This window comes from Nicotiana tomentosiformis, chromosome 1 (assembly GCF_000390325.3).
Source record: "Nicotiana tomentosiformis chromosome 1, ASM39032v3, whole genome shotgun sequence".
NCBI classification, from domain to species: Eukaryota; Viridiplantae; Streptophyta; class Magnoliopsida; order Solanales; family Solanaceae; genus Nicotiana; species Nicotiana tomentosiformis.
In genome coordinates this window covers 5,735,983-5,880,161 of record NC_090812.1, presented here as the reverse complement: position 1 = coordinate 5,880,161, position 144,179 = coordinate 5,735,983, and the positions used below count along the sequence as shown (strand labels likewise).

General features: G+C 38.4%; 7 protein-coding genes and 3 long non-coding RNA genes across 12 annotated transcripts; 3 read left to right on the top strand and 7 right to left on the bottom strand.

Moving 5' to 3' along the window:
• Positions 1–8,169: 8,169 nt before the first annotated feature.
• On the bottom strand, positions 8,170–9,162 carry LOC138896896 (uncharacterized). Its single transcript, XM_070182498.1, has one exon. The coding sequence runs from the start codon at positions 9,160–9,162 to the stop codon at positions 8,170–8,172; it is 993 nt and encodes a 330-aa protein (XP_070038599.1).
• A 9,662-nt stretch (positions 9,163–18,824) lies between these two features.
• LOC108945933 (uncharacterized) lies at positions 18,825–20,769 on the bottom strand. Of its 2 annotated transcripts, XR_011408238.1 has the most exons (4): positions 20,660–20,769; positions 20,277–20,360; positions 19,841–19,925; positions 18,825–19,009 (listed from the first exon to the last, which is right to left on the bottom strand). It is a non-coding gene; the product is annotated as an uncharacterized lncRNA (long non-coding RNA). The 2 variants fall into 2 exon arrangements; XR_011408237.1 differs by lacking the exon at positions 20,660–20,769 and having other exon boundaries at positions 18,826–19,009; positions 20,277–20,408.
• A 9,682-nt stretch (positions 20,770–30,451) lies between these two features.
• LOC138896892 (uncharacterized) lies at positions 30,452–32,746 on the bottom strand. Its single transcript, XM_070182460.1, has 5 exons — positions 31,450–32,746; positions 31,235–31,392; positions 30,891–31,119; positions 30,721–30,788; positions 30,452–30,628 (listed from the first exon to the last, which is right to left on the bottom strand). Exons 1-5 carry the CDS (start codon positions 32,744–32,746, stop codon positions 30,452–30,454), a joined length of 1,929 nt encoding a protein of 642 aa, XP_070038561.1.
• A 2,618-nt stretch (positions 32,747–35,364) lies between these two features.
• LOC104091141 (uncharacterized) lies at positions 35,365–37,763 on the bottom strand. Its single transcript, XR_004505679.2, has 2 exons — positions 37,520–37,763; positions 35,365–36,838 (listed from the first exon to the last, which is right to left on the bottom strand). It is a non-coding gene; the product is annotated as an uncharacterized lncRNA (long non-coding RNA).
• Positions 37,764–46,193: 8,430 nt separating this feature from the next.
• LOC104091142 (3-hydroxyisobutyryl-CoA hydrolase 1-like) lies at positions 46,194–54,876 on the bottom strand. Its single transcript, XM_009596419.4, has 14 exons — positions 54,727–54,876; positions 54,400–54,480; positions 53,676–53,744; positions 52,550–52,613; positions 51,629–51,708; positions 51,458–51,541; positions 51,003–51,087; positions 49,988–50,073; positions 48,947–49,068; positions 48,505–48,565; positions 48,271–48,369; positions 46,791–46,892; positions 46,680–46,721; positions 46,194–46,587 (listed from the first exon to the last, which is right to left on the bottom strand). Exons 1-14 carry the CDS (start codon positions 54,763–54,765, stop codon positions 46,450–46,452), a joined length of 1,152 nt encoding a protein of 383 aa, XP_009594714.1. The 5' UTR covers positions 54,766–54,876; the 3' UTR covers positions 46,194–46,449.
• A 10,522-nt stretch (positions 54,877–65,398) lies between these two features.
• LOC104091143 (uric acid degradation bifunctional protein TTL) lies at positions 65,399–68,949 on the top strand. Of its 2 annotated transcripts, none has more exons than XM_009596421.4 (6): positions 65,399–65,717; positions 65,802–65,893; positions 66,759–66,816; positions 66,970–67,071; positions 67,661–67,820; positions 68,319–68,949. In XM_009596421.4, exons 1-6 carry the CDS (start codon positions 65,580–65,582, stop codon positions 68,771–68,773), a joined length of 1,005 nt encoding a protein of 334 aa, XP_009594716.1. In that variant the 5' UTR covers positions 65,399–65,579; the 3' UTR covers positions 68,774–68,949. The 2 variants fall into 2 exon arrangements, with proteins under 2 accessions (XP_009594716.1, XP_009594715.1); XM_009596420.4 differs by having other exon boundaries at positions 65,428–65,717; positions 68,316–68,949.
• Positions 68,950–81,367: 12,418 nt separating this feature from the next.
• LOC138896874 (uncharacterized) lies at positions 81,368–82,585 on the bottom strand. The gene is made up of 3 exons (XM_070182405.1): positions 82,380–82,585; positions 81,773–82,016; positions 81,368–81,604 (listed from the first exon to the last, which is right to left on the bottom strand). The coding sequence occupies exons 1-3, from the start codon at positions 82,583–82,585 to the stop codon at positions 81,368–81,370; spliced, it is 687 nt and encodes a 228-aa protein (XP_070038506.1).
• Positions 82,586–84,281: 1,696 nt separating this feature from the next.
• LOC138896865 (uncharacterized) lies at positions 84,282–86,177 on the bottom strand. Its single transcript, XM_070182374.1, has 4 exons — positions 85,845–86,177; positions 85,486–85,673; positions 85,057–85,256; positions 84,282–84,799 (listed from the first exon to the last, which is right to left on the bottom strand). The coding sequence occupies exons 1-4, from the start codon at positions 86,175–86,177 to the stop codon at positions 84,282–84,284; spliced, it is 1,239 nt and encodes a 412-aa protein (XP_070038475.1).
• Positions 86,178–95,323: 9,146 nt separating this feature from the next.
• On the top strand, positions 95,324–99,205 carry LOC138893039 (uncharacterized). The gene is made up of 3 exons (XR_011408236.1): positions 95,324–97,359; positions 97,681–97,748; positions 98,936–99,205. It is a non-coding gene; the product is annotated as an uncharacterized lncRNA (long non-coding RNA).
• Positions 99,206–114,452: 15,247 nt separating this feature from the next.
• LOC104113682 (uncharacterized) lies at positions 114,453–115,889 on the top strand. The gene is made up of 2 exons (XM_009623922.4): positions 114,453–114,610; positions 115,254–115,889. Exons 1-2 carry the CDS (start codon positions 114,533–114,535, stop codon positions 115,569–115,571), a joined length of 396 nt encoding a protein of 131 aa, XP_009622217.1. The 5' UTR covers positions 114,453–114,532; the 3' UTR covers positions 115,572–115,889.
• The last annotated feature ends 28,290 nt before the right edge of the window (positions 115,890–144,179 follow it).

Below are 144,179 nucleotides of genomic sequence, written 5' to 3'. Positions count from 1 at the left end.
ATAGAGTACTTCTAAACAAGCTAAGTAGGAAATACAATTTAAGAACTATTACAAAGTCACAACTCAACTAAGGACATACAATGACTTGCTGTGGGGAACTAGTCCGTAGTAGTGTTATTCTTTGTTCTTGATGCACTTGAGAATTGATTGCTTGATGACCGTGTGAGAGCTTGAATGATTTCTCTAAGTGAACACGTGATTTTTTTACCTTCCTTGATGCTAATAATGCATTAGTGACATCACTAGGATGATGTAAGCAAGGTAGGTAAAAGACACTCCCCATAAAGTTGACTGCTGCCTTGTTTCTGTACTGTAGCGTGTGCATGCAGCAACTTTACAGCTGGGGAAGTTGACTTGTACTGTTTCCTTGAGAAACGATAGTTATTTGTTCCCTCTGTTGTTCCTCTGACTCTGAAGAGTTGAATCATATTCCAAGCTTGAACCTTTCGATCTTAAGGTCTTGAGGATATTTAACTGGTTCGTTATCTGGTTCTTGGCAGTAAGTTTGTTAGATCATCAAAACATAAATCAAGGTAGTTTTAACCTATCAATTTCCCCATTTTTGATGATGACAAACTTATAATTAAAGATCCCAAAGAAAACGCACAGAACCAGAACGTGAACCAGAAAAGCCTTAAGTTTCCCCCTGAGTCTATATTCCCCCTTAATCAGTGCTCATTAATCAATTATGCATATTAATCTTCCCCCTTTTGGCATCATAAAAAGAAGATCAAAAAGTATATATCAAAAAGAAATCTAGCTAGAGTTAACTCATGCCACTTGTGTGCACACAACATGACTAAAAATAGAGCATAAAGGCAAGGCATAGTTAGCAAAAAGGGAAAAGCTTGCATTATCATTAATTTGGATTTTTCAACAGGAGCAGAGTCAATGTTACTACCACCATCCACAGTTTTGAACAAAACAAAAAAAACACCACAATCATCATCATAAAAAAAAACTGATACTGAGTGAATAGACTGATCACTGAAGACTGGACACTGAAAGGATGTTGTTTAGGGAGCATTGGAAGGAGATGGCTTAGAAAGGGCTTGGAGGACCAAATCCATTCGAGCATTTGCTGACATTTGCTCGTTGAGTAGCCTTTCTTTCAGGTCCTCCACTTGTTTCCTGAGCTCAGCATTCTCTTTTGTTAGACGAGCAACCTCTTCTCCTTGAGAACAACTGGAACCAGGTGCCTCTTGCAACTGACTTAACTGAGTCTCAAGGATAGCATTCCTTGCTTTCAAATTCTGTACCTCCGAGGTAGCACTGTTTTGAGCATTGATCAGCTTAGAGATGGTAGAAGTGCTTCCAACCCCTCCAATTTTCTCGATACGCTCACATTCTTCAAGAGTAGCTTTGGAGAAAGTTTGCTTCTTTGTGCCCACTTTATCTTGTCCTAGAGGAACCTTGAAGTGCTTAAAGACCTTGGTGAGAAGGAACCCATACGGCAACCCATGATTGCCATCTTTAAAGTCTGCCACTTTTTTCATGTGCTCTATCATAATCCCAGGCATATTGATGGTGGTGAAGTCGTCCTGTGCTTTCATGAGGAGCAGGTCTGCACGAGAGGTGATAGATCTTCTCTCAGCTTGAGGCAGCAGTACCTTATTCACCATCTCAAATAACAGTTGATATACAGGAAGAAGGGCCTTCTTCTGAACCCGTTCCCCCAGCTGAACTGCTCTGTCCTTTAATATGGCATTTATGAAATTTTGAGAACAGGATCCATTGACACTAGATAGCCCTTCAGCAGGCACACCAAGAATGGATCCCAGCAAGGCAGAGTCCATCACCATATCAACTCCATTCACCAACACACAGATGTGATCATCTTCAACTTTAAAAAGGTCAGCATAGAAACTTTGGACTTCCTCTTCATGCACCATTGGAGCATCATTCTTGAACAAATGTGTCCACTGTTGGAACTCACAGATCTCAACCAGCTGTCTCGTACCAGCCTCCTCCAAGATATTAGGGGCAAATGTGCGGCCCCATAGCACCTTTTGACGTCTTAACCTCTCTTTCCCAGCACTCCTTGGATCACTCATTCGGGCCTTCTTAGAGGAACCAGGTTCCTCATCCGTATCAGCTCTTCTCTTAGCAGATTTGCATGCATTCTTTCCCTTTTCATCAAACTTCACAGACTTTTCACCAAATTCTTCCATCACCCTGGCAGCAGACTCTTCTACCAACTTAACACCAGATTCTTTCACCACACTTTTACTAGCAACAACATCATCAGACTTGTTCAAACCTTCAGCAGACATAGAAGATCCCTTTTTTGGTTTGGGGAGACCATGCTTCTGTGAGCGCTTTCTAGTTAAGGAACTAGGTTCCTCTTTTACTTCATCATCCACATTCACAACTAGCATTGACTTCTCGCTTACAACTTTTCCATCTTGCACTAATTTTCTTCTCCTTGACTTAGCTTGGATGTTCTTAAGCGCAGACTCAAGAGCCTCCTTCCTTTGCAACCTTGTAGTAGGTCGCTTAGGAGTGGACTCTTGAGCAACCATTGGTCTACGCCTAGTCAAACTAGCAATCGGCATATGATCAGAATCCTCTTCACTAACACATTTTTCTTCTCTAGACACAGATCTTTCCTCAGACATCACCACACACAAAGGCTCAGCATCAAAGTGAGGAGAAGGTGCAGGGTTAAGACTGGCCTAGGGCTCTTAAGAGGACCCCCTGAGTTAAATCCTCCTAGGAGGAATCAGGTCCCTCATTTGGTACCCCAGTAGTATTGTCCTGCGCTGATTGTTCAACAAGCACAAGCTCTCTATCCTCTTTCACAGTCTTAGACTCTTCTCTCTAAGTCCCAAAACCATCATCATCTCCTTCTATAATAAACCCTTCATGAACTATGGAAAACATGTTCTCTATTGCCTCATTTTCTTGTACATCCATGGAAAACTCAGTAGAGAAAGGAGAGTTACATGTGGTCACAAGATCAGGAGCAATCCTTGTAGAGTCAAGCTTCTCGGAACTATCAGTTGGATCTACCTTTGACCCCCTTTTCATAGGCGAGCTTGAAATTGCCTGATTTTCTTCTTTGTCAGTAGTACTCTGTTCATCCTCTTTTTTCGGCGAAGTAGGAGAAGGGCTCTGGGTTACAAATCTTTTGGGAGTCGAGATTTTGCGACTCCTATGAGAACCAGAACTCGAGTGGATAGGAGAAGAGACGGAATATAGGGGTGACTCTGTCCTAGGGTTTTGGTTTGCAGTGGTGTGGGGTGAGGAGTCTAATATGGGTGTATCAATAGGTGAGGACTCAATAGAGATGTTACATGGAGCACTCGAGGTTGTTTGATTTTCAGTCATGGTGAGAAGAAGAGAAGGGATTTGGTAGTTTGAAGAGAGGCAGAAGAATGGGGTTTTGAAGTTTGATGGGAGGAGTTGTAACAGTGATAGATGAAGTTATGATAGATGAAGGACCGATTAAGAAAGGGCGGCAGTTTTGGGAGTCGTGTCGATAATTATCGGGTAGGACGTTTGGGTTCTCAAGACGCAGTGAAAAGAAACTGATGCACTGATGACGTGGCACTTATTTTATCCGTTCAAAATTATGCATGAGAGAACAGAGAGACTACAAACCTGTGTCAGAGGAACCAGGTTCTCTGACAAATCTTTCATCTGTAAGCTTTTCCCTTTTTACCAGCGCGAACTGCATCAACTGCCTATTTGCTCTGTAATCATCATGCGTGTCTTCCTGTAACGGTATAGAGATGAGTTAGACTTTGCTAGAAAACACTTTTTAGCTAATTTTACCTGAACATGTCTTTCATAGCCAATCATCAAAGGACCAGGTTCTCAGTTGGGCTTTATCAATCCCAGAGCTAGACGATTTCTTTCAAAATGTTCTCTACTCAAAGCCTTGGTAAATATGTCTGCAATCTGATCTTCCGTGCTGCAGAATATCATGCAAATGAGTCCCTTTTCAACATTGTCTCTGAGGAAGTGATGACGCACGTCAATGTGCTTAGTTCTCTTATTTTGGACTGGATTTTTGGCCATATTGAGTGCACTTGTATTATCGCATAGGAGAGGCACACAATCTGAGAACACTCCAAAATCTTCCAGCTACTGCTTGATCCACAGCGACTGAGCACAACAAGAGGCAGCTACTACATATTCCGCTTCTGTAGTTGAGAGTGCCACTGAGTTTTGCTTCCTTGTACCCCGCGAGATTAGGCAGGAACCCAGGAAATGTATCATTCCAGACGTGCTTTTCCTGTCCACCAGATATCCTGCATAATCAGCATCAGCATACCCCATAAGATTGAAGTTGTCACCTGAGGGATAGTAGAGAACCAGGTCCCGCGTTCCTTTGAGATATCTCAATATTCTCTTGGCAGCTTTCAGATGAGATTCCTTTGGATTGGATTGAAATCTCGCACAGAGACCCACGCTGAACACAATGTCTGGTCTGCTTGTAGTAAGATACAAAAGTGACCCTATAATCCCTCTATACATGGTCTGATTTACAGAAAAACTAGGTTCATCCATGTCTAGTCGGGTAGCTGTGGCAATAGGGGTGTCAATGACTTTTGATGCTTCCATGTGAAACCTTTTCAGCAACTCCTTGATGTACTTCTGCTGACTTATCAATGTTCCCTTCTGAGATTGCTTTACTTGAAGTTTTAATTCGCCCATCATACTCATCTCTAACTCACTCCCCATGAGTTTTGCAAATTCTTCACAAAGCGAGTCAGTTGTGGCTCCAAAGATGATATCATCAACATATACTTGAACAATGAGAAGGTTCCTCCCTCTTATCTTCAGAAAAAGAGTGTTGTCAATTTTTCCTCTTGTAAATTCATTTTCTAGAAGGAACTTTGACAACCTTTCATACCAAGCCCGGGGAGCCTACTTTAGCCCGTACAATGCCTTGTCCAGTTTGAACACATGCTCAGGATGCTCGTGACTCTCAAAACTAGGAGGCTGCTTGACATAGACTTCTTCTTTCAGATAGCCATTTAGAAATGCACTTTTGACATCCATTTGGAATAGTGTGAATTCCATATGAGATGCAAAGGCAATAAGAATTTTAATGGCTTCCATTCGAGCAACTGGAGCAAACGTTTCATCATAATCGATACCCTCTTCCTGATTGTAGCCTTGAACTACAAGCCTTGCCTTGTTTTTTGTTGTACCTCCAAACTCATCAAGTTTGTTACTGAATATTCACCTGGTTCCTATGATGGTTCGATCTGCAGGTTGAGGGACCAGGTGTCATACCTTATTTCTTTCAAATTGATGCAGCTCCTCTTGCATGGCTGTGATCCAGTTTGCATCTTTCAGCGCTTATTTGATGTTTTTGGGCTTTATTTGAGAAAGAAAGGCTGAAAAGGTAGGTGAATTTCTAGCTCTTGATCTGGTTTGAACAATTGAGTCAAGAGGGGTGATTATGTTGTCAAGAGGATGTGAGCTTTTATGCTTCCAGTTTGGTACCTCAATCTCATTTGTAGAGGACTCAGGTATATCTGACTGAGGTTCTTGGCTACTTCTTACTTCAGCAAGTGGAGTACCTTGGACTGCATCAGCAACTCTATTTTCAGCTTCAGTTGTTGTGATCATGGGACCAGGTTCCTCTCAAATGGATGGAGATGTATTTGTATCATCTTTTTTAGATTCCTTGACATGACTCATCATGTCTGTATTTCCATTTTCCATGTCAATAACTTCACCTAGAATAGATAAAGGTTCTCCATCTTGGTCAACACGTCTGTCCTTCTCACATGAGAGGTGAGATTCATCAAAGATCACATGTATACTCTCTTTAACACACTGAGTCCTTTTGTTGTATACTTTGGAAGCTTTGTTGTGGGATGAGTATCCCAGAAAGATTCCTTCATCACTTTTGGCATCGAATTTTTCAAGAGCTTCCTTTCCATTGTTGAGGACAAAACATTTACACCCAAATGTCCTTAAATGTGACAGCTTGGGCTTCCTTCCATTTAGTAGTTCATATGGGGTCTTGTTTAGAAGGGACCTGATCATACACCTGTTCACCAAGTAGCAGGCAGTATTGACGGCTTCTGCCTAGAAACTCTTTACGATCCCACTGTCAATCAACATTGTCTTTGCCATGTCTTCAAGAGTTCTATTTTTCCTCTCCACAACACCATTTTGTTGAGGTATTCTTGGAGCCGAACAATTGTGAGTGATACCATTTTCAGTACAGAACTCATCAAATTTGGCATTGTCGAACTCTGTCCCATGATCAGACCTGATGCAAACTACATTATTACCCATCTTCACTTGAATCTTTTTGACGAAAGCAACAAACACTTCAAAGGTTTCGTCCTTGGTTCTGAGAAACAGGGTCCAGGTGAATCTGGAGTAATCGTCGACTATAACAAAGATATATTTCTTTCCTCCCCTACTTTCCACCCTCATGGGTCCACATAGATCCATGTGAAAAAGATCAAGTGACTTTGAGGTACTGACTTCTCTTTTGGGTTTCAATGAAGATCTGACTTACTTACCTTTTACACATGCATCACACACTTTGTGATTTTTGAAACTTGACTTGGGCAGACCACGAACCAGGTCCTTCCTGACCAATTTGTTCAGAAACGTGAAGCTTGCATGACCCAGCCTCCTATGCCATAATTCAGCATCATCGTTAATAGCACTTAGACAGTTGAGATCACTATTCTGCAGAGGCTCAAAACCAGCAACATAGATATTTTTGTATCTTTTTGCTACTAGCACCACCTCACCAGTCACTATGTTTGTGACTGTACATACTTTTGACACAAATTCCACCTTGTTTCCCTTGTCACAGATCTGGGAAATACTTAACAAGTTGTACTTCAGCCCATTCACGTAGTACACATTTTTGATTGAGTGTGAGAGATACTTCCCAATCCTTCCAACTCCCAGAATGTATTATTTCTTGCCATTGCCAAAGGATACACTCCCTCCCTGCAGGGCTTTAAGTGAAAGGAAATCAGTTGTACTTCCAGTCATGTGCTTTGAGCAGCCACTATCCATGTACCATTGTAGGCTGCTTCCTTTCCTTGTTCCCTGCACAAGAGAATTAGGAGTTAGACTTAGGAACCCAAACGAGTTTGTGTCCCTTGTAATGAGGAAAGGGGTGAATGAGGGATCTTCTGGTCCAAGCAGGCATCATGCGTTTTTTATATGAGGGACCAGGTTCTCTACCAGTAGTTACTTTTTCAGCGAAAACTATATTTTTCTTTGTGACTGAAATATAGTCTTACAGTTTTCTTTAAAGTGCCCAGTGTTGCCACAGTGGGTGCAAAGCCAATTATCATGTACAGTAACATACTTGCTATGAGGGTTGTAGGGAGTCTTTTCCCTTTGGAACCCAATCCCCTGCCTGTTTCCCCCCATTGTTGGTGTACATGGCAGTGATAGCATCAGAGGACCAGGTCCACTTGAGTGATTTTTCAAGATCACTCTACACTCTTCCTAGTTCTTCATAAAGTTGTTTGTTTTTCTCAAGTTCAGCACACAGGCTAGACTTCACTGAATTTAACTCACTTTCAAGCTTAATGTGTGCCACGCTTGCAACTTCCTTTCCCTTTTGAGAATTTTCAGGTCTACTCTCTATTTTAGGTTCTCCAATTGTTTCCTTCAAGTCCACTACCACCACTAATAAGTCATCTCTCTCATGCTCAATGTTAGCAACTCTCTCAACTAAGACTTCTTTTTCTTTTCTTTCACACTCAATGGTCCTTTTTAGGTATACCACAACGACCATTAGATCATCTCTTTCATGTTCTATATTTGCAATTTTTTCATCTAAGGCATCCTTTTCTTTCTTCAGGTTCTCAATTGTTTCTTTTAAGTCAACAACCACAATTACTAAGTCATCTATGGTTTGTTCTGCATCTCCTAACTCCATAGTTAAAGCATCTTTATCATTTATGAGAATGTGATAAGCATCAATTAACATATTTGCCAAAGACATGAGCTTTTTAGGAGAATAAGATTTCAGATTTCTCTGAACATCCAGAAAATTTACCTCATCATCGTCGTCATCTTCATCATCACCAGACTGAGCCATCAAGGTAAAGATTGAGTCATACTCAGTTGTTTCACTTTCCACTACCATTATTGAACTATCACCATGATCATTTTCTTCTTCAGATTCACTGGAGGAGTCTCCCCATACAGCAAGAGCTTGCTTTACAACATTGTCAGCGGCATTCTTTCTCTTGAAGCATTTATCAGGAACCGGGTTCTCTTGACTGCTTTGTCAAAGTTGTTTTTGTACTGATCTTGCTTTAAGAGGGCGCACTCCTTGATGAAGTGTCCTGGCTTGCCATATTTATGGCAGAGGTCATAATATTTTGGCTTGCTGGAGTTTTCCCTTTTTGGAATGCCTCCATTCTTGCGAACCATCTTCTGGAATCTTCTTGTCAAGTAAGCCATATCACCATCCTCACCACTTAAATCATTGTTGTTTGTCTTGAGGACCAGGTTCTTCTCCCTTTTGGGTTCTCTTCTTTCATTGTCCTTTTTCTTCTTCTTCTTCATTTCATATGTTTTCAGATTGCCAACAAGTTCATCTACTGTCAGTGTCTGCAAGTCCTTTGCCTCTGTAATGGCGTTCACTTTGCTTTCCCAAGAACTGGGCAGAACACTAAGGATTTTCCTGACAAGCTTGTTTCTTGGAATAGTTTCACCAAGAGAGTAAAGCTCATTAATGATGAAGGTGAAGTGAGTGTGCATATCTTGGATGAGTTCATCATCTTTCATCCTGAAAAGCTCGTATTCAGTTGTGAGCATGTCAATCTTGGATTGCTTAACCTGTGTTGTTCCTTCGTGAGCTATCTGAAGAGCCTCCCAGATTTCTTTTGTTGATTGGCATGCCGATATCCTGTTATATTCATCAGGACTAATGCCATAAACAAGAATTTTCTTTGCACGAAAGTTCTTTTCTATGGCCTTTCGATCAGCATCATTGAATTCTTTCCTCATCTTGGGAATGGCTGCAGCTGGGTCGCCAAGATTCTTGGTGGGAACAAAAGGTCCGTCACATATGACATCCCATAGCTCAAAATCTTCAGCCATGATGAAATCGTGCATCCTAGTTTTCCACCATCCGTAATACTGTCCATTGAACCTAGGTGGTATGTAAGTAGACTGGCCTTCTTCGAAGTTTGGAGGAGCAGCCATGAGGATCCTTTCTAGGTGTTAAACTGATAGAAAGAAACCGCTCGGATACCAATTGATAGAATATAAGGGTCCACCAAACTCTCTAGAGAACCAGGTTCTCTATCAGTTCCAATAGAACACACGCACACTGCAGTAAGTAGCTGACAAGAGGAAATTTACATGGAAAATTTCCAGCTCAACGGGATTAAAAATTACGACCTACCTTTGTAGGATTTCAACTTTACTACTGAGCAACTTTTAGATTACAACCTATGCAACCTAGGAATTAACCTCTTAATCCTTCACTAAATTGTAATACTCTATTACAAGCCACTTTGTAATAAATCTATTACAAAGTCTTTACAACTCGACTAGCTCTAGCCAAGACTCAAACACAAAGGTTTAAGGTTTACAAAGAGTTTCCTACAGAGTACTTCTAAACAAGCTAAGTAGGAAATACAATTTAAGAACTATTATAAAGTCACAACTCAACTAAGGACATACAATGACTTGTTGTGGGGAACTGGTCCGTAGTAGTGTTGTTCTTTGTTCTTGATGCACTTGAGAATTGATTGCTTGATGACCGTGTGAGAGCTTGAATGATTTCTCTAAGTGAACAGGTGATTTATTTTACCTTCCTTGATGTTAATCATGCATTTGTGACATCACTAGGATGATGTAAGCAAGGTAGGTAAAAGACACTCCCCATAAAGTTGACTGTTGCACTGTTTCTGCACTGTAGCGTGTGCAGGCAGCAACTTTACAGCTGGGGCAGTTGACTTGTACTGTGTCCTCGGGAAACGATAGTTATCTGTTCCCTCTGTTGTTCCTCTGACTCTGAAGAGTTGAAGCATATTCCAAGCTTGAACCTTTGGATCTTAAGTTCTTAAGGATATGTAACTGGTTCGTTATCTGGTTCTTGGCAGTAAGTTTGTTAGATCATCAAAACATAAATCAAGGTAGTTGTAACCTATCACATGCATTCGCAGTACCCCCAGCTGAACTCCATAAAAAATCGGGGTGCCTCTGTCCCATCGCATTATAATTTCCCACAACATTTACTTTCTCAGTTGAGGCTTGACACTCATGAGTAGGGTGTCCTCTTCCACATATATCACATGCTGCATGAGGCTCACTTTGTATCAAGTCTAAGATCATCTTTCTTACCTCTTTGGCCTTATCATCAAGTTGTACCTGCACAGATGTGTTAGCATCAACCTGGTAAATACTAGTTCATCTGTTTCTTTCAGCACTCTTAGAGGGCCATTGATTTGCATCTTCAGACAACTCATCAAGAATTGCAACTATCTCCCCTGGAGTCTTCTTCATCAACGGGCCTTCAACTGCATTGCTCAATATGCTACGTGAGGTCGGTTTCAATCCATAGTGAATATAGATGCAACAATTAAATCATCCATAAAACGCTTCAATACATAAAACTAGAGTTATAATCCACACACAATCATCAATACACCAAATCCATTAAACCCTAATGGTAACTACTCCGTAAATATGGAGCAATTTATCATATATAAAATTAAAGTATAGGAAAACATAAACTCAATCCAAACTTGTGTCTTGAGTGAGGAATGAATGATGAAATACTTGTGCTCGTGTTCTTCCAACCACTCCTTAGCCTCCTTAGGTCGAAAGTATGTCAAAAGTCTAGAAAATTATGTTTTTCCATGTATTTATACCAAGTAGGGTCAGGCCCAAACGAAATCACTTTTTCCTACGTGAAATAGGATAATTACTCTGTAAAATTTGCACAGGCGTGCCGCATGGGGCGACGCGCCATGCGGGACATTAGTGGGAAAATCCAGACAGTTAAAATCTGTCAAGCTACAGGAAAATTCACAAGCGCGACACCCCACGCACCGCGGCTATGGGGTTTTCTCAGAGTATGGATTTGTTCGTGCGTTTTGACATCCAGATGTGATTTTTGATCCCCGAACGTGATTCCGGTTTAATCCCTTAGGCTTTTACTCAGACTTCAAAGCTTCAAATAGCTCGAATTTATTACATCCATCCACATAGCTCGAAATTACTCCTACAAGACATAAAACATGCAATGAGTAAAAAATACTAGCAATTAAAGCTCAAAACTAATAAAGTGTAGTAAATTGGAGTGCAATAAGCGACTAAAATACGAGATTATAGCCTACCATCAGTGCATCAAAGATGAAGATGGTAAAGTTCTGGTGGAAGAGGCGTGTATCAGGCGTAGATGGCAGGAGTACTTCCATAGACTCTTGAATGAGGGAGGGGACAAGAACATCATGCTAGGTAAGTTAGAAAACTCAGGGAGTCAGAGTGATTTTGGGTTTTGTAGGCGTATTAGGAGCGAAGAGGTTGAGGGGGCAATGCGGAAAATAGGCAGGGGTAAAGTAATTGGGCCTGACGAGATTCCAGTGGAATTTTGGAAGGAAGTGGATCGGACAGGCTTGGAGTGGCTTACTGTGTTGTTTAACGTCATTTTCAGGACGAAGAAGATGCCGAAGATTGGCGGTGGAGTTTGATTATCGTGTTGTATAAAAACAAATGTGATATCCAGGACTGCAACAACTATAGGGGTACTAAGTTGCTGAGTCATATTATGAAAATTTGGGAGAGGGTGGTGGAGAGGAGGGTGCGACGTAGTGTTACTATTTTCGAGAACCGATTCATATTTATGCCATGACGGTCTACTACAGAAGCCGTTCACATTGTGAGGAGATTAGTGGAGCAGTATAGGGAGAGGAATAAGGACTTGCATATGGTATTCATAGACCTAGAGAAGGCCTATGATAAAGTCCCGAGAGAGGTCCTATGGAGATGTATAGAGGCTACGGTGTTCTAGTAGCGTACATTAGGGTGATTAAGGACATGTACGAGAGAGTGAAGATTTGGGTGAGGACTGTGAGAGGAGACTTGGATCATTTTTCAGTGGAGATGGGGTTGCATCAGGAATCGACTCTTAGCCAGTTTTTGTTAAACTTAGTGTTAGAGGTGTTGACACAACATATACAAGTAGAGGTGCCATGGTTTATGCTATCTGCTGATAACATAGTCATGATTGATGAAACGCGAGACGGAGTTAACACTAGGTTGGAAGTTTGAAGACAGATGCTGGAGTCTAAGGTTTTCAAGTTGAGTATGTCAAAAACTGAGTACTTGGAGTGCAAGTTCAGTAATAAGATGCATGAAGAAGGAGTGGAAGTGAAGATTAGTACTCAAGTCATCCCCAAAAAAGATAGTTTCAAGTATGTTGGGTCTATTATTCAAGGCAACAGGGAGATTGACTAGGATGTTACTCATTGTATTGGAGCGGGGTGAATGAGATGGAGGCTCGCCTCAGGGGTTTTGTGTGATAAGAATGTGCCACCTGGACTTAAGGGCAAGTTTTATAGAGTGGTGGTTAGACCGACTATGTTGTATGAGGCTGAGTGCTGGCCTGTCAAGAAGTCCCATGTTCAGACATTGAAAGTTGCCAAAATGAGGACGTTGAAATGGATGTGTCGACATACCAGGAAGGACAGGATTAGGAATGAAGTTATTAAGGACAGGGTAGGAGTGGCATCTGTGGAGGACAAATTGCGGGAATCGAGGTTGAGATGGTTCAGGCATGTGAAGATGAGGGACATAGATGATCTGGTCAGAAGGTGTGAGAGGTTGTCTATGGCGGGTCTGATAAAGGGAAGGGGTAGGCCTAAGAAGTATTGAGGAGATGTAGTTAGACAAGACATGTTATTACTCCAGCTTACCGAGGATATGACCCAGATAGAAAGGTGTGGAGGTCAAGGAATAGGGTTGTAGGTTGACAGATAGTAGTGTGTTCCTCCTAAGATTACCATTAGAACTACGACTATTTTTGTATTATCTTATTCATGGTTTTTACTATTATTTGTTGTGTCATTTGCACCATTACCATAATACATTATTGTTATTATTGCCTGCACTTGTTATTTTGTCTCCACTGTTCCTTGAGCCGAGGTGTTACAAACTCATTCGTGAGTAAAGTTTATGCAAGGCGAGGCCCTCGAGTTAAGGAAAATAGCAACGTCAAAGAGGATAAGCAGATAGGAATACAGATGCACCGGGTAGATATTTGTTGGTCATTTAAATAGTCAGTAGTTTAATTTTACTAGGATTCTTAATTTAGTAGATTTATTATATTCGTAGACTCCTAGTTATGCTTAATAGCTTTGTAACAAGACTCTATTTAAAAGACACAAGGAATAAAAAAGGGCAGGCAAGATTTATATAAGAAAACAAGAGAACTAGAACTCTCTCTAACGAGTCCTAAGGTTATAGGCTCCTTTTAACGAGCTTAATTATTGTCATCAAAATAGGTCGCTCACGGAATAGAAATAAGGGAAAGGATCTGTTGAACACAGACTTTCCAGTGAATCACCATGTGACAAGATCCATTTTGTGTGACCATAACAACTTGGTACCAGAGACAAACACAATGGGCGATCCAAGCAAACATAATGAGTTACAGGCTCTCCTTCAAGAGGCACAGGCTACAACAAAGCAAGAATAACATAAGCAGTGGCATAATCTGAATCAAGGATGGTTAATCAACTGCAACAATTATCGTTACAATTGCAGGAGTTCATTGTTGGGTTTAACAAAAATCAAGGAAAGGATTTTGATGTTGGAGCAAGCAGCAATGTAGGTAACCAACCCTACAGACCAGAGAATCGACCTAATCACCTGACAGAAAATAGTGTGGTATCAAGGTACACAAAGCTGGATTTTTCTACTTTTGACGGATCTGAAGACCCATTGATTTGGCTACACCGTTGTGAGAAATTCTTTTCCAATCAGAGAACAAATGAAGCAGATAAGGTAGGATTTGCAATATTTCATCTTCTAGATGAGGCACATTTATGGTATCGTCAAGTGGAACAAGAGTATCCATCAGTTGACTGGTCGGAATTCAAAGAATATTGTGCCATCAGGTTTGGGCCTCCACCGGGCAGTAACCCACTAGGTGATCTGGTGAATCTTAAGCAAACGGGCTCAATTGAAGAATATCAGCGCCAATTTTATAAACGTTTAGCCAGGCCTGTAAGTGTGTTTGTGTGGACCAGCAAGTTAGTCTTTTCACCGTCGGGCTAATCGATTCCATTCGGCTTGATGTTGAAATGCGTAGTCCACCAGATTTGGTTCATGCCATGAATATAGCTCGAGCTTTTGAAAAGAAACAGAAGGTGGTGTGGGCAACATCTTCTCGAAGGGAGACTTGGAAAGGGACTAAAGGTTATTTCAGTACTACTACAAGTTCAACAACTCCAACTCCAAAGGGTAGCAATGCACCAGGTGGGATTACTGAACCAAAGTTGGTAAGTTCTTCTGCTCCTTTCATAAAAATGTTGTCAAGGGCTAAAATGGCAGAGAGAAGGGAAAAACGATTGTGTTATAATTGTGATGAATTGTATTCGATTGGGCATCAATGTAAGAAGCTATTTTGGTTGGAACTAACTGATCTAGATGATGAAGAACATGACCATAAAGATGCGGAAGAACCTGAAATTTCCTTATATGCCATCACGGGATAGAAGAGTGCAAGAACAATGTAGTTATTAGCAATCATGAAAGGTCAACCATTGTTGAGCCTGGTTGATTCGGGCAGCACACACAATTTCATAAGTTACACAACATCGCAACACTTGGGGATACAAGTATAGCATGGGACAAGTGCCAATGTATCAGTGGCTAATGGAGAAAAAGTTTATAGTAAAGGAACTTGCCCATCAGTATCCTTCTTTATTGATAACCAAAACTTTGAAGTTGACTTCTTTGTTATTCCGTTAGATGGCTTTGACATTGTTCTAGGGGTGATTTGGTTACAAATATTAGGCCCCATTCTTTGGGAATTCGTTATACTTGAAATGGGTTTTACTTCAAATGAGAAACAAGTCGTCTTTCAAGGGCAGTAAACCTGTTCGAAATTGCAGCTTCAATTATTGCATGATTTAGATGAGCACCACAACAAACTGGAGCAGGTCTTGGCCGAATTTGCTGACTTGTTTCAAGAGTCTACTGGGCTACCTCCAATGCGAAATTTTGATCATCGCATTTGCTTATTACCTAGTTCCAAACCAGTGGTAGTTCGAGCATATCGATATCCTCATTTGCAGAAAGATGAGATAGAAAAACAGTGTGCAGATATGTTAAGATAAGGAATCATTCGGCCTAGTAGATCACCCTTCTCATCTCCAGTTTTATTGGTTCGTAAGCATGATGGAACTTGGCATTTTAGTGTTGATTATCGTGAGCTCAATGCCAAGACAGTGAAGGATAAATTTCCAATTCCAGTGGTGGATGAATTATCGGACCAATTTTACAGGTCCAGATACTTCACGTAGCTAGATTTGAAGTCGGGCTATCATCAGGTCCGCATAGATCCCCTAGACATTGAGAAGACAGTCTTTTGCACGCATCATGGCCACTTTGAATTTTTGGTTATGCCGTTTGGATTGTCAAACGCTCCATCAACATTTCAAGCACTAATGAATGAGGTATTTCAACCACACTTGCGTTAGTTTGTGTTGGTTTTCTTTGATGACATTTTAATATATAGCAAGACATGGGATGATCATCTCACTCATATTGGCATCATTTTTGAGTTATTATGTGCTCATAACCTTTATGTCAAGAGATCTAAATGTTTCTTTGGAGATATCCAAGTAGCATATCTTGGTCATGTGGTGTCTGAAACAGGTGTGGCAGCATACACAAACAAGGTTCAGACTATCATTGATTGGCCTCAACCACAGTCCACCACTACCTTGCGCGGATTCTTAGGCTTAAAAGGTTATTATCGTAAATTTATAAGAAATTATAGTCATATAGCAGCCCCTTTAACTAACATGCTTAAAAGAAATTTGTTCCAGTGGGATGAAACAACTTTGGCTTCTTTTGACACTCTTAAAAAAGCACTTGCAACTGCTCCTGTTTTACAATTACCAAATTTTAATGATCCATTTATAATTAAATGTGATTCCTCGGGGGGTGGTATTTGAGCGGTGTTGCAACAGAATGGCCATCCTATTACTTTTTCAGTCGACAACTGGCAGCTCGACATTTTAAATTGGTTGCATATGAGCGAGAATTAATTGGCTTGGCTAAAGCAGTGCAACATTGACGCCCTTATCTATGGTGCAGATCTTTCTTGATTCGCACAGACCACTATAGCCTTAAATATTTGTTGGAACGTCTTACCAATTTACCTCAACAACATTGGATCAGCAAGCTTATGGGGTTTGATTTTTGTGTGGAGTATAAGGCAAGCCACTTGAATAAGGATGTTGATGCCTTGTCACACCGTCCTGGTAAAGAGGAATTACTGTATGCCATCAACCAACCACGTGTACTACTGCTTGATGCGATTAGAGAAGAGATATGTAATGACGCTTCCTTGCAAGAATTAGTCCAACAAGTGCTTCATTAAGAACTTGATGCCTCCTGGTCAATCAAAGACAGGCTACTATTTTATAAAGGTCGTATCTACTTGCTGCCTTCTTCCCAATTGATTGCTACTATTCTGTCGGGATATCATGATAATGCCCATGAAGGGGTACAGAAAATATTGTTGTGCATACGACAAGATTTCTACTGGAAGGATATGAAGTCGATTATTGGGAATTATGTCGTTGCTTGTCCAGTTTGTCAACGCAATAAGGCTGAACATCTAAGCCCTGCAGGTTTACTACAGCCACCTGCACTTCCTGAGCAAATATGAGCTGATATCTCAATGGACTTTATTGATGGCTTACCAAAGGATTGGGGCAAAACAGTATTTTTTGTGGTAGTAGATCGTTTTTCCATATATGCACACTTTATACCCATGTCTCACCCTTACAATGCAACCCGTGTTGCCCATGTTTTCTTTGAGAATATTGTTCGCTTGCATGGGATACCCGTTCTTGTGATAGGGATGTCATTTTTACAAGCACATTTTGGGGAGAATTGTTTTGTCAATGGGGAACAAAGTTGGCATTCTCTTCTGCTTATCACCCTCAGACTGATGGTCAAACTAAATTTGTGAATCGTACTATTGAAATGTATTTGTGTTGCTTGGTTGGGGATTATCCAAAGAAGTGGGTTGATTGGTTGCCTTGGGCAGAGTATTGCTATAATACTTCCTTTCATACTGCATTGTAAACAACTCATTTTAAGTTTGTTTATGGCCGAGATCCTCCTAGTCTATTGTCCTATGTGGCTGGTTCTTCACGAGTGGAGGCTATTGACAATGCATTGTTGGATCGTGATTTAGTTCTGCTTGACATTCGTAGCAAGTTGCAACAAGCTCAAGTTAGGATGAAAGAATTTTATGACAAAGGTCACCGTGAGGTTGCATATGAGTCAGGTTCACTAGTTTAGCTGCGTTTACATCCTTATCGTCAAAAATCTGTTGCGGGTCAACTACGCCATAAGCTTGCACCTTGGTTCTTTGGGCCTTTTCCTGTGTTGCGGTGAATAAGGGAAGTTGTGTATGAGTTATAGCTGCCCCAAGACTGTAAGTTGCATAATGCATTTCATGTATCCATCCTTAAAGTTTTTAAGGGTGTTGCTCCTACAGTTACTCCGACTTTTCCACCACTAGCGGATGGTCGTGTTGTTCCTAGCCTTGTTCTGTTCTACGAGCTCGTCTTAATCGAGGAAATTGGAAATTCTTAGTGCACTGGTGTGGGTTTGATTTGTCAGATGCTACTTGGGAGGATGCTGAATATTTTCGTAATGCCTATCCAGGCTTCGAGCTTGAGGACAAGCTCTTTACAGAGGAGGGGGTAATGTTAGAGACTCATTCGTGGGTAAAGTTTATGCAAGGCAGGGCCCTCGAGTTGAGGAAAATAGTAACGTCAAAGGGGATAAGTAGATAGGAATACAGATGTACCTGGCAGATATTTGTTGGGCATTTAAATAGTCAGTAGTTTAATTTTACTAGGATTCTTAATTTAGTAGATTTTTTATATTCGTAGACTCCTAGTTATGCTTAATAGCTTTGTAATAAAACTCTCTATTTAAAAAGAACAACAATAACAACAACCCAGTATAATCTCACTAGTGGGGTCTGGGGAGGGTAGTGTGTACACAGACCTTACCCCTACCCTGGGTAGAGAGGCTGTTTCCAATAGACCCTCGGCATCCTTCCCTCCAAGAACTCCCCACCTTGCTCTTGGGGTGACTCGAACTCACAACCTCTTGGTTGGAAGTGGAGGGTGCTTACCATCAGAGCAACCCACCTTGTCAAAAAAGAGAGAAGGAATAAAAAAGGGCAGGCAAGATTCATATAAAAAACAAGAGATCTAGGACTCTCTCTAACGAGTCCTAAGATTATAGGCTCCCTTTAACGAGCTTATTTATTGTTATCAAAATAGACCGCTCACGGAATAGAAACAAGGGAAAGGATCTGTTGAACACAGATTTTCCAGTAAATCGCCATGTGACAAGATCCATTCTGCATGACCATAACACGAGGGGTCTATCGGAAACAACCTCTTAATCTCTATAAGGTAGGGGTACGGTCTGCGTACACACTGCCCTCACCAGACCCCATTTATTTATGGGAATACATTGGATTTGTTGTTGTTGTTGTTGTTGTTATGTAAAGGGGGCAACATCAGTGTTGCCATTATAACTATATATTCATCAGTTTAGGCATATAAGTAACAGACATAGATTTCCTATAGAAGCAATCATATCAGTTTAGGCATATTGGTAAAAGACATTGATTTCCTGTAGAAGCAATTGAAAATGGACAGAACATGCTGAAAATTGAGGCATTATACCTTCGATGAGACAAAGTGGGTTGCTAGACCAAAAGCAAGCATTTCAGTGCCATCCAACCTAGCACCAGTAAGACCAGCATATTCCCCTACCAAAGAAGAAATTAGCCAAGGGGAATGAGACTTAACATTTGTACCTACAAATTCTCTTTGTATCATGACACCACAAGAATTAGTCTTCTGCAATAATAGCAACATAATCAGAATAAAGAAAATAAGGGAAGAAAAGAAAGGATCGTATCTCTAAATAAACTCGGGTATCATTCATTCAAACATGTCAGCAATTTTACATGTCTTCAAAGGCTATCTTACATTTGTAATGATCTAAAGAAATTCAGCTATCAGAATAAAAACTAGGGCTAATTTTTGTAATAACTTAAGCTAGACAAATTCAGCCATCACCATGAAAACTAAGGCTTACATCCAGCTAACTGCTCAAATATTTGTAGGAAAAATATTTTTTAAAGACTTTCATGTGAAGAGGATCGACCTAAGTATGATTATATAACGAGTGTAAAATTATTTTTAAAATGAGGAAACATATGATCAATGAATGCCGAATGGCGGAAAAGAGATAAAAAGAACATCCGGAAAATTCATAAACTATAAGAGAAGATGCACCAAATAGTATGTATAGCAAGCTTTTGAACACCTTCTGCAGGAGCTAAGGACCGATTTTCTGTTTCTGACTCATTTTTACTTTTGATTTCAAGGATATAGGGGAAGAAGAAGCATCATTAAATGCAAATAGTTGACTTCACCATTGCTCTTAAGATAGCCTCAACAAGTGAGCAGCCAGGTAGTGACTTTTAATTTCAAACGATGACAAGTAGCAAATAACTTCACACTAAACTTGAATGAATTACATCAACAACAGTAAATTTCTTCATAAATATGAACAATGTGGCAAGTGAAATTACCAAAGAATCCTAGAAGTCTTGATAAACAGTAAGAAGCACCTACATCAGGAAAGAGTCCCAAAGCTGTTTCGGACATCGCAAAAACCTACAGGCTAACGTACATAAGAATATGTTGGACATGAAGTTTTTGGTATCAATTACACATAGCAACCAACATCAAGTTAGAAAAAGGGTTACATATTAATGCCAAAAAAAATAAACCCTCAATGCAAATCCGAGGTACCAACTAAAGCTCATGAAAATATACAGTTTGTGAGGTTTTGCTCGAATTTTGCTAGTGCTATTCCACTGGAACATTCATTTATTGATGCATTCCATAAGACAAAAAATATAGAGACAGAAATTTCAAGCAAATGCCAGAAAATATGTCAAAGATCAAATGTAAAAGGGAAAGAAGATAACAAGACAAAATCTACTACTCAAGCAGAGGCAATACCGACTTTTATGTTGCAACTCGAAATCTACCATGTACAAAAACACCAGCTCCACCTCCCATGACAACTCCATTAAGGATGGAGACCTTCAGTGGGAAGTCCAAACAAGATTAAGGAATGCATCAAAGAAGGTTATGTCACAGAACTAACATAACACATAACCAGGTGGACGCACGTGGTGGCAAGCGGGTTCAACTGAACCCGTTTCATCAAAAATTAATACTGTGTATATGTATAAATTAGGATTAAAGATGCGTATATTTTGTATAAATATTTTATTTGAACCCACTTGACAACTACTATTTTACGACTTAAGTTATGTACTTCTAAGATTGAATCCGCTTACACAAAATCCTGAGTCTGCCACTGCATAACCTAGCTTAACTTGGGGTTTGCTATATGGTGCCAAAACATAGTTCAGTGTGTACTCCTCTTGGAAATAATTAGCACCGAATTTCCAGTTACTTGATAAGCATAAATAAATAAATAAATAAATAAATAAATAAGTATGTGACATGGGACATTAAGCTATGTGCACTTAAAATTACTAAGTTATTGAAAAACTTAAATATCATCCAGAAAGATCACAGTTGTCACCAGTCTCAGACTCATTCATAAGCATTCATAAGATACAAGCAAACACAGATTAAATATGTCCAAGATTTCTAAACTACAAGTTAGTACAATTGACATTAGAATCTGTAGGGTATCAATTGGTTTAACTATCAGTAATGCTTTCGCCCTAGTTCTCCTGGGAAAAGCAAGCGATATTAGCATCTATAAGTGAGTCAATTGGTTTGACAATCAGTAATGCCTTACAGAAACATGAATGACCATCAAATCAATTGACTCACCTATAGATCCTAATGTCAGATTACTTCCAAAAGAAGGGTCACCTTAACAAATCCAAGCCGTTATAGGGAGATTGTTTGGTACGTTGAATTATCTTATCATGACAAGTCCGAATATTTCGTTATTGTTAGTGCTGTCAGTTAGTTATGCAAAATTATTATGATAGTCACTGGGATCTAGTGGTATGCATCCTTCAACATATCAAGTGTAATTCAGGTCACGGACTTATATACAAGTTGAGGTTAAGAGCAAAGCTGAGTAAAAAGTGATTATTACTTCGTTGATGTTAAGTCACTAGCTATGTAATATAAGGGGTTCCACAAAAAGCCCAAAAATGAGCTTTGACTTGGGAAATGTGCTCCATTTACTTTTCTCTCTGACTATTTCCGGCGAGTTTTCCCTCCGGTGTGATATAAGGAAATGAGATATTGTGAATTCATTTATGATTTGGGACTACGAGGTAGTACCTCGGTAGTGCCCTTGTTGATATTAATTTATGGCCATAGTTGCCTCGATTAATTATTGTGATTTTCATAAAGCTGAAAGGAAATTCTGTTTTGATTCCACGAGATATTATTTGAAATTGTTTGGTGTCATTAAATGTGACATACTATTTGATTCATTTTTATAGTCATTTTATCTTATTAAATTATTTAAACATTTTTTTTTCATGTCATTATCTATTTTTTAATAGGGCCTGACCTGACCTCGTCACTACTCTACTGAGGTTAGGCTTGTCACTTACTGGGTACCGCTGTAGTGTACTCATACTACGCTTCTGTACATCTTTTTGTGCAGATCCAGGTACATCTTACCAGTCTAGACGTCAGTGAGTTACCTGCGCACGGAGACTTCGAGGTATATCTGCCAGCGTCCGCAGACTCCGGAGTCCCCTTCTATTATTTTATGTTGCTTCCTTATTTTTCTTTAGTCCTTGATACATAGAAACATTGAGAATAAATTTTTAGAAGCTTGTGACTTATTTCTACCAGGTTTTGGGAGTTGTAATTATTTGAATTGTGGTTTATTTATTTCAGATATTTATGATTATTCCGCATTGATAGGCTTACCTAGTCTTAGAGACTAGGTGCCATCATGACCTCCTACGGAGGGAATTTAGGGTCGTGACAAGTTGGTATCAAAGCACTAGGTTCATAGGTGTTATGAGTCACAAGAAGGTTTAGTAAAGTCTTGCGGATCGGTACGGAGACGTCTATACTTATCTTCGAGAGGTTATAGAACTGTTAGGAAATATTCACTTCTTTGATTCCTTATCGTGCGCCTTTGTTGATTTCAAAGTTCTAAACAATTATCTTTCTATTCTCTCACAGATGGTGAGGACACACAACTGGATCTGATGAGCATACACTTGCGCCCCTTGTTGGAGCCGCAAGAGGCCGGGGATGGGGCAGAGGCCGAGGAAGACTGTGTGGTGCAGCCAGAGCACCTGCACGAGCTGCTGCACCAGAGCCACCAGTAGCTCCAGTTGGAGAGCAGGCACCTGAGACGCCTATTACTACTCCTGCACTTCAGGAGGCTCTTGCCCAGTTTTTGAGTATGTTTGGCACTCTAGCTCAGGCAGGGTTAATTTCACTTGCTCCTGCCACATCTCAGGCTGGGGGAGGAGCACAGACTCCCGCCGCCCGTACTCCAGAACCACGGGCCCAAGTTGACCATGCCCCAGAGGTTATACCAGTGCAGCCAGTTGTCCCAGTTCGGCCTGAGATTAGGGCAACAGTTTCAGAGAGGGAGCAACTCAGGCTCGAGAGGTATAAGAAGTACCAACCTCTCACTTTCAGCGGTTTAGCTTCAGAGGATGCTCAGGGTTTTCTGGAGGAATGTCACCGTATCCTTCGTACTATGGGTATTGTGGATTCTAGAGGGGTTTCTTTCACGGCATTCCAGTTTAGAGGAGTAGCCTACCAGTGGTAGCGGGCATATGAGTTGGATAGTCCCGCTGAGGCATCTTGACTCTCTTGGACTCAATTTTCGGATATGTTCTTAAGGGAGTATGTTCCTCAGAGTCTTAAGGATGCATGGCGCGCAGAGTTTGAGTAGTTGCACCAGGGTTCTATGACCGTGTCAGAGTATGCGGTCCGATTCAGTGATTTGGCTAGGCATGCACCAGCCTTAGTTGCTACTGTTCGAGAGCGGGTTCGCAGATTTATTGAGGGTCTTCACCCTAGTAACAGATACAGTATGGCACGAGAGCTAGAGATGGACATCACATACCAACAGGTGGTGTCAATTGCTAGGATATTGGAAGGTATGCAGACTCGGGAGAGGGAAGAGAGGGAAGCTAAAAGACCCCGAGATTCTAGCACATATAATAATTCTCGTGCCCCAGTTGCAGACGGTCGTGGTAGAGGTTATGTGAGCCGTCCTATTCATTCAGCACTTCCAGCTTCCAGTAGTGTTCCGACTACTCCCCGACCTCAGGTTCCATATTATGCACCACTACTATCTTCTGTACCTCCTGTACGGGGTGCTTTTAGCAGACAGTCTAGTCGATCAGGCCCGAGCCAGTCCCAGCAGCCACGTCCTCCGAGGGCTTGTTTTGAGTGTGGTGACACTTGTCATATTATGAGGGATTTCCCCATACTTAGGAGGGGTGCACCTCTACGGATTTCTCAGGCCCCACCTATTCCATAGGGTCCTCAGGCTTCTCAGGCCATGATTACTGCACCAGTTGCCACTCCACCTGCACATCCAGCTAGAGGTGGAAGTCGGGCAAGTAGAGGTCGCCCTAGAGGGGGAGGCCAGGCCAGATATTATGCCCTTCCTGCTAGGACAGATGTTGTTGCATCCGATTCTGTTATCACATGTATTATTCCGGTCTGTCAAAGAGATGCGTCAATCTTATTTGATCCAGGCTCCACTTATTCTTATGTGTCATCTTATTTTTCCCCGTATTTGGGCGTATCACGTGATTCCTTGAGTTCTTTTGTTTATGTATCTACACCCGTGGGTGAATCTATTATTGTGGACCGTGTGTATCGGTCGTGTTTAATTGTTATCAGTGGTTTTGAGACCAGAGCTGATTTATTATTGCTCAGTATGATGGATTTCGATATTATTTTAGGCATGGACTGGTTGTCGCCCTATCACGCTATTCTTGATTGTTACGCCAAGACGGTGACGTTGGCTATGCCAGGTTTACCGCGGCTAGAGTGGAGAGGTACCTCGGATCATGTTCCTAGCAGGGTTGTTTCATTTCTTAAAGCTCAACGAATGGTTGAGAAGGGGTGTGATGCGTATTTGGCCTATGTAAGAGATGTTAGTATTGATACTCCTACCGTGGAGTCAGTTCCTATAGTAATGGATTTTCCCGATATATTTCCAGCGGATCTTCTGGGTATGACACCCGATAGGGATATTGATTTTGGCATTGATTTGTTATCGGGCACTCAGCCTATTTCTATTCCACCATACCGTATGGCCCCAGCAGAGTTGAAAGAATTAAAAGAACAATTACAGGAATTGCTTGATAAAGGTTTCATTCGGCCTAGTGTATCGCCTTGGGGTGCTCCTATCTTATTTGTAAAGAAGAAGGATGGTTCTATGCGTATATATATTGATTACCGCCAGCTGAACAAGGTTACCGTGAAGAACAGGTATCCGTTGCCGCGTATTGATGACCTATTTGATCATCTTCAGGGTGCCAGAGTATTCTCTAAGATCGACTTACGTTCAGGTTATCATCAATTGAAGATTCAGGAGCCAGATATCCCGAAAACTGCTTTCAGGACTCGGTACGGTCATTACGAGTTCCTTGTGATGTCTTTTGGGCTGACCAACGCCCCAGCAACATTTATGCACTTAATGAATTGTGTATTTCATCCCTATCTTAATTCCTTCATCATTGTGTTTATTGATGACATTCTAGTGTATTCCCGGAGTAGGGAAGATCATGAACAACACCTGAGGACTGTGCTTCAGATTTTGAGAAAAAGGAAGTTATATGCAAAATTTTCAAAGTGTGAATTCTGGGTTGATTCAGTGGGATTTTTGGGTCATATAGAATCATGCGAAGGGATCAAGGTAGATCCGAAGAAGATTGAAGCAGTGCAGAATTGGTCTAGACCATCCTCAGTTACGGAAATCCGAAGTTTTCTTGGTTTGGCAGGGTATTATCGCCGATTTGTAAAGGGTTTCTCTTCTATTGCTGAATCTATGACCAAAAATAACCCAGAAGGGTGCTCCGTTCAGGTGGACCGAGGAATGTGAGGAGAGCTTCCAAAAGCTCAAGACAGCTTTGACTATAGCCCCAGTATTGGTATTACCTACAGGTACGGGTACAGAATCTTATACTGTGTATTATGATGCGTCGCGTATTGGTCTCGGCGCAGTGTTGATGCAAGACGGTAGGGTGATTGCCTCCGCATCCAGACAGTTAAAGGTGCATGAGAAGAATTATCCTGTACATGACCTGGAGTTAGCAGCTATTGTTCATGCTTAAAAATTTGGCAGCATTATTTGTACGGTGTCCATTGTGAGATCTACACCGATCACCGGAGTCTACAATATCTGTTTAAACAGAAGGATCTTAATTTGCGGCAGCGGAGATGGTTGGAGTTGCTTAAGGATTATGATATCACCATTCTCTATCATCTTGGGAAGGACAATGTGGTGGCCGATGCCTTGAGTCGTAAGGCAGAGAGTTTGGGCAGCTTAGCATATTTACCGGTAGCAGAGAGGCCTTTAGCCTTGGATGTTCGAGCCTTGGCCAACCAGTTTGTTAGACTAGATCTTTCCGAGCCAAGTCAAGTTTTGGCTTGCGTGGTTTCTCAGTCTTCTCTTTATGATCGTATCAGGGAACGTCAGTATGATGATCCACATCTGCTTGTCCTTAAGTATACAGTTCAGCACGGTGATGCCAAGGAAGTCACTGTTGGAGATGACGATGTATTACGGATGCAGGGCAGGCTATGTGTGCCTAATGTGGACGGCTTGCGTGAGTTGATTCTCCAGGAGGCTCACAGTTCGCGGTACTCCATTCATCCGGGTGCTGCAAAGATGTATCAAGACTTGAGACAACACTATTGGTGGAGGCGGATGAAGAAAAACATAGTGGGGTATGTATCTCGGTGTCTAAATTGTCAACAGGTGAAATATGAGCATCAGCGACCGGGTAGATTACTTCAGAAGTTAGAGATTCCAGAATGGAAATAGGAGCGGATCACTATGGATTTCGTTGTTGGGCTCCCACGGACTCAGCGGAAGTTTGATACAGTTTGGGTGATTGTGGATAGGCTGACCAAATCAGCTCATTTCATTCCTGTGATTACTACTTACTCTTCAGAGTAGCTGGCTCAGGTATATATTCGCGAGATTGTCAGACTTCACGGTGTACCGGTATCTATCATTTCTGACCGGGGTACACAATTTACCTTACAATTTTGGAGGGCAGTACAGCGTGAGTTGGGTACTCGGGGAGAGTTGAGTACAGCATTTCACCTTCAGATGGACGGGAAATCCGAACGCACTATTCAGATACTGGAGGATATGCTTCGTGCGTGTGTAATAGATTTTGGGGGTGCTTGGGATCAGTTCTTACCACTTGCGGAGTTTGCTTACAAAAATAGTTACTAGTCAAGCATTCAGATGGCTCCGTATGAGGCTTTGTATGGTAGGCGGTGCCGGTCTCTAGTGGGTTGGTTCGAACCGGGCGAGGCTCGACTATTGGGTACAGACTTGGTTCAGGATGCCTTGGAAAAGGTTAAGTTGATTCAGGATCGACTTCATACAGCCCAATCTAGATAGAAGAGTTATGCGGATCGGAAGGTTCGTGATGTTGCATTCATGGTTGGTGAGAGGGTATTGCTCCGGGTTTCGCCTATGAAGGGTATGATGAGGTTCGGGAAGAAGGGCAAGTTGAGCCCTAGGTATATTGGGCCTTTTGAGATTCTTGAAAGAGTTGGAGATGTGGCATACCGACTTGCGCTACCACCAAGTCTCTCTGCAGTTCACCCGGTACTCCATGCTTCTATGCTTTGAAAATATCACGGCGATCCGTCTCATGTGTTAGACTTCAGTTCGGTTCAGTTGGACAAGGATCTATCTTATGTTGAGGAACCAGTGGCTATTTTAGATAGGCAGATTCGAAAGCTGAGGTCAAAGAACATTTCTTCCCTGAAGGTTCAGTGGAGGGGTCATCCGGTCGAAGAGGCGACTTGGGAAACCGAGCTTGATATACGCAGCCGTTATCCACACTTATTCACCAGCTCAGGTACTTTTTCTAACTCCGTTCGAGGACGAACGTTTGTTTTAGAAGTGGAGAATGTGATGACCCAAAATATCATCTTTAAATTTAATAATTAATTATGTGTTCTAATACCTCGAAATGCACTATTTATCATTACTCCACTTGCGTGCGCAGTCCGTAAAATTTTCCAAAAATTTTTTATGTGAAAAATGAATTAAAATGTGAATTAGAGCTTTAAAACTCAACTGAGTTGACCTTGGTCAACATTTTTAGCAAACGGATTCGGATCAGTATTTTGACAATTTTAGTAGGTCCATATCGTGATTTGGGACTTGGACGTATGCCCGGAATCAAATTCCGAGGTCTCTAGTCCGAGATATGAAATTTTAAAGAAAAATTAAAAGTTTAAATTCAAATAGTGATCGGATGTCGAATTATGTGCAAACGACCCCAGAATAGAATTTTGATGGTTCCAATAGCTCCGTATGGTGATTTTGGACTTAGGAGCGTGATCGGAATTTTATTTGGAAGTCCGTAGTAGAATTGGACTTGAAATGTCGAAAGTTGAATTTCTTTGGGAAGTTTGACCGAGAGGTTGACTTTTTGATATCGTGGTCGAAATCCGATTCTGAAAATTTGAGTACCTTCGTTATGTCATTTATGACTTGTGCGCAAAACTCGAAGTAAATCAGACGTGATTTGATAGGTTCCGGAGTCATTTGTAGAAATTAGAAATTGCAAAGTTCATTAGGCTTGAATCTATGTGTGATTCGTGTTTAAGCGTTATTGGATGTGATTTGAGGATTCGACTAAGTTCGTATGGTATTTAAGGACTTGTTGGTATGTTTGGTTGAGGTCCCGGGGGCCTCGGGTGAGTTTCGGATGCTTAACGGATCGAATTTGGATTTGGAGGAGGAGCTGAAGCAGCTGGGCAGCTAGTGTGATCGCACCTGCGCGAAAAAGGATCGTAGGTGCGAGCTCGCGGATGCGAGGAATGATTCGCAGAAGCGAAAATGCATGGGCTCTCCAGGCACCGCTGGTGCGAAGACCGCGGGTGCGAGAATATCACCGCGGATGCGAAGACCGTAGGTGCGAAGAAATCACCGCTGATGCAAAAATCCTGGATAGAATGTTAAAAACAGAGGGGGTTCCGAGTTTTGTCATTTTTGGACCTTCAAGCACGGGTTTTGGGGCGATTTTGAGAGAGAATTCAAGAAAAACTTGAGGTAAGTCATATGTGATCATTGTTAGTCAATTATATTGGATTATCATTAAATATTTCGAATAGATTACACGTTTTTGAGGTGAAATTAGAGGATTTGGGCCTAGGGATTTCAAAATGAGAATTTGAGATTTGGAGGTCAAGTTGATATCGGATTTTTGTAAAAATGGTATGGTTGGACTCGTAGTTGAATGAGCGTTCATATTTCGTAACTTTCGCCGAATTCCGAGACTTGGTCCCCACGGGCCATTTTTTGAGTTAATTTCGGATAAATGTAGTATTTTCTTACAGAATTAATTCTATAATTTTGGTTGACTGTATCGAATTAATTATGACTAGATAAGAATCGACCGAAATCGGAAAATCGAGGAAAAAGCATACTACTTGGTTAAATTGGAGCAAGTCGAGGTAAGTGACTTGTCTAACCTTGTGTGGGGAAAATTTTTCCTATAATTGATATTAATGTGATTATTGAAATGTGTTGAAAGTCGTGTACACAAGGTGACGAGTGTGTACACGGGCTAAATGTGAAAGATTATATTTTTAAATTGTGTAGATCATCGTTGCGCATTTATTAAATTATTTTATCTTGTTATATTCTTCATCATTGATCAGAGATATATACTTTAAATTTGTTTGATCTTTTCATGCTAATTATTTTACCTGTTTAATTGAAACTTAGTTTCTTTTATACTGTGCATTATTTGAAGGTTGATTTTCTTTAAATTAAATATTATTAATATGAAGTATTTGACATTTTTTTTAATTTGATATTGAAGCAACGTATTAAAGATTTTGAAATATTGTTTTGCTAAATTATTTATTCTTGAATATTTTCGTAAGATTTTTGATACTCATTGTGATGGAGCCGTGAGCTCTTATTTGTGGAAAAATATTATTGTTGGATTATTTTGGCATGAGTCGTGAGCTCTTTATTATTGAAAATATTGTTGTTGATTTATTTTTGGAAAATTGAAATATTGGGCACTTGAGGTACAAATTATGATATATTGTGATATTGATACGCATGCGGTGGTATAAAGTCTGGGTATTGAAACTCATGCGGTGAGATAAGGGTGGCTTGATATGCGTAGCTAGAAGGGGTGACTACTAGAAGTCATGCGGTGTGATAAGAGTGGCTAAAACGCGAGATGCTATTTCGAAAAAAATATTTTCTTTAAATAAATTGTGAAGGCTCCCACGGTGATATAAGGAAATGAGATATTGTGAATTTATTTATGATTTAGAACTACAAGGCGGTACCTCGGTAGTGCCCTTGTTGATATTGATTTATGGCCATAGTTGCCTCGATTAATTGTTGTGATTTTCATAAAGCTGAAAGAAAATTCTGATTTGATTCCACGAGATATTATTTGAAATTGTTTGGTGTCATTAAATGTGACATACTATTTGATTCATTTCCATTGTTATTTTATCTTATTAAATTATTTAAACATTTTTTTTCATGTCATTATCTATTCTCCAGTAGGGCCTGACCTGACCTCGTCACTACTCTAGTGAGGTTAGGCTTGGCACTTACTGGGTACCGCTGTGGTGTACTCATACTACGCTTCTGCACATCTTTTTGTGCAGATCCAGGTACATCTTACCAGTCTAGACGTCAGTGAGTTACCTGCGCACGGAGACTTCGAGGTATATCTACCAGCATCCGCAGACTTCGGAGTCCCCTTCTATTATTTTATGTTGCTTCCTTATTTTTCTTTAGACCTTGATACATAGAAACATTGAGAATAAATTTTTAGAAGCTTGTGACTTATTTCTACCGGGTTTTGGGAGGTGTAATTATTTGAATTGTAGTTTATTTATTTAAGATATTTATGATTATTCCGTATTGATAAGTTTACCTAGTCTTAGAGACTAGGTGCCATCACGACCTCCTACGGAGGGAATTTAGGGTCGTGACAGAAGGTCTCCTTGTAGTCAATCTCCTCTTTCTGTGAGTATCCCTTAGCCACTAGCCTGGCCTTGAATCTTTCCACCTCTCCGGAGGCTTTATATTTGACTTTATATACCCACTTGCATCCAAAAGGACTCTTGCCTTTAGGAACTGAGTCCTTACATAATACAAAAATTGTTTCAACACAACACAAACATCTTATTTAAGCTTTAAAAGAAACAACCAAGTCATTCTTGAGAAGTCATCTACCAGAGTTAGAAAGTACTTATTTCCATCAAAAGTTGGAACTCTATATGGTCCCCATACATCAGCATGTACTAGTTCAAAACATTGAGTAGTTCTGATACTGTTACTAGGAAATTGAAGTCTAGTGTGTTTAGCAAGTGGGCACACATGACACTTATTTATAGTAGACATACAATTGTCTAGCTTTATTGAAAATAACTTTTGAAGTACTCCACTTGACACATGCCCCAACCTCTTATGCCACAGCTCAGCATCTACTTCTTCTTTCTGTGCTACATTCTGCAGATTCTTTGCTTCAGCTTCTTTGACAACCATGCTCTTTGTTTCTTGTATTTTAGCTACATGTGGTGCTAAAATGTAAAGACCATCTGTCTCTTTATTAATCGCTTTCACTATCCCACTCTAAAGATTCTAAAAACACACAGAAATCAGGAAAAAAGGTGACACAACACCGTAGAGCCTTAGTTAGTTTTGACACTGATAATAGATTATATCTTAATTGAGGAATGTATAGCACATTTTCTATTGTGCTCCATGCTGAAAGTATACTAGTACCAATGTGTGTAACATTAGCTACTTCTCCATTAGGTAGATTAACTTGCTTAGAATTACTAGGCTTGATTTCTTCTGCCTTAGACAACAGATTAGGATCAGACACCATGTGGTTGGTAGCTCCTGTATCAATAATTCAGCCATGAGCTTTATTATTCACTAAACATGCACTACGGATACCTGTCATATTTGCTGAGGGAATGGTTCCAGTAACTTTGTTTAGCATCTGCACTATTTGATCATATTGTTCCTTAGTAAATGAATAAGCAGGAGTTTGAGATGTTTGTTTCCCCTGCCCACTGTTATGAAGTCCTGGAGTCTGCATCATCAATTGTGGTTGAGCCTGCATCTGTGAACTTTGTCCTTGTTGAGTCTGCATCATGAATTGTGGTTGTGCCTGACACTTTTGGTATGTTTCTTCAGTGAAGACACTATAAGCAGAGGAATTGACTGCTCCCCCTTTCTTTTTGGATTTAGGTCCTTGTGGATAATCAATGATCTTGTAGTAATTTCTTTTGCTATGACCCTTCTTCCTACAATACTCACAAAACTCACCATAGCCTTTCTTTGGTCTTGGATAGCTATTAGGATAAAAGTTGCCAGACTGCACATTAGGACCACTAGTTTGAAAATTATTGTTTTGAGTCCTTCCAGATCTAGAACTGAGCAAAGCAGTAGGCTCAAAGTTCTCAGAAGTTATAGTAGTTGTGCCTAAGTTTCCTGCTATAGCAGCTACTGATTTTTGGCTTTCATCTCTCATGATCATAGAGTATGCTTGATTCACTGAGGGTAAAGTATGCATTAGTAGTATCTGACTCCTTGCTAGAGAGTATGACTCATTCAGGCCCATTAGAAATTGATACAACTTTTGCCTCCTCATGTGTACTACATAGTCTCTAGATTTTTCACAATCACAACTAGGTGTAAGTACTAGAGTTTCGTATTCATCCCACATATCCTTTAATTTTGTATAGTACACAGAGACTGAAGAGGTACCTTGATACAGAGTCGCAATCTCCTTGTGCAAATTGTACGACCTAGATCCATCTACCTTGCTGAATCTCTCTCGGAGATCTTCCCACACTGCATGTGCACTTGATCCAAACACAACTCCTCCAATAAGTTGAGGAGCTACAACATTCATCAACCAGGAGAGTACAATAGCATTACATCTTTCCCATTGTTCCCACAGATTATCTCGAAACTTCTCCTTTTTCCACTTTCCTTCTACAATACCTAGCTTGTTTCTTCCTCGTAGAGCAATTCTCATTGATCGATCCCAAAGAGTATAGTTATCAGTACCTGTTAATTGAAATGAAATGAGATGAGCTCCACTCGTATCTACTGGTCCAAGGTACATTGGGTGATTGTGAGGTAAATCGACCAAACAATCATCGCCAGTTTGATTTTCGTCCACAACGTCAGCAGTTTTACCCGCTCCAGTGACAGATGTGTTCACAGGAGCAGTATCTTCCATGGCTTCTTAGTTGTGCTTTGACAACAATTATGGCAAGAATGTCTATGGCGAATTTTTCAATCACAAATCTAACCGCTCAACACACGCAGCTTCAGCTTGAATCGATGGGGACTAAAATCACTAGCCTTAAGGCTCTGATACCATGCTGAATTAGCAGATTTGAGATGAAGAACCCTAGCTAAGACAAGAGACGAAATGAAATGAGGAAGGAAGAAGAATATCTGTATCTTTTTCATTCAATGAAACAATGGGCTACAACTCTGTATTTATACAATTAGTTACTATTAGAACTAACTAACCGCCTCTAACAATCTACTAACAACTCTACTGATAAATAGTCTAAAATTCCCTTGCTCTATATACAAACTAAGTGACCCCTTTCTCTACAGGAGTAATCTAGCCCTTGTAAATAATGTTATTCCTTTCACAGACTTTATCAGCTCTCTTACCCTGGCTTGACAGACTGCTTTTGTTTTTCTTTTGGTTTGCTCCTTGTACTTATTATAGAACATGATGTAATGGAGCTAACATATCTCATTTATAATCATTGCATCTTCTTGATACAACAATATATAACATCTTACTTCATCAAAAAAAGAAAAAATAGAGAACAAAGCTGAGTACAAAGATATGGCCTTGGCCTACATCTGAGGTTATGTGATTGAAATAATTACTTGAGGAGTTAAACTTCGAAATGTAATGAAAATAAAATTAATCTATGTTAATCAAATTAAGAAAGACATTGAAACAATCTTCTAGACAATGGTACAAACGATTTAACAAGTTTATGTTGTGGCAGAAGTACAGAAGAAGCAAATACGATCATTGTGTGTATTTGTGCAAGCTTGAAGTCAGATCCTTCATATATCTTCTCCTATACGTTGATGATATATTGATAGGTTCCAAAAGTCAAGAGGAAATTGAGAAGTTGAAGATTCAACTGAGAAAGGAGTTTGAGATGAAGTATTTGGGTGAGACGAAGAAAATTCTTGGTATGGAGAGAAAAAGAGATAGACATTCAAAGAAACTCTATCCATCTCAGAGAGAATACTTGAAGAGAGTAATCAATCGATTTGGCATGAATGAGAACACGAAGTCGGTTAGCACTCCTCTTGATCCTCACTTTAAACTTAGTGCTACCATGTCGCCGAAGAATGAAGCTGAACGAGAGTATACGTCAAGAATGCCATATGCGAGTGCCGTTGGTAGCTTGATGTATGCAATGGTTTGCACAAGACCTGATATTTCACATGCTATCGAAGTTGTAAGCAGGTATATGCATGATCCAGGAAATGAGCATTGGCAAGCTGTGAAATGGATTCTACGGTATATTCGTAATACTGTAGATGTTGGATTGATTTGTTAGCAGGAAGATAGTCAATATCTCATTGGATATTATGACTTGGACAAGCGTAGATCAACTACTGATTATGTTTTCACTTTTGCAAATGCACCAGTTAGTTGGAAGTCTACTTTGCAGTCAACGGTTGCTTTGTTTACTATTGAGGCATAGTACATGGCAATTACAGAGGTTGTAAAGGAGGCAGTTTGGCTTCAAGGGTTGCTTAGAGAGCTTGGTATTAGTCAAGAAAGCATCACATTATTTTGTGATAGTCAGAGTGATATCCAATTAGCAAAGAACCAAGTTTATCATGCAAGGACGAAGCACATTGATGTTCGATATCACTTTGTACAAGATATTATAGAAGAAGGTGGAGTCATGGTGTAAAAAATTTGGACTACAGACAACCTTGCCGATATGCTAACAAAAGTAGTGAGTGCGATCAAGTTTCAACATTTTTTGAACTTGATCAATATTGTTGAACTTTGAAGATTGAAGTTGAAGACACAATCAAAATTTATCAGTGAGAGAAAATTAAAAAAGTGAAATCTTGTCAAGGTGGAGATTTTTTAAATTTGACAAGATTAATGTGAACTAGTGTGAATATTTGAAGCCTCCTTTTAGGAAGAAATTGGTAGATGCATTTTTCATGCATTTACATTGCATGATCACACTTAATATGATGTCATACATGACATTATTAAGGTCATTTCCCTTCTATAAATAGCAAAGGTTTTGTTCATTTGAAAACATCTCTAAGTTGCCTTTTTATCTCCTAAGACATTTGAATCTTCTTTCTCTCTCGTAGTATTTCACTTGTCACTACAAGAAAATGAGGATACGACAACATTACATAAATGTCATATTAGGTCACTTAAATATCGTTAATTCATTTACCGACATTTAATTTATATTTGTACTAAATGTCGTAAATTTTGGGGTCTGGAATTTTCTGACATTTATGTTTATGTCGGTAAGAGATTTGCGACATTTATAAAATTGTCACTTGAAATTTATGACATTTAACCTAATGTTGGTAAAAGATTTACAACATGTATTTATAGCCTTTATAAAATGTCACAATCTTATTTCCGACATTTATATTAAAATGTCAATAAAATATTCACGACATTTATTTATAACTTTTGGGAAATGTCGTATCAAAAATTTCAACATTTAGGTTAATGTTAATACTTTCATAGTGACATAAATATTTATATCAAGTCTGCAATTTCATAAATATGAAACACCAAATCAATGTAATAAATACAAAATATATCTAAAGAAAATAACTTTTATTATTGTATCAAAAGAACAAAGTGATGATCGAATAAGCGTACTCCTTACAATTTTGATGACGTCAAATCAAATCATCTCTCCATTACTAACTAAATCAGAAAAGACAAATCTAAAAACTAATTAAATCATAAAAGACAGTGAATCCAGCATACACCTATGTTAGAATCACTCCTAATTGGAGCTACTTCCCTTAACTTCCAGAATAAATTATGCAATAAAGCTTTATGGATGCATCTTTCCAAAAGTCGAGCATTCCCTTGCTAGTAATTGATCTCACATCCACCAAAAATGTTGTACAAGAAGTCCACATAAAAAATATATAACTATATAATAAAGTACAAGAAGAGTACATTTATTGTTTTCAAAATTTACCCTCTTCTTTTTCTTCGTACCAGCTCCACTGTTTGCAGTTCTTGATTATGTTAACCCGACAAAAAATATTAGACTATTCAAAACTTAGATTTGATTATCAAGCTACATTAGAAAAACATCAAGCACTAGAATTCAGAGATCAGACTTCCCAAAAAAGCAGAATTTACAAGTTGATCTTAAAAAAATAAATTCTTTCAGTAAATTAAGAATGCTAACAATTGTTCCTAAGTAGAATAAATTGCAACTCAACAATATCAACCCCAGATCTTTCTCAAACATTTAAAAGGGATAACAACATAAAGAAAAAACAGAACTTGAATCCAGTAACTAGTTATACATCACCACTCTTGCACTCTAAGGAAAGGCCTCCCTTGTATATACAAATTGAGTTCAGAGTTGAAAGTTAATACGGAGGAAATGATACGAATTATTGAGCAGAAATAAAGATAACACAAAAGTACTTAACCAAAAGAACACCACACGAAGAAAAATCCACATATATGACTATAGAGACTTGAAACAACCAATGATGCTTAACCAAACTTGCCGTCCAAAAGAATAAGAAAAGAAGAAATACTTTATAGGTGCTGTTTTATGGAGAAGAATTCTATCTTTTGCCACAACTTTATGTCTCTTTCTCTGTCAAGGAAGAGAGTTAAATAACAATCGCTATCAAATTTCAAAAGTAATTTAGGACAGTTTTCTTGGCTGAAAATTCATATTTATGCTTAATATATTTATTAAATTAGCTCAGGACCATTTTAGCAAGAGTATATTAAGAATATGATATGCTAGAGCACACATTTTGCCTATAAGACAATGAATGTTAGCTCAACCGAATGTTCAAATGAACAATTCACCAGCTCTTTCCATCTAATGCTAGATAAGAATAATGGCCTACAATACACAAATCAAAGTGCAAACTTAAACATAAGATGTAAATAAAATCTGAAAGAATTATGACTCCAACCTGACTAGAAGGCCAAATGTGTCGTGCTACGCAAAAGAGGCTAAGAATAATCTTCTTAACTGAACCATATATTGGAACTACTTGAAATTCCAATGAAACATTGGACTACCTGAAATCGCAATGAAACAGAGTTTAATAGCCAAAACCCATAGATCATCATTCACATGAATCTACTATCTCATTCCAAAGCAGGTTGAAAAGCAATCCTCTAAATAGAACTCGAACTTGAGCATCCAATTTAAATTTAAAAATACAGTGCTAAAATTACTCTTCTCAGTGTCCAACATGTCATATTAGCGAAGTGTTGAAGTGTACTTGGCAGATACAAAGTCTAAATTAAAAACTGAAAAAAGAGTTCGGCTGAAACGAAGGTAGTTCCTTAAATTGTCCTACGTCATAGAATCAGTTCACAATCATAAAGGTGGAAAAGATATCGATTACAACTTTTCATAGAAAATCCTAATGGTCCACCTAAAACTCAAAACTGAAGTAATATTAATTGGCAAAATTTTCAAAAATAAAAAACATAAAAAATAGCAAACAAGATGTCAATTAGCGATGACGATACTCAAAAAACTAGTTCTCGAATCTTATTTTATAAAGATAAAAATTTACAAGGGTGGAAATCCTTCATAGAAACATAGATCTCCGATTCAAATAGAAAACCCAGAATTCAGAAAAGAGATAGGCAGTTTATATATATATATATATATTATATATATATATATATATATAAAGAGAGAGAGAGAGAGAGAGAGAGAGAGAGAGAGAGAGAGATGAGTTGGGTTACCTGGAATGGTTGCCGGTGATGGTGAGAGAGAAATAAGTGGGGCAGAGGCGACGACAGCTCCTAAACTTCGATAGATGAGGGCTTTTTGCTTTATTCATTTATGTCTAAAATTTTCACTTATGGGAGGGAAAGATAAAATACTAAAATTTTCGTTCAATTACCGAAAAAAATGTAGAGAAATTTCTAACATTTGTGGTAAATGTTGCTAATTACCGACAAATAACATGACACTTGGAATAAATGTCACTATAATTGTGACATTTTGTATTAAATGTCCTTATTTTTGCAACTCTTTCTTATAAATGTCATGAAATTCTCTTTTCCTGATATTTATTTTTAAAGTTACTAAAGTCAATATATTTATTTGAGTTGATTGTGTCCGAGTACTAGGCAAAAATTAAATTTTGCCGAACCTCGTTAATTTCTGGTATTCTTTTTATTATTGTCTCATTTACTATTTATTAGCTACCTTTAGATATAATAGTTGTGATTTAATTACTCTCTATATATTCAACAATTTTTAGATTGAAGGAAAGTTTAAAATGACGTCCAATAAGAAGTAACTGCGCAGTTTTATTTTTTTGATCAGTGAGGTAACTACACATGTTTAAGCAAATACAATTCGAGAGAAAAAAAAAATTCTCCTTCGCCTTAAGAAGATCAACAATAGTTCTCAAGCTTAAGAAGATTAACAATTGTTCTCAAGCTAAGAAGGAATATGATCTTCTTTTTTCTTTTCATTTCTTCTTCCTTTTTTTCATGATAGATAGATAGTACCTATTTTCACAAAAACCACTCTAATAATGAAATTTTGGGTAAAATCAACTTTTATTTCTCTGCTTTATTGAGACACAGGAAAACAATGATCATGATAAGAAACCAAATCAAATCTTGATTTTTTTCCTCATACAATGAATTAATGTGCGGAAGGTGACCAGTAATGCTTAAGGCTTAACTTGCATTTATGGGATGTCTGAGCTGAAGCCAGAAAATTGGAGCATTCATTGGAAGCACCATCATCCCCAAACAAACTCATGTAAGCATAGAAATCAAGTCCCCATGTTAAAAAAAAAATCAAGTAAGTCAGACTTCAATTAAAAAGACGACGACAACAACAACAATTACTATTACTACAACTACTACTACTACCACTACAACTAACACTTCAATCACAAACTAGTTAAGGTCGGGCTTCATAAATTATATAGATAATAATCAACAAATAAAGTTTTCAATGAAACACAAACTATAGACGATATAATATATTTGAGGACAGTACGGTAAAGGAAACAGTACAAAGAAAATAAAAGTAGGCCAACAAAATAATAGTGACATCATATTTGGAATACCATTTCATAAGAAAGTGCATTGAGCTTTAATATGAACGTTCTAACATTTGATGATGTCTCCACCAAAATCTGACAACCAAAAGTAACAATTAAATTATTATTTTTCAAAAAAGAAGTAAATAAACAACCAGTGAACACTTGAACTGGAGTATTGAGAGCAGAATGGGATTGCACCTGATCGGTTCCGCCATTGTTGGAAGAGGCTTCAGCCATTGTTGTTCTAGCTGAGCACGGAAATTTACTGCCAGGTGGCTTTCTCTCAGCTTTTTGTCCGTTGACCAACCCGACCCGACCCGTTTCGTCTCGTCTGCCCAGGCGGGATTATAACATGGTATCGCTTTAAGGTGGATTGGGTCGACTGTGGTCAGTTTGCGTAATTCCTTTGAATTTCTCATTTACATTCATCATGCTGCTTGCACTGGTATTCCTCGTGTTGTTAAGGCCGAGTAAATGGCTAAAATTGCATCAATTTTTAATTGACCAAATTTCATTTATAGCCACTCGGACCAAACTTATAACACCCAGTAGCTCAAAATTACAATATACATTTTATACCCCCAAAAGTAATTCTAGTGACTAGCCACCAAATAGCAAGTAAACCATCTTTTAGATCTAGATTTTCATATATCAAAAGCCCCAAAAACAATAAATAAAACGAGAAGAAAGAGTCGTCGGATTTAATGGAGGGTCGCAGGTGTTTGAGTTTCCGTCAAGATCTAAAAGCTAATGGGATCGAGCACAGTAGATTAGACTGACTGGGTTTTGATTTTGATTTCACGATTTGTGGTGAGGTCGAAGCTGGAGCTTAGACACGATTAATATTAATACTACAACTGTTAAGATTTGACAAATCTTGTATATAATTCTTGAAACCTTCAACTTAAAGACAAGAGAAAAAATCACTCCAAATCAAGTAGTAGTTCCAAAAGTTTGACCATTATATTTTTAGACTATGTATTAGACTGGAGAGCATTTCTTTTGAATATTGGTATATTACAAAATATATACGTTACTATACGAAAATTATACAAAATAGACTATCACTATACAATTTATATACAATAGATTGTCACTATAAAAAATATATACAAAAATAGACTGTCATTATACAAAAAATATACTAAATAGACTGTCACTATACAAAATATATATAAAAACAGATTGTCACTATACACAAATATACTAAATAGACTGCCACTATATAATTTATATACAATAGACTGTCATTATACAAAATATATACAAAATAGACCGTCACTATACAAAATATATATTAAATAGATTGTCACTATACAAAAAATATACAAAATAAGCTGTCACTATACAAAAAATATACAAAATAGATTGTTACTATACAAAAAATATACAAAATAGACTGTCACTATATAAAACATATACAAAATAAACATCTCGGGCTATTAAATATAATATGTTTGGGCCGAAGGGCCATTTCGTATCAATGGAAAAAAACATGGGCTATTAAAATTTTGAGGGGCTATAGAGAATCATTTTCTCTTTTTAACGTGTGAACATAATTTAGGGAGTAACCTGTAACACCCCGAAAATATTTTGAACTACTTAAACGCTATTAAGAAAGTTGATGTGCGCTAATTATATTATTTTGTGTGCAGAAAAGGGACTATTATATGAATAATATCAATTGATCATGATAATATATATATGAGGTGCATTAAGAATGATTTATGGTCTAAGAAGGGCCCTAAGGCTAAGTCAAGTTGAAAATTTTATGATGGAAAAAAGTTTCAAGTGAGTTCACACAATACCTAAATTCAAACGATCATACCTCTCTTGATATGAAGAGTTATATGGTTTATTACCTATAAAATTAAAGCCCTTTGAGTATATTTTCCAACTCTTCCAACCGTTCGTCATTTGGACATTCCTACAAGAAGTTATGATCAAATTACCAAAGGCTGACATAATGCGATTCTGCGACCATTATGCGATCGCAAAATGGTTATGCGACCGCAAACTAGTCGCAGAATGGACCAGCTCAGTTCTGGGCACCAATTTGTGCGACCATTGTGCGACCCGCACACCAATTGTGCGGTCCATTGTGCGACCGCATAGCTGAGTTCGGAGGGTTAATTTTTCTCTTTTTATAACCCGACCCCATTTTGATAAATAGGCTTTGGGGCTTATTCTGGTCGCAGAATGGACCAGAACAGCCCAGTTCTGGGCACCAATTTATGAGACCATTGTGCGACCCCGCACACCAATTGTACGGTCCATTGTGTGACCGCATAGCTGAGTTCGGAGGGTTAATTTTTTTCTTTTCATAACCCGACCCCATTTTGATAAATAGGCTTTGAGGCTTATTTTGGGGTATTTTTCTGAGGGTTTTAGAGAGAGGTAAGAGCATTTTAGAGAGAGAAGGAGGGAACCTAACATTATAATCATCCAATCTTGCACCAATCTTCAAGAATCAAGGAAGCTAATCACAAGATCTTCATCTAAGAGGTAAGGTTCCATACCCTAGTTTCCAATTTCGAATTTGGGTAAAAGATAGTTGATTTGGAGTATGATTCTTGGGTATAAGAGCATTATTTATACATGCTTATACTAATAAGGTTTGTGGAGAGATTGTTGAGCTCAAATAAGTAAAGATTGGGTTATGGAGTGAAGGAAATCTTGTAGAAGAACCTTGTAAATAGATTTGCACGCCTAGTGTTTGATAAAATGCTCAAATGAGTTGAGATCATGAATATCTTCCTAATAATGATTCAATTTTTGTTATGTCTCAAAATAGATTGGGATTGTTAGAATTTCCGAAATGTTGTAGTAATTTAAGGAAAGCTCAAAGTAAGGTATGTTGGCTAAACTTTCTCTCTTAGAATAGATATCCATAATATTTTCGTAAGTTCAAATATAATTGGCTCAAGATTCCTAACTTCTATATTCCGTTTTATTCCCTATAAACTTTTTTATTCCGAATGAGCCTTATGTCGAAAGATAGATGTTCAAAGTATGGTTTGCATATTAAAATGTTGTGGCTTTGAGTCGTGTTATAGATAAGAACTAGTATACTAATTGTGTGAGAAAATCTCAATATTCTTAAGACTCGAAATTGCTCATGTGTGTACCTAAAGTTTGAATTGGAAATGTATTATTGTTGATAACCTATAAATGTAGTTGGAAATGAAATAAGTGAATTGGGATATAAAGTGTGGCCAATGTGCAAGAGTAAAAGTTATACTTGTGGCCAATGGTGCCAATGAAATGAAATGATGTGAGAAAGGTTATGAAATGAGAATCGACTCAAATGTTTTAAAATGACTTCAAAAATAGAATTGCCTAAAAGCTTTCGTACTCAAGTCATGCCATAAGTGGCTGTTTTAATAAATACTATGCTTTGTGAGTATTTCCAATGTGTTTTGCGTTATTACATATTCGTGAGTGAAAATTGTGTATTATCTTTTTTGGGAAAAAGTATTTCAAGAATAAATGATGTGTTACTTGTTGATGATTTTAACTTGTGCATCAATTGCCAATTATATTACTCCATTTCTCGGAAAGAAATCTATTATGCTTAAATTGTTCATTTCTAATGAACTTAAAGTTGTGATTTCCGGAATATTATATGTATGTTGATATTTATGATGATGATACATGGGAGAGAAGAAATGAAAGTGTGAAATATCAAATATGGCCACCGTGCCTTGAATAAAGAATCTTGTGAATGGCCAAAAGAGCCAAGGAAATATTGTCGTTGTGAATGACTAAAAATACTAGTGGAGATTTATACAATGTGAAAGATGATGAGGTAAATATATTTGCACCTATGTTATTTTTGTGAATTATTCTCCTTATTTAGGATGAGATTGATGTGATAAAATTATTCCTCTTAATTGAAATTGAGATTTTGGTTGATGTCTTCAAATAAAACAGCCTAACTGATCGGGTCGTGATCGGACTCCATACTAAATTTACGGTGGCATTGGTATTGATAGTAATTGTGGTTGATTCTCTAAGAGATAGCCTAGCCGATCGAGTCGTGATCGGATTCCGTACTAAATTTACGGTGGTATTGATATTGATAGTAATTGTGGTTGATTCTCTAATGAGATAGCCTAGCCGATCGGGTCGTGATCGGACTCCGTACTAAATTTACGGTGGTATTGGTATTGATAGTAATTGTAGTTGATTCTCTAATGAGATAGCCTAGCCGATCGGGTCGTGATCGGACTCCGTGCTAAAAGTACGGTGGCATTGGTATTGTGAACACTGGTATTGTGAACATTGATATTGTAAATACTGGTATTGTAAATATTGGTATTGTGAATATTGGTATTGTGAACAATGGTATATCGGTGTTAATGATCTCCCAACCAAAACTTGTATATGAAGTTCGTATTTTGAAAATTATTATGTTTTAACCGGACATTTGGATATTGTGGATTTTGACTTGCTGTTTCTATGTGTTGCCTTTTCTTATATGGGCATTCTATTTTGCAAGAGGATTTTTAGCTATACATACTAGTGCTATTCGACAGTACTAATGTTTCTTTTGCTGGGGGCGCTGCATCTTTAATGGATGCAGGTGGTTCTACAGCAGGTGTCATTGATCAGTGATAGCAGTATACTCTTTTCAGTTGATTTGGTGAGCCCCACTTCATTTCGGGGTCATGTATTTGTTTCTCATGTACTGTGTTTTGAGGTATAGCCGGGGCCTTGTTGCCGGCATTTCCATATTACTCTTCTATTGTACTTAGAGGCTCCGTAGACATGTTGTGGGTTGTGGTTGATGTTGGGAACTGAACTAGATATGTTGGTATTTGAAAATCATGTTTTTCATCAATTCTATAAACTCGTAATATTTTGGAAATTATGAAGGAAGCTGCTAATGGGAATGAAAAAGGATGTTGTTAATGAAATCTTTTCAGTGTTTGATTAATGGAGTACATCTCCTATTATTTCATGAATGAGTTTGGGTAGAATAAAATCTAACATGCTTGCTCATCCGGGTTTACTTGATTGAGCGTCAGTCGCGCTCCCCGAATTTGGGGCGTGACATAACCTTAAAAGTTGCTGTGTGCGCAAATGGCCCATGATCTATACAGTGTCACAAAAAGTTTTTTCAGAGACATTATTTTGTGGCGACCACTTATGTCGCCGTAGTGGCATGGGTTGACCTACCTAACATCTATCTTGTGGCGCATTTTTTAATTTTTTGTGTCGAGCTTAGTCACCGCAAAAGGTAAAAATAAAATGACAATAAAATCTTTTGTGGCGACTAAGTTCGAATGTTAAAAAATGCGCCACAAAATAGATATTAGATTGGTCGTCACCGAAAACGGCAACCCAAATTACTATTTTTAGTAACAATATTCTTTGTCAACCTTTTAGGTCATCACAAAAAAATAGTGATTTAGGTTGCCATTTTCAGTGGTGACCTACCTAACATCTATTTTGTGGCTCATTTTTATCTTTTTGTGGCGAGTTATCCTCGTTATTATTGTTTTATTTTTAGCTATTATGAGGACTAAGCTTGACACAAAGTTAAGTAGTGCGCCGCAAAAAAATGTTTGGTAGGTCGCTAATTCGCTATTGAAAAGGCGACATATAGCACTAATTTTGGTGAGCGCATTCGTGGTCGCCACAGAATGTTGTATCTGAAAAATCTTTTTTCCTGTGAGATCGTGGGCCATTTGCACAAATAGCAACTTTTGAGGTTACTCTGTAAGTTATGTTCACAAGTTAAAAATTGGTATAACTTTAGCTATTTACTTTAGCCACCGAATGTCATCATTGAAATTTTCTTATGTAATACTCTAACAATAACAAACGTTAAAGTAAGTAGTTAAAGTCAAGTAGATTATTATTTAAAATATTATTTTCTCCTACAAAAGATAGGCTAATCGAAACCATTTTCATTTTTATATTTACTTTGCACATAATATTGGTGAAATTTTTTGCCAAGGCTTGGACCAATATGCATGTGCGTTCACTCCCGTTGCATTGTTATTATTGTTTTATTATTAACTTTTTGGCGATTAAATTTGCCACAAAAAGTAAATAAACACGCCGCAAATTGACTTTACGCAGGTTGCTACGCAAAACAATGACATATAGCACTACTTTTGGTAGCGACTAAAGAGATAGCCACTGTCATTACTAAAAGGCAGAATAGCATAGCAGACCTTTATACTTGTACGATTTGTCATCCCGGTCCCTATACTTCGTGAATTTCATCTAGACATTTACAATTGTTAAAACACATTATTCTAAACTTCTTTGACCCGAGTGTTGCTCAATCACGCTAATATTAATATCCACATCAGATAGAATATGCCACATCATTTTTTATTTTTTATTTTAAAAAAAAGGGCACCATTTTTACCTTCTTCACCCTCCAATACCACTGTAATAAGTTGAGTCACCTTTCCATTAAAACCTAACTACCGAACAACCACAAGAGAGATACTAGCAGATTTGTGAATATCCACCACAATTTTTTGAGGGATTAAAAGTGGACGAGGAAATAATTGAAGTTGCAGTCACTTTAAAACCCAATAATTTTCACAAACCAAGCAATTGATTAGTGCACCTTGCACGCCATTCAGGTTCGGGCACCCCATGAATATTTTCCTCGTTTGTGCTCTTCATATCCGCTCCTTTTGGTGTTCTTGCCCGATTTGACTTGAACTGCTAGGATTTTTTTAAAATTTTCTATTACAGCAAGGTGATGCGAAGAAAAAATTGTGGTGGTCATCGGTGGTCTCCATCGCCGGTGATGGTTCAAACTTTTCCACTGTGTTCTTTGCAATTGATGGTTCGAAGGTTTCAACGATGAGTTTTCGACAGTTTCCGATGAAATTCCTATTCTTCTCGATTATTTTTTGGACGAAGTTCCTGTTGAGAACTTATGATTATGCTTACGATTTTGCCGAATGAAATTCTGATGATTTTCTATCTTTAATTATGATGAAAAGAAGAAGCTATGGCAATGGCAGCAACAGAGAACTGGGTTCTTCGCTGGTCTTTTTCTTTTTTCTCTTATTTTAGTCATTTTCTGTCTAATCCTTGTATTCACATTTTTTTTTTTGCACGTGTGTACCAAGCACTTTATCCACCTCAGACTTATCTATACCACTTGAGCTAGGTCAACAGTCAGAGGGATTTAAAATAAGTGTTTTAACAACTATAAGTGTTTAGATGAATTTACGGGAACACAGGGACCGGGATGACAAACTGGAACAAACACAAGAGTTATTCTGCCTTACTAAAAACCTTATTTCCTGTAGAGTCTCTCTTTGTTCAGAACTATTTGGCAAGTGGCAACTGTTATCTAGTAACACGCAATCTTTTGAGGTTTGACATCTGATACAATAGAACATCACTGTATACAAAAAGTATCTGGCTAGTTTATATAGTAATGTACAATCTCCCTTGGGCTTGATTTTTGACAATTTCATACAATGGAGTCACGAGCATTTATTTGGTATACCATTTTCCAACAAAAGTAATACTCCTATAATTAATGATTATTGGGCTTCATAATGATGTAGTGACTAGAGAGCAACATAGTGCAAAGTATTGCAAGGTTTCCAGAATTCAATTTTAAAGCTTTGCAATGGCATACGGAGGCAAGTTTGATCTGGGAGGCAGCTTTAGGTCTTCCCAATCTTCATCTTCTATCTTGGAGAAGTAACGGTCAACATCATCATCTCTAATTAGGTCCAGTCTAGACGGCTCCCACTGAAAACATGTGAAAAGCTAAGTAAAAGCATGAAAGAAGCTCTCAAGATATCTACTTCAGAATTATCCATGATCAAATGGACGTAACGCACCTTAGGATTTCTATCCTTGTCGATGAGTAAAGCTCTGCATCCCTGCAGTGTAAGTCAAGTGTCAGTCATGTAATTCGGTAAAATGAATAGCTTAAAGATGGCATATTCTACCTCGAAAAAATCCTTGCTAAATTCTCCCATCAACACATGACAAACCATCCTATACTCTCGGATAAGGCAGCTACCAACACCTTGCAGCCTCCCTTCTCTTATCTGTAACAGAAAAAGGAAACTAATATGAACAATCTGCAGATACTCAAGAACTCTCCAATGGAAATGTTGGCCAAATCAAGACATTAGGACCGTGTAGAAGGAGATTCTACTTGTGGTTGTGGAGTCAGCAACTAAAACTGAGGCCCAAGGAACGGAGAGGGGGGTTTCTAATGAGTTGTTCAATTTAGCTAGTATAAGAAAGAAAACAGCATTATCAAGATAATTAATAAATTTTAATTCAATTGAATTCCCGTGGATAGGGACAAAGCCAGCAGAGGTGAATCTGAAAAGGTTGAACCACTATGAGGGCCAGTCACCATGCTTCGAGTCGAGGAAAAGTATATGATAAAAGGGGTTTTAACAATCTAGCATAGAGTGCTTTGACCAAATAACAACCAAACAGCTAACCTGACCAACTTCTCCTGAAGCATAATATAGAACAAAGAATTTTTCACATTGTTCTCTCTTCCTCTATTTCATTACTCAATTAACTACCATGAACCAACACCTGATAACTGTTTACAAGGTATTTCGACTAAACGCATTAAGCAAGAAGCATGCAGGTACTAGAGGAAATAATAATAATAATAAAGTACATCATTTGTATCTCCGTTATAACACAACAAAACTAAATGGTTCTAATTTAAATTTATTTTAGTTCTTGAAATACAGATTGCGACAAGGTGGGTTGCTCTGATGGCAAGCACCCTCCACTTCCAACCAAGAGGTTGTGAGTTCGAGTCACCCCAGAGCAAAGGTGGGTAGTTCTTGGAGGGAAGGATGCCGAGGGTCTATTGGAAACAGCCTCTCTACCCCAGGGTAGGGGTAAGGTCTGCGTACACACTACCCTCCCCAGACCCCACTAGTGGGATTATACTGGGTTGTTGTTGTTGTTGTTGAAATACAGATTGCTCCCGTCTTTCCTATGAATGACCAGAAGATTCAGAAATAGATATTAGTAGGCGTTTTGTAGAAAAATAACTAAGTTCTTTCAGATTGGGATTAGATTCTCCAGATCATGTAACTATGAACACCTTTCACAGCTATATTAGGTGCTCCGTTTGACAGAACCGATCATAGTCTTTTCCAAAGGAATATTGAAAACTTCATAACTTATTGAAAACTTCATAACTTTTTAAAGGACTTCAGTAAAATGAGCATTGTTCGGTACCCAGCCAAATCAAGTAGAGTTTATGCAACTTGCAGTTGGAGGAGGAATATTTGTCCTCTTAACTTTTTTTGTCCAACAATCAAATTCAAAAGCCATTTCCAGCTTCTGAATCTTTGCCTTCCAAAACATATAGCTAGCAACGAACCTAGGCACTATAATTTGTTCAGGTAACAACATAATGGTATCACAAAGTAATGCTTGACTTACTGATCTCAATGAAATTTTAAGACTTGTAGGGGATGCTTTCTTTAGCGATTGGATGGTAGAAGAGACCCAGTCATCATTCTTGTTCAAAGCCTCACTTTCCTGTAGAAGATTTATGCAAGTTCACATCAAGTATTCTGAATTTCTGATAACCTATTTTATCAAAATTGTACAAAAGTAATTTTACGATGGAAAACAAAAGAATGCATCAAATCACCATCCATCTCTCAGACTTACAAGAGCAGATATGATTTCTTCGACTGTTCTTCGAGAGAAACAGCGATCAATGATCTTCATCCTACATACATAAAATTGCAGAACTGAGACTGGTGCACTGTTGAGAAAGGGGTCATGAAATTCTGAAGACTACTGGTTTATTTTATTTGAACAACTTTTTCCCTTCAGTCGATGCAAGCTTAGGAAAGCTATCCATCATCTTAAGCTTCGAATGGCCATATAAAAGTAAAGCGAACATAGTCTTGCAACAACAGGAAGAGAAATAACACGATGGCAAATAACTAATAAGAAAGAGCATACATGATCTCTACGATTCATCAACACTATATGCTCTTTAAGTTCAAACAATCCCCTTACAGGTCCTGGGACTCTGTTCAGAAGGTAGTTTCCAATGAATCAGCATGAAAACAAACACCATAATAGAGATATTAAATGAACTCACTTGTGATAAGGACTTCCATCTTTCAACTTTGGTATGTGGGAGAAGCGACTAATGATGGCCGAAATAACATCTGGATCACTCGTATTGACTTTAACTAGCGCTTGTTCTAAAAGTGGCAACCTCTGTGAACAGAAGCAAGATCAGAAAGCATTCAAGTTAGATCAGAGATGGGAGGAACTAAACAGTTAGACACATGTTATGCATGTATATCAAGATCTACGAACTGATTATTCAATGTGCCAATACTCTTGTCAGATAATAAAAACTTCAGCACAAAAATAAACCATCATGAAAGGTCTTCAACCACCCAGAAATCCACAAATAGCTTATAAGTCAACCAGTGGCTTAAGGAAGAAACCACGAATTGATCAAAGAACCATTCCGCGCATGGTTGACAAAATCCAGATTCTGAACATGCATGATTAGCTTGGGCACCGTTGGGCAGAGACCGGAAGAATTTTTCTCCTAGTATTTTGAATTCATATTTGTTTGTACCCAATCCTGCTAAAAGAATTTCAATTTACAGAATGACTCTGCATGAAGCATCTGTATTGCTCCACTATTTACTATTTGGGAGAAGAAACAACAAGAGATTAATTATTACAGCACCAAATAACTGAACTTGCTGATGCTGAACCCAAACTAAGTAGAACAATTTGTAGATTGCATCCTGGTCCACTGGAGGTCTAATATTGACCACAGACCTTTTAGAACTAGAGTACATTTGGGCCAAAATGGACGCCCAAATTTGATTAAACATGGTCAAATTGGCAGAAATTAAACATCCTAAGAAAACATAATCAAAAAGATTATGAGACCTATATAACAAATGCCAGATAAGATTACCGTCCTAACACCATATGCCTAACATCTTCCTGCATTTAATGAACTAGCAATTTTATTATTACATGTAAAGGCAATATCGATTTTTCCATTTTATATACTATTCAGTTCCGACATATTAGTAACGTAAGACCTAATTGATTTGTTCTAGAAGCAACTCAAAATGGCCAGAACGTGCTGGAAATTGATGCATCATACCTCTGAAGGTACAAAGTGAGTTGCTAGACCACAAGCAAGCATTTCAGCACCATCCAACCTAGCACCAGTAAGACCAGCATATTCCCCTGCCAAAGAGTATAAGAAAGTAGTTAAGGGAAAACAAGACATAGTATTTTACTATTTATACCTACTAACTTCTCTTTGCATCGTAACATCACAGGAATTAGTCTTCCCCAATAAAAGACAACACCAATAAGAATAAGGGAAAATCAGGGAAGATAAGGAAGGATAGTTTCTCAATAAAATTTAGGTATAAATCATGAAACCATGTCAGTGATTTCAATATAAATCTCATTCTTCATATATCCTTGTAGAGAAGATTCTTTGCATGTATTCAAAGGCTATCTTAAATTTGTAATGACATGAAGAAATTCAGCAATCACCATGAAAATTAAGGCTTAATTTTGTGATGACCTAAACTTAACAAATTTTGCAAATCACCGTGAAAACCAAGGCTGACATCCAGCCAACAGCCCAAAAATTGTGTAGGGAGAATTATAGCAGACTTATATCTTTAAAAGCTCTGACCCAGATGTAATAATATAATGACTTAAGAGTGAAATATTTTTGAAATGAGAAAACGTGTGATCAAGAATGCAAACAGTGGAAAGTAGATATAAAATGTCAGAAAAAATTCAGAAACTTCAGGAGAAGATGAACCGGAAGGAAAACAATCACTGCTACTTTGCTACAGGGCATGTACAGTAAACTTTTGACCACATTCTGAGGGAGGAAGAACCTATCTTCCTTTTTTCAAACTTTTTACTTTTGGTATCAAAGGTATCGGAGAAGAAGCAGCAGCATTAAAGGCAAGGTAGCTAGGGGCGATAATTGTTCTCAAGATAGCCTCAAACTAGCCAAGCTTCAGCAACCAGGAAGTGACATAAATTTCAACCAATGACAAGAAGTGAATAACTTCACCTAGAAACTTTAATAAATTACATCTAGCAGTAAATTCTTTTACAAATATGAGAAATGTTGCAAGTGGAATTACCAAAGAATCCTGGAAGCCTCGAATAAAAGTAAGAGGCACCTACATCAGGAAAGAGTCCCAAAGCTGTTTCAGGCATAGCAAAAACCTACAGGAAAATGAACGTAAAAATATTTGGACATGAAGTTTCTTATACCAATTTGTACTTATCAACCACCAACCAAGTTTGAAAGAGAGTAATTATTACAGCCAAGAAAATAAACTCTCAATGCAAATCCAGAGGTACTAAGTACTAACTAAAGCTCATGAAGATTTACAGTCTGTAAGGTTTTCCTCTAATTTTGCTAAAACTATTCCACATGAATATCAGATATTGTTGCATTCCACAAGAGGCCCACAAATATAAAGAGCAGAAATTTCAAGGAAATGCCAAAAAATGTAGTAAAGGTCAAATACAAAACGGAAAGCACGATAACAAGATTGAAGAATTGAATCTTTTACTCAAGGAGAGGCAATACCGACTTCTCTGTTGCAACTCGAAATCTACCATGTACAGAAGCACCAGCTCCACCTCCCATGATAATTCCATTAAGGATGGAGACCTTCAAGGGGCAGTCCAAATAAGATTAATGTATTCCTCAGAGAAGGCTTTATTACAAAAATAAAATTACACCATAACCTAAGTTAACCTGGGGTTTGCTATATGTTGCCATCACATAGTTAAGGGTGAACTCTTCACGGAAATAATCAGCACCCAGTTTCCAGTTACCTGAATGCATAAATAAATAAATATGTAATTAGCCAATTTTTTGGAGGTTAAGCTATGTGCACTTAAAACTGAATCACTCAAATTTCTTAACATCATCTAGAAAGAGCAAAGTTGTGTGGCACAAACATTATTAAAGGTCACCATAGTCTCAGACTTACTCATAAGAATCTCATAGGACACAAGAAAACAGATTGAATACGTCCAAACTTTTTCAATGTTAAGGCTGCCCGATTATCTTAAGGCCTAATGATTGATCGGAAGAAAAATAAAAATGAAGAGTTAGCGAGAGAGAGAGAGATAGAGGAGAGTGATAGAAAGAGAGGGGGAGGGGAGAGTGAGAGAGTTGAATAGATGAAAAAATAGAGCCTCTTAACAAGTAAGACAAGTGATCAATAAAAATATAAATAAGAGCGACAAAGAAAAACTATTGTTTTGAGAATGAGTGACGAAGAAAAACTTCAAGAAGTTGAGACAACAATTTAGAATTGCCTCTGTCCTATTTTCTGCAACACAATCAAACTAGATAGATAGATTAAAAAGTTACTTGGACTTGCATAATAGCAATTGAAGAAAAAAATTAACAGATAGGAAAAGTATAGCATCATGGATCTATGGTTTATGTTTGAACTGTTAAATGACTTCAAAATATTAAAACTTATGAAACTTCTCAGATTAGCATTTAGAAGTGCGTCGCACATTTCTGGATGTCTAAAATTAAACATCTAGTGTATAACTAAGGACTGAGGCAAATTTTCACCTGCATGGATCCAGTTTTAAATATAATCTATAAATACTGAAGATTGTTATTACCAAGCTATAACCAATTTAACAGGTAACCTACCCCGGCGAACATTATGAACAACAGCTGTAACATCACCACCAGCACAGAAAGCCCTTCCATTTCCCTGGAAGTATTCACACAAGAAAAGAAGTAACATTTCTTGACTGATGTTAAGATATTTTATACTTGTACAGGGTCACTTGTAGAACTGTGAATCCTACACCAAAGCTTGAGAAAGAGAAAAAAAAACTAAAATAGAAAACTGCATATAAGAAACTAAACCAATACATACCTTTCAGTTGTTCTACTAAGCTATTTAATTAAAGGTATCCAAATAAGCTTCTTTAGCTGATTTTCGATCTTATTTCGCTCAAGTTCCAATTATTTACAGGCAAGACAAACTGCTCGATACTTTCTACTTGACTCTCTGATGTCAGTAAGTGGTTTAAGCATGTGGCTGTTCAAGCGTATATTAACAGCTAATTAGAGGGGGAAATTTTCCTTCTCTAGACTTTTTTTGTTTGATCGGCAAGGATAACATTACTGATTTCCAGCAGAAAATGATGGAAAGTATTTCTCTTTAGATTTTTTTCAGCAAAGTCATCCCTGTGACCTACTTTCGACAATCTGGATTAACACTACTACGACATAGCCCTAGTGTATGGCAAAGAAAATAGATAGGATTGAATACTAGATTGGTCAGACATGGAACCAGCGAGATAATACAGAGCCACTTTGCCAGCTTTATTCTTAGAGGGGCAATATCGCAGGAGCCATGAGGACAAGCTCTTCACTGTGTCAAAAGATGAGTAGGGGAACAGACTGAGTTCTTTGAAAAACAACTAATTGATATCATATACAAAAACAGCACACAGAATTCCTTTTGGGTAGCCCTCTGACAATACGAGCTTTTTCTTTCCAATGATCTCCTGATAAAACTGGCTCTATGGATCTTTAAGCACAAGTCAGAACGACCAAGAACTCAGAGAGACACAATCGTGGAGTGATGCATAACAAAATTCAATGAAGAAACAAAATAAAAGAAATGAACAGTTCGCAATCTGAACAAAGTAACTCCTCAAATCAATGCAAATCTGCCTGCTAGCATGAATCAGTTGCTAGTATGAAAAATACAAGATACCCACAGTTACTATCACAGAAGATCCTCCTACTAGTGTGAACATACCTTCAATATTATCATCTTCACATTAGAATCTCTTTCACTAGCATGGAAAAGTTCCAACAGCCGAGATATCTGGACAAACAAATAAGTTTAAGAGGACATTTATCATTGATAACATGTAGTCAAAACTTCTATCTATTTCATCAGGTGAAGAGCAATTTACATCAATCACTATATGACACGAATATGGCATGATTTAGAAACCAAACGTTCACCAAGTTAATATAACAACAATAATCTCTTCCAGATGATTGCATGAGAAGATAGAATAAAGTGAATCCATATCAAATTAGTCTTTTAGCTACCGCTATCATGATCTAATCTCCTCAACCCAGTTGCATAAAACCAGAAGATAACTAGTTGAGCAAGTAACACATTTATGCTTGCTTCTCCAGTTCCACAGTCATTCGATGTTATTAGAGTACTTTTTTTTTCTTTTGAAAAATATATAATGTTGAGAGGCAAACAGAAAACGTAAAACATCATTAGACTACATAACAAAGTTGCATGACAGTACTTGATATGCAGTGTTTCCAGGGAAAAGGTGCAAGGCTAGGATAATTACATTACAACATTCAAGTCTTATCTATTTCACATATTATTTGAAGGCAGAAAACAATGAATTCATCAGAAAGTGTGGGACTTTATAAGGGCAACAAGAAAAATAAAGAACAACGAAAGCAGTACTCCAAAAAATAATACTCCCTAAATATCATAATTGGCATACCATTTGATGAGAAAGAGCATTGAGCTGCTTAGGCCTATTTAATATGAATGTTCTAACGCTTGATGTCTCCTCCACCAAAACCTGACAACCAATAATAACAGTTAAAAAAAGAAAAGGTTCACATTTGAATTTGGAGAGACATAAAAGATTCATCAAAATTGAGAAGAAGCCGCGATCATCTAAACAAAATTTTATTTACTTCCTATGGGAAAGGTTTCAATTTAGTAAAAAGAAAAATAGATATGGCAAAATGAAAATCATCAAATTAACTAAAATAACAAAGTGAAAGACTAAAACGCGAGTAATGGGAGCAGAATAGGATTGAACCTGATTGGTTCCGCCATGGATGGAAGAGGTATGAGCCATGGTGGTTCTCAGTTTCTTGGGAATTGTGAATACTGGAATACTGCTTATTTAGCGATAATATATTAGGTTGTTGGTCATAATATTTTGATCTTTTGTATTTGAGACACAATTAATTTAAATATGTATTCTATAAATCTTACTTAAAGAACTTTTTTCATTTTTAAAGTTTACTTTCATTTTAAATATGAAAGAATAATTACATCTATCCCATCACATCTCTTTAACGTAACTTATTTTGCTTTTAACACAATAATTATGTGGAAGTTTATAAGAAATTATTATAAGTTCATTTGAAGTGGTTTGTATGTGGCAAGTGACTAGAGGGGTGGGTAAAAGTTTTTACTCACACTCAATATGTAACATTATATTAAGTTATTATGATTAGATGATAATTTAATGCGAGAATAAAATAAAAAATCACTAAATAAATAGGAAAATAAAGTTTTGTTATAAAATAAAAACTGTAAAGTAAATAAATTGAAGACAAGTATAGAGAGACATTGATATATTATTCAAACTTCAAACTTATGTACATAATGAACTGAAAACTCCTTTATTTATAGAAGAAAGGAAGCAGTTGTGAGGCTTTTCAGGAAGCAGTTGTGAGGTTTTTCAGGAAGCAGGTGTAAGGCTTTTCTTTAGCTACTTGTAAGTTATCTGCATGAGCTGCTTGCGACCTGCATATTTAATAAGAAGCTGCTGCAAATTATTTCATTGAGCTGCTTGCAACCTGCCTGCATCAACTGCTTGTAGATAAACTTCAACAGAGTACTAAATGGATAATCTTCTTCAGGAAGATTATCTATAGCGGAGTAATAAATGGACATCCACAATATAATTATTTTCATAACACTCCCCATCGGATGTTCATTAAAAGGTATTGTGCCTCATTAAAACCTTACTAGAGGGCTGAAATACACTATTCATCAAATGCATAAATGCTGCTGGAGCATTGGTTAGTCCAAAAGACATCACAAGAAATTCATAGTGGCCATAACGAGTCCTGAATGCCATCTTTAGAATATCCGAATCCCGAATTTTTAATTGGTGATACCTAGACCTCAAATCAATTTTGGAGAACACCCTCGCTCCCTGAAGCTGGTAAAATAAATCATCAATATGCGGCAATAGATATTTATTCTTGATTGTAACTTTGTTCAACTGCCTATAATAAATGCACATCTGCATAGTACCATCTTTCTTTTTCACAAACAAAACCGGTGCACACCAAGGCAATACACTAGGCCTAAAAAACCCTTTTTCAAGGCGTTCCTGAAGTTGCTCTTTCAATTCTTTTAACTCAACTAGTGCCATACGATACAGAGGAATAGAAATGGGTTGAGTTCCCTATACCAAGTCAATATCGAAATCAATATCCCTGTCGGGTGGCATACCCGGCAGGTCTGCAGGAAATACATTCAGAAAGTCTCGCACGACCGGTACTAAATCAATAATATGAGTATCTTCATCATCATCTCTCATAAAGGCCAAATATGACAAGCATCCCTTTCCAACCATACGTTGGGCCTTCAAATAAGAAATTACCTTGCTAGGAACAAGACCTAGAGAACCCTTCCATTCAACCTTTGGCAACTCCGGCATTATCAACGTCACGATTTTTGCGTGACAGTCCAGAATAACATGAAATGGAGATAACTAATTCATACCCAGGATTACATCAAAATCAACCATACCGAGTAAAAAGAGATCAACTCTAGTCTCCAGTTCCCCAATAGTTACTACACACGACCGATACACATGATCCACAGTAATAATATCGCCCACAGGTGTAGATACACAAACAGGTGAAACTAAGGACTCACAGGGCATATCCAGTGAAAAAAATCCTAGTGAAGAAAAAAGAGTACACATATTTAGTAATACGTATTTTTAGCTGCCTCATTAAAAACCTTATAAGGAAAACCCTGTGGGAAAAAATCTTAATAAGGAAAAAAGAGTACATCGCATATTTTACTCCCCGTGATAAAAACCTTGTTTTAAATATTTGAGTCTCCGCATTCCAATCTTGTATACCATTTCTCAAAAGTTAAAGTTGGCAAAGATTTAGTGAATAAATATGTCGGATTGTCACTTGAACGGATTTATTGCATATCAATGTCACCATTTTTCTGAAGATCGTGTGTGTAGAATAATTTTAGTGAAATGTGCTTCGTTCTATCTCCTTTTATAAATCCTCCCTTCAATTGGGCTATGCATGCAACATTGTCTTCGTATAAAATTGTGGGTCTTTTCTCACATTCCAAACCACATTTTTCTCGAATAAAATAAATTATTGATCTCAACCATACGCATTCCCTACTTGCTTTGTGAATAGCTATTATTTCAGCATGATTTGAAGAAGTAAAAATAATAGATTGCTTTGTGGAGCGCCATGATATGATAGTACCTCCACATGTAAATACGTACCCGGTTTGAGATCTAGCTTTATGAGGATTAGATAAATAACCTGCATCTGCATAACCAACAAGATCTGCACTAACTTTGTTAGCATAAAACAAACCCATATCAAGAGTTCCCTTTAAATATCGCAATATATGCTTAATCCCATTCCAATGTCTCCGTGTAGGAGAAGAACTATATCTTGCTAGTAAATTAACAGAAAATGCTATGTCAAGCCTTGTAGCATTAGCAAGATACATTAGTGCACCAATTGCACTAAGATAGGGTACTTCGGGACCAAGAAGTTCCTCATCCTCTTCTGGAGGTCGGAACAAATCTTTATTCACTTCAAGTGATCGAACAACTATTGGTGTACTCAATGGGTGCGCTTTGTCCATGTAAAAGCATTTTAAGACCCTTTATGTATAGGCAGATTTATGGATAAAGATCCCGTCTGTTAAATGTTCAATTTGCAGACCAAGACAAAGTTTTGTCTTTCCAAGATCTTTTATCTCAAATTCTTTCTTAAGATATTCAATTGCCTTTTGGAGCTCTTCGGGAGTTCCAACAAGATTTATGTCATCAACATAAACAACAAGTATAACAAATTCTGAAGCCATTTTCTTTATAAAAATACATGGAGAAATAACATCATTTATATAATTATCACGACCCAAAATCCAACTAGTCGTAATGGCACCTAACCCATCCCGTTAGGTAAGCCAATTTCCAACTAATTAATTTCACTAATAATTATTAAAGCAATTTACGTGAATAAAGATCCTCATCTTACACAATCCTCAAGAACTGGTAGTACAAATCATGAGCTTCTAAGAATAGAGTATACAAAGCGAAAATAAAATAAATACATAGTGTAGTAACAACATCAGTCAACATCTGTACGCAATGTGCAGAAGTGTAGTATCAGTACAACCGACCCCATGTACTGAGTAAGTAACAAACCTAGCCTTAGGTTAAAAGTAGTGACGAGCTTCTACCAAAGTCAGGTCCAAAACCAATAGTCCACAACAGTCCATAACAACAATAAGCAAATAATACCATAAGTAATTCAGAGATAAAATGCTCAGCCAAATCATAATTTCTAAAAATAGTTCTGCCTTTCAAGTACATCAATGAAAACCCGAATCGTATACCGAAGATTACCAAAATTATGAATAAGTTTGAAAACAATAAATTTCTCAAAAAAAAAAATCTTTTCAATAATAAACAATATGTCTCATTTTCTTTCCCAGATAACCAGTGTAAAACAAATGCATCACTATGCCTATCTGTCAATATGTGAGAGAAATCATGAATAATGTGATACCGTACAACATGAGGAAAACACATCTCTATGCATATATGTCATGTGTGCATGGCAATGCAATGTATCTCATAGATTGCACTCATGTACTCGCACTCTCAGAGTACTCAATCTCATTATCTTATATTTTCTCTCAGTGTGCTTAGCACACTCAATCACTCAGCGCTATACAATACATGCTGCGGCGTGCAGCCCGATCCCTGTTTATAGTCGACTTCACTCATTGGGGGTGTACAGACTCATGAGGGGCTCCTGCAGCCCAAGCGCTATAAGCACGAACAACTCACGTGTTGCACGGACAACTCACGTGCCATAATATAAATATCTGGATCCGCACGACCAACTCACGTGCTGCATGGCCAACTCACGTGCAATAATAATATAAGGATCCGCACGGCCAACTCACATGTTGCACGGCCAACTTACGTGCAATAATAATATCTGGATCCGCACGGCCAACTCACGTGCTATAACAATATCTGGATCCGCACGGCCAACTCACGTGTAATAGTACAATATATAGATCCACAGGGCCAACTCACGTGCAATAATATAATATATAGATCTGCACGGCCAACTCACGTTTAATAATATAATATATATATAAAGCCAACATGGCATGCTGCGACGTACAGCCCGATCCCAAAAATATACTCACAATCAGGCCCTCGGCCTCCCTCAGTCATCAATCTCTTCAGTCTCTCTCTCATGGGCTCATAATGTAATGAGAATAGCCCAAAAATGATGATATGATGTATCAATAAATAATAACAGAGACTGAGAAATGATATGCAAAGAAATGAATATGACTGAGTATGAATTTTTAATTAAAAATAAATATTTCACATCAATATGACCTCTGTGGGTCCCAATAATACTGGCACATAGCCTCAATATGGTTTTTAATATATTTTTCAGTTCAATTTCTTTAACACATAAAACTACATGAAAAATGCCAAGATTATTTAACTACAAAATTCCCAGAAATAATATGTCACAATTTCTATAGTGCACGCTCACACGCCCGTCACCTAGCATGCGCGTCACCTCCTAACAATTCACAAAATACATATATTCAGGGTTCATACACTCAACTCCAAGATTAGAAGAGTTACTTACCTCGAACAAGCCAAATCCAATGTCGAGCAAGCTAAGCAATGCTCCAAAAATTTTATTCTGCGCGTATCAACTTCCAAATGGCTCGAATCTAGTCACAATTAATTTGATTCAGTCAATAAAATTTATTGGAATTAATTCCATAAGAAAATATAATTTTCCATCAAAATCCAAAATTTAGCTCAAAAAATCATCCGTGGGGTTCATGTCTCGGAATCCGATGAAACTCACAAAATCCGACAACCCATCCAATTACAAGTTCAACCATACTAATTTCACTCAAATCCGACTCCGAATCAATGTTCAAATCTCGAAAATTCATTTTTATGAAATTGTAGAAATTCCTCCAATTTCTTTTGAAAAAATCAATAATCTAACGCCGAAAATGAATATTAATTCATGGAATATAATCACAAGAGAGTCAATAACACTTACCCCAAGTTTTGTAAAAAATTTTCTTTCCAAAGTCGCCCAATCCGAGTTTCAAAATCCGAAAATGAAGAAAGAAACCAAAACCCAGGATTTTATCTTCTGTCCAGTCATTTGCCTTCCGCGATCGCGGAAAATGCTTCGCGATCACGAAGAACAAATGCCCAGCTCTTCTAGACAACCTTTAGTATATTAGTCATAACTCGTTGTACAAAACTTCAAATTGTAATTGGTTTATCTTTCTGAAAACTAGATATCAAGGACTATAATTTTCATTTGTTGCTCATCTCCCAATTCCTTATACATTTCTAGATATAAGCTTCTAAAGGCAGCCTTATACAACAGAGAATTTCCAAACTCTTCCCAAACAGCCTATAGTGTATCCACCATAACTTTTTGTACACAAATTCAAATGACATTTGGTTTAAATTTATGAAAACTATACATCAAGGGCTACAACTTTCATTTTTGTATCATCTCCAAAGTCCTTATAGATTGCGAGATATAAGCTTCCAAAGTCGGGTGAGTGCAGCAGGATTTTCCTCTACGCGATCGCGAAAAGGCTTCCGCGATCGCGATTCACAGTGCCCAAACAGCAAAACTGCTCTTCGCGATCGCGATGCATACCTCTGTGGCCAAAAACCAGCAACTAAGAATGGCCTAGAAATGGTCCGAAGCCACCCCGAAACTCACCCGAGCCCCTCGGGACCTCAACCAAATATACCAACAAGTCCTAAAACATCATACGAACTTAGTCGAAGCCTCGAATCACATCAAACAACGCTAAAACCACGAATCATGCCCCAATTCAAGCCTAATGAACTTTGAACTTTCAAATTCTATATCTTGTGCCGAAATACATCAAATCAATCCGGAATGACTTCAAATTTTGCACACAAGTCATAAATGACATAACGAAGCTATTCTAATTTCCAGAATCGGATTCCGACCTCAATATCAAAAAGTCATCCCCCGGTCAAACTTCCCAAAAATTCAACTTTCGCCATTTCAAGCCTAATTCCACTACGGACCTCTAAATAATTTTTCGGACACGCTCCTAAGTCCAAAATCACCATACGGAGCTATTGGAATCATCAGAATTAAATTCTGAGGTCGTTTACACATAAGTCGATATCCGGTCACTATTTTAACTTAAGCTTTAAACCTTGGAACTAAGTGTTCCAATTCATTCCAAAACCTCACCGGACCCGAACCAATTTCCACGGCAAGTCACACAACAACTGTAAAGCCCAATTTGAGCAGTAAATGGGGAAACAGGGTTGTAATACTCAAAATGACCGATCGGGTCGTTACAGTAATCCTCTTTCAGCAAATATTCACTGAGGCGATTATACCACATGCGCCCAGATTGCTTTAAACCGTAGAAAGATCTTTGTAATCTGATTGAGTACATTTACCAAGATTTTGAATATGCTTCAAGTATTTTAAATCCTTCAGGGATTTTCATGTAAATTTCATTATCAAGTGACCCGTATAGATAAGCTGTAATCACATCCATTAGATGTATTTCAAGCCTTTCACGTAAGGCTAAACTGATGAGATATCGAAATGTTATGGCATCCATAACGGGTGAATATGTTTCTTCATAATCGACTCCAGGTCGTTGTGAGAATCCTTGTGCAACAAGGCGAGCCTTGTATCTTTCAACTTCATTTTTATCATTCCCTTTTCGCACAAAAGCCCATTTATGACCAACTGGCTTTATACCAGCAGGTGTTTGGACTACTGGTCCAAAGACCTCTCTTTTAGCAATTGACTTCAATTCCGATTGAATTGACTCTTGCCATTTTGGCCAATCAGATCTTTGTTGACATTCTTTGACAGATCGGGGTTCAAGATTCTCACTATCTTGCATAATGTTAAGTGCAATATTATATGCAAACATATTATTCACTACTATTTTAGATCGATTTAAATTAATCCCATTACCAGTAGAACTTATTAAAAGTTCCTCACTCACTTGAGTCTCGGGTTCATTGATTTCTTCAGGAATCTCAGAACTAATCAGATCTTGGGTCTCTTCAGGAGATCCCTTCATAATATCATTTTGATGATTTGTCGATTTTATTTTTCTAGGATTTCGATCATTAGAACCCAAAGGCCTACCATGCTTCAGGCGTGCTTTAGGTTCACTAGCTCTCATGCTATTAGATGGTCATGCTGGGACATCAATTCGGATAGGCATATTCTGTGCAGGGATATGTGACTTAGTTATCCTTTTCAAATCAGTAAATGCGTCTCGCATTTGATGTGCTATATTCTGTAAATGGATGATCTTCTGGACCTCCTGATTACATATAGGGATACGTGGATCAAAGTGAGATAATGATGAAACATTCCACACAATTTCTCTTTTGATTTCCTTTTTCTCTCCCCCTAATTGTGAAAAATTTATTTCATCAAATCGACAATCTGCAAATAATAGAGGGTGATTCAAACCCAACATATATTCCTAACCTTCTTTGCGGGCTCATCTTACTGCGTTGTAGTGGTGCTACTGGCACATATACAGCATATTCAAAAATTTGTAGATGGGCAATATTTGATTTATGACCAAAAACTAATTGTGACGGAAAATATTTATTATAATGTGTCGGTCTGAGGCGGATAAGTGATGTTGCGTGCAAAATAGCATGGCCCTAAACAGTAGTGAGCAATTTTATTTTCATAAGTAGTGGTCTTGCTATCAACTGCAAGTGTTTAATAAATGACTCTGCAAGGCCATTTTGAGTATGAATATAAGCTACAGGATGTTCAACTTTTATCCCAACTGATAGACAGTAATCATCAAAAGCTTGAGATGAGAATTCTCCAGCATTATCAAGGCGAATAGCCTTTATAGGATAATCTGGGAATTGTGCCCTTAATCGAATTATTTGGGCTAATAACTTTGCAAATGCCAGGTTGCGAGATGATAGTAAGCACACATAAGACCATCTTGAAGATGCATCTATTAGGACCATAAAATATCTGAACAACCTACTTGATGGGTAAATAAGTCCACATATATCCCCATGTATACGCTCTAAAAAGGCAGGGGACTCAATGCCAACCTTCATTGGTGATGGTCTAGCGATCATTTTGCCTTTATAACAAGCATCACAAGAAAATTCATCATTTGTAAGAATCTTCAGGTTCTTTAATGGATGCCCACTCGAATTTTCAGTAATTCGTCTCATCATTATTGATCCAGGATGGCCCAAACGGCCATGCCAAAGCACAAAAGTATTTGAATCCGCAAACTTCTGATTTACGATAGAGTGTGCTTCAACTGTACTAATTTTTGAATAGTATAAGCCAGAAGATAAAATTGGTAACTTTTTTACAATGTAATTCTGGCCAGAAATATTCTTTGTAATACAAAGATATTCCACGTTCATTTCATCTATTGTCTCAACATGATACCCATTTCGGCGGATATCTATAAAACTTAATAAGTTTCTTCAGAATTTGGAGGAGAATAATGCATTGTCGATAATAAGTTTTGTTCCCTTAGACAGAAATATAATGGCTCTTTCGGAGCTTTCAATCAAACTTATATTACTAGAAATTATTGAAACATTTGCTTTTTCCTTATACAAATAAGAAAAGTATTTCTGATCCTTAAATATGGCATGAGTTGTTCCACTATCAATTACACAAATATCTTCACGATTGGTCTTTGATCCAAACATAATTTGAGGATTATCCATATTCTTCAAAATGCATAAATAAAATATATTATAGTAAACATCATTATCAAATCATAACTTTTATTTATGTGCAACAATTACATAATCATACTATCTACTACAAACAACCAAAATTAAAATATTTACATTTCTACAGATTCACTACCGATCACATAACTTGTTTTTCCTTCTGGGAGTGCAAAGTAATCAGCTACATCCAAATGCATGAAGTCTAAATTATCTTCAGAAATAAAATTTGCTTCAACATTTTTCTCAGTCTTCTTCAGGGAGGCTTGATACAACTCAACCAGGTGCTTTGGCGTACGACATGTACGTGACCAGTGCCCTTTTCCTCCACATCTGTAGTATGCATTTTCTACGTTTGATGCTTGCACCGCTTCATGCTTTTATTCCTTCCTTTTCCACTGCTGGTGGTGATGAGGGTTCTTTGGTGCATTATTATTACCATTATTAGTGTTTCTTCCCCGACCACGGCCATGACCACGACTGGGGCCACGTCCTCTTCTACGCTTAGCTTGGTGAAAGTTCGTCGCATTCACTTCAGGGAATGGACAAGAACCAATAGGTCGGCTTTCATGGTTTTTCATTAATAGCCTATTATGTTGCTCGGCTACAAGAAGATGTGAGATAAGTTCAGAATACTTTTTGAATTCCATCTCTCGATATTGATGCTGCAGGAGCATGTTCGAGGCATGAAAAATGGTGAAAGTTTTCTCCAACATATCATGATCAGTAATATTATCACCACATAGTTTCAATTGGGAAATAATTCTGAACATAGCAGAATTTTACTCACTGATAGATTTAAAATCTTGTAGCCTTAAATGAGTCCAATCATAACGTGCATGTGGAAGAACGACCATCTTCAGGTGGTCATATCTATCGTTCAAATTATTTCACAGTATGACTGGATCTTTAATAGTAAGATATTCCATTTTCAGGCCCTCATCAAGGTGATGGCGTAGGAATATTATTGCTTTGACACGGTCTTGGTTTGATACCTGATTTTTGTCCTTGATGGTGTCTTCCAGACCCATCGCATCAAGATGAATTTCGGCATCAAGCACCCAAGACATGTAGCTTTTGCCCGATATATCCAGGGCTACAAATTCAAGTTTAGAAAGATTTGACATTATTTAGAAAAAAAAAGTTCGTACCTATGATACTTTCAAAGTATTTGCTTGAGATGGCAGAGTCTCTGCTGATAACGTGTTATAAAATAAAAACTGTAAAGTAAATAAACTGAAGACAAGTATAGAGAGAGATTGATATATTATTTAAACTTCAAACTTATGTACATAATGAACTGAGAACTCCTCTATTTATAGAAGAAAGGAAGCAGTTGCGAGACTTTTCAGGAAGCAGCTGTAAGACTTTTCTTTAGCTACTTGTAAGTTGTCTGCATGAGCTGCTTGCAACCTGCCTGTTTAATAAGAAGCTGTTGCAAATTATTTAATTGAGCTGCTTGCAACGTGCCTACATCAACTGCTTGTAGATAAACTTCAATAGAGTACTAAATGAATAATCTTATTCAGAAAGATTATCTATAGCGGAGTAACAAATGAACCTCCACAATATAATTATTTTCGTAACAAATTTTATTTTGTCTTATTTTTGCCCACTACTACTTTTTCTTTCATCTTTTTTAAGTGTGTAAAAAAAGGGAGAATAATCGGTTTTATAATAAAATCAGAGATTCCATTTCATCACCAGCTCCGACTTCACTACTTAGCAGAATCTTGCCAAAATTCAGCGCCTCTCACTCCCTGCAAACTCCACACCCAATTTGGAGCTGTTCTCTGTTACTATTAATCTGAAGAAATTGCAAAAAAATGGGATCAGTATTTGATGAAAAGGATTTCCTGGCATGCTGTGGGAGCACCAAATTCGGAAAGGAGATGGTAGCAGCTGCCCCCTTTTCCACTCTCCAAGATGCCATCCTTGCTGCCAGACATATCTGGTTCAACAAGGTTTTATGTATACCCATTTCACCTCATAATTTCCTTATATATACAGCTGTTGATTGATTGGTTTATTAATTGGAACTCGGTCAGGTTGATGTAAATGGGTGGCTTGAAGCATTTGCTGCTCATCCACAAATTGGTCAAAGCCCTTCCAAGAATCACCAAAGCCCTACTTTTGCCCAGTACACTTCTCTGTTTCCCTAAAAGTTTTGCCTTTTATTTTCTATTTCTGAAGATTGAGCGCAAGTTTAATGTCTTTTTCTGATGCTAAATTGAATGAATTGTTTACGGCCACAATATTTTAGTTTTACTTTTTGGCTTTAACAGTTGGATTAAATATTGCTACTTGCTCGACTAGAAGGTAAATCATGAATCATGAATTCATGATCCCTGCTACAGTGGTCATGCTGCTTTTAAAAAAAATTCTTTCTTTTGTTTTTTATGTTGAATTGTAAGGCTTGTTGGTGTTAGGTATTTAAAAGACAAATATCAAAGTGTTTAATACATAACATTCTACAGACCCTCGTAGTATCTAAGATATTAGTTAAGAAAATCTAGAATCTAAATTCTGAAAATTGACTTTAGTATTCTTACAGTTGCATTTGAATCTATGTACAACTAGAACTTAAGTTCTCAAAATTAAATGGTATTGCATCGCTTGTCGCAACAAAATTGAGTAAATAATGCTTATTACGTGCTCTTTTGGGCAAATCTTCAGGTTCTCCTATGTGTGTGCTATTTGAATTTCTGTAAGATATGATCGTGTTTTATCTTGTCTAATTTTGTATGACCATGCATACATTTTAACATTTGTATTTCTGCGACATTGAGCTATATGTTGGCCTTAGAGTTAACATTCACAACCAGCAAAATTGCTACGGTTTATGTGCTTTATAGAGAACTGCTTTAATGCTGTTGTTCTGACCCATGGCTTCCCCATCCCCACCCTCCCCCCATAGACCTACAATGTTTACGATTTCATCTTCTCAAGCTATATGCCAATACCTCGTCAGACTGGAAGGTAAAGTTAAATGTCTCCTTTTGCAGGTGGAGCAAGGGCGAGCAGTCAACAGCTCTGGCCACTGCTACTGATTCTACGTTACAGGTGTTTTGATCTAAAGATATTTGCATCTATGAATTCTATGAATCAAATGAAAAATAGTGCTTGACCTTTTCTTTTTTTGTTTGATTGGGAAGTAGGTTAACTTCGTATTTTGTGCAAAAAGGTTCAGAGTTTGCATAATAATTGATCTTTCAGGAACTGTTTGAGTGGAATGCTCGCTATAGGGAGAAGTTTGGATTTGTCTTCTTGATATGTGCTTCAGGGAGAAGTACCCTTGAGATACTTGCAGAGTTGAAGGTAAAGTCTCTCTGTTTGAAGACAGAATGATTGCAGATATTTTATATTAACCTCAATTATAATCAGACATGTAATACTCTTATAGTTTTTACTTTTTAGAGCAAAGCTTTTAACTTTAGAACATGAACATTTGAGTTCAAAAAATTCCGTCTAGTATTTAAAGCAATTCTTCAGTGATAAAGGCGTAGAATTTCTGTTCCACCCCCCCTGATGTCAAGACAGACTTTCATCTTGAATTCTATCTTGTGCCAACATTTGATATCCTTACAACATTTTAAGGAAATCACCAGAGTTCGATCCCTTTGTTGGCTTAGTGCATTGAGATTCATAAAATAACCATAATTGATGTGAGAATGCCGAGTCTGGCCTCCATCCTCTTGCATCATAAAGGGGTGATCTTTCGATGGCCTTCTTCAATCAAGGTCCTTGAGATTTTTAAATATCAGGAAGTAGAATATGTAGTCCGTTTTTCTGAACAACAGACTTTTTGTGTTACTTTATCTACTGAGGGCAATGGTGAAATAATTTTTTTATCTATTTTGTCATTCAAATACTGATCCATATTCCATTTCAACTTTACCTCTTGTAGATACGGTACCAGAACAGACCAATAATTGAGTTTGAGATTGCAGCCCAGGAGCAAATGAAAATAACTGAATTACGCCTTGCCAAACTCTTCACGGACAAAGCAGATACTGCACCAACAATTAAACCGTTGGCTACAACTAATATTGCGAGAAAAGCAGAAGGTAATTTCATCTTCTTATTTCTGTTAATCATTTATTTTTATTGTTTTTGTATATTTATGTAATTCGTTAGCTTAATCTCAAGTTTTTCGAAGTTGCTCCTTATTCTCCCACTATGAGGATTTTTGCTTCACCTTTGCATAAAAGTCTTTCCAAAAGTTCTCTAAATGAAGTGAGCACAATATATTTCAGATCTTCTCTTCCTAAACTTTACTGTTGAAGGATTTCAAATCTACTCTATGGTCTGACCTATGAATCTTGAGTCATCGGAGATGTTAGCAATTGGTTATCCCCTTGTTTCCTGCAGTTTGGAAACATGCCATCTGCAAAATACCTTCGCCTGATCTTCTCAATTACTCAATTTTCTGATGCACCTTCTTGAGAAACTCTATTTCAAGTATGCAGTGAGGATAACTCTTACAAAGTTCGGCAACTATTTATAATTCCCTAAAATAGCATTTCCATATGTTACATTTTTCATTGAACCTTAAATTGTAGAAGATCGTGTGAAAATTATTGGAGCACATATGACTGCTGCAACTGGAGATGCTGGAGCAAAACCAGCTCATATACCAAATAGAACTCGCCCGCCCATCACAACCCATGTTCTGGATACTAGTCGTGGATGTCCAGCGAATGGAATTGAAGTACAACTAGAGATGTGGAATGACAACCAAACAAGACCACAATTTGGCAAAGCTAATATTGGTGGGTGGAAAGTACTAGGGTCTTCAGCTACGGACAAAGATGGTCGAAGTGGTCAGTTGATGAATATGGTTGAAGCTTTGGCTCCAGGAATATATCGGATAAGTTTCAACACGGGTGAGTATATTCCTGATGGATTTTTTCCCTATGTCTCTATTGTTTTTGAGATCAGAGAGTCCCAGAAATGGGATCACTTTCATGTTCCTTTGCTGCTCTCTCCATTCTCATTCTCCACATATCGTGGTAGCTAGTTTAATAAGGGGGTTGGCTTTATTGAAAATTTTCACAAGAATATTACTGTATTGTATTTGGATGAATGAATCACTTACCCTTATGCTTTGCCTGGAATTGTATTTCTTCTATCAGTTTGTGTTTCCAGATTAAGCTAGACAATGACATAGTGGTTGTAAATATAAGTGTTTCTTTTTCCAGATTAGCTAGACAATAGTTATTGTAGATACTATAATTTCAAATCTTCTTTAAAACTTTTATAAAGAAATTATTGAGGCCAACTATAAGATATTGTCAAAAGGAGAAGGGTAAATTTAGTTTTTTCCCTGAGATATTTTAACAAGTGGAATTCATCGTGTCAAATTTTTGATCGATTTAAGTACAAGCTGGAGCTCTGTTGGGGTCAAGACAAATATGAGATGATTTGCTAATAACAATAGCTTTGACATCTACAAACATTAACATCATAAAATACATAAACAATCAGCAGAACAAAAATTCTTTTCCACTTTATGTATGCTGCCCCCCCCCCCCCCCTTCCTAGCTAGTAAGTACTAGTTTGGGATTGTTTCTTGATTTCTCTTTGCACTAATTTTCCATAAATCTTTGGGCAAACATATGAATAAGGAAAATTACTCTTTCCCTCTCTTTTTTAATTTTTTACGAACCACAAAGAGGTGGATGTTCTTTTATTAATAAGGAAAATTACTTAGTTTTTCCTACTTCCTCTTGCCTTTTTTTCCCTCTTTTATTTAATACATGATACATACCTATAAAATTATAAATAGGGATTCTCTCGGATCCTCTTCTACGTACCGTCTTCACAAAATAAATTTTATCTTCTTACATTATTCTCTTTAGCTTCGAAACCAAAATGTCTTTTCAAACAACTAGTTTGAATAATATTCCTGGAAATAATACTAGTTACGATGGCGGAAATATATTGGATAATCATGGTTGGCATGCCCCAAATAAAGCCGTTTGGGGTGTTATAGCTTTCGTTTTTCTGCTTGTGCTCTTGTGGATCATCGACATACTCAGAACCAAAAAATCTTCCAAAAATACTGAGCCAAAGGATAGTAATGATGCTAACGTCTAAGGTGTAGAGAGGAAGAAATTAGAGAAGCTATATACTTCGACAATCTTTTAGTTTTTCATTCCTTCAAATTAAGTTTTTGGGTTTAATGAAATTATGATTTTTACCATTGTGTATTATAATATGCGAGTCTGCTTTTCTTCATAATATATGTTGGAACAAGGTTGGAGAGTACTCCTCATGCTTTTGGCGTCCTATCAAACTACTAGCTAAGATATTGAGAAGATTAGTGCATGCAATTTATAGAAGAGATGTTGAGCTATGAAAAAAGGATTTGGTTGAACGTCTAAAACCAGACATAACATAATTTGAAGAGAAATAATAAATCCGAATCTTCTCTTGACTCTTTGTTTCTTAGTGTGTTATTTAATTCATTTTAGTTTTCTTGAACTTTAATATATTTTTTGTGTTATATATAATACTATATTATTAATTTATAATTAAAAAAAATATAAAGATCCATGGGGCTTATGTCCCATGTCTCAAGATTTTAATGCATAACATGGATAATGAGAATTTTGATTATGGTCAATTATTATTGGATGAATTTACGCGATTTTATTCCACTGGCAATCCTAACAATTGGGAGTATGTTTTCTCTCTAGATACGTTGGAAGAGCAATCAAATTGAACCGTAGAATCGGGTATATATATATATATATATATATATATATATATATATATATATATATATATATATATATATATATATATATATATATATTAATTCACTCGATTGATCTTGTGCATTGGAGTGAGTGATTACTTAAATCCTAGAGTAACTGTTTTTAACATGAAATCACATGGACTAAATGATATTTTTCGATGCATAAATTTGATTTGATAAGAGATATGATCAGACCCTAATGAATACGTTTGAAGAGTTGCATTAGTGGGACAAGTAAAGGTAGCCCGGTGCACAAAGTATCACACGTTAATGCAGGGTTCGAGAAAAAATCGCACTCTAAAAGATGTGATATAGACAACATATCCTAACACAAGCATTAATGATTGCTTCCACGATAACGAAATTGTTTGCGGAAAGAAGTACACACACTTACGAGTTATGCTAATCTGTTACATGTAGTGTTCATATTTTTCTATTAGATGGAGGGGAGTTGGATCAACCTAAACTAATTTACAAGTGGTAATTGAAAAATAGTCATTGTTTTAAAAGTAATTGAAATTTAGTCACTTTTCATGTAAAAGATAAATTTGAATAAAAACACTGTTCAGAATCCGTGAAATATTCCAGCATAATATGCTGGAGTTCGAATTTTTTACATGTGAACTTCCATGCTGGAATATCATAATGTGCTGGAGTTTCAACATAATATGCTGGAAGTCCATACACAGGTGCTCCAATCTCCAATATATTATGCTGGAACTTTCCGTGTGTTGGAGTTCCAACATAATATGCTGGAAGTTCATACACAGGTGTCCCAATTTCCAGTATATTATGCTGGAACTTTCCGTGTGCTGGAGTTCCAACATAATATGCTGGAAATTCATGCACAGGTGCTCCAATCTCCAGTATATTATGCTGGAACTTTCCGTGTTATAGTAAAATAGTGACTATTTTTCAATAACTTTGCAAACGCTGGCTATTTTTCTATTACCAGTCCGAAAACTGCCTAACCCGTGCTATTTTGAGCTAAACTTTCGCTACTCAAAATTGACATTTAGATTCTGAAAATTAGATAAAGACGCAAAAAAAATAAAAAATAAATAGGAAACTAGTCTTAAAAATTAGTAAGACCTTGAAAAATGTTACATGGAGAATAGAGTGGCAAGTCAATATATCCCAGAGGTACTATATTCGATTTTCATCGTACCTGCCATTTTTCATTTTCTCTATCCGAGTCTGCCACAGCAAAAGGGGAAAAAAGAAAAGGATTACTGCATCGTATAGCCTGTTTTGAGGCTACTTTTTAAATTCTTTCTTTTGTTAGCGTTCTGGACTAAATTTGCTTTAAAAATTAATTGAGTAAATTATTATTTTTTGCGAAAAAATTTAATTCACCGTGTATACGGGTAAAAACAGAGTCAGTGAGCACCCCGATTTTCTGGTGGGGCAAACAAAGCAAGAACATAACTACAAAAAATCGGAATCGAAGTAAGGAACATCTCCTATCAAGGTCCGAATAAAGCACCTGCCACTGGAGCCATCGAGACCATGCCCCCGGATCCAATTCGAGCTCCAAGACCTCGGAAAGCATTACCAAACGTCCGCACACGATGAACAAAGGGTTGTGATATCCGTGCCCGACCGAATATCACGGCGTAGATCTCGGCCCGTATCAACAGCAGATCAGTGATTAACAAAAATAAGATTTTTACTTTTTTTAGAGTTATACTAGGAATGAAACTCTACTATTATATAAAGGGAGTGATTTTTATTCGAGAAACATACTGTAACACGTATATTAAGGCAATATACATTTATATGCTTCTAAGAGTTATTTCAAAAGTTCTTATTTCTGCTCACGGTTCTTCATCAGTAGCTTCGAACCGAGGGCAGAACACTCACTAAGCTCAGATCTGAGCTCGAGCCTAACATCATAACTGGTTTGGTTATTTATTCTATCTTCAATTCACTTGTTTAACGTTATTGATCGCTTGTATTGAATTAGTTCATATAACCTTAAAATCGCGTATAAATTCAATTGTTATACATTTTTAAGGGTAAACACATAATTAATTGGAGGAGCACTTAAAGAATGATCTCAAAAAGAAGGTCATCCTAATATTGACCAGCTTCCAATAAAATTAATATTTGTAAATTATTACTTTTTCTTTCTTACTTTATGTATGGTTCCTTCCCTTTTTTTCCCTCTTTTCCCAGTAAGTACTGGTGGTACGGGATTGTTTCTTGATTTGAAGTCTCTTTGCCATGTTTCCATAAATCTTAAGGCAAGTATATGAATAAGGAAAGTTTACACTTTCTCTCTCTATTTTTATTTTTGTCAAGAACCACAAAGAGGTGGATTTTTGTATTAATATATAAATAAGGAAAATTAATTAGTTTTTCCTACTTCTTTCCTCTTTTTCCTCTTTTGTTTCTTTCCAAGAATTATTACACGATACCTATGAAACTATATATAGGGGTCTCTTCCACCCTCCTCTATGTACCACTTCAGAATATAAATTTTCTCTTCTTACATTCTTCTCTGAGCTAGTTGAATTCAAAATGTCTTTTCAAACAACTGGTTTGGAGAATATTATTCCTGCAAATAATACTGTTTATGGAGGTGGAAATCAGGGGAAAATAAATTCTGATGGTTGGCATGTCCCAAATAAAGCCCTTTGGGGTGTTTTAGCCTTCGTTGTGCTAGGCCTGCTCTTGTGTATAATGGACATGATCAAAAGTAAAAAATCCTCCAAAAATACTGAGCCAAAGGATAGAGATGAGGCAAAGGATAGTGAACAAACAAAGGAAAGTGATGATGCTACGTCTAAAGTGTAGAGGGGGAAAAAAAAGAAATATATATATATATATATATAAACTTCGACAATCTTTTAGTTTTTGATATTATGTCAAAAATTTTGTCTTTTATTACAAAGTTTGGGAGAGTAAGAGAAATTATATTGTTCGTCATGTTTTTCTTTCCTTTCAAGATTTTTTTTTTGGATTTAACGATGTTTTTAACGTACGTTGCATGGGTAGTATAATTTATACGATTCTTCTTCTGTTTTTTTTCGCTTAATATGTTGGAACAAGGTTGGAGGAGAGTGCGAATTAATTATGTTTTTTCCTCCTATTGAACTGCTACCTTAATTAAATATTTTTAGTTCAATGTATACAAAAGATGTGAAGCTATTAAAGCAGGTAATTGGTTGAACGTCCAAAAACAGTCTTAAAACAAATTTGAAGAGAAAAAAATAAATCTGAAGAGCTCTTCTCTTAAGTCTTTTTCTTAATGGGTTATTCCAATTTTTTGGTAGTAATTTGCCTATATTTTGTGTTTAAACGTGTACTCTATTAGTTCTAATAACACCAAAAACCACAAAAAGTTCAATACTTCTGCATAAACTAGATACAGTTTTCGTTGAAACTAATACTGTAAATTTGTTGGGCAGAGGCTGTGACAGAGGTTGTAGCGGCTGTGAGTTTCTTCTCTTACCAAAAAAAAATTGTTAATATTTAAATTTTGAACAAGACAAACATCAAAAACTTGTAGAAAAGAACTATATATATGACCAAACTCTGTCATCCATCCCGCTAACTTTTCGACGTAATAAAGGTCCAATAATATCCTTAAACTATTGAAAATAGCTAACTTCTGTCCTCCGTTAGCAAACTGGGCCAACAAAATCCCCCACGTTAATTTTCTAGGCCAATAATGCCTTCATTCTAACGGTTGCCCACATAAGCCTCCTCAGTGGCATTAATTAGCTGACATGGTAATCCACATAAGTGGATCCCCTTCTTAATTACTCTCTTCTTATATCAATGGTCACTCATTCCCAAACCCTAATTGTCATTGTTCCCCAATTTTAAAAATCTCTCTTTTCCTTTGAAATTTTTTGCTCAATGTTTGATTTATCTGTAAATGCGCATGAAATTCAATATGCAAGAAGGTGTCGTTGCGGATTGATTACACTATATTTGACAGCTTGGTCAGACACCGATGCTGGGAGAAGGTTCTACCTTGTCCAAGATCCAAAGTTAGTTTTGAATTTATTTCGTTTTTGGTCGATTTATTTGATTCATCTTCTTTTGTCAGGTTAGGTTATGATTTGCAGAGTTTTTATTTGAGATGGTCCTTGATCATTAGTGTTTATGTAGAAAAAATGACTATTTTTTTCACTGAAAATTCTGATATGATATAGGTTTGTTCTTACGGGTTTTTTTGAATGGATTGACGAAGAGCTCCCTTGTCGAGCGGTGATGGTGATCAAAGATTTAAAAACTAAACTTGATGCTGCTAAGGTTGAGAGGAACAATTTGAGAAATAAAGTTTATGACATGGAACAAGCTACTATGGTTCAAAGGGGCCCTATGAAGATGAAACTTGAGGAATTAGAGGATACTATTAAAGCCGAAAGAGACAACTCTAAGAACTTGTTTGATGAAATGGAAGATGTTATCACGGTTGAAAGGCATAATTTGAAGAGGAAACTTGACGAAATGGAGCAATTTAAACTTGTGGAAGCTGAAAAAGCTAGTAATTTAGAGGCCAAAGTGAAGAAGATGAAAACTATCATTTTAGTTTCATGGGCTTTGTTATTTAGTTTGGTTGTCGTAGGGATGATGAAGTAAATGTATGTTGTTTTAGTATGTTGTTGTAGTATTTTGGTTTAGTTATAAAGATGATGAAGTGAATGTATGATGGTTTAGTATGTTATTGTAGTATTTTGGTTTTGTTATAGTAACTTTGTTTAGTACTTGGTTGCTTCCTTGTAATTTGAAGCTTCAAGTTTTGATTTTTGCATTCACATTCTAGTAATAGAGAGATAAAAATTTTGATGTGCATTTTGTATAACACCAAAACCCGCTCCAAACCAAATTTAAAGAACTTCAAAAACCAACTTTCACTATTGGGCGCCAAAACGCTCCTGGGTCATCCAAAACCCGATCTGAACATACACCCAAGTTAGAAATCATCATACGAACCTATTGGAACCGTCAAATCTTGATTCCGAGGTCGTTTACTCAAAATGTAGACCGAAGTCAAACTTGCCCTTTTAAGCCAACCTTAAGGAACTAAGGGTTCCGATTCCAACCTAGACTCTTCCAAAATTCGAACCAACCATCCCCGCAAGTCATAAATCAGTAAAAGTAAGTACGAAAAATCTTATTTAGGGGAACAGGGTTCTAGAAAGAAAAACAACCGGTCGGGTAGTTACAATTTTAAACACCACTGTTGTGCAAACTAAACTGTTGTCATATTAAACACACATTAAAAAAGTCTTTCCCAGAACTGTTGGACATAAAATAAATTATTGTCATATAGTTTTACAGCTACTAAAACCAAAACATTTTAACTGCTATCATAGAGTTTGCAATAACTAACATCGAAACACTAAACAAGTCTTGACAGAACACATTAATTGACAAAAATCGATATTTCAATTTCCAACAACCAAGATAAACTGACCAGCTTTGGTTGTTGGAAATAAATATATGTCAACAAAGTTAAAGACCCGCAACTACCTATAACAACCAAGATCCCTAGATTTGTGAGTTCCCATTGAGTTTCCTACTCTTCAACTTTCCCACTTTCTTTTGTCTTGCCACTTCCAATTGATTTCCAGTCACTGCTTCTTTACCTTTCCAAGTGCGCTTAGTAGGTGAATTAGGAAGATCTGTGGGATAACTGGCACTGGTATGATCTCCTCTGAAAGAGATCACTCTTGTCCCATCTGACATTAATTGATTCTGCCTCATCAGCAATCTTGTTTGATCTTAAGAAATAATCTCAGACATTAAAGTTGAGTCACTTTCATGCTCACTACCATCACCAAAGGGTTCTGTTTGGTGTCTTGGTACTCTAGGTGTAGGTATGAATACAAATTCACTTTCATGTTCACCTTTTTGTGTTGGTTGAGGGGCTGAACAACTAAGATCCTCAACATTTCCTTCAACACCAACCTATAATTAAAAAGAAAAACTTTTTGTTAAGAAGCAGGTACCTTGCATGTCCTTGAATTGTGGTCCAGTTTACCACAAATGCTGCATGTCATTCTAGTTCCCTTTCTTGATGCAACTCACTCTCTCTGTCTCTTGTTAGCCTCATCCTTCTCCCTATTTCTTTTGAGTTTTGGCCTTCCAACAGTTTTGGCAAGTGGAGGTGGTTCCATAGCATGTTCTGGTAATACTTTTCGGAACTTTTCACCTCTAACAGGTATCAACTTGGCCCTATATGTCATCAGGTAAGCTTCCTTGTTGTACTACCAATTAATTTCAGTCATTGGATCATCTCTCTTGTATTTTAGTTCCCTGATGGCATGGGAGGCATGGGATGCTAGTTAACGGCCAGGTTCTACAAGTGCATTTCTTCTCCACTAGATTCACTCTATGTCTATCATTACCCTCAGAAATCCCATAGCCAGTTTCACCATTGAAATAAATAGTACGTAAGTTGGCAACCTTCAAATACCCAGCATACAACTTCATGTAGTTAGGACTGAACTCATCTCCCCATGTTCTAGCTTCTTCTTCCTTCTCTCTCAATATGTCCATGATCTTGATTCTAATATCCTCAAGAATCTTCAGGATAGGCTTGCCTCTTCCTTCTAATATCCAAGAGTTGAAGGACTCTCTAAAATTATTGTCCACCATCTAATTTTTGCACAATGTATCAAAGTGTGACCTCCACCAATTCTGTGGTGGATATCTAACCAACTCCTTAGCAGCACCAACAAACAATTCATCAAGATTCTTCAATTGATCTTTAAAGTCCTCCTCATAAGTGCTCCAAGCAGACCACCATAGGTATTTCTTCATCTCTCCAGAAATTTTGATCTTCTTATTCTAGTTGGCTTCAATATGCCTAACACAAAACCTGTGATTTGAGAGAGGGAGGATAATTCTTACTGCTTCCAACAGACCCTATACATGAAAATTTAAATAGAATTAGGATAAAAATAACTGGAATAGTCAATTAAACAAAATCATAACTTGTACCTTTTGCATATCAGACATAAAGGTAATACTGATTCCATCTTTCAGATTTAACAAGTGTTTCAGCAACTCCAGAAACCATGTCCATGTCAAGGTGTTTTCCTTGTCAACTACATACCGGGCCAAGGGATAGAAATGATTCATGCAATTTTGTGCAACAACCACCAATAGTTGTCCCTTGCAATGACCCTTTAAAAAGGTCCCATCTAGTCCAATGAATGGTCTCATCCCTTGTTTGAACCCCAACTTCATTGCATTGAAGTATATGTACATTCTAAGAAATCTCCTTTTACCTTTAGCCATGACATCTTTTGATAAATTGATAACCACATCACTACCAGGATTGCTCTCTTTAGTCTCATTTGCATATGCTTCTAAACTGTTATAGTCATCTAAAAAGCTTCCTTGCAATTGCTGAAGTGCCATCCTCTTAGCCCTTTTTAATGTGGAGTTACGTACATTGAATGAAAATTAATTTTTCAAATCTAGTTTCATATCCTTTATCTTATACTTGGGGTTATTCTACACCTTACTCTTGAAATATTGAGCTAAAATTTTTGTTTTGGCTCTAGGATTCTCAATTGCATCTTCATAGTTGTGCTTTGTCTTCAATATTTTTATCTTAAAGATAGGACCCTTCTTATCTTCAGAGATGAGGCATACAAAAGGGCAGCCTACTACATATCTATACCTTACTCTTATTTTATCACTTTTTCTAAGCTTCAGAGGTTTGGGATCATCTCAGACAGGGTCACGTTCATGTTCTATTTGTGGCCGCACTCATCGTGGCGAGTGTTTTTTAATAGCATAGAAGTTCATGACTTTTCTGGCCTCATCCAACTCCTTAAATGTCATAAACTTATCAAGCTCTTTGTAGTGAGTAAACTTATTATTAACTTCTTTACCCTTTTGCATCCTAAGTAACTCTAATTCTTCAAAATCATATTCTGTAACGACCCTGTCACGCCCCAAACTAGGGGAGGCACGACTGGCACTCGATATTGTATTCGATCGAGTTAGCCACTAAACATACTAGCTAACTAGACTGGGGGCCCAACAGATCGGGCAGCACAACATCTGAAATACTAAGCCTGGACCGTAAGGTTATGACATGAATAACAATAAGCCATATAAACATAGGTAGACAAGCCAAAATAATAAAATACTAGCTGGCCGACGAGGCCGCGACTGAAGACATACATGCCTACACACCTATATATACATGCCAAGCCTATGGGCTGGAGACTGAAAGCAGCAAAAAGAAACCCAGAATATTGTGTCCACAATAGCCTCAAAGAGTGTCATAAGCACTATCGGGATAAGGCCCCAAATATACCCAAACAATACAACAAAAGTAACCATCCTATGAAAGCTCTAGGAAGAGGTGGAGCTTACCAACTCACAGCTGAACCCTGAAATCCTAGCGGAGGGGTCGATCAGAGTCCCTACCTGGACTTGCACGCACGAAACAAAAATGCAGTGTCCCCAGGCAACGGGACATCAATACAAATAAAAATGTACTGGTATATAAGGCAGAAAGTAGAATCATACATAGCTGATGTAAAAAGGTAATAAAGATACCACCTGACACTGAAACTCTGATAGCCTCTATGGCCGACATCCGACCTCAAAGTAATAAAATATGCATGGTATGCTCGTGTAATCGTATGTCGTGAATACATATATATTGATGTAAATGCATGACATACCCAACCAAATGCTAGCAATGGCGGTCTCTCCCGGTAGCTAACCGGTATCATATTGCCAACCTGTGGCCATCTGTACAATATATATAGTCTTTCGGGCAAATAGGCCCCTTACCTCCGATTATAGCTCGAAGTCCATGCATAATATGTCATGTATGATATGAACTTTGAATGCACATAATAGGCCATAACAAGAACTTAGCCAACCTTGGCTCATTGGTACTCTTATTCTCATAATCTCATAATCACCTTCGTATCGCATACAAATATCTCGTGGAACCTCATATCTTTTTTAATAAGTTTGAAAACTTAACTTGACTTTTAGAAAGATAACTTAACTCTGAATATGTTAATAAAAAGCTTAAGGTGCTTCACTTAGTCCTAATACCTGATTTCTTGATAATTAGTAGAAGAAAGTATTTCAAAAAAAAAAATCAAATGTTTTAGTAGTTTAAACATAAAAATTATATTTGAGAATTTTGAAATCGACGTGTCACTTTAGAGATTTTAAAATACACTTTAACAAGGAAGAAGGACTGATCGCAAATACTAAATGCCTTTATTTTTAAGTCACACAACCCAAAGACGAATAAGAATTCATATATATGGACATATATTTAAGAAAGCCGACAAAATGACATATATAGATGTCGAATACCCTTTTTAACCGAACGAGTGGAATATCAACCTAATAGCATCATGAAAATACTTCAGCTACGATACCAATGCCTTTCACAGAAGGTCTTTCTAGCAACAGAATAGTAAAATATCACATTTGGCGTCTTAGGAATTTCCCAAAATTCGTGCTAAAAGGAAGGACGAAGCTTAGCCTTAACATACCTCTCCAACGAACGTCCGAATGCCTGTAGTTCCTTCACGAAAGTTGTTCCTTACGTCCTAAGCTTCGAAACCACTATATATATGCAGCTTATATGCACCTATAAATAGTTCATAAATGAGTTTAAATTGGCAGATTTTCCATATGACCCTAACTTGTCGAAACGCCCGTAGAACTTTGTAAAAACGATTATAAAAGAGTCCCAAGATGATTATCTTGGCAAACCAAGTATAAATCCTGAAGAAACAGCAAGAACAATAATTTCCTATCTTCCAAAAATAGCTCCAAACACAGCTAATAGAAGGGGAAAACGATTGCAAAGCGTAGAGATTGCGCTTCTAGGCACGAGGGAAAACTTTAACGATAGAAATCGTTAAGAACACACCTTAATCACTCAAGAACACCATAAAACCCTCTGTTAAGCTTTCTCACTTTTTTGGGACGAAGATGAAATGTTTTGGGGTCTTAAAAGTCGGATTTTTCGACTTATACCACTTGTTTGACCCGACCCGGTTCGTGACCCGATTTCAGCCCGGACAGTCTGCGGTAAAACAGTCATAACCTTTTACTCCAATGTCGGTTTGATGTGCAATTTCTTTGATTGCAAACTAGACTCGTAGACCTTCGATTTGGTAGTTTGTGGGTCCCATAACGCTTTATATATTGGGAGAAATGATCTGATACATTTGACCCAAAGTTTAGAAAATTTATTAGAGAAATTTACGATAACTTTTGCCGACTTTTGTTTCGCAACTTGCTTGACTCCAAAACTTAACATGTGACCAGTGTGATATTATAATACCTCATAACATATTATTCTTAGCATATTATACACTCTTAGTCTTATCCCACAGGTGCAAATTAACTTAAACCTTCCGAACGCGCGGGGTGCTACCCGAGCCATTTCTTTAACCATGAACCTTTGTTTAAGGGATTCCTTTGACTTAAAGCTTTAGTTTAGTTCCTTGATATTACCACACATTTTCAGTCTTATTCTCCCAATGTGCTATACCCAATCATATATACCTAATATAACCACGCCACGTTACGTATATTATGTGGGAGAAGAGAGAAACACCTGGGGTCTCACAGTCTCCCCCCTTAAGAATATTCGTCCGCGAATGGGTCAAGTCAATTCTTTGGTTTCATTTCTTGTCTGCTAATAAGTTATTTGCGAGGCTATATTTGTTACATTTGCAAAGCATAAATCAAATTCTGAAGATTCCAACTACTAGGCTTCGTATAGCTATCTCGCAATAAGAAATTTAAATTGCACTTTCAAGTCATTTAAAATCCAATTAAGTTGCTGTAAAGAAATAATTAGCAATTATTTAAATGCGACTCACCTTAAGTCGTAAATAGGTATAGGTGGGGGTACTTCTTCCTCATTTCCTCCTCAGCTTCCCGGGTCATTTCCTCGATGTTGTTATTTCGCCATAACACTTTCACGGAAGCCACTTCTTTAGTTCGAAGCTTCCTTACCTGCCGATCTAAAATAACTACTGGTACCTCTGCATAAGATAAATCTTCAGCAATGTGAATATCCTCAATGGGCGTAATACGTGAAGGATCTCCAATGCACTTCTGCAACATAGATACATGAAACATAGGATGGACTGCTTCCAATTCTAAAGGCAAATCAAGCTCGTACGCCACCCTACCAATCCTCCGAATAATCTTATACGGTCCAACATACCTGGGGCTGAGCTTCCCCTTCTTTCCAAATCGCATGACGCCCTTCATAGGTGATACTTTCAGGAAAACCCAATCTTCTACATCAAACTCTAAGTCTCGTCGTCGAACATCTGCATAAGACTTTTGCCGACTTTGTGCTGTACGCAGCCGGTCTCTAATAAGTTTTACCTTTTCCATTGCTTGTTGGACTAAGTTAGGACCTAGCAACTCTGCTTCCCCGACCTCAAACCAACCGATCGGCGACCTACACTTCCGCCCGTATAGTGCTTCGTAAGGAGCTATCTGAATACTAGCTTGGAAGCTGTTATTATAAGCGAACTCAATAAGAGGTAGATGATCATCCCAACTTCCTTTAAAATCTAGCACGCAGGCATATAATATATCCTCAACTGTCTGAATAGTACGCTCTGCATGTCCATCAGTTTGCGGATAAAAAGTGGTGCTAAGATTTACCTGCGTGCCTAGACCCTTCTGAAAAGATTTCCAAAAATATGCTGTAAATTGAGCCCCTCGATCATAGATAATAGATAATGGCACTCCGTGAAGGCGAACAATCTCTCGAATATAAAGCTTGGCTTAATCCTCGGCTGAATATGTCGTCCTGACTGGCAGAAAATGAGCAGATTTTGTAAGCCTATCAATAATTACCCAAATAGAATCATACCTCCGTGGAGTGCGAGGCAAACCAGTGATGAAGTCCATATTTATCATGTCCCATTTCCATAATGGAAGCTCAATACACTGGGTTAGGCCTCCAGGCCTCTGATGTTCGGCTTTAACTTGATGGCAGTTGGGACATTGGGCTACCATCTCCATGATATCTCTTTTCATTCCATTCCACCAATAGATCTGTCGAAGGTCCCGATACATCTTTGTCGCTTCGGGATGAACTGCATATCTAGAATAATGGGCCTCCGAAAGAATCTTGGCACGGAGCTCTCCTACTGACGGTACACATAAGCGGCCCTGGTATCTAAGGACTCCATCTCCAGTTAGCTCAAATAAAGGTTATCGCTGCTGTGGAATACTTTCCCTCAGTTTTATAAGCTCAGGATCCTCGTGTTGTCGCTCTTTCACTTCCGTAACAAAAGAAGATTTTGCCGTATTCTGAACGAGAATGCGTCCACCCTCTACATCCACCAAACGCACCTGCAAACTAGCTAGCTGGCATAGATATTTGGTCATCTTGACCTTATCAGCTTCAACATGGCTTAGACTGCCTGTGGACTTCCGGCTAAGGGCATCAGCAACAATATTAGCTTTGCCGGGATGATATAAAATATCAACATCATAGTCCTTTAGTAATTCTAGCCATCTTCTTTGTCGTAGGTTCAACTCCCTCTATTTAAATAAATGAAGGCTCTGGTGGTCGGTGAAAACATCAATATAAATCCCATATAGATAATGCCGCCAAATCTTTAGGGCAAATACAACTGCGGCTAACTCAAGATCGTGCGTAGGATAGTTCTGTTCATGTTTTCGCAACTGTCTGGAGGCGTACGCGATAACCTTACCATGCTGCATAAGAACACAACCTAGGCCAATTATCGAGGCATCACAATATACAACATAACCCTCGGTGCCATCCGGAAGAGTCAAGACAGGTGCCGTAGTAAGCCTTTTCTTTAGTTCCTAAAAACTTTGTTCACATGCCTCAGTCCACTGAAACTTAGCTCCCTTATGTGTCAGTTTCGTCAATGGTGCAGAGATAGAGGAAAATCCCTCCACAAACCTTCGATAATACCCTGCCAAGCCTGAAAAGCTACGAACCTCTGTCGGATTCAAGGGCCTCGGCCAAGTCATCACAGCTTCAATCTTTTGGCCATCAGCCTTGATACCATCGCCGATAATAACATGACCAAGAAAAGCTACAGAAGTTAGCCAAAATTTACATTTAGAGAATTTAGCATATAACCTGTAGTCCTGGAGAGTCTGCAATACAGCTCGCAAGTGGTCCGCATGCTCGGCTTCCGATCGTGAATATATCAGGATGTCGTCAATAAACACAATCACAAATTCATCCAAGAATGGTTTGAATACCTGGTTCATAAGATCCATAAAGGTTGTTGGGGCATTTGTAAGCCCGAAAGACATGACAAGGAATTCAAAATGGCCATACCTCGTCCTAAATGCTGTTTTGGGATATCAATATCCCTGACTCGTAGCTGATGATAACCGGATCATAAGTCGATCTTCGAAAATCATTTGGCACCTTGTAACTGGTCGAACAAGTCATCAATCCGTGGAAGAGGATACTTATTCTTGATAGTGACTTTATTTAGTTGCCTGTAGTCAATGCACATCCGCAAGGACCCATATTTCTTTCTAACAAAGAGCACCAGAGCACCCCATGGGGATGTACTTGGCCTAATAAAGCCTTTATCAAGCAAGTCCTTCAGTTGTTCCTTCAATTCCCTTAGCTCTGCAGGAGCCATTCTGTAGGGAGGAATGGATATAGGCTGCGCATCAAGAAGCAAATCTATAGCGAAATCGATTTCCCTTTCGGGGGAATTCCTGGAAGCTCGTCAGGGAATACCGTCGGGAATTCATTCACAATAGGAACCGACTAAAGAGTCGCTGGCTCCTTATCTATATCCCTAACATGAACCAAATGGTATATATAACCTTTAGCAATAAACTTCCGACCCCTAAGGTATGAAATAAACTTACCCTTGGGCGTGGCTGCATTACCTTTCCATTCAAGGACAGGCTCACCAGGAAAATGAAATCGGATAAACTTTGCACGACAATCAATATTAGCATAACAAGCTGCCAACCAATCCATACCCATAATGACATCGAAGTCTAGCATAACCAATTTAACTAAATCAACAGAGGTTGGACAATTATTAATTAACACTATACAATCTCGATAGACATTATTAGCTACAATAGAGTCGCCAACTGGCGTAGACACCTCAACTGGCTGTGGCAACAACTCAGATCTCATGTCAAGCTTACCAGCAATAAATGGAGTAATATATGAAAATGTAGAGCCGGGATCCATCAATGCATAAATGGCATGAGAATGTATTGTCAATATACCTGTGACAATATCTGGGGATGCCTCTGAATCCTGTCGACCTGTGAGTGCATAAAAGCGGTTCTGGCCACCACTAGAACCTGAAGTGTCTCCTCCACCTCTCCCCCACCATGACCCTGAGTAGACTGTGGACCTGGTCGGGGAGCACGGACTGAGGGCGAAGAGGCTGCTGTGAATCCTGAAGGCTGAGCTGGTGTACCTCTGCCTAACCTCGGGCACCGGCTAATAAAATGTCCTGTCTGCCCACAATGAAAACATGCACTCGAACCCTATCTACATTGCCCGGTGTGCATCTTACCGCACTGAGTACATGGAGGAGTAAGCTGTCTCATCTGTGCAGAACGCTCCTGTCGACGGCCCTCAGGCTGGCCTGAGCTCTGCCCTGGTCCTGACTGAATATAACGATCAAACCGCTGGCCCTGCATCTGTGGTGGGGAACTACCTGCTGACCGAGGTGGATATCGATGGAGTGGGGGCCTAAAATCAACTCGTGGCTCCCTATAAGACCCCATAGTATGAGCCCTCTTACTCTGCTACCTATCCCTGCGAGTATCACGAATCCGACGGGAAAGGTTCTCTGTAGTCTGAGCGAAAGCCTGTATGCGGGAAATATCTACATCATCCGATAGGGATGCAACCCTACAGTCTCTAATCAGATGATCCCCCCAAACCATCCACATAATGATGAACTCTAGCCCTCATGGTACGTACTATATCTGGTGCTTACCTTGCCAAAGAATTAATTTTATGGCTATAATCCCTCACACTCATATCCCCCTGCTTTAGGCTAAGAAACTGTTCAAGACGGGCCTCCCGAACCTCCCGTGGCCAATAATGGGCTAAAAAAGCCTCAGAGAAGTCCTCCCACTCTGCTGGCGGAGCATCAGGTCCTCTAGATCTCTCCCATGCCTCATACTATAGGACGGTTACATCACGTAGTCGAAAAGAAGCCAACTCCACAGCCTCGGTGACGGAGGCATGCATCACCCTCAATACTCTATACATATGGTCTATAAAGTTCTGGGGATCCTCAGTGGAACTGGATCCTGTAAATAATGGAGGGGCCAAGTGAAGAAACTCTCATACCGTCGAGCTTCCTATGCGATCTCTCTGGGCATCTGCTCCTGACTCTAGCTGTCGCTCATGAATAGAAACCATCCTAGTCAGCAACTGAACAACCTCCCTCATCCCCTGCTCCCCAGTCTCTGATGGGGGAACAATAGGTGCTGGAGGTCCTGTGTCTCTAGCTGCCTCAGGTACCAATGGAACTGGTGAGGCTGGGGGTACTGCATCTCCCTGGGCTCCAACAAGTGCTGGGGAAGCTGAAACTAGGGGTACTGGAGACTCACTGTGAGCCTCTAAGGGAAATCTATCCCTCTGACCCGGTGGGGAACGACTGGTACCTTCTCCCGGATCCATACCTATCTCTCGATGTGCCATCTCCTGAGCGTAGGTAGCCTGTTAGATAGGAAACACAAAGCACGATTTAGATTTCATATGTTCTTATAACTTCGCTCTATAGCACGATCTATTAATTGAAAGAAATGTAACCATTCCTAAATGCCTCATAGCCTCCTGATTATAAGTGTGGTGCACAACACACCCATAAGCAAGACTCTACTAGACACGGCTTGTGAACTCCCTGGGATACGACCTGCTCTGATACCATGTTCGATCGAGTTAGCCACTAAACATACTAGCTATCTAGACTGGGGGCCCAACAGATCGGGAAGCACAACATCTGAAATACTAAGCCTGGACCGTAAGGTTATGGCATGAATAACAATAAGCCATATAAACATAGGTAGCCAAGCCAAAATAATAAAATACTAGCTGGCCGACGAGGCCGCGACTGAAGACATACATGCCTACACACCTATATATACATGCCAAGCCTATGGGCTGGAGACTGAAAGCAGCAAAAAGAAACCCAAAATATTGTGTCCACAATAGCCTCTAAGAGTGTCATAAGCACTGTCGGGATAAGGCCCCAGCTATACCCAAACTGTAAAACAAAAGTAACCATCCTAGCGGAGGGGTCGATCAGAGTCCCTACCTGGACCTGCACGCACGAAACAAAAATGCAGTGTTCCCAGGCAACGGGACATCAGTACGAATAAAAATGTACTGGTATGTAAGGCAGAAAGTAGAATCATACATAGTTGATGTAAAAAGGTAATAAAGATACCACTTGACACTGAAACTCTGATAGCCTCCATGGCCGACATCCGATCTCATAGTAATAAAATATGCATGGTATGCTCATGTAATCGTATGTCGTGAATACATATATATTGATGTAAATGCATGACATACCCAACCAAATGCTAGCAATGGCGGTATCTCCCGGTAGCTAACCGGTATCATATTGCCAACATGTGGCCATCTGTACAATATATATAGTCTTTCGGGCAAATAGGCCCCTTACCTCCGATTATAGCTCGAAGTTCATGCATAATATGTCATGTATAATATGAACTTTGAATGCACATAATAGGACATAACAAGAACTTAGCCAACCTTGGCTCATTGGTACTCTTATTCTCATAATCTCATAATCACCTTCGTATCGCATACAAATATCTCGTGGAACCTCATATCTTTTTTAATAAGTTTGAAAACTTAACTTGACTTTTAGAAAGATAACTTAACTCTGAATATGTTAATAAAAAGCTTAAGGTGCTTCACTTAGTCCTTATACCCGATTTTTTGATAATTAGTAGAAGAAAGTATTTCAAAAAAAAAAATCAAATGTTTTAGTAGTTTAAACATAAAAATTATATTTGAGAATTTTGAAATCGACGTGTCACTTTAGAGATTTTAAAATACACTTTAACAAGGAAGAAGGACTGATCGCAAATACTAAATGCCTTTATTTTTAAGTCACACAACCCAAAGACGAATAAGAATTCATATATATGGACATATATTTAAGAAAGCCGACAAAATGACATATATAGATGTCGAATACCCTTTTTAACCGAACGAGTGGAATATCAACCTAATAGCATCATGAAAATACTTCAGCTACGATACCAATGCCTTTCACAGAAGGTCTTTCTAGCAACAGAATAGTAAAATATCACATTTGGCGTCTTAGGAATTTCCCAAAATTCGTGCTAAAAGGAAGGACGAAGCTTAGCCTTAACATACCTCTCCAACGAACGTCCGAATGCCTGTAGTTCCTTCACGAAAGTTGTTCCTTACATCCTAAGCTTCGAAACCACTATATATATGCAGCTTATATGCACCTATAAATAGTTCATAAATGAGTTTAAATTGGCAGATTTTCCATATGACTCTAACTTGACGAAACGCCCGTAGAACTTTGTAAAAACGATTATAAAAGAGTCCCAAGATGATTATCTTGGCAAACCAAGTATAAATCCTGAAGAACCAGCAAGAACAATAATTTCCTATCTTCCAAAAATAGCTCCAAACACAGCTAATAGAAGGGGAAAATGATTGCAAAGCATAGAGATTGCGCTTCTAGGCACGAGGGAAAACTTTAACGATAGAAATCGTTAAGAACACACCTTAATCACTCAAGAACACCATAAAACCCTCTGTTAAGCTTTCTCACTTTTTTGGGACGAAGATGAAATATTTTGGGGTCTTAAAAGTCGGATTTTTCGACTTATACCACTTGTTTGACCCGATTCGGTTCGCGACCCGATTTCAGCCCGGACAGTCCGCGGTAAAACAGTCATAACCTTTTACTCCAATGTCGGTTTGATGTGCAATTTCTTTGGTTGCAAACTAGACTCGTAGACCTTCGATTTGGTAGTTTGTGGGTCCCATAATTCTTTATATATTAGGAGAAATGATATGATACATTTGACCCAAAGTTTAGAAAAGTTATTAGAGAAATTTACGATAACTTTTGCCGACCTTTATTTCGCAACTTGCTTGACTTCAAAACTTAACATGTGACCATTGTGATATTATAATACCTCATAACACATTATTCTTAGCATATTATACACTCTTAGTCTTATCCCACAGGTGCAAGTTAACTTAAACCTTCCGAACGCGCGGGGTGCTACCCGAGCCATTTCTTTAACCATGAACCTTTGTTTAAGGGATTCCTTTGACTTAAAGCTTTAGTTTAGTTCCCTGATATTACCACACATTTTCAGTCTTATTCTCCTAATGTGCTATACCCAATCATATATACCTAATATAACCATGCCATGTTACGTATATTACGTAAGAGAAGAGAGAAACACCTGGGGTCTCACAGACCCGACCGGCCGTTTTGCGTATTATAAACCCGTTCCCCCATTTACTGCTCAAATTATGCCTTACAATTGATTTATGACTTATCGGATTAGTTGGTTCGGATCCAGAAGGATTTCAGAGTGAAATGAAATACTTAGTCTCATAATTGAAAACTTAAGTTAGAAAATTAATCGGATGTCAACTTATGTGTAAACGACCTCGGATTTGGATTTTGGTGATTCCAATAGCTTCGTATAGTGATTTTGGACTTAGGAGCACGTCCGAAAAGTTATTTGGAGGTCCGTAGTGGAATTAGGCTTGAAATGCCGAAAGTTGAATATTTGGGAAGTTTGACCGGGGGTTTGACTTTTTGATATCGGGGTCGGAATTCGATTCTGAAAATTGGAATACCTCCGTTATGTCATTTATGACTTGTGTGCAAAATTTGAGATCAATCGGACGTGATTTGATAGGTTTCAGCGTTGTTTGTAGAAATTTAAAATTTCAAAGTTCATTAGACTTGAATTGGGGTATGATTCGTGGTTGTAACATTGTTTGAGGTGATTTTAGGGTTCGAATAAGTTCGTATGATGTTTTGAGACTTGATGATATGTTTGGTTGAGGTCCCGGGGGGCTCGGGTGAGTTTCAGATACTTAACGGATCGAAATTTACACTTGGTAAACTGCTGAAAATGCTGGTTTTCTGTCACTGGTTTCCTTCTATGCGATCGCGTGAGAATGTCCGCGATTGCATAGGCTTGTTTGGGCAGAGGTAAGATTTGTTCTATGCGATCGTGTGAAGGCACCCGCAATCGCGTAGGCTTGTTGAGGAAGTGTTGATTTGTGTTCTTCGAGATCGCGTGAGGTCAACCGCGATCATGTAGGTTTGGCCAGGCTGTGCTTTGCGAACGCGTGGGCTAGGCCGCGTTCGCGGACAGGAATGGAGGGAGGAGCTGGGCCACGTACTTAATGCTTCACGATCGCGTGAGAAGGTTCGTGATCGGGTAGGCTTATAGAGACTGTGCTTCGCGATCGCGTGGAATTTTCCGCGATCGCGTAGAGTTGTTTTTCGGCAATGAAAATTTGTGCTTCGCGATCACGTGAGTTTGTCCGCTATCGCATAGAAGAAATCACTGGGCAGAGAGTTCTCATTTTCCATTTTTACCGATTTGGAGCTCGGAGAGAGATGATTTTCGGGAGATTTTCATGAAGAACAACGAGGTAAATGTTTCTAACTCAATGTTGGTTAAATTACCCGAATCCATGGTTGTTTTTGACATTTAATTAGTGAATTAAGTGGGAAGATTTAGAAAACCCTCTTAATTTAATTTGAAGATTTGAGGGTCGAGTTGATGTTGGAATTTGGTAAAATTGGTATGGGTAGACTCGTGGTCGAATGGGCTTCCGGATTTTATAATTGTTGTCGGGTTCAAAGACGTGGGCCCCACGAGTGATTGTTGAGCTAAATTTCGGATTTTGTTGAAAAATTTGTATTTTCTTATGGAATTAATTACAATAATTTTTATTTGAGTGAATCGAGTTATTTGTGACTAGATACGAGGCTTTCGAAGACCAATTCCCGAGGTAAGGGCATAGTAGAGTGAGAATTACACGGGTTGAGGTAAGTAACACTTCTAAATTGGTTCTAAGGGTATGAATCCCCGAATTGGTGTTATATAAATTATTTGGAGGTGACGCACACGATAGTTGACGAGCATGTGGACGTGCACCATATAAATTGTGACTTGAATAAATTCTGTGCAGTTGAAAAATTAAAGAATCATGTTATTATGTGAACATGTTCCACGTATTAGAGAAATTGATTTGAGGCTCCTATTAAATATCATGTTTAGGCTATGTGCCAATATTTTGGGACCATGGGGTCGTGTTGCTGTTGAATTAATTGTTTCAAATATATACAGTTCTCACTCAGTCATATTCATCCATTATGAGGATATTTATAGGATCGAGCTGCGTGCTGCAGCAAGTCATATTGGCTTTATATATTATTATTATATGGATCGGGGCTTCCCTCCTGCAGCAGGCCTTATAGGCTTTACTATTTTATGGATCGGGGCTGCCCGCCTGCAGTAGGCCTTATAGGCTTTACTATTTTATGGATTGTGGCTGCCCGCCTGCAGCAGACCATATAAGCTTTATTATTATACAGATCAGGATTGACCGCTTGTAGTAGGCCATATAGGCTTTATATTACGCTTGGGCTGAAGGAGCCCCTTTGGAGTCTGTACACCCCCCCCCCCAATGAGCGTAGATGATTATATATATATATATATATATTCGGGATGGACTTCCCAGGGTATAGACTTGTCTCATTTATTTATATTGTGATGAATTTTTCCTGGACATGGATCTTGTCCGTATCATTTACATATGGGGGTAAATTACCCCAGGGATGGATTGGCCTTATACGGTACTGAGGGACTGACTGTCAGTCGATGTGAATATATATACGGGATGGAATATCTCTGGGTTGGATTGGCCATAGACAGTACCGAGTGACTAAATGATTTGTGACCACTAGTACATGAAGTCTTTCCACTAAGATGTCACATTCCTCATATCATGCAGTATTGATCTATTTTGCTTGTACTAAGTTTAACTATTGAACTTGAAAGCATACCTACATTTCTATACCATTATTTATATATTGGACTGTACCTGCGGAGCTCGTCACTACTTTCAGCCCAAAGGTTAGTCTTGTTACTTATTGAGTTGGTTGTACTCATACTACACTCTGCACCTCGTATGCAGATCCAGGTGCTCCCGGATACGACGGCTGCTAGATGTAAGAGTTATTTCTATTGGAGACTATCAAGGTAGCTGCTTGACGTCCGCATAATTGATTCCCTTCGTGTTTAGTTATTGTACTATTCTATATTTCAGACAGTGATTTTTATCAGTCAGACTTTGTATTCATTTAGATGCTCATGTACTCGATGACACCGAGTTTTGGGAGTATTTATATTTGTATTTGTGAGATTTCTTCCGCTGAATTTAATTATTATGTTTTCAAATTTAAAAGATATGGTGGTTAATTGGGATTTTCATCTTTCCTAGTATTGAGTTAGGCGCCATCACGACATGTGAGATTTTGGGTCGTGAGAAGTTGGTATCAGAGCCTAGGTTACATAGGTCTCACGAGTCATGAGCAGGTTTAGTAGAGTCTTGTGGATCGGTACAGAGATGTCTGTACTTATCTTCGAGAGGCTACCGAACCCTTAGGAAAAAAATCATCTTTCTTGTATTCTATCGTGCAGAATTGATTCATCTTGAAACATAACTCTTTGAATTCCTTCCACGCATTTATGTGTGCATATGAGCGCTCGATATCAGTTGTGCATCACCGGCTTGTGATTCCATGAACGAGATTCGAGATGAGTATTTTGTGTTTTGGTGATGGGCCAGTCTGGACGACTTGAGACCAGGGTTAGACCGCAGCTTAAGCTCAGTAGTTTCGGTTGTGAGAACCTGTGTGATTGATCTTATGCGTTTGGTAGTATTCCTATGAGTGGAATTTGTGGCTCGATGAGCGGTTGAATAACTATATGATAAGTATGATGTGAATGCGAGATGTGTTCAGATGGGTTGAATGAGACAAATAAAGTTTACTTATGACTCAAGAGTTTGCTATTGGGTACTTGACTCCTGTTTTGATGTGACGTATGGTCTTGAGTTGTGAGTGCGTTGAGGGATCTGTCATGTTATTTAATTATGGAGCGAAATAGATTTTCATGTCGTGTTGATGAGTTCAAACTCAGAAATATTAAGTGATTCCGTGGTAATTGTGGCTGCAAAAGGGTATAGCAAGATGCCAATTTGAGTCTAAACATGTGGCTTATCTCCAGCGGAGTAATCTACGTAGGTATGTTCCTTATAATGTTGAGTGGAGAGTTTCTTTTCTACCAGCAGGGCGTATGTGTTGAGATTTGAATTTGAATCTGGTTGAGAAAGTTGACTTGATTGTAACGAGAATAAATGCGAACTTAGCGGATGATTGAGGTATTTTATGGTGGGTGTTGCATAAGCTTGAGAAGAATTTTCGTTGAACTGACTGCAGTATTATGGCAGTAATAAAGTATGGGTATTGTGAGTTATCGAGTGTTTTGTTCTATGGCTTTGAGCCAAGTGGGGGAGTCTGCTATTTACAATTTAATTTCATGGATATATGTTAAATTTTAATTTTGGTCTGAGGCATGCTTGCGGGTTAGTTATGACTTGCAGAGGTGGAGATCGAGACTCGGGTAAGTAAATTCCTGGATACGGGTTACGTTGCACTTTATGAAAATATGAAAATTATGGAATAATTAAGTTGTTATTTTGAAGATGTAGTGCGCACGAAGTATGAATTTGATTGGTTGTGTTAAGGCAGGGTTACTTCTTTGAGTGTTGATTGTGCTAAAGGAGCACATGTCTTTCGACCCGTTTGGGGAGTAAAAAATTAGATTTGAGCAGAGTGGATGACTCTCGAGAGGGTTCTAAGGGATTCAAAATATATATGTGGCAATTGAAATATTTTTGAATTTGTATATCACTAGAATCGATTACTTACATTGAATGATATTGGTACGTGTGATAATTCTGTTTGACTATGGATTCGACATTTCCGTATAAGAAAGGAAAGAGGAACAATTTTATATTCACATAAGGTATTTCTAGAGTGAGTATTATGGTTGTGGTATTTATGGATGTGCTTAAGAAGAATACAATGGCTTATGGGCCTTAGGGCGGTGTGATTTTATGTTAGGATGTCTTGTAATGAGCTTTGGGTAAGGATAGTAGTATTCTGACAAGGAGAAATGTCAACTTGAGGGTAATTCAGAAGAAACTCGGAGAAAATAAGACAAATGGGTAGCGTGCTGGATCAGTATGGTAATGGTATGCTCGGTTCTTTTGGTTCTTATGATGAGGTGGGGCTTTACGGGTGTTTTGTGGCAATAATCTCGGATTTGGCAACCTGTGTGGCTTAGCCGAGTTAGAGAAATTCAGTTCTGATAGCTTGGTTATGTGAAAATGGATTTTAAAGTGTTCTTGATGGTTTCTACCATGGTTGAACCATATATTTTTTACCGGTGTGGGGAATGTGTTGTGTATTGTGATTTCCTCCTGGAAAGAAGCAAGAGAAAGGTTTCTAACTAATATGGTATGTAATTTGTAGGTGACTCAAAGTTGATAATGAGATTCTTGTGCTTGTCACATGATGGCATGATAGATGTGATGTGTTGTGCGGGATTAAGATTTACATGTACAAGGTGGCAGTTCATTCTTGAAGGGAAGGTCACGAATTTTGGACAGAATGGTTAGTTTCAAATATTTACTTGAATGTTATAACTGCTCGATAATCCCTGAGAAGGGTGCACATTTCAAAAGGTGCATTATGTTTTAACTTACGGATGTTCATTAGTATTGCGGTACCCACCTGGTTGATAGACTGTTGATATTCAAATTATTGCTATGTGGCACGATAGAATTTTAGAAGTATTCCTAGTGGGAGGATCATGCATGAAAGATGTGTTAGTCATTTGAGTGCTGGAGCTGGGATCAGTTACGGTGATTCATGTGTCTTATGAATTTGGAGACTGGGAGTTCTCAGAAGCATATTGTTTCAGGGTTGCGACCTGTTTGAGGTGAGTATTTTATTTAAACTCAGTGGAGGCACTAGTTGCATTAATTATTTGTGATAGCTACGCGCTATGAGTGCACAAATATGTGAGGTTTGAGCCCATGTGCGGGTATCGAGGCAAGTATTCCTACTCGGAAAAAAAATGCTTAGGCTATGATATACCTAGAGTTGATTGTTAAGATTAAAGTTATAATATTTCTCGTATTCGCACCTTTGTTGAGAACTATCTGGACTATACTTGAGGTTACAAAGAGGCTAATTCCCTAATTAAATTGGGTAGTTACTAATTCTGCGTTAACTTGCCGATTTGAGTTGTGATAGCACAATTGCTTACGCCTACACTATAGCGTGTTATTTATACCAGTCCAAAAGCTTGGGAATCTTATTCCATTTAGCTTATACATATATACTTGTTTAAATGCTCCCATATGATATGTTTGGACTAGAGGCCTGGGACTATATCAGGCTGATTATGTTATGGCACGTGAGTTGTCCGTGCGGATCCAAATATTATACTATAGCATATGAGTTGTTCATGCAAATCCAGATATTATATTATTGGGACGTGAGTTGTCCGTGCGGATCCATGTACTGATATTGATACTATAGCACGTGAGTTGTCCATGCGAGTGATGTTAATGTGAGCTCTAGAAGAGCTGGTTACTGTTATTAAATTCGTGTGTCTTGGTTCCACTATATAATATGAGCTTATAGCATTGCAGTTGTGGTGGTGCTTGTTGAACTTGCAAAACAGTTTTCTACTTTGAGACATCTTCCATTTTGGGTGCCAGGTTGGGCAGTTGTGGCTTGAGTTGTATTGGTGTGGCATGTCAATGGGATAGTTGTGTTTAATAATATATGGTCATTGGACCTAGAATGTGTACTATCGGAATTTATTACGGTTTATTGGGAGGATAATATTGAAGGTCATCTTAGAAGGTGATTAAGATTCTAGTTGGGACAAGAAAGCTCCATGACTTGTTGATTTGATAAGGGGTTATGAGATTCCACGTGTTTCTTTCATTATCAGTAGTGTACGAAGGTTTTGGAATAAGGTTTGGCTTGATATGGGGTTTAATACTATTACCAAGTTAGTTTGGAGTAGTTACTGTGATCGAAAATGGTGTTGCGAGCATGCGAGTTGTGTAGTATGTTACGTGATTATATCTGGGGTTATGGTTATGGCTTGATGCAGCTTGTTCAGACTCATACAGTGTGTAGATGTGAGATTCAGGTCTTGAAAAGAAATTCTAAAAGTTGGAAATTGAATTCCAAGGCTTATGGGCTAAGGTTGAAGTAATGATCTTCAATTACGTGGTATTGTCAGGTCTATATAGAATAGGGTGGCATGGGATCACCCCCGCGTATGTCACTACTAAAAAATCTAGTTTTAGCGACGGTCAAATTCTGTATTTAAACAAAAAAATCCGTCGCTAAATGAGATTAGCAACGGATTAGTGACAGATTATCAAGAAATTCTGCTAGCTACGGGTGATTTAGCAACAGATTAGCGACAGCGTTCATAGGTAATTCCTATTTTTTTAGTAGTGTGTGCGTAGTAAGGTGGAATATAGATTTAAAGGTTAGGAACAACTCTTGGCACGTTTGAGGACGAACGTATGTTTAAGTGGGGGAGAATGTAACGAACCGACCAGCCGTTCTGAGTATTATAACCCCGTTCCCTCATTTACTACTCAATTTATGCCTTACATTTGATTTATGACTTATCGGGTTAGTTGGTTCGGGTCCGGAAGGATTTTAGAGTGAAATGAGACACTTAGTCTCATAATTGAAAACTTAAGTTGGAAAAGTTAACCGAATGTCGACTTATGTGTAAACGACCTCGGATTTGGATTCGGGTGATTCCAATAGCTATGTATGGTGATTTTGGACTTAGGAGCGTGTCGAGAAAGTTATTTGGAAGTCCATAGTGGAATTATGCTTGAAATGACGAAAGTTGAATTTTTGAAAAGTTTGACCGGGGTTGACTTTTTGATATCAGGGTCGGAATCTGATTCTAAAAATGGGAATACTTCCGTTATGTCATTTATGACTTGTGTGCAAAATTTGAGGTCAATCGGATGTGATTTGATGGATTTCGGCGTTGTTTGTAGAAATTTGAAATTTCAAAGTTCATTAGGCTTTAATTGGGGTATGATTCGTGGTTTTAACATTGTTTGAGGTGATTTGAGGGTTCAACTAAGTTCGTATGATGTTTTGGGACTTGATGGTATGTTTGGTTGAGGTCCCGGGGGGCTCGGGTGAGTTTCAGATGCTTAACGGATCGAAATTTGGACTTGGTAAACTGCTGAAAATGCTGGTTTTCTGTCACTGGTTTCCTTCTATGTGATCGCGTGAGAAGGTCCGCAATCACATAGGTTTGGCCAGGCTGTGTATCGCGAATGCGTGGGCTAGGCCGTGTTAGCGAAGAGGAATGAAGGGAGGAGCTGGGCCACACGCTTAATGTTTCGCGATCGCGTGAGAAGGTTCGCGATCGCGTAGGCTTGGAGAGACTGTGCTTCGCGATCGCGTGGAATTTTCCGCGACCGCGTAGAGTTATTTTTGGGCAATGAAAATTTTTGCTTCACAATCGCGTGAGTTTGTCCGCGATTGCATAGAATAAATCACTGTACAGAGAGTTGAAGTTCTGAAAATGGGACTTCGTCCCATTTTCTATTTTTACCGATTTGGAGCTCGGAGAGAGAGGATTTTCGGGAGATTTTCAAGGAGAACAACATGGTAAGTGCTTCTAACTCAATATTGGTTAAATTACCCGAATCCATAGTTATTTTTGACATTTAATTAGTGAATTAAGTGGAAAGATTTAGAAAACCCTCTTGGTTTAATTTAAAGATTTGAGGGTCGAGTTGATGTCGGAATTTGGTAAAATTGATATGGGTAGACTCGTGGTCGAATGGGCTTCCGAATTTTATAACTTTTGTCGGGTAACAAGACGTGCGATGTTTGAGCTAAATTTTGGATTTTGTTGGAAAATTTGTATTTTTTTATGGAATTAATTCCAATAATTTTTATTGATTGAATCGAGTTATTTGTGACTAGATACGAGGCTTTCGGAGACCAATTCCCGAGGCAAGGGCATAACAGAGTGAGAAATTACACGGGTTGAGGTAAGTAACACTTCTAAAATTGGTTCTGAGCGTATGAATTCCCAAATTGGTGTTATATAAATTGTTTGGAGGTGACGCACACGATAGTTAACGAGCGTGTGGACGTGCACCATATAAATTGTGACTTGAATAAATTCTGCGGAGTTAAAAAATTAAAGAATCATGTTATTATATGAACATATTCCACGTGTTAGAGAAATTGAGTTGAGGTTCCTATTAAATATCATGTTTAGGCTACGTGCCAATATCTTAGGACCCATGGGGTCGTGTTGCTGTTGAATTAATTGTTTCAAAAATATACAGCTCACACTCAGTCATATTCATCCATTGTGAGGATATTTATGGGATCGAGCTGCGTGCCACAACAGACTATATTGGCTTTATACATTATTATTATATGGATCGGGGCTTCCCGCCTGCAGCAGACCTTATAGGCTTTACTATTTTATGGATCAGGGTTGCCCGCCTACAACAGGTCTTATAGGCTTTACTATTTTATGGATAGGGGCTACCCGCTTACAGCAGGCCTTATATGCTTTACTATTTTATGGATCGAGGCTGCCCGCCTGCAGCAGACCATATAGGATTTATTATTATACAGATCAGGATTGACCGCTTGCAGTAGGCCGTATAGGCTTTATATCACGCTTGGGCTGAAGGAGCCCCTCCGGAGTCTGTACACACCCCCAGTGAGAGTAGATAATTATATATATATTCGGGATGGACTTCCCAGGGCATAGACTTGCCTTATTTATTTATATTGTGATGAATTTTCCCTGGACATGGATCTTGTCCGTATCATTTATATGTGGGGTAAATTACTCCAGGGATGGATTGGCCTTATACGGTACGAGGGACTGACTGTCAGTCGATGTGAATATATATAAGGGATGGAATATCTCTGGGTTGGATTGGCCATAGACAATACCGAGTGACTAAATGATTTGTGACCACTAGTACATGAAGTCTTTCCACTAAGATGTCACATTCCTCATATCATGCAGTATTGATCTATTTTTCTTGTACTGAGTTTAACTGTTGAACTTGAAAGCATGCCTATATTTCTATACCATTATTTATGTATTGGACTGTACCTGCCGAGCTCGTCACTACTTTCAGCCCAAAGGTTAGTCTTGTTACTTATTGAGTTAGTTGTACTCATACTACACTCTGCACCTCGTATGCAGATCCAGGTGCTCCCAGATACGACGGCTGCTAGATGTAAGAGTTATTTCTGTTGGAGACTATCAAGGTAGCTGCTTGACGTCCACAGACTTGATTCCCTTCCTGTTTAGTTATTGTAGTGTTCTATATTTCAGACAGTGATTTTTATCAGTCAGACTTTGTATTCATTTAGATGCTCATGTACTCGGTGACACCGGGGTTTGGGAGTGTTTATATTTGTATTTGTGAGATTTCTTCCACTGAATTTAATTATTATATTTTCAAATTTAAAAGATATGGTGGTTCATTGGGATTTTCGGCTTGCCTAGTATTGAGTTAGGCGCCATCACGACATGTGAGATTTTGGGTCGTGACATATTCACTAGCATCTGAACCATAATCTAAACTTTTATTACTATCAGATTCACAATCAGTACCTAATTCACACAGATATTGACTTGAAATTGGCTCTTCGTGGTCCCCATATTGAAATATCTATAGTATAGACAGAGAAGAAAACATAGAGGGACCATATGAATAATTTAAGAACTTTGACATTAAAATATTGAACATACAATAAATTACTACATATAATATAGTGAAAAGAATAAAGCACACTCTTTAAGAGATAAATCACATGTTTCTGTCGATTTCAACAACCTAACCTTACCACAATAAATTACTCCATATAATACAATGGGAAGCAAAAAGTATTGTCTTTAAGAGATAAAGCACATGGTTATGTTATTTCAACAACTCAACCCTACCATACCATGATAAAATATAAGGACCTAGGGCACAAATTGACACCAGGAAACAACAAAGATAACAAACAAAAAGAGTACCAGAGCCACATGCAAAAACTATATACTAAGCTTCAGAATCAGAAATACCAGTACATGACAAACCCTAGAAAATTACAAAAAATAATTGACTAATCCCTATCACACCCCTTTTACTACCCCCCAAAATATAATGTGTGCGTTATTGGATTGTTGTGGGTTAAAGAGTTTTTCCAATTAAAGTGACAATTTGAAATAGGGATTATCTTATTGTTCAGAGTCGCCACTTGGAATTGATTTTCGGGTGTTCCAAGTCACCTTTTATTTGAATCCCTAGTCAAAGGAAGGTTTGACTCTTTTATTATTGGTCTGCAAAACAAAGTTCGAGTAAGGAATTCTGTTGACCGGGGAAAAGGTGTAAGGCATTCCCCGAGTCCCGTGGTTCTCGCACGGTCGCTTTATTGACTAAAATTGGCTTGAATTAATTTTGGACAAACTGTGATTTATTGGTTTTCATGTTTTATTTATGTCTGCTTTTATTATTAAAATATAAAATTATCTTTGAAATAAATCGCGTGTGTGAATTCATTTTATTTATTGTGCCAAAATCATGTCACGAGTACGTGTACACAACTAATAACACTTTATTATTGTTAAGATTATTTTGTCCGAAGTTGCGCGAACACATACCTTGAATTATTTCAGAAATTATAATTATGTCACGCGAACGTATACATAACTAGAATGATTTGATTAATTTAGAGCGCACTTAAAGCATACTACTGTGTTCATGATTCCTAAGGTTATATGTGATGGAGTTCTCCTATTTAGGAAAATATGCTATTTGGATTTATGATTTTTGGGCTTTGGACTTGAGTGAGTTCATTTGACCCATCAATTCACTTATCAAACTTGCCCAAACTAGTGAAGCGTACTATTTTTAAATCTAATCCAATTTCTGATTTGCAAAGACAAGCAAACATCCCAATTGTCTTAACTAATGGGCTATGGTCCAGAAATGTATTACAACTTCTTATTCAACTAATTAAGTAAGTTAACAAATAATGGTCCAACTATTACTTTTGACCCAGGTCTTATTATTCTATCTTTGAATTGAAGAAGAACATAAATCTAAAACGTGAGAACCAATAAGATAAAAAAAAACTAAGATGCATCAGGATTTAAACAATAAACATTCATATCATTTTCAAACAAATATTCTAAGCATGCTATTGGTGACTAAACTCTACAGATGCTGCAGTTTCGAATCATTAAACAAATTAACAACATGAAGCACATTAAAAACAGAGTATAAAAGAATATAGAATAATACTATTAGATTCAAAGTATAAAGAGTAAAACTGGACCTTTATTATTGCACTCTCTTTCTCCGTTACATACAATAAAAATGAACCTCCAAAGGAAAGCAACAAACCATGGATGAGCTATCAATCAGAACCTTAAACTGGCGAACTCGACGGCTGTGAACAAACTCAACTTGAACTCGTTGGGAACGTACGTCGATGTGCTCTACTCTCGTGTTTGGGGTTGAAGAACAAGCCACAGCGAAATACGACGAGGTCTGAAAGTCGATAGTTTTGAGTTGATTTTTTTTTTACGTTGGTTTAAGGTTTTTCAGGTGGTGTATTAGGCTGGAATTTGGGGCTGTTTTGGGGTCATTTTCGCAGCTGTTTTGGGGGTGGTTTCGGGCTGGAATTTGAACTGGTTTTACAGCCGAACTGCTCCTGCGTTTTTGCACATGTTGCAACTGATTTTCAATTGATTAAAGGAGTTTTATGGACTGACTTTCATGGCTGAAATATGGGCTCTTTGGAGGGTGGTTTAATGGAGGTAATGTTTAGGGAGAAGATGAATATGTGTTGAGGAAGAAGAAGAAGTGGAAGGTAGCTGGTTTTTCTCCTACTCTTAGAGCCTTTTGGGTTCCTCTTTGCAGATGTCTCTCTTGCCGAAATTAATAGAGGGAAGAAGATGGTATATCTTGTCATCTTTTTCCCCCTTCACGTGAAGAAAGAAAATGGGGATATGTGGGGGGTTGTGTGTGGGGGACAAGCATAGGGGACAAAGCATGTGGGATAATGGAGAGTAGAGTAGGGAGCAAAGTGGGAGGGGGACAATCATGGGGGACAAATGATAGTGGAGTGGGGACACGCTTCAGAAGATGGGAGCGGGAAATATTCAAGTACGGTAAAAAATTTGGTGCTCACAGCATACCCCTCTTTGCTTGGAAACATTAAAAGTTTTCAGTCAAAGATAAAGTGAGCCGTGTGACTAAATTTTGACCATATCGTTACTCAAAACAGGAAGAAAATAAAAGAAAAAGGTGCAACCGAGTTCTGGTTTTGGACAACCTACATATCCCGGGTTATAAGGGAATCAGGTCGCGTGTAGTTCAAGAAAAATGATGGAGTGATGAGTTCGAAAGTCGAGCTAGGTTCCGTCGAGGCTCCGGTCCGTGGCCCTGTTATTACATCAAAATCTAAAGGAACTAAACAAGCCTATCAGTTATAAGTTACAAGATTCCTATTTATAAGTCTTATGAACCTTGATCTTGAGTCTTGACTGGTTGTTCATGCATACTCTGATCTGAACCTTGATGCTTGCTAGTTGTAAATGCTAGTTCATTCTTCTACGACTTCTTTTGAGCAAAACTGAAAATGTGAAGCTCGTAACTTCAGTCATGTCTTGAATAGTCCGTATCCTTTCCATCTGCTTCTGCATTTGGATTCACTTTCTTTTCCTTTTCTTTTCTTTATTTTGGATTGAGACTTTTCTTTTGTTCTTCTCGAACACTGTGCCTCGAGGTAAAACCTGCTCAGGCATCACAACAAACAAACGAACGAAATTTTTCTGCCCCAGTTTTCACTAGGAAAATTTCGTGAGTTATTGTAACAAAATTCTAAACTACTTGTTTATTGAAAGCAAATAAAAGGGAATGGTGTATCCTGAAAAGGCCATGATCCCAAAAGAATGTCTCAACTAAGTATTGGTGTACCTTATGTTGGGAAAATGTGGCAAGGTAATGGGATACCCTATATTGGCAATGATATCAGGGAGTGGTGTACCATGCATTTAAGCTCAAATCAACTAGGGAATGAAGTATCCTATGTTGGATAACACAGCTAGGGATTGGTGTAGCCTATACTGGTAAGGAGATCGGGGATTGGTGTACCCTATACTGAAAAGGAAATATAACCAGGGGTTGGTGCCCTGTATTACTGAAAAGGAAATATAACCAGGGGTTGGTGCCCTGTAGTACTGAGAAGGAAATGTAACCAGGGGTTGGCGCCCTGTATTACTGAAAAGCAAATGTAACCAGGGGTTGGCGCCCTGTATTACTAAAAAGAAAATGTAACCAGGGGTTGGTGCCCTGTATTACTAAAAAGAAAATATAACCAGGGGTTGGCGCCCTATATTACTGAAAAGGAAATATAATCAGAGGTTGGTGCCCTGTATTACTGGGAAAAAGAATGTTGAATCCCCTTGGTGAAAAAGTTCTACTTGGGTTAAACTATGAAAAACAAAACTGGACAAAGAGTGCTTCCACCCGGAAATATGAGCTGGATCCCCCTAGGCAAAACGATTCTACCTGAGTTAAGCTACGTAAAACATTCTGAGCGAATAGTACTTTTACCCGGAACTATGAGTTGGATCCCCCTAGGCGAAAAGGTTCTACCTGGGTTAAGCGACGAATAGCAAGCCTGGGCAAAGAGTACTTCTACCTGGAAATATAAGCTGGATCCCCTTAGGCAAAAAGGTTCTACCTAGGTTAAGCTACGAAAAGCAACCTGAGCGAATAGTACTTCTACTCGGAACTATGAGCTGGATCCCCCTAGGCGATAAGGTTCTACATGGGTTAAACTACGTAAAACATCCTGAGCGAAGAGTACTTCTACCCGGAACTATGAACTGGATCCCCCTAGGCGAAAAAGTTCTACCTGGGTGGTTAACTGGGCGAAGAGTACTTCTACCCGGAACTGTGAGCTGGATCCCCTTAGGCAAAAAGGTTCTACCTGGGTTAAGCTATGTAAAACAACCTGAGCGAAGAGTACTTCTACCCGGAACTATGAGCTGGATCCCCCTAGGTGAAAAGGTTCTACCTGGGTTAAGCTACATAAAACAACCTGGGCGAAGAGTACTTCTACCCGAAACTATGAGTTGTATCCCCCTAGGTGACAAGGTTCTGCCTGGGTTAAGCTACGAAAAACAACCTGGGCGAAGAGTACTTCTACCCGGAACTGTGAGCTGGATCCCCCTAGGCAAAAAGGTTCTACCTGGGTTAAGATACGAAAAACAACCTGGGCGAAGAGTACTTCTACCCGGAACTATGAGCTGGATCCCCCTAGGTGAAAAGGCTCTACCTGGGTTAAGATATGAAAAACAACCTGGGCGAAGAGTACTTCTACCCGGAACTTAGAGCTGGATCCCCCTAGGCAAAAAGGTTCTACCTGGGTTAAGCTACAAAAAACAACCTGGGCGAAGAGTACTTCTACCCGGAACTATGAGCTGGATCCCCCTAGGTGAAAAGGTTCTACCTGGGTTAAGCTATAAAAAACAACTTGGGCGAAGAGTACTTCTACCCGAAACTATGGGCTGGATCCCCCTAGGTGAAAAGGCTCTACCTGGGTTAAACTACGAAAAAAAACCTGGGCGAAGAGTACTTCTACCCGGAACTGTGAGCTGGATCCCCCTAAGCAAAAAGGTTCTACCTGAGTTAAGCTACGAAAAACAACCTGGGCGAAGAGTACTTCTACCCGGAACTATGAGCTGGATCCCCCTAGGTGAAAAGGTTCTACCTGGGTTAAGCTATAAAAAACAACTTAGGTGAAGAGTACTACTACCCGGAGCTATGTGCTGGATCCCCCTAGGCGAAAAAGTTCTACCTGGGTGGTTAAGCAACGAAAAACAACCTGGGTGAAGAGTACTTCTACCCAGAACTGTGAGCTGGATCCCCCTAGGCAAAAATGTTCTGCCTGGGTTAAGCTATGTAAAACAACTTGGGCGAAGAGTACTTCTACCCGAAACTATGAGCTGGATCCCCCTAGGCGAAAAAGTTCTATCTGGGTTAAGCTACGAAAGACAGCCTGGGCGAAAAGTAATTCTACCTGGAACTCTGAGCTGGATCCCCCTAGGCGAAAAAGTTCTATCTGGGTTAAGCTACGTAAAACAGCTTGGGCGAAGAGTACTTCTACCCTGAACTATGAGCTGGATCCCCCTAGGCAAAAATGTTTTACCTGGGTTAAGCTACGAAAGACAGCCTGGGCGAAAAGTACTTCTACCCGGAACTATGAGCTGGATCCCCCTAGGCGAAATAGTTCTACCTGGGTTAAGCTACAAAAAATAGCCTGGGCGAAGAGTGCTTCTACCCGGAACTATGAGCTGAATCCCCCTAGGCGAAAAGGTTCTACCTGGGTTAAGCTATGAAAGGCAAGCTTAGGCGAAAAGTACTTTCTACCTGAAAATATGAACTGGATCCCCCTAAGCGAAAAGGTTCTACCTGGGTTAAGCTACAAAAAACAACCTGAGCGAAGAGTACTTCTACCCGGAACTATGTGCTGGATCTCCCTAGGCGAAAAAGTTCTATCTGGGTTAAGCTACGTAAAACAACCTGGGCGAAAAGTACTTCTACCCGGAAATATTAGCTGGATCCCCCTAGGCGAAAATGTTCTACCTGGGTTAAGCAACAAAAAATAGCCTGGGCGAAGAGTGCTTCTACCCGGAACTATGAGCTGGATCCCCCTAGGCAAAATTGTTCTACCTGGGTTAAGCTACGAAAGACAGCCTGGGCGAAAAGTACTTCTACCCGGAACTATGATCTGGATCCCCCTAGGCGAAATGGTTCTACCTGGGTTAAGCTACAAAAAATAGCCTGGGCGAAGAGTGCTTCTACCCGGAACTATGAGCTGAATCCCCCTAGGCGAAAAGGTTCTACCTGGGTTAAGCTATGAAAAGCAAGCTTAGGCGAAAAGTACTTTCTACCTGAAAATATGAGTTGGATCCCCCTAAGCGAAAAGGTTCTACCTGGGTTAAGCTACAAAAAACAACCTGAGCGAAGTGTACTTCTACCCGGAACTATGTGCTGGATCCCCCTAGGCGAAAAAGTTCTATCTGGGTTAAGCTACATAAAACAACCTGGGCAAAAAGTACTTCTACCCGGAAATATTAGCTGGATCCCCCTAGGCGAAAATGTTCTACCTGGGTTAAGCAATAAAAAACAGCCTGGGCGAAAAGTGCTTCTACCCGAAACTATGAGCTGAATCCCCCTAGGCGAAAAAGTTCTACCTGGGCTAAGCTACGAAAATGAGAGGTATGAAAAATAGTTATGCATGCTAAAAATAAAGGAAAATGGAGATTTTGAGGAAACTTAACTTTGGCGACATTCGTCCTTTAGAAATCACCATTCTTCACTGTTTTGTTCATGCTGCAAACAAAGAAAAATTGTGAGTTTTGAAAATAGTGGTCAGTTTGTGGCCCTGATGTCTTTGGAAGCTTGGCTTTATGCCCATCTTCTTTTGATGATGATTTCAACCTGCCACTAGATGTTTCCTGAATACCACTAGCATGTCTGGCCCCAGAGAGCCTTTGACTTTTCAAACTTTTACATGACGGTTGGTCGCGTGGGACTTAACCTTTTCAACTTTGTTTTGCCTTTGTGGAATTTCACTTTCGACTTCTTTCCTCCGAAACTTTCAATTTCTGAGAATTGGGGAACCTTTAGCTTTTCAAACTTTGCTAAAACGGTTAGCCACTTGGGACTTAACCTATTCAACTTCATTTTGCCTTGTAGGCACTTTCAATTTGATTTCCTCTTTACAAGAGTTTTTGATTTCTAAGCATCAACCGCCATGGCCAGTCTGGGTCGACTTGATGTCGCTGCCGAGTCTTGGTGCCTTTTTTGCATATTAGCTTGTATCAAACGAAAGCCCTGTAAATCAGTCTTGCTATCCCTTCTTTGCCTTAGTTTTGGAACAGAGTTAGACCAAAATGGATTCGAAGAAAAACAAACAATGGAATAGACAATGAATTTAGACAAGAGGTATCCCTTTCGGGGAAGGAAAGAATGACTTATCTGGAGTATATGCGGACTTCAATGAACATGACATGCCTTTTGGACTTGATGTCTGATCTGTGTAAACCGTCCGACTCTTAGAAATTCATCACAACTTTTGCCTCGAAACCTAGAAACCTTGCCCAGGATTATCAATACCAATGGCTGTGAAGATCCTCTTTTCGATCAGTAGTGCCCTTTGCGAGTTTTCACCAGCTAAACTCTCTCAATTCTCTTCTCACCATCGCCTTATAGTGCCCTTTGCGGGTTTTCACTAACAAGACTCTCTCATTTTCATTTTCTTTGCTCGTCATCGCCCTATGGTGCCCGTGAGGGTTTTCACCAATAAGACTCTCTCATTTTATTCTCTCATTTTGGTGGCATCAGATCCAAGTGATTGTATCCTCCCATTCTTGAACATTCTCGTTGATTGATCGGAAGGACTTGAAAAGGATTTGGGTAAAAAGGATTTAGACTGAATTACAACTTTGGAACCTCTCAGGCGAAACCATCGCCGAACCATTATAACACCTGCCCCAGTTTCAACTTTTGGGGGAATGTAGATTTTTATTTTGGTGTGACTGAACCCCGGAGAGAGGCTGCCTACGTATCCTTTCGGAATCAAGTCGAACGTAGTTCGATTAACATGAACTTGTTTGATTTTTTTTTTATTATTATTTTTTTCATTTTTTTCCTTCTTTTTATTTGTTTTTTTTTTTAAAATAACATCTTCAGGTTCCAAAGAGGGTAATCAAAGAAAGGTAATCGGCTCAAAAGGGTTAGCAAAGGGTTGATGTTATTTGGATAGCGAGAATGAAAGCCTTCATCATCCCAATCAGAGAACATTAATGCTATATAGAGGGTCAAACATAGTACCTTTTGACTGCATCCGCATTGACAGTTGTTTCAGGGATACTTTCTTCGTTGCTTCCCAGGTACAACGCTCTCTTTTACAGTACTCTCATTACAATGTATGTACCTTTCCAATTTGGAGCCAATTTTCCTTTAGCTTCTTCATGAGTTGGGAGGATACGTCTCAGAATGAGTTGTCCTATTTTAAATTTATTGGGCTGCACTTTCTTGTTGTAGACACGGACCATTTTTTGTTGGCACAACTGCCCGTGGCAAATTGCGGCCAATCATTTTTCATCCATCAGTGCCAATTATTTCAATCGGTTCTTGACCCAATCTTTATCCTCAATCCCGGCTTCAACAATGATCCGAAGAGAGGGAATCTCAATTCGTTCCAATTTTCTATTTATTTTCTTACAAGCCTTGTCTTCAAAATATTTTGTTTCTTGATCCATTATTTCAGGGTCTGACAACGTTTTAGGATCTGGGCATGAAGTCCGCAAGCATGTCATGTCATTAAAATCTGCATTAACAGAACTAAAAAGAGAATAAGAAAAGTGACAAGATTAAGAAAAGAAACATTCCCCGACAATAAAATATTAATTTCATTTGATTTTTTTTTTCAAAAAGTTTTTAAGATAGAAGGGTTTACATCAGAAAGCAAAGCAGTGAAGTAAAAATATTCGGATTAGATCCTGAAATAATTCGGACGCAGAAAAGATAGCAAGACCGGCTACCGAGACTCCCATATGACAAAGAACTTTTCAGGTTTGGCGCCCGTTTTTAGGTTTCTCTTCTGTCTCTTCAATGGCTGCAATGGCCTTCAGTGCCAGATCAAATTCCTCATCTTCACAGATCATTTCGATTACTAGCCCATTGGTGTGAGTAGGCAGAGAATTGTTCATCATATTAGGGGCCTCTTCATCCCTAAGCACTATTTCCTTGACATTGATGAGGTCTTCCACTATTCTCTTAAGAGTCTAACAGTCTTCTGTATTATGTCTGACTGCTCCAGAGTGGTATTCACATCTAGCATTAGCCTGGTGCGAATGGGACTCAGGGTTTGGCCGGTTCGGGGCTACTGGCCACAGTAGACCTAGCCTGACTAGCTTTTGGAACAAGATCGAGTATGATTCACCAATAGGGGTAATCCATCTCGGGAGGCTCTCTCTCTTCTTCTTCTTTTTTTTTCTTCCTTTTTTTTTGATTTTTTTTTCATATCTTGATTTTTTTCTCTTTTTGTTGTTTTTCGCTCTTTGTTTTTCTCTATTATTTTTTGTCACTCTTTCTCTTTCTTTCTTTTTTTCAATGTTTTTTTGAATTTTTTTTTTCAATTTGTTTATGGCTTTGATCGAATCCGATAGGGATTGCTTACGTATCATGACGCCGCATGAATCAGATCATTACGTAGTTCAGGAAAATCAAGAATAAAGTAAAATAAACTAACTCTTTTTTTACTCGTATACAAATAATCCCATAAAAGCTGCTAACAAGGAAAAATATTTCGGATTTTATTTTTTGGAATTTTTTTTTTTTGAAAGAAAACTTTTAAAGACAGATTTTCTTTTTGCCTTTTTTTTTAATCTTCGAAAGAAATACTTTCTTTTTTTTTTTTTAAAAAGAAAGAAAGTATTTTGAATTTTTATTTTATTTTTGTAAATTTAAAAAGACAAAAAATATTTTTTTTGGATTTTGATTTTTTTTTTTTTGAATTTTGGGAGAAAGACCCTTTTTTTTAAAAGGAAAAAAATTATTTTTGAAATTTTGGATTTGACGTCTCAAAGAAAGACTTCTAAAGAAGGAATTAAAGAAAAATATATTTTTTGAATTTTTTGAAAATTGGGGGTCGGAACCGATGAGGTTTGCCTACGTATCTCACATCCGATGAGAATCAGACCCGCGTAGTTCGGTTAAAATTGACTATGTACTTCTTATTTTTTTTATATGAAAATTAATCTTTAAGAACCGTATGCCCTAAACCACATCATTTTTTCTCTCTTCGTTCAACCGATATATGCTAAAGTCGGTCGACATGCAAGCCTCCCAAATAATGCAACAAGTAGCACATAACATGATATAATGGTTTCAACAAGGTACCTGTCCCAAAACAGAACTCGGCCCATGAGTCGAGCGCTGCTAAGTCAAATGCACATGATGCAAATAAAGCGTAGCCTACTAGGGATATTCATTGCTTGTGGCTTGTTCTTCTAAGTTTGTAAATCCTAAAGGAGATGGTATCTAGACCTGGCTTACCCGGGCGGACAACCCGAGCCGAGGAGCGTCAAGCGTCACCAGTAGTAGAACAGCATTGGCTAGCTAACGGCTCTCCTGCCTAAACACGTGTGACTAAATCCTTCACCAGAAGCTGGTAGGCTAACTGGCTTTATCTCAAGACAGAAATTTTGTGATGCTGGTTGGCAAACACAACATAACTAATTATCAGAAGACTCAGAGGGATGCGAGAGAAGATACAATTTATATGTACAGTTCAACAATATCAAAATGGTAAAAACTCGACAAGTAACATATTAGGCCCAAGTAAATCATAATATATACAAAAATTAATAAAGCCAAATAAAGTCAATGTACAAGCTCGAATTCTTGAAGTCCCCAGCAGAGTCGTCAGAGCTGTCACACCCCTTTTACTACCCTCAAAAGATAATGTGTGCATTATTGGATTGTTGTGGGTTAAAGAGTTTTTCCAATTAAAGTGACAATTTGAAATAGGGATTATCTTATTGTTCAGAGTCGCCACTTGGAATTGATTTTCGGGTGTTCCAAGTCACCTTTTATTTGAATCCCTAGTCAAAGGAAGGTTTGACTCTTTTATTATTGGTCTGCAAAACAAAGTCCGGGTAAGAAATTCTGTTGACCGGGAAAAAGGTGTAAGGCATTCCCCGAGTCCCGTGGTTCTCGCACGGTCGCTTTATTGACTAAAATTGGCTTGAATTAATTTCGGACAAACTATGATTTATTGGTTTCCATATTTTATCTATGTCCGCTTTTATTATTAAAATATAAAATTATCTTTGAAACAAATCGCGTGTGTGAATTCATTTTATTTATTGTGCCAAAATCATATCACGAGTACGTGTACACAACTAATAACACTTTATTATTACAACTTCTTATTCAACTAATTAAGTAAGTTAACAAATAATGGTCCAACTATTACTTTTGACCCAGGTCTTATTATTCTATCTTTGAATTGAAGAAGAACATAAATCTAAAACGTGAGAACCAATAAGATAAAAAAAAACTAAGATGCATCAGGATTTAAACAATAAACATTCATATCATTTTCAAACAAATATTCTAAGCATGCTATTGGTGACTAAACTCTACAGATGCTGCAGTTTCGAATCATTAAATAAATCAACAACATGAAGTACATTAATAACAGAGTATAAAAGAATGTGGAATAATACTATTAGATTCAAAGTATAAAGAGTAAAACTAGACCTTTATTATTGCATTCTCTTTCTCCGTTGCATACAATAAAAATGAATCTCCAAAGGAAAGCAACAAACCATGGATGAGCTATCAATCAGAACCTTAAACTGGCGAACTCGACGGCTGTGAACAAACTCGACTTGAACTCGTTGGGAACGTACGTCGATGTGCTCTACTCTCGTGTTTGGGGTTGAAGAACAAGCCACAGCGAAATACGACGAGGTCTGAAAGTCGATGATTTTGAGTTGATTTTTTTTTACGTTGGTTTAAGGTTTTTCAGGTGGTGTATTAGGCTGGAATTTGGGGCTGTTTTGGGGGTGGTTTCGGGCTGGAATTTGAACTAATTTTACAGCCGAACTGCTCCTGCGTTTTTGCACATGTTGCAACTGATTTTCAATTGATTAAAGGAGTTTTATGGACTGACTTTCATGGCTGAAATATGGGCTCTTTGGAGGGTGGTTTAATGGAGGTAATGTTTAGGGAGAAGATGAATATGTGTTGAGGAAGAAGAAGAAGTGGAAGGTAGCTGGTTTTTCTCCTACTCTTAGAGCCTTTTGGGTTCCTCTTTGCAGATGTCTCTCTTGCCGGAATTAATAGAGGGAAGAAGATGGTATATCTTGTCATCTTTTTCCCCCTTCACGTGAAGAAAGAAAATGGGGATATGTGAGGGGTTGTGTGTGGGGGACAAGCATGGGGGACAAAGCATGTGGGACAATGGAGAGTAGAGTAGGGAGCAAAGTATGAGGGGGACAAGCATGGGGGACAAATGATAGTGGAGTGGGGGCATGCCTCGAAATATGGGAGCGGGAAATATTCAAGCACGGTAAAAAATTAGGTGCTCACAATCCCTTTGTTCGAGTCAGAGACCCAATAAATGGAAAGAGAAATTACCTAAATAGCTTCAGATGTTCTTCAATTTGTGTTGTTAACCCTTGCTCGATGGTATTATCCCCTCAAGTCTCAAATCGCCTTTGTTGGAAGAACTAGGTTTAAAATGGGGTTTGGAGTTTTTTACAGACCTTTTCCATTTTTTAATCCCTGTATGGATTGATAATAGGGTTTTATTTTACGGTTTAATGGGTTATTGGAGCAGGCTTATATGGATCCGCTTATGTGGATTGCCATGTCAGCTAATTAATGCCACTGGGAAGGCTTATGTGAGCAGCTATTAGAATGAAGGCATTATTGGCCCAGAAAATTAACGTGGGGGATTTTGTTGGCCCAGTTTGCTAACGGAGGACAGAAGTGAGCTATTTTCAATAGTTTAAGGATATTATTGAACCTTTTCCATAATTTTTATAGCAGCTTTTCGTACATAGAACTTTTCAATATGTCTATACAAATAATTGGTTCGGAGGACCATGTAAATATTACTACTACTATTATCTATCGATTCCTTAGAAGTCTCATAGGTGGTTTTGCCTTAGGTTTGGTGTTTTATGTTCTTGTCCCTTTGGATCATGAAGAAAGTCAAAAGCACAAGTTGTGACTCCAACATGTCTGACACCATTATATTAAAGTGTAGAGGGAGGAGATTATATTTTGACAATAATGATTATTATGCCTCAATCAAATAAGTTGATGTTCGTTAATCTTTTAAATACTTCGACAATCTTCTAATTTTTCAGATTATGTCAACTTTTTTGTTTCTTTTATTACATTGTTTGTAAAGAGTAACAAAAATTATTGTTATTGTTTTTCGCCCTTCAAGTTTATTTTTTGGGTTTAATGAATTTATGAATTTTACCCTTGTGTAATATAATATACACGATTCTTTTTTCTGTTTTCTCATAATATGTTGGAACAAATTAAGTTGGAGAGTGCTTTTTATTTGTGTTTTTTCCTCCTATCATCAAAAAACTACTATAAAGTAGAAATCAAGAAGGTCAGTGTAATTTCTACAAAGAGATGTTAAGCTTCAAATAAGGATGTACTTGAACCTCAATACGGTGAAAACTAGCAAGCAACTTTCGAGCAAAATCGGGCCGCATATTAATAACTAAAATTGGCATGATTTTTTCACATATATTAGTTGCCAAGAAGAACATCAAATATAGTATGCTAATGTCTCCATCACACTTACTCTTACAAGTTTCTAGCTATTTATAATCATTCAACACTAACAGCATACTAACGTACTAGTAACACGAACAAAGTATATATAACCATTAACCATCTATACTTCATAAAGTATCCTTATGAATTTAATGATTGGCTTATTCTTTTGAACGCTACGTAATGAAATATCACTTATTATTGTTGTCAATATGTAGGAGAGAAATTTGTAATACTGAACCTAAATTTATTAACGACGGTGAAACAATTAATCATAAGCTTAGTGTAATTATTTAAGTGATTTGACTCTAATGCTGTGTTTCATGCCCACGGTGGTCCGATTCATCTTATTGGAAAAGCTGTTATATAGCTGAAGTATTGGCAATTCGAAAATCGATTCAAATTGTTGTGATTTGTGAAGCGTGGTTGGGACTTGAGAGAAGCTATATAATTGGTTCAATCAATGCTTAATAGAAGAATAGTTTCTTCACGAGATTTGAATACGCACATATTGCGAAGATATTTGACATCTTTCTCCGTTCACTTTAACTTGTTTACTATTGACTTTGCATGTCCCTAAAGAAATAATAAATAAAATGTATAATTTATCATGATATCTATATTAATTGGTGTATAGCCTTAATGAATTTAAAAAATGATTTGGAATGAATAATTAATGCTAAGAGCAAAACAGAAAAAATAAATTATTTTTCTCTTGATATGCGAAAGTGAAGAAGTAAAAATGAAAATTTATTTTTAATATATTGGACAAGTAAAAGTGAACGGAAGGAGTATTACCTAAATTAAGGATGTGGCTTTTGTGTATATAAATAGGAAATATAATATTTGTCATAAGTTAGTTAAATTTTCTTTAATAATATTTAATGAAGTTTCTTGATTTCGCCGGAAAAAAAGAAGAAGAAGATTATCAACCCATGTTCAGGTTAAACAGTAGTTAATCTCATTTGACTTTTTATTATCTAAATGTATAAGACTATTACATAATCAATGGAGTGTATAAAATTTAAGCTTATTGCTAATTACGTCAAACTCTCATGATCTTAACCAAAAAGAGGAGATAATGGGACATAAAAGTTACTATAAGAGGAAAAAAGGTGCACTACCACTAGTTTAAGACAAGACCCGTTCAAGTAGAAGCAAAGTCCCACAAACATAATTATATAAAGAGTCTTGGTCATTGACACGTGTTGTGCTTTCTCACCATTGTCTTGAGAAAAACAAGATCTCTTTTAACGGAATAGGAAGAATAGTTTGTAACCATAGACTAGCTAATTATAGTTACAATTAAACCTATAAATAGTAGCTCACAAATAAAGGTTTTTAGTCTAAAATCAAAATCTCTTCAAATATTATCTATCTGAGTTCTTTGTGAAGTGTTTAGAAGCAAGAAAATGCAGGCTATCAAAGAAAAGTTCAATGATATGAGCGCCATGCGCAAGGCCAAATCCGAAGCCAAGGAGGAGGAAAAAGTAAGAATTACATAAATATATACAGAATGTTTCAATCTCTGTTAAAGAATGAATATTTAAAGGGATCAGATCATTTAAAGAGTAGTTACAGATAATTCTTTACAAATTCAGAGGCAGATCCAAGATTTCAGGAGAATGGGTGGTGCACTATTGTAAAGAGATGGATCTAGAATTCACATTTGATGGGTTTAACTTTAGTCTATTACCCTAAACCCACTACACTTTTGAAGTTATAGGTTCAAAATTATACTTTTTGAAATTTTACTTATTTTCATATATATACCTATACTCCATTTCGAAAACAAGACCGTCCGGAGTAGGTGTTTGAACCGCTAATTTTACTTGTAGAGGTTTACCCAATAAATATTGCACCACCGGAATCTTTGAGCATGGGTGCACGCACATTTAATTAATTTTGAAGAAATATAACATTGTTATGCATGGTTTAGGGAGAAAAGCATGGGTTCACGTGAACCTATATCCTAAGACTTAGATACACCCTTGTTTACGATTAATATTGACCAATAACCTGAAATAATATTAGATATGTTACAAGTACATTACTACTTAAATCATAGTAAGAGCGTGAAAATTCTTATATTGTCAAGGTATATAATTTAAATCTGTTTTCAAATGTTAATAGGCTGAGAAGGAAGTGGCAAAGATAAGAGTGGAAGTAGCGCATGAGGTAAGATTGGCAAGAGAGGCAGAAGCAGCGATGGATCTGCATGTGAACAAAGCTGCAGAGAAGATTGCACAACATGAGCCAAAGCATGAACCAGGAGCCTCGGACCCTTATGGAGCAGCCAACTTGACCAACATTGACAATTCCAGTACTGGAGACTCTTATGGTCTTGATCATGCCAACCATCTTGGCCAAGTCAATGCTGCTGGAACAGGACCAACTGGCTACACGGCCGATAATCGGTCCGGAGGGCCTCCAACTAACAATCTACTTTAGACAATTTCTGTACTAGCAATTTGATGCTTCAAGATTGGTTGCTATTAGCGGTTCAAATTGGTAGCAAAATTGAGTCTTCGTAGGGCAATTGTCTATGTTATAGAAGAATAAATGGAGCAGCTTTTGATGTTCTCCAATGTTGCTCTTGTAGGGTTGGTTTGATATATCCTTTTGTAACTCTTGTTAGAGCTGCCCTTTTATCCTTGTTCATTCTTGGTAGTTAGATTTTTATTCTTGGGTCGTTTTTGTATGTCAAGTTCTTATCTACTACATTTTCATATGATTATATACGTATGTCATGTTATCTATTCTAACAAATCATATCATCATCATACTATACTAAAAGTGGGAGCACCCCAACTTCAAAGTTAATTTACTAAGTTATCCTTTAAATACTGAGGGACTCTAATAACCTTTGACATATAACTATTGATTATAATACCCTTTTGACATATAAATATAATTGCTCCTTCATTGACCTGTATATTAACAACATTCAGAAGAATTTGAGGAGTTTTATCAATAACTAATAGACTATATTCATTTGATTAATTGATACAAGAGCAGATTCATTCATCAATTAAATGCCAATACATAGTGAAGAATGTAGAGACAAATATCTTTTGACGTTAGAGCTCATACACAACAGTTTAGAGAACTTGTGGACGATCTATTTTCCCAAATTCTTCACCCTTTTTCCTTGTTCCCAATCCCATTTCTTACATTCAATTCCCTTTAAGTTTTTAATAAACTTTAAGTTACAATTCTCAGAACTTAAGTGTCTTTCTCCCATTTAATTAGAATCAGTTATGAAAGAGAGGTTTTGTGGTTACCTTGGAAAGAGAACTTAAGACGATAAGGGCATTAGTCTTCATAAAAGAGAGGTTAGGTTTTGGTCTTCTTTCACTCCTAGAAAGATAGTATATGCAACAATGAAGCCGACCAAGCCTGGGATTAGGAGGGGCAAATGGCCGGGTCGGGTTGGATATGAGCGGGTCGAAAATGAGTAATTCAAAAAATGAATAAATTATCCGACCCGATCCATATTTAATACGGATAAAAAATGGGTTATCCAGCGAATAATATGGTTATCCATATTATCCATGGTTTATTGAATATAATCACTCTTGGGAAAATTCCTTGTCTCTCAACCTTGAGTAGACCCCAATTTGAGGCTTTAGAAATGTAAAAGTTAAACCCATTAGTTATTCATTGGTTATCCATTTTCTAAGTGGATAATATATTTTTTATCCATATTCAACCCATTTTTAAAATGTTCATTATCCAACCCATTTTCTGATGGATAATATGGGTGTATAACTATTTTCTTTTAACTATTTTGCCAACCTCTACCTGGGATTAAAGAGCCATTGGTGCATATCACAAGAACAGGATCACTCTTCCTCCTAGAATGCTAAGAATCTGGTATTGAGGTTGACGTTACTATTTGATTCCTTTTCTTCCTTAGCTAAATTTATTATGTACGTTACAATTATGTCACAGCACAAAGTTTGGTATGCAGACTTGTAGTACTACTAGCCTTTTGGAGTTACAACTATAATTTTGGTGCCAAAAAGTGTTAATTTTTCCTTTGCACTTTAATATCTTTATCTGTATTAGTGTATTGTGCTTGTGATGAACTCATGAAGATATTTTGGATTTTTAGAGTTCAAAGCTATTTTTCGTAACACTCATTTTGGAAACTTATGTATAACTCATAATTTATCATCTAAATCTATACATGTTGAATGTATAAAAACTTAATTTCTTAAAATTATAATAATATATGTACAATTATGTAAATAATTTTCCTACCATTCTAACTACATTTTCCTTATTATTTAGGAGGAAAATTAGAGATTTTGTTTTGAATGTGTTTCTCCCTTGATTCTTCTCTCCTGATTATCTCCGCGACTCAAGGGCTGAAACAGTATATTTCTCGAATGTAGGATGATGCAGACCTCCTGGGATGTATTTGATCTCCAGCTTCTTGAACTATTTGATTGTCAAGAAGTATCCAGCCATATTTTGATCTCTTTGTGAATATCCCAAGAGTTTATGGGATTTTCGAGACTCCTCTTCAAGGGAATATGTATCCCGTTATATAGGTGTGCTTTAGGGTTTAGGGTAGTGTAACCTCCAAAAAACCCTAATAGACTCCATACTTCAACGTTTGTCGGGGTGTAGGCTTGCCAAAACTTGAAGACGAGACTTGAAGTACTTGATCATCGCAACAAATAATTTTGAAACTTGGAGTTTTCAATTCACAGGAGGAAGAGATGAAGGGCAGACCTGGTCCCACCGGGCGTGCTAATTTGTTTGCAACAAATTTTCATCATTATGAAAAATAAATTACAATCAAAAAATAAGAGAAAAATATTTTTACTAATCAACAGTGAGTACAATTTTGTTTCTCCCTTGATTCTTCTCTCTTGATTATCTTTGCGATTCAAGGACTGAAGCAGCATATTTCTCGAATGTAGGATGATGCAGACCTCTTGGGATGTATTTAATCTCCAACTTCTTGAACTATTTGATTGTTAAGAAGTATCCGGCCATATTTTAATCTCTTTGTGAATATCCCAAGAGTTTATGGGATTTTCTAGACCCCTCTTCAAGGGAATATGTATCCTTTTATATAGGTGTGCGTTAGGGTTTAGGGTAGAGTAACCTCCAAGAAACTCTAGTAGACTCCTAGGATTTCAAGAGTCTTGTAGTATCTTGAATTTAAGATTTAGCTTGATCCGTTAAAATTTTGATGTCTACAGGGCTGACCAATTCCCCAACAGCATTCATGCACTTGATGAACAATGTGTTTCAGCCCTATATTGACTCTTTCGTCATTGTGTTTATTGAGGACATTCTGGTATACTCCCGGAGTCGAGAGGATCATGAGCAGCACCTGAGGACTGTACTTCAGACCTTGAGAGAAAAGAAGTTATATGCAAAATTTTCGAAGTGTGAATTCTGGCTAGACTTAGTGGCATTTTGGGTCATGTAGTATCGAGTAAGGGGATCAAGGTAGACCTGAAGAAGATTGAAGTAGTGTAGAGTTGGCTTAGACCATCTTCAGCTACGGAGATCCGGAGTTTTTCTGGCTTAGCGGGGTATTACTGTCAATTTGTAGAGGATTTCTCATCTATTGCATCACCTATGACCAGATTTACCCAAAAAGGTGCTCTTTTCAGGTGGACCGAGGATTGTGAAGAGAGCTTTCAAAAGCTCAAGACTGCTTTGACTACAACCCCAATATTAGTCTTTCCTACTAGATCGGGGTCCTATATGGTGTATTGTGATGCGTCGAACATTGGTCTCTACGCGGTGTTGATGGAGGATGGTAGGGTGATTGCCTACGCGTCTAGACAACTGAAGGTACATGAGAAGAATTATTTGGTCTTTGACCTTGAGTTAGCAGCTATTGTTCATGCCTTGAAGATCTGGAAGAACTATTTGTATGGTGTTCCTTGTGAGGTTTTCACCGATCACCGGAGTCTACAACATCTATTTAAACAAAATGATCTTAACTTGCGGCAACAGAGGTGGTTGGAGTTGCTTAAGGATTATGACATCACCATTCTCTATCATCCCGGGAAGGCCAATGTGGTGGCCGATGCCTTGAGTCGCAAGGCGGAGAGTTTGGGAAGTTTAGCATATCTACCAGTAGCAGAGAGGCCTTTAGCCTTGGATATTCAGGCCTTGGCCAACAAGTTTGTTAGATTGGATATTTTCGAGCCGAGCAGAATTTTGGCTTGTGTGGTTTCTCAGTCTTCTTTTTATGACCGTATCAGAGAGAGTCAGTATGATGACCCCCATTTGCTTGTCCTTAAGGACACAGTTCAGCACAGTGATGCCAATGAAGTCACTATTGGAGATGACGGTGCATTACGGATGCAAGGCAGGCTATGTGTGCCTAATGTAGATGGTTTGCATGAGTTGATTCTCCAGGAGGCTCACAGTTCGCGGTATTCCATTCATCCAGGTGCCGCGAAGATGTATCAAGACTTGAGCCAACACTATTGGTGGAGGCGGATGAAAAAGGACATAGTGGAATATGTAGCTTGTTGCCTAAATTATTAGCAGGTGAAGTATGAGCATCAGCTACCGGGTGGATTGCTTCAGAAGTTAGAGATTCCAGATTGGAAATAGGAGCGGATCACTATGGATTTCATTGTTGGGCTCCCACGGACTCAGAGGAAGTTTGATGTAGTTTGGGTGATTGTGGATAGATTGATATAGTCGGCTCATTTCATTCCTGTGGTTACTACTTACTCTTCGGAGCAGCTAGCTCAGGTTTACATTCGCGAGATTGTCAGACTTCATGGCATACCGGTATCTATCATCTCTAACTAGGGTACGCAATTTACATCACGATTCTAGAGAGCCATACAGCGTGAGTTGGGTACTCGTATGGAGTTGAGTACAATATTTCACCCTCAGACGGACGGATAGTTCGAGCGCACTATTCAGATATTGGAAGATATATTTCGTGCGTGTGTGATTGATTTTGGAGGTGCTTGGGATCGGTTCTTGCCACTTGCAAAGTTTGCCTACAATAATAGTTATCCGTCGAGCATTCAGATGGCGCCGCATGAGGCTTTGTATGGTAGATGGTGCCGGTCTCCAGTGGGTTGGTTTGATCCGGGTGAGGTTAGGCTATTGGGTATCGACTTCGTACAACTCAGTCCAGGCAAAAGAGTTATGCGGATCAGAAGGTTCGCGATGTTTCATTCATGGTTGGGGGGCAGGTTTTGCCCCGGGTTTCACCCATGAAGGGTGTTATGAGGTTCGAAAAAGGGCAAGTTGAGCCCTAGGTATATCAGGCCTTTTGAGATTCTTGAGAGGATTAGAGATGTGGCTTACAGACTTCCACCATCACCTAGTCTCTCTGCAGTTCATCTAATATTCCATGTTTCCATGCTCCGGAAGTATCACGGTGATCCGTCTCATGTGTTAGACTTCAGCTCGGTCTAGTTGGACAAGGATCTATCTTATGTTGAGGAGCCTGTGGCCATTTTGGACAGGCACGTTCGAAAGTTGAGGTCAAAGAACATCGCTTCTGTGAAGGTTCAGTGGAGGGGTCATCCAGTCGAGGAGGCAACTTGGGACACCGAGCATGATATGCGCAGCCGTTATCCTCATCTTTTCACAACTTCAGGTATGTCTGTATACTCGATCGAGGACGAACGTTTGTTTTAACGACTCGGCCGATTGTTTTGGGAGTATTAGTCCCGAACCCCTATTTATTGCTCCCTCTATTGCATTTTGTGATTACGTATCTTGCCAGGAGGATTTATTTTTGGTTTCAAAGTGAAATAGAACACATTGTCCCTAAAATGGAAGTTTAAGTCGTAGGAATCGACCGTAGTTTGAATTGTGTGAAGACGACTCCGGAATTGAGTTTTGACGGTTCCAATAACTTCGTGGGGTGATTTTAGTCTTAGGAGCGTGTTCGGGTGTTGAATTGGTGGCCCGTAGGTCATTTAAGCGTCAATTGGCGAAAGTTAGAAAATGGGATAATTTTTGAGAAGTTTGACCGGGAGTGAACTTTTTGATATCGGGGTCGGATTCCGATTCTGGAAGTTGGAGTAGGTCCGTAATGTCAATTATGACTTGTGTGCAAAGTTTGAGGCCAATCTGACTTGATTTGATAGGTTTCGGCATCAGATGTTGAAGTTTGAAGTTCTAAAGTTCATTAGGCTTGAACTTTATCAAAAATAAAAAAGCTCATTAGGCTTAAATCGATGCGCAATTCATGTTTTTAGCATTGTTTGATGTGATCTAAAGGCTCGACTAAGTCCGTATGATATTCTAGAACTTATTGGTAAGTTTAGTTGAGGTCCCGGGGGCATCGAGTGGATTCCGGATGGTTAACAGGTCAAATTTGGACTTGTGAGAATGGATGAAGGCACCAGCTCTGGTGTAATCGCACTTGCGCAAGATTGACCGCATGTGCGAGCCCGCAGTAGCGGTACGTTGATTGCAGAAGCGGCTAGAGCAGTGTAGGCAGAGGTCACATATGCGAGGGAAGTTCCGCATATGCGAGATCGTAGATGCAAAGGAGGCAACGCAGAAGCGGAAGGGACCTAGCATGGGGGCTCCGCAGAAGCGGCCTTCGTCTCACAGAAGCGAGTCCGCAGAAGCGGAAGTTCCGCAGATGCGGAAGAGTTGACCGTAGGAGCGTGTGAACCGCAGATGTGGGTATGTTGTCGCTTCTGCGACGCCGCAGATACGGCTTAGTATCCGCAGAAGCGAAAATGCTGGACAGAACACTTAAATGCAAGGGTTCGCGATTTTTACTCATTTTAAACATTTTGAGCTTGGGTCTTGGCGATTTTTGAGAGCATTTTCGATCTGACGCCAAAACCTATCAAATCAAGTTTGATTGACCTCAAATTTTGCACACAAGTCATAATTGATATTACAGACCTACTCTAACTTTCGGAATCAAAATCCGACCCCGATATCAAAAAGTTTACTCCCGGTCAAACTTCCCAAAAATCATCCCATTTTCCAACTTTTGCCAATTGGCGCTCAAATGACCTACGGGCCTCCAATTCAACACCCGAACACGCTCCTAAGACCAAAATCACTCCACGGAGCTATTGGAACCGTCAAAACTCTATTTCAGAGTCATCTTTATACAATTCAAACTACGGTCGATTCTTACAACTTAAACTTCTATTTTAGGGACTATGTGTCCCATTTCACTCCGAAACTAAAAACAAATGATTCCGGCAAGTTACGTAATCACAAAATAAAATAGAGGGAGCAATAAATAGGGGTTCAGGACTAATACTCACAAAACGACCCGACAAGGAGTTGAAGGAACAACTTGAGGTGCTTCTAGCAAAGAAGTTTGTCAGACCGAGTGTATCGCCTTGGGTGCACCAGTGTTATTCGTGAAAAAGAAAGATGGGACTATGCGGATGTGCATTGATTACCGCTAGTTGAACAATGTTACCATTAAGAACAAGTACCCATTGCTGCGTTTTGATGATTTATTTGACCAGTTGGAGGGTGCCAGGGTGTTCTCTAAGATTTACTTGAGATCGGGGTACCACCAATTGAAGATTCGTGATTCGAATGTTCCGAAGACGGCTTTCCGGACTAGGTATGGCCACTACGAGTTTCTAGTGATGTCCTTCGGGTTGACTAACGCCCCGACGATGTTTATGGATTTGAAGAACCGAGTGTTCAGGCCATATATTGACTCATTTTTCATTGTCTTCATTGATGAAATTTTGATCTACTTGCTTAGCATGGAGAAGCACGAGCAGCATTTGAGAGTGGTACTTCAGACCTTATGGGAACATAAGTTATACGCTAAGTTCTCCAAGTGTGAGTTTTGGTTGGATTTCGTAGCATTCTTGGGGCATATCGTATCAGGCGAGGGTATTAAGGTAGATCCCAAAAAGATCGAGAAAGTTCAAAGTTGGTCTTGTCGTACCACATCGACCGAGATCAGGAGCTTCTTGGGGTTACCAGGTTGTTATTGTCGGTTTGTGGAGGGCTTCTCATCTATTGCAGCACCTCTGACTAGATTGACCTAGAAGGGTGATCCGTTCCGATGGTCTGATGATTGCGAGGCGAGCTTTTTGAATCTCAAGAACGCATTGACTTCAGCATTGTTATTAGTGTTGCCTTTCGGTTCAGGAATGTATACTTTTTATTGTGACGCTTTACGCATTGATTTGGGTTGTGTATTGATGCAGAAAGGGCGAGTTATTGCATATGCCTCACGTCAGCTGAAGCCCCACGAGAAGAATTACCTTGTACATAATTTGGAGTTGTCGCGATAGTTCATGCTCTTAAGATCTGGAGGCATTATATTTACGGGGTGTCCTCTGAGGTTTACACCGATCATCATAGCTTGCAGCATTTGTTCAAGCAAAGGGATCTCAATTTGAGGTAGCTTAGGTGGCTTGAGTTGCTAAAAGATTATGATATTACCATCCTTTATCATCCGAGCAAGGCGTATGTGGTTGCGGATGCCTTGAGCAGAAAGGCGAAGAGTATGGGCAGTTTGGCATTCATTTCAGCAGAGGAGAGGCCATTAGCTTTGGACATTCAGTCCTTGGCTAACAAACTTGTGAGGTTGGATATTTCAGAGCCCAGCCGAATTCTTGCATGCGTCGTCGCCCAATCTTCACTATTCGAGCAGATCAAGGCTCACTAGTACAACGATCCACACTTATTGGTTCTCAGAGATACAGTACTACAGGGTGGTGCCAAGGAGGTTACTATCGGTGAGTATTGTGTTCTGTGACTCTAGGGTCGTCTATGTGTCCCTAATGTTGATGGATTGAGGGAAAGGATTATAGAGGAGGCACACAGTTCTCAGTATTCTATTCATCCAGTTGCTACGAAAATGTATCGCAACCTGAGTTAGCATTATTGGTGGCGGCGGATGAAGAAGGACATAGTTGAGTACATAACGAGGTTCCTTAATTGCCAGTAGGTTAAGTATGAGCATCAAAGGCCAAGTGGCCTACTCAAGCAGATGGTCATACCTGAGTGGAAATGGGAGCGCATTACTATGAATTTCGTAGTTGGGTTGCCGCGGACCTTGTGGAAGTTTGATGTAGTTTGGGTCATTGTCCATAGGTTGACCAAGTCAGCACACTTCATTCTGATGGTGACCACGTATTCTTCAGAGAGATTGACCCAGATTTACATTCAAGAGATTTTTTCGGTTGCATGGTGTGCCTGTCTCCATTATATCTGATAGAGGCCCTCAGTGTACTTTGCATTTCTGGAGGGCAGTATAGAGTAAGTTGGGGACCCGGGTAGAGCTCAGCACAGCCTTTCATCTATAGACCAATGGGCAGTCAGAGCGGACGGTTCAGATCTTGGAGGATATGCTCAGAGCATGTGAGATTGATTTAGGAGGGCAGTGGGATCGATTCTTTCCTTTGGCCGAGTTTGCTTACAACAACAGTTATTAGTCCAGCAATGAAATGGCTCCATTTGAGGCTTTATATGGTCGGCGATGTCGTTCTCCCATTGGATGGTTTGAGCCCGGCGAGGCTAAGCTATATGGTACTGATTTGGTGAAGGATGTTTTGGAAAAGGTAAAGTTGATTCAAAATGGACTTCGCACAGCACAGTCCAGACAGAAGAGTTTCGCAGATCAGAAGGCCCGTGATTTATCATTTATGGTGGGCGAGAAGGGTCTCTTGAAAGTCTTGCCGATGAAGTGAATCATGAGGTTCGGGAAGAAGGGCAAGTTGAGCCCAAGGTTTATAGGTCCATTTGAGGTGTTGAGACGAGTTGGGGAGGTTGCTTATGAGCCTGCTTTGCCTCCCAGTCTATCGGGAGTTCATCCGGTCTTCCATATGTCTATGCTCCACAAGTATCATGCCGACAGGTCACATGTGTTAGACTACAACACAGTTCAGTTAGATGAGAGCCTGGGTCATGAGGAGGAGCCAGTTGCCATTGTTGACAGGCAGTTTGCTAGTTGCCATTGTTGACAGGCAGTTTTCCAGTTGAGGTCCAAGAAGATTTATGCGGTAAAATTTTAGTGGAGGGGACAACCAGTCGAGGAGGCAACTTGGGAGGCCGAGGAGGACATGCGGAGGAGATACCCACACTTATACGGCACTGCATGTACGATTGTAGACATGTTCGAGGACGAATATTTGTTTAAGAGGTGGAGAATGTAACGACCCGATCGGTCGTTTTGTTTTCTAGATCCCCGTTCCCCTAAGTAAGACCACGTATGTACTTTTACTGTTTTATGACTTGCGGGGATGGTTAGTTCGGGTTTGGAAGGGTTCGGGTTGAAATCAGAACACTAAGTTCTTTAATATTGACTTTTAAAGGTTAAGTTTGACTTGGGAAAAATTTCTTAAAAACGATCTCAGAATCAGGATTTAACGGTCCGGTTTGTATGATAATTTTTGGACTTGGGCATGTGTTCGGATCGGGTTTTGGATGACCCGAGAGCGTTTCAGCGCCTAAAGTTGAAAGTTGGCTTATTGAATGTTTTGAAGTTCTTTAAATTTGGCTTGGCATAAATTTTGGTGTTATCGAGGTCTGTTTAGGATTCTGAGCTCGGGAATAGTTCCGTATGGCGATTTAAGACTTGCACATAAAATTTAGTGTCATTCCGAGTAGTTTAAGTATGATTCGGCGCATTCGGAGCAAGTTGGAAAAACTTGAAGTTCATAAGTTGATTCGATTTGGTTTGGAGTGTGATTCTTGATTTTGATGTTATTTTTCGTATTTCGCAAGATCGAGCAGGTCCGTTTTATGATTTCTAACTCGTTGGTATGTTTGGACGAGCCTTCGAGGGCCTCGGATGCCATTCGGACAATGCACGAAACTCGTTCGGACTTGGAAGGAGTTGCTGAAGCAGTAGGGCTTATGGTGTGTTCGCACCTGCGAAAGATTGGCCGCAGGTGGGCACCGCCGAAGCGTCTCTTTGGCCGCAGGTGCGCATTTTGGGCTGTCTCGGCTGGTGCGGATATGGGGGCGTAGTTGCGCGACCGCAGAAGAGGTCAGTGGTCTGCAGAAGCGGGCAAGGTCGCAGGTGCAGCACGTACGCCCTAGGCGCGGGCTCGCAGCTACGCAATTTCTGCAGATGCGGAAGCAGGCCAGCTGAGGAAGAGCCGCATCTGCGATGCATTTTCCGCAGATGTGGAGTCGCAGAAGCAGCCATTTCTCCGTAGAAGAGGAAGTCACTTGGCAGTGAGGTCCATTTAATACGGGACTTAGGCCATTGTTGGTTCATTTATTTCACTTCTTGGGAGATTTTGGAGCTTCTTAGAGAGGGAATTCTACCTAGCTATTGAAGGTAAGTAATTCCTACCCAATGTAAGTTAAATACATAGATTATGGGTTGATTTTAACATGTAAAATTGTGAAAAATATGTGTTTATATGAAAAACCTAGGTTTTGATAAAAATGGAATTTAACCACGAAAATAATTGTGGAATTGGGTAAAAAATATATATTTGAGTTCGTGAGGTTATGGGTAACAATTATTTTTAAAAAGTTTCAGAATCCGGGCACGTGGGCCTGGTGGTGAATTTTAAGAATTTTCCAATTTGGGTTGGATAATTACTCTAATAACTAAATTATTAACTTTTGAGCGTATATTGAATATTTTATATAACATTTGGCTAGTTGCGGATTGTTTGGCACCAAGTGGGGTCTTTAGAGTGAATTTGTGACCGGAAAGTGAGCTTTGAGATGAGGTAAGTCTCTTGCCTAACCTCGTAAGAGAGAATTTACCCCATAAGTAATTTAAATTACTATTTGTTTCTAATTGTGGGGGGCTATGTACACATGAGGTGACGAGAGTCCGTGCGCAGCTACTAGTTATGCTTATGTCTGGATAGTTTAGGACCCAAATCTGAAATATTTGTAATGTTTGCACCCTACTTATTAATTAAAGTGCCTAAATTATATTGGAACTTGATAGAGGAATTGTAAAAGACCGAATTTTACTTACTTGAGTTTTGGTGGGTTACTTGACCGTTAATAGAAATTATGCTTCTTTGTGTATTAGCCTTGTAATAACTTTTAAATCGGATGTTCATAAAGTATCCTCTCTTCTTGTGGAGCGGGCTGAATACCTTGGCAGTAGATATATGTATCTATGGTTCGTGCCACTCAACCCCCGACAGTGTACATATTATTCTGGATCGAGCCGTACGACCTTGACATAAATCGTGCGTAATAATACTCATAGCCTAATTATACTTGATATTATTTTATGGCTTGAGAGGTTGTAACTATTACTGACAGAATTTGACTTGGAATTTATGTTTAGTGAAAGAATTATGTATTTACTGCTTGTTGTTGAGTTACTATTATTGTCCATATAACCCATGCTTATTTAGAATTTCTGTATTTTATTGTTAGCCCATAGAAAGTATCGAAGTCGATCCCTCGTCACTACTTGTTTATGTACTCATGCTACACTTCTGCACTAATCGTTCAGGATCTGAGGCAGGTGCATCTGGCGGTCATATCGGCGCTGTCACGCCCCAAACCTGAAGGGACGTGGCCGGCACCCGGTACCATACTCGGCCCGAGCGTACCACTCTGTAACTGTGAACTCTAGAGGAATAACCCTCAACCTACGCCGATGAGACCATATTCTGAATCATCTAAAAATATCGTCTGTCTCATCTAAGGGGTAAACATACCCAAAAACTCATATATATATATATAAATGTACTGAGGAGGCCGCCGTGAACATCTACTGTTATACAAACTATACAGGACTTGTCTACAAGCCTCTAGAGATAGTTGAACTGTATCATGGTCGGGACAGGGCCTCGACCTACCCATCAAACCTGTATATATATAACAGACTCCAAGGTCTAGACCTGGTAACTCCGGGGAAGTGGAGCTTACCAACCAAGCTGATATTTGGCTCTGTCTACTGGGAAGGTCTATCCAGCTGTCTATCAGGACCTGCAGGCATGAAATGCAGCGTCCCCAACAAAGGGACGTCAGTACAAATAATGTACTGAGTATGTAAGGCAACAAAATAACTGAAAGCTGAAACTGAATTGATGATATAATAACGAAATGTAACTGGGAGTCAAAAATGGTCTGGAGATATATGCTTACCTGCTGATACTGACTCAACTCTCTCCATATAGTATGTAAAAAAGTTGTCCGGCCCTATAAGGCTCGGTATGTGTAACTGCCCTGCCGTAGTAGGCTCGCTCATAGGCGCTCGGCCATACTAGGCTCTGTATCTCGGCCATTCTGGGCTCGCTCATAGGCGCTCGGCCACAGTAGGCTCGGTATATACTTACCATCTGATCAGTGGTTGCCCAATAGGGGCCTGCCCATCGATTATAGCTCGATGGTGGTAAACATACTGTAACATTGTATATATATATATATATATATATACTCTCTGCTCTCTTAGATGAAATAAGACAATACTAAACTGAATATGAAGTCTCGATAAGGAATAATATTGTAACTTATGAGACTAGAATAGTGTGAATAAATTCATGAATATGAACTTCTCTTTTTGTCTCATTACTAACACATGTAGCTACGAGATCATGCCAAAATGAAGGAAGGCTTAGCCTTAACATACCTTATCTGATTTTTCTTGAGAAAGATTACACCGTACTCCTTAAAATTACAAAAACTCACGCTATATTATGTTGTGAAGTTTCAAATGAGTTATGGAGCTCCATCCGAATTCCTCTCATCAACCAGATTCAAAAGTCCAATGATGAATAAGGCAGCGGATTGAGTCGGAGCAAAAATGTTTAATTTAGAAGAAAAGTTGCACACTGTCTTCAAGTACCAACCTTTCAATGAAATGGCTCTTCAACAAATCCTTATGGACCTCATTAATGAGAAAGAGAAGCTCCCACTGGTATACTGTCTACTACTTCAATCGGTTCAAAAAAAGGGCTCCTCGAAAGTTGACGAACAAATTTGTGTATAAAGTCCAAATTCAATATTTCATCCCACTATTTTCTTCGAATTTCTTCTTCTAAGTGTGACACCTATGCAACAACTTTAAGAGTCATTAAATTGAATTGGGGGGTGCTGCCACGTTGTTGGTTATTTATCCCCAACATTTAACCAACATCTTAATTAATAAATCCCTACTTCCTTAATAAAATAATTAATCTCTCATTAACCAATAATCAACCAATTACCCACATAATTAAAAATTATCTCAACTTACTTAAAATACTACTTACTTTTAATATACTTTATATAACTTACTATAATATACTTTACTATCATAGTCATGCGGTACCATATAAAATAAATACATACACTATTATTTCATTAAAACATCCATGTAAAAATTCTCAACTTATAATTTTCATAGTCTCTTATAAAGAGTAAACGTTCTCGTACACTTAATTCTTAAAATGATAGAAAGATAATCTTCTTTTTTTTTGTGAGAAAATAATTTCTATATTTACAATAAAGAAAATCTCATAAACTTTCTTATATTATGTGCATAATTTACCATATTCAAAAATAGTAATAATGGTAACTATCCAAAATTATACTTATAAAACTTTTACTAAAATATTCCACTTAAAAGAAAATACCACATTAACATAATATCTAACGGTATCAATGTTGTTAAACTTACAGAGTCTTACAATAACATAGTCACAAATCCTCTATAATCTCATGAATGGTCTTAATCCCTTCTGGCTCATATGGATTACTACGACTAATTCTAATATTAAATTACGGAATGTAACAGGCGCGTACCCGCGTTACCCCGAGGCCTAGTGGTGAGCTGCTTCCTGAGCCGTTCTGCAGCACCTAGAGTCTCTCTTTTGTATCTATTTTCTGTCTACTTTATTTCAAACAGTAGTTAGAGTTTTTTATATTCTACTAGTTGCTCAAACAATTGTGACACCAGTCTAGGAACACATACTAGTAGACTTTATGGTTTTAGAGTATTTATGTCACAATATTTGCCCCCTCAATCGCCTCGTTTTATTTTATTAAATTTTCTACTCCTTAATCTCTTAATAAATAGAATTTAATTACTTGAAAACTTATTAAAAGAGTAATTACATGGTCAGTTCACTGTTGGCTTGCCTAGCGGCGACGTTAGGTGCCATCACGACCTATAGGAGAAATTGGGTCTTGACACTGCGGCCCCAATCCGGCATCTGCCGGCTTGCTCTTACACAACGAGGTTCGCTTCTGCGAACTACCCTTTCCAGTTCACCCACCGCTTCTGCGAAGCCACACGCGCATCTGCGGGCTCGCAGATGCGGCAATTCCCTCGCACCTGCGACCCATCAGTAGCCAAGTCACCCTCGCACCTGCGACCACTGCCCAACTTCACCCAAACTACATCTGCGACCTATCCTTCGCTTCTGCGGCCAGGCACCTATGACCACAACTCCGCAGGTGCGATCGCACCAGACCTGGTGCACTTCAGCAATTCTTCATTCCAAACTTCTATCTGTTAACCATTCGAACTCCACCGGAGGCCTCCGGGACCTCAACCAAACATACCAACAAGTCCTAAAACAAGATACGAACTTAGTCGAGGCCTTAAATCACATCAAGCAACATCAAAACATGAATCGCACCTCAATTCAAGCCTAATGAAAACTAAAAAATTCTAACTTCTACAATCGATGCCGAAACCTGTCAAATCAAGTCCGATTGACCTCAAATTTTGCACACAGGTCATAAATGACACAACAAACCTACTCCAACTCCCTGAACCAAAATTCGAGTCTGGTAACCAAAAAGTCAACTCTTGGTCAAACTTCTCAATTTTCAAAACTTCAAATTTCCAATTTTTGCCATTTCAAGCCTAAATTAACTACAGACCTCCAAATCACTATCCGAACATACTTCTAAGTCCGAAAGCACCCAATAGAGTTATCGAAACTCCATCTTGGAGCCATCTATACATAAGTCAACATTCGGTCAACCTTTTCAACTTAAGCTTCCAACATTGAGACTAAGTGTCTCAACTCATTACGAAACATCCCCGGAGCCAAACCAACTACCACTACTAGAAATCTGGTAAAAACCGACCAACGTTGGTCAGTAATGGCCAATAACCGACCAAAATGCGACCATTTAAGTGTGGACGGTATTTTAGGTGTCGGAAAGGCATACCGACCAAAGTTGGTCAGAAATTACCAACCAACTTTGGTCGGTCAATTAAATTCAAAAAAAAAAATATTACAAAAAAACGACCAATGTTGGTCGGTATTTTAATTATGTAATCAAAAGATTCACCATCTGTGAATCGAACCGGGGTCTGTACTGTGGCAGGATACTATTCTACCACTAGACCATTGTTGTATTTTATTTTAATACTGTCTTTTATTTGATTTATACTCTTTAATTGTATTTTCGCACGAAAATAACCGACCAAAGTTGGTCGGTTTTATTAAAAAGTAAAATTATCGACCAAAGTTGGTCGATTTTTTAAAATGACCAGCCGAATTAACCGACCAATTTTGGTCATTTTTTATTATTAGTTTTTATTTATTTTAATTAAAAAATCGACCAAAGTTGGTCGGTTTCTTGAAAAATAAATTTCGCGGTACTCAAAAATAGTTTTCCGCCAAAGAAAACCGACCAAAGTTGGTCGATTTCGTAAAAAATAATTAAAAAATAAAATATTTTGAAAAACCGACCAACTTTGATCTGTTTTTTGGTCGGTTTTTTGACCGACCAAAGTTGGTTGGTTGACCTTGGTCGGTTTTTGCCGAATTTCTTGTAGTGTACCACGCAAGTCACATAATGACAATTGAGAATAAAATGAGCAGTAAATGGGTGAACAGAGATACAACACTAAAACGACCGGCCGGGTCGTTACGTATTAATTTTGACCGAGAAATCTATTTTTATGCTAAACAATGTGATTTGGAGTTCAAATCAAAATTAATATTTATGATATTTAATAATGCAATATATATCTTAATTCTGAAACACATATTATCATAGTGTATTAGAAGCACTATGACCAAATTAAAACTGAAACTTAGATTGGCCTTTATTGCCCATTCATGCAACTTCAATTAAAATTCACTCGATCTGTTCCCCACCTATACATGAAGAGCGGAGACAAGATCCTCATTAATTAGCACCAATTGCCACTAATTCCATCTATCAAATCATGGCTTACTTAATATATGGGCGCCATGTAGAGTTATGCTTTTAGACATGAATCACATTAAAAATCTCCTTCGTATATAATACTAGTTTCTGAAGACTGAATCATATTAAAGTTGCTAATGAGTAACAGGGAATTTAACGGACAAAAGTACAAGTTGGACTTAATAAACAATCAGCCTATTCAAATGACACTTTGTTGAACGATAAATAATAAGATATTATTTGAACCCGCAAAATTAAACACTAAATTTAGTAGGTAGGCAAAATATATAAAGAGTTACATTTTACTGTTATAAGGTGTAAGGCAATTCACTATAGTCATTATTTATCATTTCATAGGATACTGATTTAATAGGCAACTTAATTTTGTGCATTTATCTAACGAAATGGTTAATGACGATATTGGTTAAAACAACAACAACATTAACAAATCCAATGAAATTCTCAAGTGAAATTTGGGAGGGTAATGTGTACACAGACCTTACTCCTACCTTAAAAAAGTAAAGAAATTGTTTCTGATAGACCTTCGCTCAAGAACAGAAACAAAGATGGCATATCAAAGGACTAAAAATAATAAGCAGAAAGCCAGAAAGTGAGAAAAGCTCTTCACATTAAGAACATATGAGTGAGTTAGTCTACATTATTAAATTGTGCCATGAAGTATTTTACATGAGATTATATTTTTACAACCTGCTAGTGAAGTACTTATTAAATTATAGAAAGAAAAAAATGAACTATAAGATTAAATCAACATTTTTCTTTTAGCCTGTACTGTTATAGCTATGTCTTTACCTTGTTTGTTAATATTATACCTACACTTTTACTTGATTTACTTATGCTATATGTACTCTTCGAATTCATTCCTTTACTTATTATTAGCCCATACCCGTTATATGCCTCTAATTGTCACGTGATTTACTTGTTAGATACCTTAACCTGCTACATGTCTTCACTCACTACATGCTTTCAATTACTACATCTCTTCACTTACTATATGCTTTTACTTACCTTATGCCTTTACTTATTATATGCCTTTACTTGCTACATGCTTCTACTTGCTACATGATTTCATATATTAAATACCTTCATTTGATCCATGTTCTTACTTGACAAACATCTTTACTCGTTTCATGTTCTACTCTCCTTTGCTTAACCGGATTGGGTGACTTTTAGATTGTTTGTGTGTTATGCTTTGGGGAAGCCTTGTCATTATATACGGTAGATTAGCTTTTGATATTGGACTGCCCATCGTATTCTGTTTGAGTTGTATTACCTAGTTGAATACCGCATGTTCCTTTTCTTAGTGTCACTTTGTGAACTTTTCCCTCATTTTGTTGTTGTTGCAGTTTCAAATAATATTACTGTACATTGGGATCGGGTTGCACACCACAACAATATTTATTAATGTTGGGATCGGGTTGCGCGCCGCAATAGTGTTAATTGAGATTGGTATCGAGTTGCATGTTGCAATGGTATTCTAACCTTATGTGGGGGAAATCCCCTTATGATTTGGTACTGTGGTAACAATTTGTGGTATGTGAGCGCCATGTACGCGAGGTGATGAGTGCGTACACGGACTAATTGTGAAAATTTCGATTCTTGCTGAGTTGTCTTCTTTTAAATTCCTTAACTGAGTTTCCTTAGCATATGTAGTGATCATGTTTAGCCTAGTATCGCATGTCTACGTGCCTTAACTCTTACTAGCAATTTGTGCAACATGCTTAGTTGAATTACCTGCTTCCCTTGATTTGAATTAAATCTTTAACTGTAAGATTTCTTGTTGTAAATTCGTTGTTCCTTCGGTTATCTACTACATATTTACTTTGGGACTACGAGGCGGTTCCTCGGGAGATCCCCCTGTACTGTATATTTACTTTGGGACTACGAGGCGGTTTATTAGGAGATCCCGCATATTTACTTTGGGACTACGAGGCGGTTCCTCGGGATATCCCCCTGTACTGCATATTTACTTTGGGATTACGAGGCGGTACCTCGAGAGATCCCCTATGTCTTGCATATTTACTTTGGGACTACGAGGCGTTTACTCGGGAGATCCCCCATGTTTTGCATATTTACTTTGGGACTACGAGGCGGTACCTCGGGAGCGCCTCTGTTGTTCACCTCTAATTATTGATCTATTATTTTCTGAAGTTTCTCGTTGTTTAAATTTTCAGTCATTTCAAATATTATTATATTTTCTACCTTACTTTTCTTTTAAACCAATGGATCCCTGACCTGACCTCGTCACTACTCTACCGAGATTAGACTTGGCACTTAATGGGTACCGTTGTGGTGTACTCATACTACACTCTGCACATCTTTTTGTGCAGATCCAGGTTCTTCCTACTAGGCCAGATACTAGTGAGTTGGACTGTACGTGGAGACTTTTAGGTATATCTGTCGAGTCCCCCTCTATCCTTATTATGTTGTTTCCCTTATTCTCTTTAGACTGTGATGTATATAGACACCTACTACTTTTTTTAGAAGCTTGTGACTTATTTCTACCGGGTTTTGGGAGTTGTAATTATTTAACTCGCAATTTCTATTTATATATCATGTGTTGAGATTGAAGTTAAGCTTTGGTTTATGTTATTCCACAAATTTGTTAGGCTTATCTAGTCTTAGAGACTAAGTGCCATCACGATATCCTACGAAGGGTGAATTGGGGTCGTGACACCTTCAACTCTTTCGGAGCCATGCGGTACGGTGGGATAGTGATAGGCTGGGTACTTGGAGCCAAATCAATACAGAAATCGATATCACGATCTAGTGGGATGCTTGGTAGATCAGAAGTAAACACATCGGAGAACTCCTGGACCACAAGCAATGAATCAATCACCAGAGTCTCTATAGTAGTATCCCGAACGTAAGCTAGATAAGCCAAACAACCCTTCTTGACCATGTGTCAAGCCTTCAGAAAAGAAATAACCCGACTAGATGCACCGACAGATGAATCCTTCCACTTCAATCTAGGAAGCTTTGGCATTGCCAAGGTAACAGTCTTGGCATAACAATCAAGGATGGCGTGATATGGGGACAAACAATCTATGCCCAAGATGACCTCAAAGTTGGTCATATCAAGCAACAGAAGATCCGCTCTAGTCTCATAACCACAAAAAGTCATGATACAGGACCGATAGACCTGATCCACAACAATGGAATCACCCACTGGAGTGGACACATAAACATGAGTACCCAAGGACTCATGAGGAACACCAAAGAAATGAGAAAACAGAGATGAATCATATGAATATATAGACCCTAGATCAAGTAGTACCGAAGCATCCCTAACACAGACAAAAATAATATTTATGATCACGACATCTGAGGCTACTACATCTCGCCTGGCTTGAAAGGCATAGAATCTGGCTGTAGCACCACCTGGCTGGCCTCCACCTCTAGGATGACCCCTACCCACTAGCCCTCCTCATGTCGGCTAATATATATCGCATTATTAACTATCATAAACATTAATTTTGATTTGAACTCCAAATCCAGTGTTTAACATAAAAATAGATTTCTCGGTCAAAATTAATATGTAACGACCCAGTCGGTCGTTTTGAGTGTTGTAGCCTCGTTCCCTCATTTACTTCTTATTTTATGCTCAATTGTCATTATGCGACTTGCCATGGTAGTTGGTTTGGTTCCGAGGATGCTTCAAAAAGAGCTGAGACACTTAGTCTCAAGGTTGGAAGCTTAAGTTGAAAAGGTTGACCGGATGTCGACTTATATGTAAATGGCTCCGAGATAGAGTTTTGATGGTTCCGATAGCTCCGTTGGGTGATTTCAGTATTAGGAGTGTGTCCGGATAGTATTTTGAAGGTTTGTGGTTGATTTAGGGTTGAAATGGCGAATTGGAAATTTGAAGTTTTGGAAATTGAGAAGTTTGACCAAGAGTTGACTTTTTTGTTACCAGACTCGGATTTTGTTCTAGGAGTTGGAGTAGGTTCGTTGTGTCATTTATGACTTGTGTGCAAAATTTGAGGTCAAACGGACTTGATTTGATAGGTTTCAGCATCGATTGTAGAAGTTGTAATTTCCTAGTTTTCATTAGGCTTGAATGGAGGTGCGATTCATGTTTTGATATTGCTTGATGTGATTTGAGGCCTCGACTAAGTTCATATCGTATTTTAGGACTTGTTAGTATGTTTGGTTGAGGTCCCGGGGGGTCAGGTGGAGTTCGAATGGTTAACGTATCAAAGTTTGGAATTGAAGAATTGTTGAAGTGCACCAGGTCTAGTGCGATCGCACCTACAGAGTTTTGATCGCAGGTGCATGGCCGCAGAAGCGAAGGATAGGTCATAGATGCGGTTTGGGCTAAGCTAGGCAGTGGTCGCAATTGCGAGGGTTCTACACCTGCGTGGTCGCAGATGCGGGGATGGTGTCGCAGAAGCGAGGTTGACTGGGCTGCTGATGGGTCGCAGATGCGAGGGAATTTTTGCATCAACGAGCCTGCAGATACGCGTGTGGCTCCGCAGAAGCGGAGGGTGAACTGGAAAGTGTAGTTCGCAGAAGCGAACCTCGTTGTGCAGGAGCGAGCCCGCATATGCGGGATTGGGGCCGCAGAAGCGATGGAGCGGAGTTTAAGTGAGTTCTGCATATGCCGAGATTTGACCGCAGAAGCGAAGAAAGGGTCGCAGGTGCAAAATGCACTGGGCCGAATATAGGTCGAAGGGTTTTTGTGATTTTCATAATTTTGGACATTTAAAACTCGGACTAAGGCAATTTCTTAGAGGGATTTCGAGGGGTTTCTTGAGGTAAGTCACTTGTGACCATTTTTATTCAATAATATTGTTTTCCCATTGAATTTCCCACCCAGTTTGTGTGTTTTTAGGTGGAATTTTAGGAGTTTGAGGCTAGGGATTTGGAGAGTTAAATTTGGGAATTTGAGTGGTGATTTGGTATGAGAATTTGGTAAATTTGGTATGGTTGGACTTATGATTGAATGGGATTTCGGATTTTGTGACTTTTTTCAGATTCCGAGACGTGGGCCTGTGGATCGACTTTTGGGTTGACTTTTTGACTTTTGATTAAGAACTTAGTATTTTCGTATGGAATTGATTCCTTTAGCTCGTGTTGATTGTATCGAATTGTTTGTGGCTAGATTCGAGGCATTTAGAGGCCGATTAGCGAGGCAAGGGCTTGTTGGAGTAGAGTTTTACACAGTTCGAGGTAAGTAACACTTCTAAACTTGGTTCTGAGGGTATAAAATGTCCAATTACGTGTTATGCGATTGTTGTTGAGGTGACACGTATTCTAGGTGACGGGCGTGTGGGCGTGCACCATAGTAATTGTGATTTAGTCGATTACATCGAACTGTGTAGCTATCTTATCTAAACATTATTATTGTACTCTATTTTTTAGAGCACTTGAGCTGTGATTTATGCTAGAAATCATGTCTAGGCTATACGCTGGTACTATTGGGACCATAGTGGTCGTTCTTTGCTATTAAGTTATTTGCTTAATTGCGGTTTTGTACTCAGTCGCATTCATAATTGCATATCATATCTCAGTCTTTGTTATCTCAGGCTTAGCATAAGTGTTGTGAGCCCGAGAGACTGAAGAGATTGATGACTGAGTGAGGCCGATGGCCTGTTTATGAGTGATATTTATGGGATCGGGCTGCACGCCGCAACAAGGCTTATTAATTCATGCCAGTACTTGGCTTATTATAGCGCTTATGCTGGATTTGCCCCTCCGGAGTCTGCACACCCACAATGAGTGCAGTTGCTATTGATTTATTTGCATCGGGCTGGATCTGCCCTGGATTTATTTGTATTTGGGCTGGATCTGCCTTGTACAATGCTGAGTGATTGAGTGTAATGAGTGAGCATAGAGACAATCAAGTTGAGTACTCCGAGAATGTGAGTACGTGAGGCTTTTATTGTGTTGTATCGCATACAATATGTATATTGGCATGTAGATATAGAGATGTTATTTTCCTCATATCATTCAGAATTGACATATTTTATCTGTTCTGAGTTTAATTGTTAAACCTGGTAGTATGCCTAAATTCTTGTACTATTACCTACAGATTATGAATTTTTGAGATATTACTGTCATATTTTCCGTATGTTTTCGTACTGTCAATTCCGTATGTAGGTTGTAATGTTCGAACCCGTCAGTACTTTCAGTCCAAAGGTTAGATTTGTTACTTATTGAGATGGTTGTACTCACGCTATACCCTGCACTGTATGTGCAAATCCAGGTGTTTTCGGACACGGTGGTTGCTGATTCTCAAAGTTTTCAGTCATTCAGAGATTTTCGAGGTAGCTACCCTGGCATCCGGGGACCTTGACTCTCTTCCCCTATCCCTCAGTTGTGCTTTATTCAGTTTCTGCTTTCGTAGACAGTGCATCAAACTTTATTTTTGTATAGGTCCTCATGTACTCAGTGACACCCTGGTTTTGGAAAACTTCTGTATCGAGTTGTGACGGTTTCATTCAGTTTTTATGAGATTTTTGCTTATTTACACCTGTTTTAGCATATTATAAATTTGAAAGTGTTGGTATGTTTGAGTTGTCGGCTTGCCTAGTATCACGATGGGTGTCATCACGACAGGTTGAATATCGGGTCGTGACATAATATCAAGAAAAAATCAGGTTACTGATAACCAAAATTACTTCACTTTCTTGGTAATTCGAAGAATAAAGAGAATAATGGAAATAATAGACAATGAAAAAAAACTTAAAGGAGATCGCTAATTTATCCCAGAATTGCAGTTTTAACCTTTAGAATAAAGTAAAAGACTAATTGCATATACTGATAAAAATTCAGATGCCTTAACAAATGAGGATCAGGTCCTTATATAAGGGTACATAATTATAATGGTTTTCCTACTTAATTCTGGCTTGTTAATGGCATTAATTGCCTTGATTACCTGTTACCATATATAATTATAACGGTGGCATTAATGACTGGGGATTCTTCGAAATCAAGATCAATGCCGATTTTCCTTCCTTATTTATAACAGTTTCATGAACCTTACCTCTTTATGGTCTTCATCTATTCCATACCTATTTATTCTTTCCTGGAAAAATACCGGGGGTATTCCGCTCGTGCCTTTTCAATTCTTTTAATTTACTTAGCTGGATTTGCCATTTGTCACCTTGCTAATTATCCACGTGTCATACCTTTTGTCCACAAGTACATACAGTCCCACCACTTCTGAATATTCGGTGGTAAGTATTTATGGCGGGAATTTCTCGCCGTTTTTTCCCGATTATCGTAATGCCTTCTACAGAATCGATGAGACATACGTCATGTCCATTTAACGCTCAAGACACGTGTCCCATTATAATTGACGGTTCCATGACGACAATTCATAATGACTAACTCTGATGACAGTTGCTTTCTCCTATAAATACTTCATCACACTCAATTTCGAAAGTCCCTTCCTTCTTCCTTCTTCCTTGAATTCATCTCCCTAACTTCTCTTGTAGTCCTTCATCTTTTCCCTGTATTTCATTCACTAAAGATGTCTTACTCGTTCATCGAATCCTTCTTCATCATTAGACACACGTAAAGTGGTGATCGTTGATGAACTTCCTCCCTCTACAGCCCCTACCAGGAGTAGGAGAGGTGGTAGACTACGTAGTTTAGGTTCATTGACAACTCGTAGTTCTACCCCTCAAAGTAGTAATGCTAAGCCATCATCTTCTAGGGCTAGAACACCCATAACTCCTAGATCGTCTTCTATAGGAAAGGATCAGAATGAACCCATGCGAGAACCTACTGTTTCTGAGATTGTCCCACAAGAGTTCTCTTTTATATCAAATCGTGGAGCTATGAAAAAACAGGTCTCTTACATAGCTTCTCTTAACCCTGCCGATCATTACCCTTGCTTGATTACCCAAGGCCTTCTTTCCTTGGTTCGACGTGAATGTCATTGGAGACCTGATTTTCCAGTGATGACTCCTAGTGCCAACCAAAATATCAATGCTTACCATGAAGCTAATTTCTTTGTTTACACCTTTCCATTTCCTTTAGGGTTTACTCCTCCCATTGATCCAATCATTATTGAGTTTTGTCGCTACTTCAATGTTTGCCTCGGTCAAATAGGTCCCATCGTGTGGGGGAAGTTGCTTGCATTCGCTACTTGTCGAGTTTAGTTTCTGCCCTTTTTAGATTTCGTCACATGCTCCACTTATATTCTCCGAAACTCTTTCGTGAAGGTATTTTTTACCTTGTGGCTAGAAGTAAAAGGTATTTTTTCGAGGATGACCGTGGTCACCCGGCACATCTGCCTGTACAAGTAGGCGAGAACAGCAACACCCTAGTTGTACTGGGGTAAATCATTTAGCCACACAAGATGATGAAGAAATCTCAAGCTGACTAGGTTCCCCGAAGTGTTCGGGAACAAGACCCCTCCAAACATAAGGAGCAGCAGCAACCTCGTGTACCGGTGAATATGCAGCTCCGGTGTATCGCCTGTGATGTTAGGGTGCAATACCTCCAAATGGTCTCGGATAGTCGTCAACTACAGACGACTGGCCCCAGCCAGTGCAGTCTCCTCCTGTGGCCGGAAACCAGTGAGCTGCTGCAGCATGTCAAGGTATTGCCCACCTGTCAGGACTCTCATGGCCTGCGGCAGAGCAACGGGGTGTCCATCAACGGGCAACCCATATATAACCTCCACGTCCTGCAGTGTGATGGTGGCCTCGCCAATGGGCAGGTGGAATGTGTGCGTCTCCGGTCACCACCGCTCTATCAGGGCCGTGATCAAAGACCAATCGAGCTGCAGCCGCCCGATATCCAAAATCCTATAGAAGCCCGTATCCTGCAGGCGTCTGACTACACGGGGATGGAGAACTTTGCCCTTCAGAAAGTCCCACATGTCGTCCACTCTCCTGACGCGGAGAGTCTGTGCTAGTAATTCTCCCTCCCATATGTGGGAGGACCAATGATCGCCCTGTAACGACAGTGGCTCATCGCTAGAAGGTCCAGGATGCATAGGCGGAACCTCTATGTCGTCTACTGTAAATTAAACAACACTAATTACATGTTAGTTTTATAATTTTTTATGTTTGTTTGTAAATTAAATAATTAATTTTTATAAATATACAAGATTTAATTATTAAGTATTCACATATGGGTTCCAGGCTCGATATTTGAGACCCAGTAGCACCAAGATATTCTGAATTCTTGTATGTGTTAGTTTTATTATTTTACATGTTAGTTTTATAATTTTATATGTTTGTTTGTAAATTAAATAATTAATTTTTATAATTATACAAAATTTAATTATTAAGTATTCACATATGGGTTCCAGGCTCGATATTTGAGGCCCAGTAGCACCAAGATATCCTGAATTCTTGTATGTGTTAGTTTTATTAATTTACATGTTAGTTTTATTATTTTATATGTTTGTTTGTAATTAAAATACTTAATTTTTATAATTATACAATATTTAATTATTAAGTATTCACATATGGGTTCCATGCTCGATATTTGAGGCCCAGTAGCACCAAGATATCATGAATTCTTGTATGTGTTAGTTTTATTATTTTACATGTTAGTTTTATTATTTTATATGTTTGTTTGTAAATAAAATACTAAATTTTTATAATTATACAATATTTAATTATTAATTATTCACATATGGGTTCCAGACTCGATATTTGAAGCCTAGTGGCACCAAGATATCCTGAATTCTTGTATGTGTTAGTTTTATTAATTTATATATAGTTTTATTATTTTACATGTTTTATTTTATACGTTTGTTTATAACTCACTTATTTTTTTACTATAATAAAATTAAATAATTAATTTTTATAATTATACAAGATTTAATTATTAAATATTCACAAATGGGTTTCGGGCTCGATATCTTGAGGCCCAGTAGCACCAAGATATCCGAAAAATATTGTTGTTTTCTCATGTTATTTTCTTACGATCGTTGACTAGAATTGGACAGAGTTTGTGTTTGATCTATCAACTATTTTGACGTATTTTTGGGTATAAGAGATACTTAAATGATTAATTTCAATAACTACAGAGATACTACGCTAAAAGGCACTACATTTTACTACGCTAAAGGGGCATTATATTACTAGTCTTTAAGCAAATAAATAATCTAAACCAGATAAAAACAACAAATACATTTAATCACAAAATATTCACGAAAATACATATACAACAGTAAAAAGTAAATTATTAACATTTGTTTTTAACAAATAATAATGATTTCTCAATTTTTACATATTTTTTTAGCACACTAATATCTTAGTCTGGATAAAAATAACATACTAGTTTAATCGCAAAAAAAACACAAAATAATATAGAACACATTTAAAACAACTAATATATATTTTTTATACGAGTTTCGACAAAAACTAAATCGGAATATCTCGATTTATGTTTTTTGAAAAGTTGAAGATTTGAATCTGAAACGAGCAACCCACAACGAGAGAAGGCTTAGCTAGGATGTGGGACCAATAATCTTTACTTTTTGTGGGACGGGTGGGGTCCACTCGAGTGTTTTTGGGTCGTTAATTTAGGGGGGACCGCTGGTTTGATTAAAATGGGGGTTGCTTCTGTAACAGGGGGAAAAGGAAGGGACGAATATTTGAAGGGGTATAGCGCCGTTTATTAAGGCTCTATACATATAGCGCCTTAATAAGCTGCGCTATATTTGCCAGTCTAATCAACTTAATATATAGGGCCCTTTTAAAGGGCACTATATATAGTTTGGTCACAATGTTCTTTTTCACTCATTTCGGTCATTTGAGTCGAAAAAGCCCAAACTTAGGTTCCGGATTCTTCATGCCCTTACCTGAAAAGTGGAACTTTGTACGTAAGTATTTTTTCTCTTATTTCCTTACTTTTCTTGACGTTTTAATTTTCTTCACATTAGTGTATGTTCATTTTTCAGCAACTTTGGAAGTCTTCGAAGAAATTCCTGAATTCCGTGATTGGTAGAAAAAATGATGACCGTTGCTCCCATAGATAAGAGGTCCTGGAAATTTCTTTCACAGAAATTTGGATGGAAAGTGAAAACTCACGGTAAAATTTTTATTCTCAAGGTTTTCCTTTTCCCTGTTTGTTCCTTTCTTTTAATACATATACTTTTTTTCCTTTTTTAGGTTTTTTCATTCGTGGCATCATCCCCGAATCTGTTCCTTCTGCGAGGCTTTCTGTAAGCTCTTCATAAGAGCAGCTTTTAAGTGTGTCTTCCTACAAGAGGAAGAATGCTGAAGCCCGTGGCTCTGAAGATGAAGAGGATACCGAAGAGGGTTCCTTATTGAGGAAACCACGAGTCATAAGGTGCGTGGTTTCAGATGATGAAGCCCATATCCTCAAGATCTCCGTCTAAGTTCAATTCCTTTTAGTCTCATTAATGAGCTAGAGAATGTCCATTTGGATATCTCTGATGAAGATGCTGGTAATTTGGATACCCCCACCCCCAAGTCCCATTGATAGGTTCTATGCCTAAGGTTTTGAGGGTGAAGAAGAATTTGGTCTTGTCTCAGAAGAGCCTCCACTTGCCTATCTTCCGATGATGTGAGTTGCTCTTGCTGTTAATCCCCCCGTTTCTCCGCCTACAGTCACCCCAGTAGTTACCCTCGATGCTGCTTCTCGTGAAGAAGCTGAGCCTTCTAGCGGTAGACGAGGTATGAAGAAAGTTCTAATTGAAGTCGTCGGTGGTGGGAATCTATTAAAGAAGTCCGGACAAGTTGTGGTGTGGTTAAAATCATTGCTTGGTCCCGTGGAAAGGAAAAAGCTCGAGTCTCACAGTTCCTTGACCCTGATGAATGACATCATCCATTCTTCCCTCAAGGTATATCTTTACTCTTTTTACTTTCCTCTCCTTCCTTTCATGTCTGTAACTCTCCTTCTTTTGTCTTTTTATAGATCAATTTGATAGGTACAGAGCTTATGTGAAGGATTTTTTGGACAAATAAGCAGGTAATTGAGTTGCGCACTGAGGCAAATAATTGGAAAGAGCAATTTGAAGGCCATCAACTGGAGAAAGATGTTCTTGCTGAGGAGAAG

Excerpts from the sequence above, each read along its gene's own strand:
- LOC104113682 (XM_009623922.4), top strand. The coding sequence starts at position 114,533 with ATGCAGGCTATCAAAGAAAAGTTCAATGATATGAGCGCCATGCGCAAG. Across the intron at positions 114,611-115,253 it reads AAGCCAAGGAGGAGGAAAAA|GCTGAGAAGGAAGTGGCAAA; the intron begins GTAAGAATTACA and ends AAATGTTAATAG.
- LOC138896892 (XM_070182460.1), bottom strand. The coding sequence starts at position 32,746 with ATGGAAGATACTGCTCCTGTGAACACATCTGTCACTGGAGCGGGTAAA. Across the intron at positions 31,120-31,234 it reads CATGGAGCACAATAGAAAAT|AGTGGGATAGTGAAAGCGAT; the intron begins GTGCTATACATT and ends TAGAATCTTTAG. Across the intron at positions 30,629-30,720 it reads ATAAGTACTTTCTAACTCTG|GACTCAGTTCCTAAAGGCAA; the intron begins GTAGATGACTTC and ends GTATTATGTAAG.
- LOC104091143 (XM_009596420.4), top strand. The coding sequence starts at position 65,580 with ATGGGATCAGTATTTGATGAAAAGGATTTCCTGGCATGCTGTGGGAGC. Across the intron at positions 67,072-67,660 it reads AGATACTTGCAGAGTTGAAG|ATACGGTACCAGAACAGACC; the intron begins GTAAAGTCTCTC and ends TACCTCTTGTAG. Across the intron at positions 67,821-68,315 it reads TATTGCGAGAAAAGCAGAAG|AAGATCGTGTGAAAATTATT; the intron begins GTAATTTCATCT and ends CTTAAATTGTAG.
- LOC138896865 (XM_070182374.1), bottom strand. The coding sequence starts at position 86,177 with ATGGATCCGGGAGAAGGTACCAGTCGTTCCCCACCGGGTCAGAGGGAT. Across the intron at positions 85,674-85,844 it reads ATCGCATAGGAAGCTCGACG|TATGAGGCATGGGAGAGATC; the intron begins GTATGAGAGTTT and ends ACCGTCCTATAG. Across the intron at positions 84,800-85,056 it reads TCCTCCATGTACTCAGTGCG|GTCGACAGGATTCAGAGGCA; the intron begins GTAAGATGCACA and ends ATGCACTCACAG.
- LOC138896896 (XM_070182498.1), bottom strand. The coding sequence starts at position 9,162 with ATGGCTGCTCCTCCAAACTTCGAAGAAGGCCAGTCTACTTACATACCA.
- LOC138896874 (XM_070182405.1), bottom strand. The coding sequence starts at position 82,585 with ATGTATCGGGACCTTCGACAGATCTATTGGTGGAATGGAATGAAAAGA. Across the intron at positions 82,017-82,379 it reads TTGCCTCGCACTCCACGGAG|CTTCCAAGCTAGTATTCAGA; the intron begins GTATGATTCTAT and ends TTATAATAACAG. Across the intron at positions 81,605-81,772 it reads AAGATTGGGTTTTCCTGAAA|AAGTGCATTGGAGATCCTTC; the intron begins GTATCACCTATG and ends TCTATGTTGCAG.
- LOC104091142 (XM_009596419.4), bottom strand. The coding sequence starts at position 54,765 with ATGGCTCATACCTCTTCCATCCATGGCGGAACCAATCAG. Across the intron at positions 51,542-51,628 it reads CAACATATAGCAAACCCCAG|GTCTCCATCCTTAATGGAAT; the intron begins GTTAACTTAGGT and ends TGCCCCTTGAAG. Across the intron at positions 48,566-48,946 it reads GATGGAAGTCCTTATCACAA|GATGAAGATCATTGATCGCT; the intron begins GTGAGTTCATTT and ends TTATGTATGTAG.